Source organism: Musa acuminata, chromosome BXJ1-10 (assembly GCF_036884655.1).
Source record: "Musa acuminata AAA Group cultivar baxijiao chromosome BXJ1-10, Cavendish_Baxijiao_AAA, whole genome shotgun sequence".
NCBI lineage: Eukaryota > Viridiplantae > Streptophyta > Magnoliopsida > Zingiberales > Musaceae > Musa > Musa acuminata.
This window is the reverse complement of record NC_088336.1, coordinates 4,427,299-4,571,477: the sequence shown is the minus strand read 5'-3', so window position 1 is coordinate 4,571,477 and position 144,179 is coordinate 4,427,299. Positions and strand designations below refer to the sequence as shown.

The 144,179-nt window shown below is 38.3% G+C and overlaps 1 protein-coding gene across 2 annotated transcripts; it reads right to left on the bottom strand.

Annotated features, from left to right (window-relative positions):
- Positions 1 to 53,257: 53,257 nt before the first annotated feature.
- On the bottom strand, positions 53,258 to 113,753 carry LOC103999822 (uncharacterized). Of its 2 annotated transcripts, XM_009421689.3 has the most exons (22): positions 113,618 to 113,753; positions 113,390 to 113,510; positions 111,938 to 112,980; positions 98,561 to 99,209; positions 93,765 to 93,851; positions 91,688 to 91,734; positions 88,636 to 88,745; positions 84,594 to 84,694; positions 83,204 to 83,296; positions 82,167 to 82,247; positions 81,911 to 81,994; positions 81,684 to 81,752; positions 81,196 to 81,255; positions 80,320 to 80,391; positions 77,342 to 77,449; positions 77,168 to 77,238; positions 69,451 to 69,534; positions 68,270 to 68,387; positions 68,104 to 68,193; positions 66,530 to 66,595; positions 66,345 to 66,440; positions 53,408 to 53,766 (listed from the first exon to the last, which is right to left on the bottom strand). In XM_009421689.3, exons 2-22 carry the CDS (start codon positions 113,471 to 113,473, stop codon positions 53,647 to 53,649), a joined length of 3,333 nt encoding a protein of 1,110 aa, XP_009419964.2. In that variant the 5' UTR covers positions 113,474 to 113,510; positions 113,618 to 113,753; the 3' UTR covers positions 53,408 to 53,646. The 2 variants fall into 2 exon arrangements, with proteins under 2 accessions (XP_064941774.1, XP_009419964.2); XM_065085702.1 differs by having other exon boundaries at positions 53,258 to 53,766; positions 113,390 to 113,665.
- Positions 113,754 to 144,179: the final 30,426 nt, after the last annotated feature.

Sequence of the window (144,179 nt, the reverse complement as noted above, 5' to 3'; positions counted from 1 at the left end):
CCCGGCACGACTCCTAAATCTGTGATGAACTTCTTCACCTAGACTCCCTCCTTTGCTGCATCTGATGCAGCAATGTACTCCGCCTCTGTGGTCGAGTCAGCATTGGTATCTTGCTTGGAACTCTTCCAGCACACTGCTCCTCCATTCAAGGTGTACACATACTTTGAATTCGACTTGCTATCATCGATATCAGACTGAAAACTTGAGTTAGTGTAGCCTTCAACCTTAAGGCTATTACCTCCATATACTAGTAAAAGATCCTTAGTCCTTCTCAAGTACTTAAGGATACACTTTACTGCTTTCCAGTGCTCCAAGCCTGGATCCGCTTGATACCTGCTCGTGACACTCAGAGCATACGCTATATCAAGCCTAGAACATAGCATAGCATACATGATAGACCATATTGCTGAGGCATAAGGTATCATATCCATGTTCGCCCTTTCGTCTGGAGTCTTTGGGGACGTACTCGTTGAAAGTGATATCCAATGTCTCATTGGTTTGAGACCTCTCTTGGAATTTTCCATGCCAAAACTTTTGACAATGGTTTCTATGTACTTAGACTAGGACAAGCCAAGCATCCTCTTGAATCTATCTCTCTAGATTCTAATCCCCAAGACATAGGATGCTTCCCCTAGGTCCTTCATGGAGAAGTGTCTAGATAACCAAGCCTTTACTGTAGATAGCATTCCTACGTCATTCCCAATGATCAGGATGTCATCCATATATAACACCAAAAAGGTGATAGCGCTCCCACTTACCTTCCTGTACACACAAGGCTCATCTTCGTTCTTAACGAAGTCATATGATCTGATTGCCTCATCAAATCTTATGTTCCAACTTCGAGAAACTTACTTTAGTCCATAAATGGATCTAAGCAACCTACACACCTTATCTGGGCAGTTCTTCGACACGAATCCCTCAGGTTGCATCATATACACCTCCTCATCGAGGTTCTCATTGAGGAATGTGGTTTTCACATCCATCTGCCAGATCTCATAATTATAGTGTGCTGCAATAGGTAATAGAATTCTGATGGAATTTAGCATTGATACGGGTGAGAAGGTTTCGTTGTAGTCAACACCTTGCCTTTGACGATACCCCTTAGCCACTAGCCTTGCTTTATAGGTCTCTACCTTTCCATCTACTCCGATCTTTTTCTTAAAAATCCACTTGCAACCGATGGGTACAATACCTTCGGGCGTATCAACTAGGTTCCAAACCTTATTGGAGTATATAGAATCCATCTCAGAATTCATGGCTTCTTGCCACTTCTCGGAATCTATACTCATAATAGCCTCCTCGTAGGTCTGAGGATCAATATCCTCAACATCCTCTCATCTAATATGTGCCACATATCTCTCAGGAGGATGGGATACTCTATCAGACCTACATAAAGTTGAAACTTGTGTATTAGGTACCTGAACAGACTCAGGCTGTAGAGTGGTGCTTGAGCTTGGTTTTCCAACCTCGCTCAACTCTATCATTCTCTCACTATCTCTGCTAAAAATGTGTTCCTTCTCATGGAACACTACTCTCTTAGCTACAAAGACCTTTTGGTCCTCGAGATGATAGAAATAATACCCACAAGTTTCATTGGGGTATCCCACAAATTTGCATCGCTCTGTCCTTGATTCTAATTTATCAGGGTTGTGTCTTTTAACGTGGGTAAGGTAGCCCCAAATCTTAACAACCTTAAGATCATGCTTCTTCCCTTTTCATATCTCATATGGTGTAGACACTATCGACTTAGTTAGAACTCTGTTCAGAAGGTAAGCTACGGTCTCTAGGGTATATCCCTAGAATAAGATGGGTAGGTCAGCGAAACTCATCATGGACCGTACCATATCTAATAGCGTACGATTCCTCCTTCTAGAGACACCATTGAGCTGAGGTGTATAAGGAGGTTCCCATGGTCCTTGAGGAACTGAGTAAACTCTGTACTTAAGTACTCACCTCCTCGATCTGATCGAAGAGTTTTGATACTCTTTTCAGTCTGGTTCTCCACCTCATTCTTATACTCTTTGAATTTCTCAAAAGCCTCAGATTTGTACTTCATTAAGTACATATATCCATACATTGAGAAATCATCAGTAAAGTTAATGAAGTAGGAGTAACTATCAATGGCATGAGTTGACATGGGTCCACATACATCACTATGTATGAGTTCCAACAGCTCAGTGGCTCTCTCTCTAGTTCCACTAAATGGAGAGTTGGTCAGTTTTCCACGAAGGCAAGGCTCGCAAGTTGCATACGACACATAGTCGAATGGATCTAGATATCCATCATTTAGCAACTTTTGAATCATTCTTTCATTGATATGACTTAGTCTACAATGCCACAGGTATGCATTGTTCATCTCATCTCGTTTCCTCTTGGACACATTTACATTCATGATATGTAGAGTAGTGTCTAGCATAAACAAACCTTTATGCAATATTCCTCTCGCCAATCTCCCCTCGGCTTTGCTAGAATTTACAATAAATTGTAGATGTGATAAGCAATACTAGTATCCAATACCAATGCTCTATCACAAAATTCTGACAATTGGAGATTGATCATGAATGTACTTGAAGCTTCTCCAAGCTTCTATTTCGCCCTCTCTACAAGGTACTCTTTGCAGTTCCACTTCCAATGCCCATCTTTACTATAGTGGAAGCTTTGGCCTTTGTCCTTTGTTTGGTCTTTCTTAGCAACCTTTGCTTTACTTGGTCTGCCCTTGCCCTTTCCCTTCTTAAGGGACCTTTTTTGCTTTCCTTTTCTTTTTGGTCTCACCAGTGTAGAGAATTGGCTTCTCTTTCTTAATAGTACTCTCGGCCTCCCTCAACATATTGAGGAGCTCTAGGAGAGTCACATCAAGCTTGTTCATATTAAAATTCATTTTGAACTGTGAAAAAGAATCTGGTAGGGACTAAAGCACACTGTCCACACACAAGTTATCCTCTAGGACCATTCCTAGACCTGTGAGTATCTCTATCCACTCAATCGTCTTTAGGACATGGTTCTGAACCAGTGTCCCCTTAGTCATCCTAGCGCGGAAGAGGCTCTTGGATATCTCATATCGCTGAGTCCTTCCCTGTTCCTCAAACAATTTGCGGACATGTAGGAGAATGGATCTGACATCCATCTTTTCATGTTGTCTCTATAACTTAGGAGTCATAGAGCCCAACATATAGCACTGAGCAAGAGTGGAGTCATCAATGTACTTCACGTAGCGAGCGATCTCATCCTCGCTTGCCCCTTCTTCGGGCGTAGGCATCACTGTATCAAGGACGTACACGATTTTTTTATCTCCGTGAGAACAATTCTCAAGTTACGGAGCCAATCCGTATAATTTGGACCAGTGAGGCGATTGACATCAAGTATGCCACGTAAGGGATTTGAAAGCGATATTTTCCAAAAAATAAAGATGCAGCAGAAATAAATAATATGCAGATTTTACAAGAAATAAACTACCAAGATATGGACTTCTATCTTAATATACTCCCACTATTTTACTAACGAGTCACCCTTAGCACATGAAACGGAAGTCTCCGGCAGACTTCTAGTGAGGATCAGGATCCAATTAGCATCTTAGTATAACCTCGAGGGACTCGACCAATCACACTAAGCCTAAAAGGTAGGCAACTCTTGCCGATCACAACTCCTTGTGATTCCTGTCCTATTCGGCCTCCGAATCACCATGGTCTCGAGGGACTCGACTAACCATGATGCTCGGTTAAGTCAACACATTCGTTACAAGATGAGTCTGATTTGATGATATACCCTCGAGGGACTCGACCAAGCATACCATGCCCTCAGGTCACCGGTGGCATCTCTATATCGTAAGCAAGATAGCGAATCGCGATATAGGTGAGTCTCGAGGGACTCGACCAACTTAACCTATACCGGGAATCGGTTCCTAGTTATAACGATGGAAGACCACGTGGGTCAATCTAATTGCCTCACGTTTACCGACTTAATATTATCGAGAGAGATGTTTCTATGATTTGGTCTCCTAATATGACATGTCACACATATACATATTTAATATATATCTACATCGCATGCAAATATATATACATATCTAGTATGTGTATAAGCAATCACACCAAATGATCATGGACCACAACCTAATGTGATTAGGCCCAAGCCAGTAGGCCTAATCACTCACATCAAGATCTATGTGTGCAACGGTGCATCTCCATGCCCTGTGATCATCCATCTCGTCATCGTTGGTTCCGTCGACATCTTGATGCATCTTCATGCATCGTGATTATCCGTCTCGTGGGTCCCGCTATCGCATCCACGCTCCCGCTGCGCCTTCTCATGTGATTACAACTTAATCATAGGCACGCAGGCCCGACAATAAATGAGAAATATAATGGAGGCTCGCAGATCTCAATAATAATAATCACAAGTACACACATCACACGGTCCATGATCATCCGTCCACACATCATACATCACATGTGTTACGGTAAGTAACTTTCTCAGCCGCTACCTCGGGGTCGACGCGGCCGGTTCAGGGCTCCAAATGACTGGGATCAGACGTGGCTCCTCTTGGATGGTTGCGGTGGCTGCCACGGAGGCCGCTGGCCGGAAAGTCACGGGGCGTCGGGCGGATTAAGTGGCGGTCGAGTACCTGCACACAGGTCGGGCCCGTTGCTCGGCCCGGCCCCTCCGACGATTAAGTTAGTGAAGCAGGGTGGAGTGTTTTTGTGAGATTGTCCCCTTTTCCTGTTAGGAGCCAGGGGGTATTTATAAGTGGGTTTGGCGTTACCTTGTTAGGACTCTAGCTTGGAGAGTCCTAATTGAGAGGGACATTCATGTAAAAATGTTAGGACTCTAGCTAGGAGAGTCCTAATTGAGAGGGACATTCATGTAAAACTGTTAGGACTTTAGCTAGGAGAGTCCTAATTGAGAGGGACATTCTGTTAGGACTCTAGCTAGGAGAGTCCTAATTGAGAGGGACATTCTGTTAGGACTCTAGTTAGGAGAGTCCTAATTAAGAGGGACATTCATGTAGGAGGTTTTTTCTTAGAGAAGAATTAGGAGTTGTAAGGGAATAGGAGTCTTGAGTAGGAGTCCTATTAGGAGTTGGTTAGAAGTAAGAGTCTTAAATAGGAGTCCTATTAGGAGTTAGGGTTTAGAAGCCCTATAAATAGCCATGTATTCCTCCTCTTTTCTCAAGCAATAGATGAATCTTTTATGCAGCCTTTGAGCAGCAACTTGGAGGGAGGAACCCCTATAGAGTTCCAAGGAGGCCGATCCCCTAAAGAGATCAACCCCAAGTTTAGAATCTGCAAGGGTTCTAACACCTGGTATCAGAGCAGTGTTCTTGGCGTCTCGCTGCCCTTTCACAGCCATCCATCAACCCTCCACAACCATCCAAAGCAATTCCCACAATTGCTTAAAAGATCGTCACCGAATTCCGCCATCATCTCCACCACCACGGATCATCCTTTGATCTCCCCGTGAATTGCAACAGGTTCTGGTTTCCTACCTTACTGCTGCTGCAATTTAGTTATCCTTATTCGAAAATCCAAAAAAAAAAAAAAAAAAAAATCGTTCCTATATTGCTGCATAAACTTTTCGTCACAAAGTTTTCATCTCTACGACGAAAGATATATTGCAGAATTCCAGCCGCATAGCACCATCTGTTTGATCTTGCTACTGTGCTTTTTCTATCCAAATTTCTATGAAATTTTTATGATATCTTTGACACTTCTTAACAGTGGATTTCCCTTTGGTTTCATAAAAAAATTCTTAATATAAACTACTGATCTTTTATGTCCAATCTGCTGCACTTGAATTGCAGAATTCAAGCCGCATAGCACCATCTGTTTGATCTTGCTACTCTGCTTTTTCTATCCAAATTTCTACGAAATTTTTATGACATCTTTGACACTTCCTAACAGTAGATTTCCCTTTGGTTTCATCGAAAAATTCTCAATATAAACTACTGATCTTTTATGTCCAATCTGCTACACTTGAAAATCTATGCTGCAGAAAATTTCAACTGCATATCGTTGCCTTAACCCATCTATTTGCAATCTTTTTTAAATGAAATTTCTTATAGACTTCATATATCATCTTGGCTTCCATCTAAGATTGATCTATTAAGAAATTCATCTCTAAAAATGATTTTATGTTGCTGCAAATTTTCATCGTATCCCGCTGAAATTTTTCGACGATAATTCTGCAATTGCAACTTGCACCAATTTCTTTGCTGTTATACTGCCGAAATTTTCTTGATTAAATTAGATATCCTTGCTGTCATATAAACTGTGATTTTGCTATCAATTCCCTCCTCAATTCTCTTAAGTTTTTGGTGGAAATTACGTCGAGAAACCGTTGTTTCTTCGACGACAATTCTACTCTTACAAGACAGCACATACTTGCTGCAACTTCCACGGATTTCTGTCAAACCTTTGCTACCATCTACCACAGATCCAAAACTTTCATCCAGAGCCCTAAAACTCTACCAAACCACACCCTCAAACTGCACCCAAAACAGCCACAAAACAAGCCTAAACCGTAGCCTACATCCACCAATCCACCAACACTTTTGACCATCACTTCTCTCAACCTATACATGCCTTTAACCCAACAGCAAAAGAGAGATCTTAACATCATTGATTTGGGGCCATATACTATGGCATCTAAGGAGGCAATCAATGCTAAATTCGAAGCCTTGGAGGCGCGAATGGAGGATAAGATTCGGACGCTCTTTACCGAACTCAGATTGGGCCGACCACTAAGCCCGAAGAAATCATATCAAGGAGAGAGCTTTGCCCAATCACACCAAGCCCGAAGAGATGACTTCCAAGAGAGGGGAAGCTCTATGACCAACCCCAACTATCCATGCATGAGAGTGGACTTCCCTAGATGGGAAGAAGGAGACCCGATTGGTTGGATTTCGCATGTGGAGCGATATTTTCGGTACCACAAAACCGCGGATGTATCTATGGTGAAAATTGCAGCTATAAATCTTGAAGGGGATGCTATTCAATGGTTTGACTGGTTTGAACATACTTATGGAGTCCTTTCATGGCGACAATTCAAAGAAGAACTGCTGATTCGCTTCAGACCAACCGATTACGAGAATATTGACAAACAACTGGCAAAGATCCGACAAACCTCCACCATTCAGGAGTACCAAACCAGGTTTGAAAGGTTATCTAATCAAAATCATGATTGGTCTCAAAAACAGCTATTGAGGACCTTCATTGAGGGCTTGAAGCCGGAGATCCGAGGAGAAGTTAAAGCGCGACAACCGTATACGCTTATGGCAGCCATCTCTTTCGCACGACATCAAGAGGAGCAATTGAACCATGAAGCTCGGAGGACTAGGGTCACTCCTCAACCAGTAATATTGAAGCCCTCAGCCCCCCCTACTGTCGACCAAGTCCCTGCACCAAAGAGGTTAACAGGAGAAGAGCTTCGGGAGCGATATGCGAAGGGGTTATGTTGGCATTGTGACGAGCCGTGGAGCCGTGAGCATCGCTGCAGTAAAGGAGGACTTCTTATGATTGAACCGATAGAAGAAGAGGTCATTGAACATCCAAAAGAGAGCTTTGAATATGAAGAAAAAGATGCAGAAGAAGAGCCACAACCGACCGAAGTTACGGTACATACACTAGCTAGCTACTCAAACCCGCAAACGATGAAAATTGGAGGCCTTCTCAAACAACAACCAATCACTGTTCTCATCGACACGGGCAGTACTACTAACTTCCTAAATAGTAAGCTTGCTGTTCGGATATCATTACCTATCGGGAATCACTGCAGGTTTGATGTTAAGGTCGCCGACGGACGGATTTTGAATTGTGATCATAGGCGCTTACAGGAGAAACTATTGCTGCCGGACCAAGAGATAATTGCAGATTTCTTCCTTCTCCCTCTTAACAATCATGAGGCCATGCTCAGAATTAAATGGTTGACGACATTAGGTGATATTTCCTGGAATTTTATGAAACTAATTATGAAATTTTACAGTAAGGAGAAACAGGTGACATTGCACGGGAAACGTGGGGGCGACATAACAACGATTTGCACACAACAAATGGAGAATGTTTTGCATAAAGCATGCAGCGGCTTTTTGGTACAACTTGAGCAGCAAACTAAGGGAGAGCTAACAGAATTTGAAGATCCAAATCTACTTCCTTTGCTTGCTGAATTTTCAAATATATTTGACGAACCGCGCAACCTACCTCTTACCTGTCGGCATGATCATTGTATAATGATTCTTCCAGGAAAATCTTCAGCAAATGCTCAGCCATATCAGTATTCACATCTCCAGAAGGATAAAATAGAAAGGATTATAAAAGAGATGCTCGAAACAGGAGTTATTCGGCCAAGTTGCAACCTCTACTCTTCGCCGGTGCTACTTGTATGCAAGAAGGACGGAACAAGGCGAATATGTGTTGATTACCGAGCTCTCAATGGCATAATCATCAAGGACAAATACTTTATTCCAATAGTAGATGAATTGCTAGATGAAAGGGAGCACAAATCTTTACAAAGCTGGACCTTTGATCCGGGTATCATCAAATACGAGCATGCGAAGAAGACATACGGAAAACCACCTTTTGAACACACAACAACCACAAATTTTTGCTTTCTTCAACAAAAGGTGGAATATCTTGGGCATATCATATCAGAGGAAGGTGTGGCAGTGGACCCCTTCAAAATTGGAGCAATACAAAACTGGCCGACCTCGAGAAACATAAAATTGCTACATGGCTTTCTGGGTTTAACAGGCTACTACCGCAAGTTCGTGAAAAACTATGGAAAGATCAGTGCACCACTTACTTCCTTACTAGAAAAAAATGTCTTCCAATGGTTGGACAGAGCCTCCGCTGCCTTCGACAAACTTAAGGCAGCCATGACGACGACGCTGGTGCTAACACTACCAGATTTCAACCGACCCTTCATTATTGAGGCCGACACATCTGGAGTCAGAATTGGAGCCATTCTCATGCAAGATGGTCAACCACTCGCATACACTAGCAAGACATTATCTCCCTCCGATCAAAATATGTCAACATATGATAAGGAGATGCTCGCCATTGTGCGCGCAACAACGAGGTGGAGATTGTACTTGATCAGGCGATACTTTCAAATCAAGACCGACCATAAAAGCCTAAAATATCTCTTGGAACAGAAGATATCTTCCCCCGAGCAGCAAAAATGGGTAACAAAACTTCTTGGATTTGATTTTGAAATAACTTACAAAAAGGGGAAAGAGAATGTTCTTGCAGATGCGCTTTCGCAGCTACCCGAGCAAGTTGAAGTTTCGACCGTTTCACTTCCGACCAGCGACTTCCTTGAGGATATTAAGATGGAATGGCAAGAAGATTCAGATAATAGTAAGATTATAAAAAAATTGGAGGAAGCACCAAGCCCCATGGCTCATTACAATTGGGACTCAAAAGAATTACACTATAAGGGACGCATTGTGCTTGTGACAAATTCTACTTGCATCTTCAATAGCAGATTTTGGACAAAGTTATTCTATATGCAGGGTACTAAATTGAAAAGGAGTACGACATATCACCCACAAACCAACAGCCAACCGGAAGTTTTAAACAGGTGCTTGGAGACAGCCCAAAGCCACCCACCAAATATGACTACCCAAAGAGAACTCCAGACCCAGCCAAGTGCCATTATTGATCGACGGATCGTGACTCGACGACGACGACCCACTAATGAAGTGCTAATACAGTGGGGGAACCTACCAAAAGAAGATGCCACTTGGGAGAACTATGACGACTTGAAGATCAAATTCCCAGAATTCATGAATCATCAGCCTCGAGGACAAGGCTGATTTGAAGAGGGCGGGTCTGTTAGGACTCTAGCTTGGAGAGTCCTAATTGAGAGGGACATTCATGTAAAAATGTTAGGACTCTAGCTAGGAGAGTCCTAATTGAGAGGGACATTCATGTAAAACTGTTAGGACTTTAGCTAGGAGAGTCCTAATTGAGAGGGACATTCTGTTAGGACTCTAGCTAGGAGAGTCCTAATTGAGAGGGACATTCTGTTAGGACTCTAGTTAGGAGAGTCCTAATTAAGAGGGACATTCATGTAGGAGGTTTTTTCTTAGAGAAGAATTAGGAGTTGTAAGGGAATAGGAGTCTTGAGTAGGAGTCCTATTAGGAGTTGGTTAGAAGTAAGAGTCTTAAATAGGAGTCCTATTAGGAGTTAGGGTTTAGAAGCCCTATAAATAGCCATGTATTCCTCCTCTTTTCTCAAGCAATAGATGAATCTTTTATGCAGCCTTTGAGCAGCAACTTGGAGGGAGGAACCCCTATAGAGTTCCAAGGAGGCCGATCCCCTAAAGAGATCAACCCCAAGTTTAGAATCTGCAAGGGTTCTAACATACCTGGTGTGCCATCCTACCGGGGCGGGGCCGTACCTCTGATGACATTTGTCGTTGTGGTCGTTGCGTGGAAGGCCGAGCTGCCGCAGGGTATGGGGGGTGTTAGTCAGCACCTTCCCCTACCTTGACCGGCCACGAGGGGTCAGCCGAGGAGGTTGCTTGGGCATGGTGGGTGTAGGTGCGCGTCGTGTCGTCGTTAATGCTCGTTCAGGAGCCACGTGCCGCACAAGGTGTCCGGCGTGGGGGTGTATTACGTCAAATCCGGGGTGTTATGTCAAATCAGTTTTTTTTACCCCTATCAACATGTATAAATAATCATCATCATGTAGGACTACTAGATAATGATAAAAAATAATAATCAACTAAACTTTTTAATTAATTAGTATTTTATGAAATCAGGGACACATAGGGAATTTCTTAATTCATAGGGGTATTTTCATAATTTGGACAAAAGACAGAAACTGAAATATCTCAAATTTCGAGGGCAAAACTATCGTTTGTCTAGAAAACCCTAATGCACGCCCCCGCTGGCGGCGCTACCGCTGCGGGTGGGCGCCCCCGCGGGCGGTTCTGCCGGCGGGGCAACGCTCGCAAGCGGTGCTGCCCCTGCAGGTTGGCGCCCCTACGGGCGCCGCCGCCTCCGCGGGCGGTTCTGCCCGCGGGGCAACGCCCGCAGGCGGTGCTGTCCCGCCGGGCGGCCGCGCTTGTGGGGGGGTTTCACCCGCGGGAGCAGCGGCGCCTCACCCCGCGGGAGAAGCGGCCGCATGCGCCTTTGCCCGCGGGCTGCCAGCCCCACCGGACGCAAGCCTGCTTGCAGCCGGTCGCCGGCCGGCTGCTGTAGGCACAGCCCCTGTGCTACCTGCCTTCGATTGTGCTGCACGCACGCAGATCGAGGGCAACAACTGTTGCTGCCCTTTCTCGCTTTTGCGTCAATGATTTTGACGCCAAAATTCTTCCTAAATACAATACACGCAGTTTAAAACCAATCATTCGCACGAACAACCTGGCTCTGATACCACTGTTGGGAAATCTTGGGGGCGACATCACATGCGCATCGGAAGAACAAGAAAACAAAATCCCTGATTCCCAAAGAGAAGTTCGTCGTCGTGCGAAGATTGGTGCGCAAAATCTGCGAAACTTGAAACTGCATATAGAGGTAGGTTGTGTTACCTAGGGAGATCGTATATCCCTGTTTCCTTGCAGATCTCTAGGAGAGGGTGAAGGAGGTCAAGCATCCTCCTCTCTAGCGGTGATCCACATAGCAGGGCTGCGACGACGCTCCTCAAAACTCCAGGCCTGCTTTGAAGTGAAGAGGGGGAGGAGAATAGGAAAGACAAGTAAAGGCTCTAGCCTATGAGGCTATGAATCCCTCATATTTATTGAGGTTCCTTGTCAAACCCTAATGGATCCTCCCTTAGTGGGTATTGGATCTGCATCCAATAATCTCAGCCTTTTAGATTATTGGATCTCTATCCAATAATCTCTCACGGGCTCTTATTGGATCTCGTCCATGGGATCTAGTAATTTAGGGGCTTATTGGATATCCAATAAGACAAGGGCTCCGTCGGATATCTCATATCCGAACCTCTACTCATCGCAATGCCTACCATATGTGTGTGACCCTCTAGGCCCAATATCGAGCTGGCCATGAGTCATACCTGTCAGAACTCCTTCTAACTCTGTGAATTATTATCTCTGTAATAATTCACTTGACTCATCGACTACGGACGTACTAGGCCACTACGCCGTAGTCCCCAGACGATACAGGGGAATCCAATCCATTTGACCTGTCTGTCCTCAGTTACCGTGTACCTATAGTCCCTCATCCATCTAATATCCCAGAGACCGTATATCGAGCATGGTGCTGTCAGACCCATACAGTTTCTACTCGAGTCTCACTCTAATCGGATTCTCCCGGAGAACTCTTTTTCTCTTAACCCGAATGACCCTGGCTAGGGATTTGTCTGAGCAAGAACACATGGGATATTCCTCTCATGACGCCGAGAGTGGATGATCCTCTATCGACACTCAATAGCCCTCATAAGGTCGACTACCACTCCCGATGACCAACTGTACTAGATCTGGGACAACTAAACCTATAAGTCTGTTATCAAAGAGTGGAGCACTCATGTAGGACATTCTTGGTGTCTCAAGTCTAAGGACCAGATACACCACTAGGACTACGGAATTACTGTCTGACAATAAGGCATCATCAACCATCCAACATTCCGTAAGCGGATCAATCAGTGAACTCATTCTCCAATGAGCACCTATACTATATCCCTAGTGTCCCTACACGAGCAGCTATGAGACCAGCTACATCATATGGACGGGTATACAGCACACCAGTCTATCCGGTTATCACGATGTCCCTCTCGAGTAACCTATGACCGAGATTATTTAGGATATGTGTTTAAAGGTGAATCGATCTCATTATCGTGATCTCATCACGATCCGATTCCCATTGCACAAATCCAAGTACATCACCATATATGCATTTATGCAATAGTTATAAAGTGATATACGCCAAAATATATTAAGCAAAAAGATTCAGTATCAAGTCACACGTGCCATAACTCACGTGATTGGCTTGCTGGGCACCCATGACTAGCACCAAGGAGTCTTACCATCGTGGCATAATCTTCAAGACTGTGTCATGTGATGGTACCGCTAGTCTAGGCGATTGTCCCGCCCCTGGTAGGGTGCCAAGCGATGGTACCACCAGTCTAAGTAGTGGTACCACCCAACATAGCCTCCCAGGTGGTGGTACTGCCATACCTGGGCGGTGGTATCACCTAGGACTGTGTCAACCAAACTGACACTTGGCGATGGTATCGCCCAACGCAGGCGGTGGTACCACCCGTGCCCGGGGAGCTCGGGATGAGATATTTTTAGGCTCTAAGTTTGAACCAATTTGAAGCCTATAAATACCCCTCTCATCCTAGTTAAAGTAGACAAGTATTTAGAGTAAAAAAGTATAGAAACGCTACTACAATCTTATGTGAGCTCCTCTCATAGTTCTAAGTGTTAGAATAGTTTGAGAGAGGAGTGAGTGGGGTGTAAGGGTTATCTCCTAAACCCGGTAAAAGGAGAATTGAGTTGTAAAAGGTGGTTGGCCTTCGCCTATTGAAGGAAGGCCTCTAGTGGATGCCGGTGGCCTCGATATAAGAGGAATCAGAGGAGTGGATGTAGGTCACGATTGACTGAACCACTATAAACTCTCGTCTTCTCTAGTTTGCATTTACTTCCTGCTATTTCCTTACTGTAAACCCCTTCAATAGTTTGCTGCCTTCAATACTTTACTATAAGCTTTCAATCTAAGCATATTTTCGTAATTGGTTTTCAACGTATGAAAAGGTTTTTCCAAAAACGACATGATTTTATTCGTTGCACTAATTCACGCGCCCCCCCCCCCTCTTAGTGCTCTTGATCCTAACAGGTTTCTCTCGGAGAACTCTTTCCACTCAATAGCCCTCATAAGGTTGGCTACGACTCCCGATGACCGACTGTGCTAGATCTGAAACTTTCAGGTTTATAAGTTTGGTATTAAAGATTGAAGTACTCATATAAGACATCTTTGGTGTCTCAAGTCTAAGGATCAGATATACCATTGGGACTACGGAATCACTATCTAACAATAAGACATCATTAACCATCCAGCATTCCATGAGTGGATCAATCAATGAACTTATTCTCCAATGAGCATCTGCACTATATCCCTAGTGTCCCTACTACTAGTCACAGGTGCCCAGCAAGCCAATCACGTGAGTGATGGCACGTGTGACTTGATACAGAATCTTTTTGCTTATTATATTTTGGCGTATATCACTTTATAACTATTGCATAAATGCATATATATATTGTGCTGTCCTTGGATTTGTGCAATGGGAATCGGATCGTGATGAGATCACGATAATGAGATCGATTCACCTTTAAACACATATCCTAAATAATCCCGATCATAGGTTACTCGAGAGGGACATCGTGATAACCGGATAGACTGGTGTGCTGTATACCCGTCCATATGATGGATGCAGCTGGTCTCATAGCTGCTCGTGTAGGGACACTAGGGATACAATACAGGTGCTCATTGGAGAATGAGTTCACTGATTGATCCGCTTACGGAATGCTGGATGGTTGATGATGCCTTATTGTCAGACAGCGATTCCGTAGTCCTAGTGGTGTATCTGGTCCTTAGACTTGAGACACCAAGGATGTCCTGTATGAGTGCTCCACTCTTTGATACCAGACTTATAGGTTTGGCTATCCCCAGATCTAGTACAGTTGGTCATTGGGAGTGGTAGTCGACCTTACGAGGGCTATTGAGTGTCAATAGAGGATCATCCACTCTCGGCGTCATGAGAGGAATATCCTATGTGTTCTTGCTCAGACAAATCCCTGGCCAGGGTCATTCGGGTTGAGAGAGAAAGAGTTCTCCGGGAGAATCCGATTAGAGCAAGACTCGAGTAGAAACCGTATGGGTCTGACAGCACCATGCTCGATATACGGTCTCTGGGATATTAGATGGATGAGGGACTATAGGTACATGGTAACTGAGGACAGACAGGTCCAATGGATTGGATTCCCCTATATCGTCTGGGGACTACGGCGTAGTGGCCTAGTACGTCCGTAGTCGATGAGTCAAGTGAATTATTACAGAGATAATAATTCACTCAGTCAGAAGGAGTTCTGACAGGTATGACTCACGGCCAGCTCGATATTGGGCCTAGAGGGTCACACACATATGGTAGGCATTGCGATGAGTAGAGGTTCGGATATGAGATATCCGACGGAGCCCTTGTCTTATTGGATGCAGATCCAATACCCACTACGGAAGGACCCATTAGGGTTTAACACGGGATCTCTATAAATAGGAGGGATTCACAGCCTCATAGGCTAGAGTCTTTGCTTGCCTTTCCAATTCTCCTCTCCCTCTCCACCTCAGAGTAGGCCTGGAGTTTTGAGGAGCGTCGTCGCAACCCTGCTATGTGGATCACCGCTAGAGAGGAGGACGCTTGACCTCCTTCACCCTCTCCTAATGATCTGCAAGGAAATAGGGATATACGATCTCCCTAGGTAACACAATCTCTATACGCAGTTTTGTGTTTGCGGATTTTGCGCACCAATCTTCGCACGACGACGAACATCTCTTTGGGAATCGGGGATTTTTGTTTTCTTGTTCTTCCGCTGTGCATATGATGTCGCCCCCCAATGATTTCCCTACACCTACATGAGCAGTTATGAGACCAACTTCCTCAATCATATTAAATGATAATAATAGAAACACATACCAGAATTTATAGTGGTTCAGTCGTTGTGACCTACATCCACTTTTGATTCCTCCTCTATCGAGGTCATCAGTGTCCACTAATGGTTTTTCTTCAATAGAATAAAACCAACCACCTCTTTACAACACTTTTTTCTTTTCACAGGTTTAAAAGGTAATCCTTATAAGTCCCACACCTCTCTTGAATGATCACAATACTAGAAAGGGAGGAGGAGGACTTTTTGCACTTTTAACACGCTAAGAATTCAAGATATTGTTCACACTTTCGTGCCCTTTCATGCAGAAAAAGATGAGGTATTTATACTGCTAGTCATAGGTGCCCAGCAAGCCAATCACGTGAGTGATGACACGTGTGACTTGGTACAAAATCTTTTTGCTTATAATATTTTGGCGTATATCACTTTATAACTATTGCATAAATGCATATATATATTGTGATGTCCTTGGATTTGGGCAATGAGAATCAGATCGTGATGAGATCACGATAATGAGATCGATTCACCTTTAAACACATATCCTAAATAATCCCAGTCATAGGTTACTCGAGAGGGACATCGTGATAACCGGACAGACTGATGTGCTGTATACCCGTCCATATGATGGATGCAGCTGGTCTCATAGCTGCTCGTGTAGGGACACTAGGGATACAGTACAGGTGCTCATTGGAGAATGAGTTCACTGATTGATCCGCTTACGGAATGCTTGGATGGTTGATGATGCCTTATTGTCAGACAATGATTTCATAGTCCTAGTGGTGTATTTGGTCCTTAGACTTGAGACACCAAGGATGTCCTGTATGAGTGCTCCACTCTTTGATACCAGACTTATAGGTTTGGCTATCCCAGATCTAGTACAGCTAGTCATTGGGAGTGGTAGTCAACCTTACGAGGGCTATTGAGTGTCGATAGAGGATCATCCACTCTCGGCGTCATGAGAGGAATATCCCATGTGTTCTAGCTCAGACAAATCCCTGGCCACGGTCATTCGGGTTGAGAAAGAAAGAGTTCTCTGGGAGAATCCGATTAGAGCGAGACTCGAGTAGAAACCGTATGGGTCTCACAACACCATGCTCGATATACGGTCTCTGGGATATTAGATGGATGAGGGACTATAGGTACACGGTAACTAAGGACAGACAAGTTCAATGGATTGGATTCCCCTGTATCGTTTGGGGACTATGGCGTAGTGGCATAGTATGTCCGTAGTCGATGAGTCGAGTAAATTATTACAGAGATAATAATTCACTGAGTTAGAAGGAGTTCTGACAGGTATGACTCACGACCAGCTCGATATTGGGCCTAGAGGGTCACACACATATGGTAGGTATTGCGATGAGTAGAGGTTCGGATATGAGATATCCGACGGAGCCCTTGTCTTATTGGATACAGATCTAATACCCACTAGGGAAGGACCCATTAGGGTTTGACAATGGACCTCTATAAATAGGAGGGATTCAGATCCTCATAGGCTAGAGTCTTTGCTTGCCTTTCCTATTCTCCTCTCCTTCTCCACCTCAAAGCAGGCCTGGAGTTTTGAGGAGCGTCGTCGCAACCCTACTGTGTGGATCACCGCTAGAGAGGAGGACGCTTGACCTCCTTCACCCTCTCCTAAGGATCTGCAAGGAAACAGGGATATACGATCTCCCTAGGTAACACAATATACTCTATACGCAGTTTTGAGTTTCGCGGATTTTGCGCACCAATCTTCGCACGACGATGAACATCTTTTTGGGAATCGGGGATTTTGTTTTCTTGTTCTTCCGCTGCGCATATGATGTCGCCCCCAAGATTTCCCAACAGTGGTATTAGAGCCAGGTTTTTCGTGCAAATGATTGGTTTTGAACTGCGTGTGTTGTGTTTAGGAAGAATTTTGACGTCAAAATCGTTGACGCAAAAACAAGGAAGGGCAGCAACAGTTGTTGCCCTCGATCTGCGTGCGTGCAGTGCAACCGAAGGCGGGCAGCACAGGGGCTGCGTCTGCAGCAGCCGGACGGCGGCCTACTTGCAGCAGGCTTGCATCTGGCGGGGCTGGCAACCCGCGGGCAAAGGCGCCTGCGGCCGCTTCTCCTGCGGGGTGAGACGCCGTAGGGCAGCGGCGCTTGCCGCCGCTGCTCCCGCGGGCGAAATCCCCCCCACAAGGGCAGCCTGATTTCAGAAATTTCTGTTTATGTCTTTTGTCCAAATTATGAAAATACCCTTATGAATTAAGAAATTCCCTACATGTCCCTGATTTTAGAAAATATTAATTAATTAAAAGGTTTAGTTGATTATTATTTTTATTATTATCTAGTAGTCTTACATGATGATGATTATTTATACATGTGATGTATGATGTGTGGACGGATGATCATGGACCGTGTGATGTGTGTACTTGTGATTATTATTATTGAGGTCTGCGAGCCTCCATTATATTTCTCGTTTATTGTCAGGCTTGCGTGCCTATGATTAAGTTGTAGTCACATGAGGAGGCGCAGCGGGAGCGTGGATGCGATAGCGGGACCCATGAGACGGACGATCGTGATGCATGAAGATGCATCAAGATGTCGACGGAACCGACGAGGACGAGATGGACGATCACAGGGCATAGAGATGCACCGTTGCTCGAGCCTAATCATATTAGGTTGTGGTCCATGATCATCTGGTGTGATTGCTTATACACATACTAGATATGTATATATATTTGCATGCGATGTAGATATATATTAAATATGTATATGTGTGACATGTCATATTAGGAGACCAAATCATAGAAACATCTCTCGATAATATTAAGTCGGTAAACTTGAGGCAATTAGATTGACCCACGTGGCCTTCCATCGTTATGAGTAGGAATCGATTCCCGGTGTAGGTTGAGTTGGTTGAGTCCCTCGAGACTCACCTATATCGCGATTCGCTATCTTGCTTACGACATAGAGATGTCACCGGTGACCTAAGGGCATGGTATGCTTGGTCGAGTCCCTCGAGGGTATATCATCAAATCAGACTCATCTTGTAACGAAGGTGTTGACTTAACCGAGCATTATGGTTGGTCGAGTCCCTCGAGGCCATGGTGATTCGGAGGCCGAATAGGACGGGAATCACAAGGAGTTATGATCGGCAAGAGTTGCCTACCTTTTAGGCTTAGTGTGATTGGTCGAGTCCCTCGAGGTTACACTAAGACACTGATTGGATCTTGATCCCCACTAGAAGTCTGCCGGAGACTTCCGTTTCACGTGCTGAGGGTGTCGCGTGACTCGTTAGTAAAATAGTGGGAGCATTTTAAGATAGAAGTCCATATCTTGATAGTTTATTTCTTGCAAAATTTGCATGTTATTCATTTCTGCTGCATCTTTATTTTCAGAAAATATCGCTTTCAAATCCCTTACGTGGCATACTTGATGTCAACCGCCTCACTGGTCCAAATTATACGGATTGGCTCTGTAACTTGAGAATTGTTCTCACAGCGGAGAAAATCGTGTACATCTTTGATACAGTGATGCCTACGCCCGAAGAAGGGGCAAGCGAGGATGAGATCACTCGCTATGTGAAGTACATTGATGACTCCACTCTTGCTCAGTTCTATATGTTGGGCTCTATGACTCTTGAATTACAGAGACAACATGAAAAGATGGATGCCAGATCCATTCTCCTACATATCCATAAATTGTTTGAGGAACAGGGAAGGACTCAGCGATATAAGATATCCAAAAGCCTCTTCCGCGCTAGGATGACTGAGGGGACACCGGTTCAGAACAATGTCCTAAAGATGATTGAGTGGATAGAGAAACTCATAGGTCTAGGAATGGTCCTAGAGGATAACTTGTGTGCGGACATTGTGCTTCAGTCACTACCAGATTCCTTTTCACAGTTTATAATGAATTTTAATATGAACAAGCTTGAGGTGACTCTCCCAGAGCTCCTCAATATATTGAGGGAGGTAGAGAGTACTATTAAGAAAGAGAAGCCAGTTCTCTACATTGGTGAGACCAGAAAGAAAAGGAAAGCAGAAAGGCCCCTTAAGAAGAGAAAGGGCAAGGGCAGACCAGGTAAAGTAAAGGTTGCTAAGAAAGACCCAACAAAGAACAAAGGCTAGTGCTTCCACTGTGGTAAAGATGGGCACTAGAAGAGGAACTGCAAAGAGTACCTTGCAGAAAGGGCGAAATAGAAGCTTGGAGAAGCTTCAGGTACATTCATGATCAATCTCCAATTGTCAGAATTTTGTGATAGTGCATTGGTGTTGGATACCAATATTGCTTATCACATTTACAATTTATTATAAATTCTAGCAAAGCTAAGGGGAGATTGGCGAGAGGAATATTGCATAAAGGTTTGTTTATGCTAGACACTACTCCACATATCATGGATGTAAGTGTGTCTAAGAGGAAACGAGATGAGGTGAATAGTGCATACCTATGGCATTGTAGGCTAGGTCACATCCATGAGGGAATGATTCAAAAGATGCTAAATGATGGATATCTAGATCCATTCGACTATGTGTAATATGCAACTTGCGAGCCTTGCCTTCGTGAAAAACTGACCAACTCTCCATTTAGTGGAACTGGAGAGAGAACCACTGAGTTGTTGGAACTCATACATAGTGATGCATGTGGACCCATGTCAACTCATGCCATTGGTGGTTACTCCTACTTCATTACCTTTACTGATGATTTCTCAAGGTATGGATATGTGTACTTAATGAAGTACAAGTCTAAGGCCTTTGAGAAATTCAGAGAGTATAAGAATGAGGTGGAGAACTAGACTGGAAAGAGTATCAAAACTCTTCGATCAGATCGAGGAGGTGAGTACTTAAGTACAGAGTTTACTCAGTTCCTCAAGGACCATGGGATATTATCCCAATGGACACCTCCTTATACACCTCAACTCAATGGTGTCTCTGGAAGGAGGAATTGTACGCTATTAGATATGGTACAGTCCATGATGAGTTTCGCTAACCTACCCATCTTATTCTAGGGATATGCCCTAGAGACCTCAGCTTACTTTCTGAACAGAGTTCCAACTAAGTCGGTAGTGACCACACCATATGAGACATGGAAAGGGAAGAAGCCTGATCTTAAGGTTGTTAAGATTTGGGGCTGTCCTGCCCACGTTAAAAGACACAACCCCGATAAGTTAGAATCAAGGACAAAGTGATGCAAATTTGTGGGATACCCCAAGGAAACTTGTGGGTATTATATCTATCATCTCGAGGACCAAAAGGTCTTTGTAGCTAAGAGAGCAGTGTTCCTTGAGAAGGAACACATTCTTGGCGGAGACAGTGGGAGAATGATAGAGTTGAGCGAGGTTGGAGAACCAAGCTCAAGCACCACTCTACAGCCCGAGTCTGTTCAGGTACCTAATACACAAGTTTTAACTTTACGTAGGTCTGATAGAGTATCTCATCCTCCTAAGAGATATGTGGGACATATTAGAGGAGAGGATGTTGAGGATATTGATCCTCAGACCTACGAGGAGGCTATTATGAGTATAGACTCCGGGAAGTGGCAAGAAGCCATGAATTCTGAGATGGATTCTATGTACTCCAATAAGGTTTGTAACCTAGTTGATGCGCCCGAAGGTATTGTACCCATCGGTTGCAAGTGGATCTTTAAGAAAAAGATTAGAGTAGATGATGGAAAGGTAGAGACCTATAAAGCAAGGCTAGTGGCTAAGGGGTATCGTCAAAGGCAAGGTGTTGACTACGACGAAACCTTCTCACCCGTAGTAATGCTAAAATCTATCAGAATTCTATTGGCTATTGCAGCACACTATGATTATGAGATCTGGCAGATGGATGTGAAAACCACATTCCTCAATGGGAACCTCAAGGAGGAGGTGTATATGATGCAACCTGAGGGTTTCATGTCCAAGAACTGCCCAGATAAGATGTGTAGGTTGCTTAGATCCATTTATGGACTAAAGCAAGCTTCCCGAAGTTGGAACATAAGATTTGATGAGGCAATCAGATCTTATGACTTTGTTAAGAACGAAGATGAGCCTTGTGTGTACAGGAAGGTAAGTGGGAGCATTATCACCTTTTTGGTATTATATGTGGATGACATCCTGATCATTGGGAATGACGTAGGAATGTTATCCACAATAAAGACTTGGTTATCTAGACATTTCTCCATGAAGGACTTAGGGGAAGCATCATATACCTTGGGGATTAGAATCTATAGAGATAGATCCAAGAGGATGCTTGGCTTGTCCCAGTCCAGGTACATAGAAACTATTGTCAAATGGTTTGGCATGGAAAATTCCAAGAGAGGTCTCATACCGATGAGACATGGGATATCGCTTTCTACGAGTATATCCCCAAAGACTCCAAAAGAAAGGACGAACATGGATATGATACTTTATGCCTTAGCAATGGGGTCTATCATGTATGCCATGCTATGTACTAGGCCTGATATAGCGCATGCTTTGAGTATCACGAGCAGGTATTAGGCGGATCTAGGCTTGGAGCACTGGAAAGCAGTAAAGTGTATCCTTAAGTACTTGAGAAGGACTAAGGATCTTTTACTAGTATATGGAGGTAGTAGCCTTAAGGTTGAAGGCTACACAGACTCAAGTTTTCAGTTTGATGTCGATGATAGCAAGTCGAATTCAGGGTATGTGTACACCTTGAATGGAGGAGTAGTGTGCTGGAAGAGTTCCAAGCAAGATACTACTGCTGACTCGACCACAGAGGTGGAGTATATTGCTGCATCAGATGCAGCAAAGGAGGGAGTCTGGTTGAAGATGTTCATCACAAATTTGGGAGTCGTTCCAGATAGCGAGAAGTCGACTTCCTTATATTGCGACAACTATGGGGCGATTACTCAAATAAGGGAACTCGGGTCTCATCAGAAGTGTTCTGAGGAGGTTCCAGTTTATCAGAAAGATCGTAACCCGAGGAGATGTAACAATGGAAAGAGTTCCATCCAAAGATAACATTGCAGATCCACTGACAAAGCCGTTGTCTCATTTTGTCTTTGAGCGTCACAGGGGTCTGATGGGGATCAGACACATAGGTGATTGCCTTTAGGTCAAGTGGGAGATTGCTAGTCATATGTGCCTAGCAAGTCAATCACGTGAGTGATGGCACGTGTAACTTGATACAAAATATTTTTGTTTATTATATTTTGGCGTATATCACTTTATAACTATTGCATAAATGCATATATATATATTGTGATGTCCTTGGATTTGTGCAATGGGAATCGGATCGTGATGAGATCACGATAATGAGATCAATTCACCTTTAAACACATATCCTAAATAATCCCGGTCATAGGTTACTCGAGAGGGACATCGTGATAACCGGACAGACTGATGTGCTGTATACCCATCCATATGATGGATGCAGTTGGTCTCATAGCTGCTCGTGTAGGGACACTATGGATACAGTACATGTGCTCATTGGAGAATGAGTTCACTGATTGATCCACTTACGAAATGCTGGATGGTTGATGATGCCTTATTGTCAGACAGCGATTTCGTAGTCCTAGTGGTGTATTTGGTCCTTAGACTTGAGACACCAAGGATGTCCTGTATGAGTGCTCCACTCTTTGATACCAGACTTATAGGTTTGGCTGTCCCAGATCTAGTACAACTAGTCATTGGGAGTGGTAGTCAGCCTTACGAGGGCTATTGAGTGTCGATAGAGAATCATCCACTCTCGGCGTCATGAGAGGAATATCCCATGTGTTCTCACTCAGACAAATCCCTGGCCAGGGTCATTCGGGTTGAGAAAGAAAGAGTTCTCCGGGAGAATCCGATTAGAGCGAGACTCGAGTAGAAACCGTATGGGTCTGACAACACCATGCTCGATATACGGTCTCTGCGATATTAGATTGATGAGGGACTATTGGGTACACGGTAACTAAGGACAGACAGGTCCAATGGATTGGATTTCCCTGTATCGTCTGGGGACTACGGTGTAGTGGCATAGTACGTCCGTAGTCGATGAGTCGAGTGAATTATTACAGAGATAATAATTCACTGAGTTAGAAGGAGTTCTGACAGGTATGACTCACAGCCAGCTCAATATTGAGCCTAGAGGATCACACACATATGATAGGCATTGCGATGAGTAGAGGTTCGAATATGAGATATCCGACGGAGCCCTTGTCTTATTGGATACAGATCCAATACCCACTAGGGGAGGACCCATTAGGGTTTGACAGGGGACCTCTATAAATAGGAGGGATTCAGAGCCTCATAGGCTAGAGTCTTTGCTTGCCTTTCCTATTCTCCTCTCTCTCTCCACCTCAGAGCAGGCTTGGAGTTTTGAGGAGCATCGTCGCAACCCTACTGTGTGGATCACCGCTAGAGAGGAGGACGCTTGACCTCCTTCACCCTCTCCTAAGGATCTGCAAGGAAACATGGATATACGATCTCCCTAGGTAACACAATCTACTCTATACGCAGTTTTGAGTTTTGCAGATTTTGCGCACCAATCTTCGTACGACGACGAACATCTTTTTGGGAATCGGGGATTTTATTTTCTTGTTCTTCCGCTGCGCATATGATGTCGCCCCCAAGATTTCCCAACATATAGGCCCTAATGGCTTTAGAATTGGAGCCAAAAAGTATCATATCTCTCGATTTTGGGGTACTGGCGGTACCATCGCCATTATTGGATGGTACTATCACTTGTAGACTGACATTAGGTGGTTCCACCGTTCAGTCTGGGCGGTACGACCGCTTGATAGAGCTAAAAGATCACGCTCTAGTGGTACCACTGCATGTCAGCATTAACTACCGACGGTACCACCGCCCAGTACACTTGGGAGACTGAGTCCCAAGTGGTGCCATTGCCAGCCCTGACTTCAAGTGTTGAATGAGCTATTCAACTAGCCCAATTCAGCTCTATTAAGGGCCTAGTTGGCCTCTAACTGAGTTAGTGGGACTATCTTCCAATCCTAACTTAACTTAAGGTCTAACTATGATAATTAAGACATTTAACGAAGCATTCTTGGTCGGTATGTCAATTGTTCTTCCGATGAGCTTCCGGCGAACTTCCGACGATCTCTCGATAATGTTCCGGTGGACTTCCAACAAGCTCCTGAACTTTATAACGATCTTTTTAGCGAGTTTCGATGATCTTCTTTGGCAAGTTCCTGGACTTCTTGGTTAATTCCGGAAGAACTTCCGACGAATGTCCGAACTTCCGATAAACTTTCGAACTTCCAACGAAATCTTAATCTTGACTCTAACACAATATTTGCTTTATGTCTTACTGCTATCTTAGTTAATTCTGTGCATTTATCTCAATATATAGATTAGATCAAACAATTTACTAATTGATTTTATCATCAAAATATGAGATTCAACAATCTCCCCCTTTTGATGATGACAACCAATTGGTGACGAAGTTAACTTTAACTCCCCCTATCTATATGCCATAATTGAGAAAATACATACTTGAATTCATAACTTTAAATTCAAGCTTTAATTGATTTTAATTGGAAATCACATGTATTGTGCATCGTCATAGTTTCAAGTTATCAATATATTAAATGCACAATCACTTCATGCATGATAAAATGCTTGAGGCATAGCCTTACATTACTACTTGTATGAAACATCATCATGATATAACCTTTATGATTATCGCATGGTAGAATTCAAAAGTTCACAATATTAAGAATCCGATATTGCATCATTGTAAGATAACATTAAAAATTCTCAGCTTTAAAGGGTTCACAACATCAAAGTGAACACAACATCAAAAGTTCTCAACATCAAATGTTCTCAACATAAAAGAGATCACAACATCAAAGTGAACAAAACATCAAAATTTCTCAACATAAAAGAAAGAGATTCCGTCAACTTCTCCCCCTTTATCATTAGCAAAAAAACATACATTAGCTATTTAGGTGGTGGTAAGTCAAAATGTCTAAACAAAATATTGGGTTATCGATGAATTTGCTATAGCTCAGTTCAAATTTAATCTTGATGTTGTTCAAATCGGTCCATTCGAGTCCCTAAGTTGTCAGTAGATGAGGAAGGTGCTTGCTCTATTGGAGGTGTTGCCTCAAAGGAACCAGTAGGAGGAGATTGATTTTTCCTAAATATTAGTGTTTCAGGTTCTAGATCAGGTGGGAGGGGATCAGTCCTTTTAGGTAATTTAGTCCATGTCCCATTTCTGACTATACATCTTAATCTTCTTAGCAAGTTTCTATTTATGATATTGAACCTATCTAGTTTCAATACTTCTTCATCAGGTGGAATGACTGTCATATGTATGGATTAGTCTAGTGATCAAGCCACCATATGTATGCATCATGTCATTTTTTGATAGTTCGATCATGCTTTATTGTATTAGGTAACTAAAATAATTGTCATGTCCTTTCATAATCCAATATATCGTGCCTAATTCCATTTGGCTAACTTCATCATAATGATATTATTTTGGGAGTATAATACTTATCAAGATATGATGAAGCAATTTGGTGTTGAAGGATAATAAATGTTCATAGCTTTTTGGAAGGATAGACAAGTTTGGATTACCAAAAATTGTACCTAAGGTATCAAAATAAGTGGTCCTAATTGATTTTTTATCCCATTATCCTCTAAAGTAACAACCTCTCCTTTTCTCAGTAATTCCTATGAGGTCACAAATTATGCTATCCGTAATGGGTATATGATGTCCTAAGAGATAAGTGGAGACCTTATCGTGTTCATCCACATGCAAGTTGTTGTAAAACAACCTAACAAGTCTAGGATAAATAGGTTCACTTATTTGAATGATTGGGAGGATATCTAGGTTAGCATACTATTGAATTGGTTTCAAATTGCTTAATTCCTCCAAATCAATGTATTTCCCCTTATGAACATTTCTAGACTCTATGGTTAGAAATTTCAGAGCATGTTGAGGAAAATCAAAAAGTAGGGATTCATAGGTTTCATCTAATCTCCTCTTCCCTTTGTCCCTTGAGGATCTTCTAGAAGTCATGGGGACTATATTTATTAAGAATAAATGAAAGGCAAGAACAAGTAATGCAAAGAAGGAAACAATTTGGTTTAGGGATTACCTTAGTAGTTTAACCTTCTTGTGATCACCAAAAGGGGGTTTGAGATTGATCCTTGATTTAGTAGAGGATGAGGATTCTTTTTAGTTACTAGAGGGAAAGCTAGAGAAATTAGGTATTTGGGGCTCTTTGGAGAGGTGTAGAGTGAGTTAGGGTTGATTCTACCATTGGCCCTAACTTGTCTTTATATTGGGCAGGTTGCGGGTAGTGGCACCGCCAGCTGGGCAGTACTACTGCCTACAAGCAGTGACCACTGGCAGTGCTACCTCTAAGCCCCATCTAGCCCTGTGCCACCTGGGGGGTTCTAAGGTGCTGAGATGGCTAACATTTTACTCTACTCACGACGGTCACCGTAACACGCAAGAATAGCCCAAAATCAGGCCAAAACAACCCAAAAACGAGCCAAAACTGGCCATCTTTGGCTGCGTGAGCGAGCGGTGGACAGTGAGCGAAGTGTGGGGCAGCACCTTCCCTGTTATCCAAATGCCCCATCCAGTCATGCGAAAAGGGCCCACGAAATAGGCTAAAACTAGATATTTTATCGTCGAACGAAGTATGCAGACGGGTCAGGAGCCTTGGTTGGGGTCATTGTATTGTCTGAACCCAACTGTATACAGGTGAGGTGAGGTGAGGTGAGCTGAGCTGCGAGGCAGGTGAAGAAGCAAGCGAGGGCATTGAGGCCAAGGTTGTTGGTTGGTGCTTGAAGCTGCAAGCAACAGTATGATATGACGGTGGGGATGCTGCTGCTGCTGCCGTGCTTGTCATCGAGTCCAATTCTGCGGACGGGCCATTGGCACCGTAGCACATTGCTTTTGCTTGCGCCTCCATAGCAGCAACGACATGCGCATCCATCGACCGCATTGCTTGTGCCTCATCGAATCCTACATTGCTTGCACCTCATCGAATCCTGTAGTGACCGCTCCGCCATTGCTTGCGCCTCATCGAATCAAAGGCACTCAATCGCCATGTGTGGCGGCTCCTGCATTGCTGAGCGCTGCTGCACTTGGACACCTCAGCTCAGCCGTAAGTTCAATGCGTCTTGTCGGATATTTCGACCACTCGATTGTCGCTTTCAACCTCGTTAGCGTGGAGAGCAGTGAATTTAGGGGGGGGGGGGGGGGGATGGACGAATCCGTGCGACGCAGGGCTGGATCTCAATGGATCGTGACAGCAAGGCCACTCTACCACTTACAATGCCCCATCGTGTATTTAAGTCGTTTGCAAAGGATTTGGCCCGTCATCCATGCGGAATTTCACTTCCCGATGGCCACCCATGCCTATACCACCATGGGGGCTACACCAGTGACATGAGTCCAAGGGGGCCAAAGGCCCCTACTGTGGGTCGGGAGGCGAACGACGAGCGAGAGCACCGGGTGCTAGTGAATGTTCTAAAAAAAATGAACTCAATTAAGAAAATCCGGAGAAAACTTTAAAGAGGAACTCATGTATCAGAGACATTTAGCATACCTAATTCTCTTCTTATAAAATTAAATAGTTTCTCAATCAAGGGTTTTGTAAAAATATCAACTAATTGATATTTTGTATCAATAAATTCTAGAGATATGTCATGGTTATTAACATAATCTTGTATAAAGTGATGCCTAATGTCAATATATTTAGTTCTAGAGTGTTGAATAGGATTTTTTGTTAAGCATATTGCACTAGTGTTATCACACTTTATAGGTATGTTTTTTAGGTGAATTCTATAATTCTCTAAAGTGTTTTTCATCCATATAACTTGAGCACAATATGCACCTACTGTTATATACTCAGCTTCGATTATAGATAATGCAACCAAATTTTGTTTCTTAGAAGACTAAGAGACGAGTGCATATCCTAAAAATTGATATGTTCCGGATTTACTTTTTCTATCTATTTGGCAGCCAACAAAATCAATATCGGCATAACCAAACAATTCCAAGTTTTTAGATTTTGGATACCATAATCCTAGTTTAGGAGTTCCTTTTAGGTATCTAAAAATCCTTTTAACAACTTTTAAGTGAGATTGCTTGGGGTTAGATTGAAACCTAGCATAAAGTCCTATGCTAAACATGATGTCCGGTCTAGTTGCGGTGAGGTATAGTAAGCTACCTATCATACCCCTATAAGCTTTTTGATCAAAGCTTTCTATACTTTTGTCAATGTCTAATGTAGTAAAGGTATTTATAAGAGTATTGATAGCCTTTGAACTTTTCATATTAAACTATTTTAGCAAGTCTAATGTATATTTTGTTTGACTAAGAAAAATACCATCATTAAGTTATTTGATTTGTAAGCCTAAAAAGAAGGTTAGTTCCCCCATTAAACTCATTTCAAACTCTAGGCTTATACTCTTGGAAAACGATTTGTATAAAGATTCATTTGTAGAACCAAAAATAAAATCATCAATATAAATTTGAACAATAAGAAATTTATTTTTAAAATATTTGATAAACAATATGTAACATCCCCCATTTTTTAAAAATTTAGTAAAAGGTTTGTTTGTAAAAATAAGGATTATTTAATAATTATTTTATATTCAATGATATTATATTAAAAGTTTATGGCTAGGGACCTAAGAGTAAATATTAGAAGTTTGATATAATTTATGAAAGATTCAGATTTAAGTTTATATATATATATATATATATATATATATATATATATATATATATATATATATATATATATATATATATATATATATATTGTGGACATGTGTCACTAGCTAACCTAAGGTTGGTGCCACTTATCTTTGCTCTAAAGATGACACCTAGCCCCTTTCATGCATGCATGACACCTTTCAACTTTTGCATTAGCTAAAACCCAAATAATTAGATGAAAGGTTAAAGAAAACAAACCTGAAGAGTTGCAGCCAACGTGAGTTTGAGAAAAGAAGAAGAAGAAGAAGAAGAAGAAGAAGAAGAAGAAGAAGAAGAAGAAGAGCTTGAGATTTTTCATCAATTTTCTCACATTTGGGATTCAAATAATTTTAAGGCAAGTGTTCTAACCCCATCCCACAATAATATTAATCTTTGTTTCTATTTTTATTCTGTAAAATTTAAAAGATTTCAACTGAGAACCAGACCTTCTTTCGTTTTGATATAAAGCTATGAATCTGTAATTTTTTGGTAATTTAACCTCTATGCAATGTTTCGGTTATAACATTTTGTAATAAACTCTGATTTAGACAAGACCTATTCCATTTGAAAGTAGACAAAAAAATATTTAATTTGATACTAAGATCAAATGATTTGGAGTTTAAATGCCTACTAAGACTTCTGTTTAAATTAACCCTATAGATTTTGCAAAACAGGGACTGAAATTTCTGACCACTTGTTGCTTAACTACTTATAACTTTCTGCTGTGAACTCAGATTCATAAAAAGTATGATTTATTTGAAGCTAGACTCAAAATGATTTCTTTATATACCTGATTTGAAATTTTTGGAGTACAATTGCTACCTGAAACATCTGCTTTCATCGACCCTATGGATTCAGTAAGATAGAGCTAATATTTTTAGACCTTTCGCAACAAAATTATCTGTAACTCCCTGTTGTAAATTCCAATTCTTGTTAAACTTGATTTGCCTAAAATTAGATTGACAAAGCTTTCTATTGACACCTATTTTGTATAAATTGGAGTATAATTGGTTATCCAAATAGTTTATAAAATGTTCCTATCAAATTCTGCCAGAATCGAGCTTTGGTCGATTTCGGCTTTCCTTGTTTCTTCTATTTGGAAATCGATTTCGGCAAAAACTCTTACTTCAGTTAAGCTTTACATTATTATCTTAAATTCTTGTGTACTTTTGTCCTTTATTTATTTGCACATCTGCAGCTATCATCTAAAGTTCATGTTTGCATCGTAATGATTCGGCACATGCATCCCATTGTTCCGCATTTGCTTTTGATATGTGCCTCTTCTAGTTTCATTTCTTTGGACATTAAATTCACCTAAATTTCTTATTTCAATTGAGCTATATATGATTTCTTGAAATCCTTGTATGCTCTTGCTTTTGTTTTCTTTCAAATTTGAATACATTTATGAAAGATTATGTTTGTATCATATTGACTCGAAAGGCATATGTACATTTCGTTGTTCCGCATGTGCTTCCGATATATCCCAATTCATTATTCACAATACCCTTTTGTACTCTGGTGTTTGTGGGATTATTTGGATCTTTGCCAGAAATGGTAAAGGGTATGTGCTTAAAGCCCGCACTGCTCTAGATTATGTTTGGTGGTCATTCAGAAATGGATGGATCATATTATGTTTGGAATCCCACTTTACCTTCTATCTGTTTGATATGAAATTCAGAGCCGACCTAGCACTTGGGCAGGGTGAGAGGGCTCGAGTAGGAAAGGGCTACCCGTGGATGGAGTCGAGAACTCATCACGGCGTGAAGCCACCACTGAGTTAAACCTCACATGCACTATGCTAGAGTACGACGTTTGAGCTTCTATTTCGTATTTGTTCTTTGATATGTTCTGAAATGCTTCTTATGCTTCCGAAATATTTCCATATGTCATTGATACGTTCTGAAGCATTTCATTCACCATTTATATGTTCCGAACTGTTTCATATGCTATTGATATCCAAAATGCTCCTTACGTCTTTGTTATGCCTTGAAATTACCATATGTCATCGATATGCTCCTTATGCCAATGATATGCTCCAATTACCTTTCCTCGATTGTATGAACAAAACGTGCTTCGAACGAAATGACATCGTAATTCTGCATTCATGATATCCAAAATGCTCCTTACGTCTTTGTTATGCCTTGAAATTACCATATGTCATCGATATGCTCCTTATGCCAATGATATGCTCCAATTACCTTTCCTCGATTGTATGAACAAAACGTGCTTCGAACGATATGACATTGTAATTCTGCATTCAAACAAAACATGCTACTGTTTCATCTTGTATCTCTACTTTGTATTTTGATACCTTATTTGTTTGAAACCTATCCTCTTTGCTATGGATATGTTAGTCACTTGCTGAGCTTTTTATGCTCACCCCGTTGATATATAAATTTTTCAGGATAGCTTATTGCTCATTAAAATGTGTAAATTGGGTTGAGGCAGTGGAAGGCTAGAAGATTTTGGGGCAAATATTTCGTACTTGATAGGTTGATGTTGTATAAGTTCTTTTTGTGTGTAATGTAATATCAATGACAAATCTAGATTGATGTATCTTGTAAATATTTGAAAAGTACCTCTTACGTCAGGATTTTGGAAATGTTAAGTTTAAACTGTGTACTGATATAAACATGTAGTACATGTTGGTTTTGTGATTGCATTAATTGCCGCGCTTATGGATTTATGATATAGTGATGGTTTAGTTAATTTGCTTTTGGATTTTAAGAATCATCTAGTGACATGATGTATGATTATAAACTGCACAGGTTTTGTGAATTGTGGATTGTAGAGGTGAATGACTTGAATGTTTTTCTTAGTGACCTCAAATGTGTGATTGGATCCTGGATTGTTTGTTGAATTATAATATTATAAATCTTGAGTTAGGTTCACACCTCCTAAATGAGAATTAAATTCGGGAGGCGTGACACAATATAGTATCGACCTTGCCTTTAGAGAAATTATTTTGGATAAGAAAGGAGCTAAGTCTCTCATACCAAGCCCTTAAGGCTTGTTTTAATCTATAGAGAGCTTTAGTCAATTTAAACACATGATTCGGTAAATTATCATTCTCAAATCCGAGAAGCTATTCAACATAAACTTCTTCAGAAATAAAGCCATTAAGAAAAGCTCTTTTAACATTCATTTGAAATAACTTAAAATTATTACTACTAGCATAAGCAAAGAGTATCCTTATGGCTTTTAATCTTGCCACATGAGTGAAGGTTTCTTCATAATCAATACCTTCTTCTTGGTTGAAACCCTTGGCCACTAATCTAGTCTTATTTCTAACCACGATACCAAATTCATCTTACTTGTTTCTAAAGACCCATTTAGTACCAATAACTAAATAGTCATTTGGCCTCAAAATAAGCTTCCAGACCTTATTTCTCTCAAATTGGTTATGTTAGGATCGGAGCGGCACTAAGAGGGGGGGGGGGGGGGGGTGAATTAGTGCAGCGGCTTAAAACGTTGGTTTCGACAAATCTTTCGTACGATAAAAATCGGAATCGGAAGTGAACTTGAAAGTGTATTCGCAAAGTTGTGCAGTAAATGTAATGAGGAAATAAAGCAAGTAAGAGGGTTTGCAGTAATGTAAATAGCAGTAATGAAATGCAAACCAGAGATTACGCCGTTTTTAAAGTGGTTCGGTCAAGTGACCTACATCCACTTGCGAGGCCCCTCTTCGATGAGGCTCCCACCTTCCACTAGCAAATCTCTTGAAAGGGAAGGGTAAATACCCCTCTTACAACTTTTACAAGCGGTTCACTCTCTTACAGATTTTCAGCAAGAAAGAAGGAGGTGAACACTAGCAAATTGAAAACAAGAAAGGCAAAGACTCTTCCAAGACTTTTCTCTCAATCACTTGCTGCTCAAAAAGTTGTCTTCTCAGCTGAGACTTGAGGGGTATTTATAGGCCTCAAGAGGATTCAAATTTGGGCTCCAAAAATTTGAATTCTCTTATGTTCCCGATGTTGGCGGTGCCACCGCCCAGCCAAGTGGTGCCACCGCCCGGCCCAGGAGGTGTCACCGCCCAGCCTAGGCGGTGCCACCGCCTAGGCCAAATCAGCTCACTGGTTGGGCTCCAAACTTGGCCCAAACCAGTCCGAACTCGGGCCCAATTGGCCCCTACTTGGGTTATAGGATTAGCACCTAATTCTAACCCTAATTAATGTGCTAACTACGAATTTAAAGACATTTTCTAAGCTATTACAAAGTTCGTAAGTCAAGACTTCTTCCGGCGAGCTTCCGGCGAACTTCCGGCGGTCTTCCGATAAACTCTCGGAAACCATTCAGCGGACTCCCGACAAGCTCCTAGACTTCACGATTTGATCTTGGCGAGTTCCGATGAGCTTCTTCGACAAGCTCCGATCTTTCTCGGTGAGCTCCGCGAACTTCCAACGAACCTTCCGGCGAGCTTCCGAAAAACCCTTCAGCAAGCTCCCTACTCATTCTTGGCTAGTTCCGGCAGCATTCCCGACGAACCTTCGGACTTCCGTCGAACTCTCGAACTCGCAATGAATCCTTCGTGCTTGACTCCGACACTTTGTTTTGCTTTATGTCTTCGTCGTTATCGTAGTTAATCCTGCACACACAAGCAAAAACTCTACTCCGATCTAGACAATTATTATAAAGCGAATTGACATTCTGTTGCCCGGCACGTCATTGGTTGGCGCTTCGTCCGATTCTTCGGCGCATCGTCCTCTCTTGCGGCTTGTTGCCCAATCAGCGGTTGACCTCTGCAACGCCGATATCCTTGGCGCAATTCCGCTCTTGGCCCGATGCCCGACTTCCGAAGTCTTCTGCCATCCAATATCCTAACGTGATCTCCTCCGGCGCAACGTCAATTCCTCCTGCCTTAATTGTCTAATCCTGATCGAGTAGACCTGCATCACTCAAAATACAGTTAAACATAAACATAATTATTAATTAGTTTCATCATCAAAATACGAGATTCAACAATCTCCCCCTTTTTGATGATGACAACCAATTGATGACGGAGTTAAACTTGACTCCCGGAGTTTAAACAAACTCCCCCTATCAATATGCCATATTGATAGAACCTTGAATTCAAACTGAATTCAAGTCATTGCAATATTCATCATGAATACTTGCAACACGTCATTATGAACTCATGCATAGACTTATGCATATCATGTCATCAACATACTTCTCCCCCTTTGTCATCAACAAAAAGGAGAAGTACAACTATTCTTTGTATTTGTAATATAAGTTTATCATTATGCAGTTTTGAAGCTAGAAAATTTAGCAAGTAATGCATCATGCTTAGGACATTCAAGCTATCAAGTTTTAGATATGCAAGTTTTACAGCATATAAGATAGCACTTTTGATAATGTTCAAGATAGCAAGTTCTACATCATGCAAGCTAGCAATATTTGAGATGTTCAAGAAAGCAACTCTTGCTTCTTGAAATATGCAAATTTGTCAAGTTTTGCTAGATGTGCAAGTTAGCATTTTTGCCTCTTAAGATAGGTAAGATAGCACATTTGCTTCTTTTGAGATAGCAACTTTTTGCTTCTCTTTAGACTACAAGCTAGCAATTTTTACGATATGGAAGTTTCACAATATATAAGCTAGCAAAAATTTCGAAAGCAAATGCAAGATAGCTTTCTTGTGTAAGCTCATAATTCTTGCTTCCTATTGCAATGTGCAAGTTGCAAGTTTTGCTTCTTGAGATAGGCAAGATAGCACTTTTGCAATTTTTGTTTCTTAAGATAGGCAAACTTGTGATGTTCAAAATAACAAGTTCTTTCTTCTAGAAGTGTCATTTTTGCTTTCTTTGCAAAGTGTAAGCTAGCAAAATGTTTGAAAAAGTGATCAAGTTTTGCAACATACAAGCTAGCAAAAATTCCAAACTAGCAAGACATAATGTTTTACATGAGGCAAGCAAACAATTTGGCAAATGTTACATTTGCATCTTCTCTTTTGAGAAGTGCAACTTTTTGCTTTCATCTTGAATTGTGCAAGCTAGTTAGTTTGCCTCTTTTCATGATGTCCACGCTAGAAATTCTTGCTCCCCCTTTGTCATTGTCAAAAAGAAGGGAAGACCCTTATATCAATTTTTATATTATGACAAAGGTAAGTATCATTTTTATTTGTGCATCATTATATATTCAAATTAAAACATACACAATTTCAATAACCTTATTTTTCATGCACGATACCGAAAAATAAATCAATCATCATTAATAAGCATATCATACATGATACTCAAACATTAAAATTTTTAAGCATTTATCAACATGTTGATCATGATACCAAACATTCATCATTTAAAGCATTCATGATACACATCATATGCAATAAATACATCATGTACATCATTATCATAAGTATTGCATACATCATTTTAACTTTATGAATATTTCATCATTGCATGCATTATACCAAAACATTTCAAGCCATGCAAGCCATAAATACAAAGAAATCATGTCATGAAGGATAAAATCATTTGAATACCAAAAGACATGATTTATATAGTAAATATCTTCATTAAATAAAATATCAAGAAAAATCATATGAGTACAAAGAAGAGATCTTGTTTTAAAAGAAAAATCAAGTAATAACTCCAAGAACTCACAAGGAAAAATCATGATTCATTTAGAAAATCTCCTCTCAGGAGAATATCAAGTAAAATCGTAGAAGATCGATTAATGAGAAATTTTGATTTATAATAAAATCTCATGTATCGAATGTCGAGAAATCAAAATAATGATTTATATAAAAAATATCACAAGTTATATTCAAGAAAAAAATCATCATTCATTTTCAACTTATTCAATTTGTCACATCAATATTTCTTAGATATGCATGATACCAAAACATGGTTTTAAATCTTTAACATATAACATGCATAAATTGAAAGGAGAAGGGAAGAATTCAAACGTATAAAGATTTCAACCATCTCATAAACAAATGTAAGACCAAGTCATGAATCCAAAATTCCATGAATCAAAATGATCATCAAAGGTAATCTCATGTTATTCCAAGAAATCAATATCATGATTTTGATAAAACTCATTTCAAATTTAAATCATCAAAATCATCAAAATATCAACATTACTTTCAAGAGATTCAAAATGGTATACATAGATTTATTATAATAAACATCAAGATCAATAGGATAGAGAAAAATAATTTTTCAAGAAAAAAATATTTTCCTCTTTTTAGTTGTTTCAATTCATATGATTTTATTTCACTTATACCAAATAAAAACATGTATAATGTTTAAAACCGAAAGTGTAAGATTTATTATAACAAAGATTAATAAGGCACTTTCATTATGGTAAAAATCAATAATCCATAAATCATAAGATTCATATGCATAATTTCGAAATTTATTAAGAATGATCATTATGCATGACACTAAAACATGGTTTCAAAATTTTTAATATTACATCATTATGCAATGGTTTCATTGAACATAATTTTGAATGATTCTTATAGATAACTAAAACTTCTTTAGTTTTAATTTATGTGATTGACTTTATATTAGCATGCTCAAGTTTTGTTCTTATGTCAAAAACATACATCATGTTTGAAAACCAAAAACAAGGTTTAAAAAAAAAAAATCATCAAGCCTTCCATATAAAAACCATGCATCATCATTGAAGGTTAATATGGAAATCATCAAAATACACATTCTTGCTTCTCAAGCACATATATATGATTATTTAAATCTAACATTTTATTCTATTAACATAAAACATACAATTTTCAAGAAAAATAATTATTCAAAAGAAAAGAGAAAATGCATCATGGAAAACATCAAGTAATTTCAAAATAATTCAAGAGAGTTGAGTTACTTACCTTGTAGTCGAAGCCCGTCAAAGCCCAATTCGCCGTTTCACCTTTGGAAGTTCTTGATTCATCCTTAGTTGCCTTCCTCTTCTTTGGCCTCTTCCTCCATTCAAGTTCATTGTTTATTTTAGATTTTTGTTTAATAAACTTATTAAGATTTAGTATTCGAAATTCAAGTTCATCATTGCCCTCATCACTTGAGTCATTGCTCAAGTGGTATCCATTTGTCCAGAGTTCCAAATCCTTCCTGTTCTTTGGAAGGTGATTTTGTTTATCATGTGCATTGTGCACCATTTCATATGTCATCAATAAACCAATTAGTTCTTCAAGTGGAAAAATATTTAAATCTTTTGTTTCTTGTATTACGGTTATTTTAGAATCCCACCTTTTTGGAAGGGATCTTAAGATCTTGCTTACGAGATGAAAATTCGAAAAAGATTTACCAAAAACTCTTAGATTATTGACGACATCCGTGAAACGGGTGTACATGTCGCCTATAGTCTCGCTTGGTTGCATTTGAAAAAGCTCAAAATCATGCGACAAAATGTTAACTTTCGAGTCTTTGACTCTACTAGTTCCCTCGTGCGTGATTTCAAGTGTTCGCCAAATATCGAAAGCCGTTTCGCACGTAGAAATCTGATTGAACTCATTTTTGTCCAAAGCGCAAAATAAGGCATTCATAGCCTTTGCGTTTAAAGAAAAATATTTCTTCTCCAAATCCGACCATTCGTTCATCGGTTTAGAGGGAAGTTGAAAACTGTTTTCAATGATATTCCATAAATCCAAATTCATAGAAATCAAGAAAACTCTCATTCGAGTTTTCCAATAAGTGTAGTCCAATCCGTTAAACAACGGTGGACGAAAAACCGATAAGCCCTCTTGAAAGCCATGAAGAGCCATTTCTCTCGGGTGTAAATCCGAAATGAGAAATACCGGGCTCTGATACCAATTGTTAGGATCGGAGCGGCACTAAGAGGGGGGGGGGGGGTGAATTAGTGCAGCGGCTTAAAACGTTGGTTTCGACAAATCTTTCGTACGATAAAAATCGGAATCGGAAGTGCTTAACTTGAAAGTGTATTCGCAAAGTTGTGCAGTAAATGTAATGAGGAAATAAAGCAAGTAAGAGGGTTTGCAGTAATGTAAATAGCAGTAATGAAATGCAAACCAGAGATTACGCCGTTTTTAAAGTGGTTCGGTCAAGTGACCTACATCCACTTGCAAGGCCCCTCTTCGATGAGGCTCCCACCTTCCACTAGCAAATCTTTTGAAAGGGAAGGGTAAATACCCCTCTTTACAATTTTTACAAGTGGTTCACTCTCTTACAGATTTTCAGCAAGAAAGAAGGAGGTGAACACTAGCAAATTGAAAACAAGAAAGGCAAAGACTCTTCCAAGACTTTTCTCTCAATCACTTGCTGCTCAAAAAGTTGTCTTCTCAACTGAGACTTGAGGGGTATTTATAGGCCTCAAGAGGATTCAAATTTGGGCTCCAAAAATTTGAATTCTCTTATGTTCTCGATGTTGGCGGTGCCACCGCCCAGCCAAGCGGTGCCACCGCCCAGCCCAGGAGGAGTCACCGCCCAGCTCTCGGGTGCTGGGCGGTGCCACCGCCTAGGCCAAATCAGCTCACTGGTTGGGCTCCAAACTTGGCCCAAACCAGTCCGAACTCGGGCCCAATTGGTCCCTACTTGGGTTATAGGATTAGCACCTAATTCTAACCCTAATTAACGTGCTACCTATGAATTTAAAGACATTTTCTAAGCTATTACAAAGTTCGTAAGTCAAGACTTCTTCCGGCGAGCTTCCGGCGAACTTCCGGTGGTCTTCCGATAAACTCTCGGAAACCATTCAGCGGACTCCCGGCAAGCTCCTAGACTTCACGATTTGATCTTGGCGAGTTCCGATGAGCTTCTTCGGTAAGCTCCGATCTTTCTCGGCGAGCTCCGCGAACTTCCAACGAACCTTCCGATGAGCTTCCGAAAAACCCTTCGGCAAGCTCCCTACTCATTCTTAGCTAGTTCCGGCAGCATTCCCGACGAACCTTCGGACTTCCGTCGAACTCTCGAACTCGCAATGAATCCTTCGTGCTTGACTCCGACACTTTGTTTTGCTTTATGTCTTCGTCGTTATCGTAGTTAATCCTGCACACACAAGCAAAAACTCTACTCCGATCTAGACAATTATTATAAAGCGAATTGACATTCTGTTGCCCGGCACGTCATTGGTTGGCGCTTCGTCCGATTCTTCGGCGCATCGTCCTCTCTTGCGGCTTATTGCCCAATTAGCGGTTGACCTCCGCAACGCCGATATCCTTGGCTCAATTCCGCTCTTGGCCCGATGCCCGACGTCCGAAGTCTTCTGCCATCCAATATCCTAACGTGATCTCCTCCGAGGCAACGTCAATTCCTCCTGCCTTAATTGTCTAATCCTGATCGAGTAGACCTGCATCACTCAAAATACAGTTAAACATAAACATAATTATCAATTGGTTTCATCATCAAAATACGAGATTCAATAGGTTAAACTCTTCTTGCATTGCGATAACCCATGAATCATCTTTTAAGGCCTCATCAATGTATTTAGGTTCAATTTGAGAAAGAATAATGGTGTTGACACAAAAAATTTTAAGAGAAGAACGAGTTTGAACCCCTTTTAATGTGTCTCCTATGATTAGCTCCTTAGGATGAGCATCTACATACTTCCATTCTTTGGGTAAAGATGTTTCGGAAGAAGATGCATCCAAGTTGCTAGTTGGAGAAGAGGGTTCATTTAAATTCAAAGCATCAAAATTAAGATCATCATCCAACTCATTTTTCTTAAATTTGAAAACTTTATTAAAGATAAGATTCTTCTATAACCAAAGTTCTTTTGTTAAAGATATGAAAGACTTTAAAAATAGTAGAATAGTCAAGATAAATCTCTTCATCGGATGTTGCATCAAACTTTCCTAAGGCATCTTTTTCATTCAAGATAAAATATTTACAATATGAAATATTAGATTTTTGTTATTCCATAATTCATAAGGAGTTTTGAAAAGTAATGGTTTTACTAGAACCCTATTCATGACATAGCATGCCGTCTTAACGGTTTCAGCCCAAAAATATTTGGGTAGGCTATGTTCGTTTAACATGGTTCTTGTCATTTCTTGTAAATTTCTATTTTTTTCTTTCTACTGCTTCATTTTGTTGAGGATTTTTCGGAGTAGAGAAATTGTGGTTGTATCCATTAGATTCACAAAAATTTTGAAAATCATGGTTTTGAAATTCACCACCATAATCACTCTAAATTGATGAAATCATAAAGCCTTTTTCATTTTGAATAATTTTACAAAACTTAAAAAAATACCTAAAGCAATCATTTTTGTGTGCCAAGAAGTATGTCCAAGTGTATCTACTATAATCGTCCATAATGACAAAGGAGTATTTGCTACCCCATAAACTTGATGTATCAATTGGTCTAAACAAATCCATATAGATCAATTACAATGGTTTAAAGTGTTGAATCTTGAATTTTGATGATGAAACCAATTGATAGTATTTATGATTTGATATGCGTTTTAAGTGATGCAAGAAGCTTTCATCAAGGAGAGACAATTGAAGTAGGAAGAATCATGTTGAGCCGGAGTAAACATGTTAGAAGATTGGACGTCGAGTCGGAGGATCGGTCGACGTATCGGTAGAAGGCTTCGGGCCATGGTTTTGGGCATCAGGCCAAGAAGAATGGATATTGCACTAAGGATATTGGAGTTGTAGAGGTCAACTGGCTGATTGGGCAATAGGCCGCAAGAGAGGACGATGTGCCAAAGAATTAGACAAAGCGTCGATGAACCAATGACATGTTGGACAACATGATTCAAGCTTTGTAATAATTGTCTAGATCAAAGTTGGTTTTTATGTATGCAGTATTAACTATGATAGCAAGATATAAAGCAAATGAAGTCCCGAAGTCAAGAACGTGATTTCGTTGGGAGTTCGAGAATTCGTCGGAAGTCCGAACATTCGTTAGAAGTTCTGCCGGAATTGATCGAGAAGTCCTTGAGCTTGCCAAAGAAGCTCATCGAAACTCGACAGGAAGATCATCGTGAAGTCCAAGAGCTTACCGGGAGTTCGTCGGAACATTGCCAAGAGATCATCGGAAGTGTGCCGGAAGATCGCCGGAAGAAACATAGACTTACGAACTTGTTTAGTTTAGTAAATATCTTAAATTTCATAGTTAGCATATAATCGAAGTTAGGATTAGGAGCTAATCCCACTAACTTTATTAGGGGCCAATTGGACCCTTAACAGGGCTGAATTGGGCCGGATTGAATAGCCCATTCAGCACATGAAAGCCTAACCAACGGTGGCACCGCCAGGGCCGGCGGTGGCACTGCTAAGGAGACAGTGTCGCAGGTTGTCTGGGCGGTGGTACCACCGATAGTGAATTATGCTAGTAGTAGTACCACCCCTATCAAGTGGTGGTACCGCCCAGTGACAGACCAGCGATGGTAGTACCGCCTAGTAACGGCGGTGGTACCATCAGTACCCAAAAATCCGGGAATGTGATACTTTTTGACTCCAATTTTGAAGCCATTGGGGCCTATAAATACCCCTCACATCCCTGGTTAAAATACACAACTGAGAGCAAAAAAAAAAAGGAAAGAAAACTCTGTTTTATTTATGTGTGACCTCCTCTCAAAGTTCTAAGTGTTAGAATAGTTTGAAAGAGGAGTAAGTGGGGGTGTAAGGGTTATCTCCTAAACCCGATAAAAGGAAAAAGAACTATAAAAGGTGGTTGGTCTTTGCCTATTGAAGGAATTCCGATAGTGGATGCCGGTGGTCTTGACGGAAGAGGAATCGGTGGAGTGGATATAGGTCATGACGATCGAACCACTATAAAATTCTGGTTTACGTTTCTTTTGAGCAATTTACTTTAACTACAAACCACTTTATTTGCTTATTGCTTTCAATACGTTTACGAACACACTTTCAAGTTAGGCATATTTTCGAAATCGATTTTCAATGTACGAAAAAATTTTCAGAAACGACGTGATTTTACCGCTGCACTAATTCACCCCCCTAGTGTCGACTCATTCCTAACAGTTGGTATTAGAGCCACATTCGTTTCTCATTTGGTTTAACACCCAAGAGAAATGACTCTTTATGGATTTCAAGAGGGTTTTTCTATCGTTCGTCCTCCTATGTTCAATGGGATGGACTACACTTATTGGAAAACTTGAATGAGAGTTTTTTTACTTTCTAAGGATTTAAACTTATGGAATATAATTGAAAATAGATTTCAAAAATCTTCTACTTCAATGAAAGAATGAAATGATTTGGAGAAGAAAACTTTTCCTTAAATGCTAGAGCTATGAACGCTTTATTTTGCACTTTGGATAAAACTGAGTTTAATCATGTTTCTATGTGTGAAATGGCTTTCGATATTTGGCAGACTCTTGAAATCACACACGAAGGCACTAGTAGAGTAAAAGACTCTAAGATAAACCTTTTGATGCATAATTTTAAACTTTTTCGAATGAAGCCAAGCGAAACTATTGTTGATATGTACACCCGTTTTATGGATGCCGTTAATAGTTTAAAAGCTCTTGGCAAATACTTTTCTAATTTTGAACTCGTTAACAAGATTTTACGATCATTTTCTAAAAATTGGGATTCGAAAATAATGGCAATATAAGAATCAAAGAATTTGAACCATTTTCCACTCGAAGAACTAATTGGGTCTTTAATGATCTATGAAATAAGTTTTACGACACATGTGGCACAAAAAGATCTTGAGAACAACCTTCCAAAGAACATGAAGGATTTTAGAACAATCGAAGACCACTCGAGCATAAGCTCAAGTGATGGTGAACTTGAACTCTTCACTATGAAATTTAAAAAGTTCATGAAACAAAAATTAAAGAATAAAAAGAACGTAACTACTTGCTATGAACACAAGAAGAGGGAAGCATTTTGGGATGAATCGAGCTTATCCAAAGACGAGGAGAAAATCAACTAAGGCGAGGTGGCAAACTATGCCTTAACAGCTTTTGACGATGAGGTAATCAAAATCCCCTTAGTTTATCTTGAAATTACATAATGTTTTTCATGAGTTATTTTTAATTTAGTTTAATTATTTTTCTTAAAAATTACATGTTTAAAAATGAAATGAAAATGTTAAAAATTGGGATCATGCTTTCCTTTTTCTAGCTAATTTTGAAAATGATAATGACAATTGCATATTTTATGAAAATATAACAAAATATAAATCTAATGATTAATCCTATGTATATTTTTAAGAAAAAATTAATATGTATCTAAATTGATGAATTCCAAATGTGATTAAAAAAATTACTTCATTTTTAATGAAATCATGCTTAATGGTTTAATAATGAAATAATGTAAATATCATGCTTGACAATTTTATATTTAATTATGCATGATGATTTAAAGTAATTTTTGGATAATTTATGACTTATTGATCTTGATGACTTTCATAATGAGATTTGCTCTTTCGATTTTGAACTATGATGTATGGTTTTAATATGAAAAACTTGAGTATGCTTATCTGAAATCAATCACTTAAAATGAAACACATAAAAAGAAAAATATATTATCATTGAAATTAAAATGATGAATTAAATCTCTTATTAAAGAAGCCTTATGTTTAATATGTTATACTATTTTGGTCTTGATGGTTTTTATGATAAAATTTACTTTTCGATCCTAAACATGATACATGGTTTTGACATAAGAACAAATATTTAGGCATGCTAATATAAAGTCAATCACACAAATTGAAACTAAAGAAGTTTAGATATCTTTAAGAATCATTCAACATTATATTCAACGAAACCATGCTTGATGTCTTAATGAAAATATAATGATGATTTGAAAGCAGGCTTAACGAATTTATATTTTGAACTTATGCATGATAATTTTTACGATCTTTTGAAAGTTCTTTTTTGGTGTTAATGAATGATGCATATATTTGAAAGAAAAGAATATGCATGTGTGAAATCAATCAATAAGTTGAAACAAAAGGAGGAAAGCATTTTTCTTGAATTTTTTTTTTCTCTATCTTATCGATTTTTCACTAAGAGACCTATAAAATTATTTATACCATTTTGAATCTCTTAAAAGAAATGTTGAGATTTTGATGATTTGAATTTGAATGAGTTTTATCAAAATCATAATCTTAGTTTCTTAAAATTACTTGAGATTTTTTGAATCAAAATCTCTTCTTTATACTCTTACGATTTTTTCTTGGTATTTTATTTAAAGAAGAGATTTACTATATAAATAATGTCTTTTGGTATTTAAATGGTCTTATCTTTCATGACATGATTTCTTTGTATTTATGACTTGTATGCCTTATAATGATTGAAATATTTTACATCATTATGTTCTTCCTTTCTTCTTTCTTGTTTACAATGACAAAAGGGAAAGAAGTTATGATAATGCATGATAGGATATAATTTGATAAATTGATACCATAATGATGTGAAATATTTATAACTCGGAATGATGCATGCAATACTTTGATTTTTTGCTAAAATGATGAATGCTTAAGTATCATGTATAATATGCCCATAGTGATGATTTATTTTTGGTATCATGCATGAAAAATGAAATGTAAGGTTTTGAAATTGTGCATGTTTTAGTGATATGTACAAACATAAGAATGATACTTTACCTTTGTCATGATTTAGAAATTGATGTAAAGGGAAAAGAATTACAACTTTATATTCTTCCCTTCTTCTTGACAATAACAAAGGGGGAGAAATATTGCTAGCTTGCATGATGATATATGGAGAAAGAATTGCTAGAAATGTAAAAAATGCTAGCTTGTACGTTTCAAGTGGATGCAAAAACACGTTATCTTGCATTTATCAAAAGGTATAAAAAAGTTTGCAAAAAAATCTCACTAGCTTGCATAATGCAAAACTTGTTAGCTTGCTTCATGTAAAACATTGTATCTTGCTAGCTTGTTATCTTGTATTATTTTTTAAAAACTTGCTAGCCTTCATACTTCAAAGATAAGTAACACTTGTCAAATTGCTAGCTTGTATGTTGTAAAATAATGTAAAATTTTGCTATCTTGCACTTTGCAAAGGAAGCAAAAATGACACTTTTCAAAAGAGAAGAAAGAGCTTGCTATCTTGAACATCACTGGCTTGCCTATCTTAAGAAGCAAAAATACAAACTTGCAAAATTTACAATCATGCACATCTTTAAAATTAATGATGATTTGGTGATTATGTATGTTGTAAAATGATATAAAATCTGCTAGCTTGCATATTCTAATATGATGCAATACTTGCTAAATTTTCTAGCTTACAAATTATATGATGAAAAATGCAATGTTTGACATTATATCTTAAACACTTGAAAATTGCACTTCTCCTTTTGGTTGATGACAAAGGGGGAGAAGTATCATGTTATGTATAAGTTTATGATAACATATTACTTGGATTTTTGAATCAAAGAGTTCTATCAATATGGTATATTGATAGGGGGAATTTGTTTAAACTCCGTCATTAATTGGCTGTCATCATAAAAAATGGAGAGATTGTTGAATCTCAAATTTTGATGATAAAACCAATTGATATTGTTTATGATTTGATATGCATTTTGAGTGACGTAGGAAGCTTCGATCAAGGAGAGACAATTGAAGTAGGAAGAATTATGTTGAGCCAGAGCAAACATGTTAGAAGATTGGACGTCAAGCCGGAGGATCGGTCGACATATTGACAGAAGGCTTCGGGCCATGGTTTTGGGCATCGGGCCAAGAAGAGCAGATATTGTGCCAAGGATATCGAAGTTGTGGAGGTCAACTAGTCGATTGGGCAATAAGCCGCAAGAGATGACGATGCGCCGAAGAACCGTATGAAGCGTCGATGAACCAATGACATGCCGGATAACATGATTCAAGCTTTGTAATAATTGTCTAGATCAAAGTTAGTTTTTATATATATAGAATTAACTATGATGGCAAAGCATAAAGCAAAATGAAGTGTCGGAGTCAAGAACGCGATTTCGTTAAGAGTTAGAGAGTTCATCGGAAGTCCGGATGTTCATCGGAAGTTCTGTTGGAATTGACCGAGAAGTCTTAGAGCTTACCAAAGAAGCTTATTGAAACTCGCCAAGAAGATCATCGTGAAGTCCAAGAGCTTGCTGGGAGTCCGTTGGAACATTACCGAGAGATCATCGAAAGTTCGTTGGAAAATCGTTGGAAGCTCGCTGGAAGAAACCTAGACTTACGAATTTGTTTAGCTTAGTAAATGTCTTAAATTTTATAGTTAGTACATAATTAGAGTTAAGATTGGGAGGTAATCCCACTAACTTCATTAGGGACCAACTGAGCCCTTAACAGGACTGAATTGGGTCAGATTGAACAGCCCATTCAGCACTTGAAAGCCCAACCGATAGTGGCATCGTTTGGGAGACAATGTTCCAGGTTGCTTGGGCGGTGGTACCTCCCAGACTGGGTTGTGGTACCACCGACAATGAATGCTGCCAGTGATAGTACTGCTCCTATTAGGCGGTCATACCGCCTAGTGTCAAACCAGCGGTAGTAGTACCGCCCAATAACGGCAATGGTACTGCCAGTATCCTGAAATCCGGGGATGTGACATTTTTTTGCTCCAATTTTGAAGCCATTGGGGCCTATAAATACCTCTCATATCCCTGGTTAAAATACATAACAAAGAGCAAAGAAAGGGAAAGAAAACTCTGTTTTAATTGTGTGTGAACTCCTCTCAAAGTTCTAAGTGTTAGAATAGTTTGAGAGAGGCGTAATTGAGGGTGTAAGGGTTATCTCCTAAACCCGGTAAAAGGAGAAAGAGCTATAAAAGGTGGTTGATCTTCGCCTATTGAAGAAAGACCAATAGTGGATGCTGGTGGCCTTGATTGAAGAGGAATCAGTGGGGTGGATGTAGGTCACGACATCCGAACCACTATAAAAATCTAGTTTACGTTTCTTTTGAGCAATTTACTTTAACTGCAAACCACTTTACTTACTTACTACTTTCAATACGTTTATGAACACACTTTCAAGTTAAGCATATTTCCGGGATCGATTTTCAATGTATGAAAGAATTTTCAGAACCGACGTGATTTTACCGCAGCACTAATTCACCCCCGCCCCCCTAGTGTCGGCTCGTTCCTAACATAGAGGTACTTATTTGATTCTTTGGTTTAAAACTACCTTTTATTTATTTTCCTAGTTGACAAGCATCGTCATTTAAAATAAAAAAATATATTTCATTACAAAGATCATCAATGTCAATAATATATATATTATTTTGTTTTAGAAAAATTATAGAAGTGTTTTTGTGTGGTTGTTCAATAATGCAAGCATTAGATTAAAATCCAATGACATATTCACATAATTGACTAATGCTCAAAAGATTATACTTTAAACCATCAACCGACAATATATCTTTAATCAAAAAGTTAGATTTATTACCAATGGTTCCTTTGCCAATGATTTTACCCTTGTTGTTATCTCCAAAGGTGATATACTCTTCGTCTAGGCTAGTGAGTTTAGAGAATTGAGACGGATCTCTAGTCATATGCCTTGAACATCCACTATCAAGGTACTATCTCTTGCTCCTAGTTTGTGATGGTAAATATTTCTATAAAAAAAGATGATTTTTAGGTACCCATTTGACCTTGGGTGTCTAAAAAATCAATCGACTTAGCTTATCATTTTGTATGGAGTTCATTATGGTTCCTTTAGGAACTTAAATCAATTTTTGTGGATTACATTTATTGAATGGACATTGATAAGCAACATATCCACAGGAGAGTAAGGGAGGCACACCAAATTTATAATGGTTCGGTCGTCTTGACCTACATCCACTTTCGATTCCTCTTCGCTCGAGACCACCGGCTTCCACTACCGATCTTCTTTCAATGGGTGAATATCAGCTACCCTTATAACTCTTTCTCCTTTTCACAGGCTCAGGAAAAATCATTTACACCTTTCTCTTTTAGACATCACTCCTCCCTTAGAAACCTTCTACCTCTAGGAGGAAGAGACTTACTAACTTCAGAGATTTATAACACTTTTTTCTTAAATATATTTTTCTCCTTTTCTACTTAATTTTGTATTTTTTCACATAGGAATAGCTGGGGTATTTAGACCCCAAATGGTTTCAAAAATGAAGCAAAAAAAGATCTCATTTCGGATTTCTTGGGTCCTGACGGTACCATCACCTGTGTTGGGCAATACCACCACCTACAACACTAACATTGGCACCACCGCCTAGTCTAGTAGTACCACCACCTGAAAACTTAGAAAAATATGCTCTTTACTTTTTCAACTCATAGGTGGTTCCACCTAATCTTAGGTGACCGAATAGGCCTTCCACTTGACCCAAAATAGTCCCAACTCTAGCTCAATGGGATCTTAATTGAGTTGGTATAATTACACCCCAAAACTAACTCAATTAGACTCTAAACTAACTTGATTTAGACAATCGATTACAAGCGTGAATCCTATATTGTTTGACATGTCACTAGTTCATACGATGCTTCGTCCGATCTTTCAGCTCATCGTCCTCTCCTTCGGCATATTGCCCAATCAACATATTATCTCCTGCAACTTCTGATCTTCTTGGCGCAATGTCTGATTCTTCGGCCCGATGCTTGAACTCATGGCACAAAGTCCTTTTACCGACACATCGATCGGACTCTCAGCAAGCTCTTGGACTTTACGACGATCTTCTTGGTGAGTTCCGACGAGCTTCTTTGGCAAGCTCCTGGACTTCTCGATCAGTTCCAACAGAACTTCCGATGAACGTTCGGACTTCCAACAAACTCTCGAACTCCCAACGAAATTGCATTCTTGACTCTGGGACATCATTTTGTTTTATTCCTTACTATCGTAGTTAATCCTGCACACATAAAACACACTTCGATCTAAACAATTATTACTAAGCATGAATCATGTTGTCCAGCATGTCATTGGTCTTTTGACACTTCGTCCAATTCTTCGGCACATCGTCCTTTCTTACGGCCTATTGCCTGATTGGCCAATTGACCTCTGCAACTCCGATATCTTTAGCACAATATCTGCTCTTCTTGGTCCGATGCCCGAAACCATGGCCCGAAGCCTTCTATCGATACATCGACCGATCCTTCGGTGCAACGTCCAATCTTCTGACATATTTCTCTAGCCCAACATGATTTTTCCTGTTTTAAATGTCTCTCCCTGATCGAAGCATCCAGCGTCACTCAAAACGTAGATCAAATCATAAACACTTATCAATTAGTTTCATCATCAAAATATGAGATTCAACAACTTACCCTCGCGCTTTAAATATATCTCATAGTCAGTTAACTTCTCGTATAGTTCTTTTTGCTTATTATTATTATTTAGTATTTTATCACTTTAAATTGTCTATTGCATGAATATATTGTGATGTCCATGGATTTATGCAATGGGAATCAGATCGTGATGAGATCACAATAATGAGACCGATTTGCTTTTAAACATATATTTTAAATAATCTTAGTCATGGATTACTTGAGAGTGATATTGAGATAACTGAACAGACTAGTGTGTTGTATACCCATCTATATGATAGATGCAGCTGGTCTCATAGCTACTCGTGTGGGGACACTAGGGATACAGTGCAGGTGCTCATTGGAGAATGAGTTCACTGATTGATCCACTCACAGAATGTTGGATGGTCGATGATGTTTTTTTGTCAAATAATGATTTCGTCGTCCAAGTGGTGTATTTGATCCTTAGACTTGAGATACTAATGATGTCCTGTATAAGTACTCCACTCTTTAATACCGGACTTATAGTCTGGAGGTTCTAGATCTAGCACAACCGGTCATCGGAAGTGGTAGCTAACCTTACGAGGGCTATTGAGTGTCGATATAGGATCATTCGCTCTCGGTGTTATGAGAAGAATATCCCATGTGTTCTTGCTCAAACAAATCCCTAGCCAGGGTCATTCGAATTGAGAGAGAAATAGTTCTTTGGGAGAATCCGATTAAAGTGAAACTCGTGTAAAAACTACATGGGCTTAGCAACACAATGCTTGGTATATGATTTTTGGGATATTAGATAGATGAGAGACTATAGATACATAATGATTGAGGACAAATAGGTCTAAAGGATTGGATTTCCCTAAGGGTGTCGCGTAACTCGCTAGAAAAATAGTGGGAGTAGAATAAAATAGAAGTCTATATCTTATTTATTTATTTTACTACAAAATTTGCATGATATTTATTTTTATTACATCTTTTTCTTTTTAGAAAATATCGCTTTCAAATCCCCTTATGTGGCATACTTGATGTCAACCACCTCACTAGTCTGAATTATACAGATTAGCTCCGTAATTTGAGAATTATTCTCACGATAAAAAAAATCGCGTATATCCTTGATATAGTGATGCCTATGCCCAAAGAAGGGGTAAGCAAGAATGAGATCACTCACTACATGAGGTACATAGATGACTCAACTCTTGCTCAATGTTACATGTTGGGCTCTATGACTCCTGAGTTACAAAGACAGTATGAAAAGATGGATGCCAGATCTATTCTCATAAATGTCCGCAAACTATTTGAGGATCAGGGAATGACTCAATGATATAAGATATCCAAGAGCCTCTTCTACGCTAGGATGACTAAGGGGACACTGGTTCAGAACCATGTCCTAAAGATGATTGAGTGGATAGAGAAACTTACAGGTCTAAGAATGGTCCTAGAGGATAACCTTTGTATGGATCTTGTGCTTCAGTCTCTACCAAATTCCTTTTCACATTTAATATGAACAAGCTTGAGATGAATCTCCTTGAGCTCCTCAATATGTTGAGGAAGGTAGAGAGCATTAACAAGAAAGAGAAGCCAGTTCTCTATACTAGTGAGACCAGAAAGAAAAAGAAGGCAGAAAAGTCCTTTAAGAAAGGCAAGGGCAAGGGCAGATCGGGTAAAGCAAAGGTTGCTAAGAAAGACCCAACAAAGGACAAAGACAGTGCTTCTACTACAACAAAGATGGACATTAGAAGAGGAACTGCAAAGAGTACCTTGCAAAGAGGGCGAAACAGAAGCTTGGAGAAGATTCAGATACATTCACGATCAGTCTCCATTTGTCAAACTCTTATGACAACATATGAGTATTTGATACCAATAGTGCTTATCACATTTGTAATTCGTTGTAGGTTTTGACAAGATCTAGGAGATTGGCGAGAGGCAAGATGGATCTTAAGATGGGCAATGGAGCAAAAGTTGCTATAGAAGCTGTTACGAAATCACCCTACATTTGCTTAGTGGAGCTATTATTGTATTGGATCCATGTTATTTTATTCATTCTATTATCAAAAAATATTTTTTTATTTCATGTTTGACAATTAGTGGATATAAATTAGTTTTTGAGAACAATGATTATTCAATAATATCAGATGATGAGATCATCACAAGAGGAACATTGCATAATGGTTTGTTTATACTAGACACTACTCCACATATCATGAATGTAAGTGTGTCCAAGAGGAAACGAGATGAGGTGAACACATTGTAGGCTAGGTTATATCCACGAGAGAATGATTCAAAAGTGGTTAAAGAATGAATATCTAGATCCATTCGACTATAAGTGATATGCAACTTGCGAGTTTTGCCTTCGTAGAAAACTGACCAACTCTTTTTTTAGTGGAATTGGAGAGAGAGCCACTCAGCTATTGGAACTTATATATGATGAAGTATGTAAACCCATGTGAACTCATGTCATATGTGATTACTCATACTTTATTATTTTTACTGATGATTTCTGGACATACAAGGAGTGGTTGAGTTTAGCCACCCCCCAATGGTTACAAATGTACTTGTAGTACCATGTTAGCCTAATAACAATTAGTTTGTAAATGAGCACGACTAGTTAAACATTAGCACACGAAGGAAAGTTTTGTTTCCAAACACACACACACAAAAAGAACTTTTTTGAAAAGAATGTCAAGTGCAATTTTATTCGAAGAGTGAGTTTACCAGAAAATGGTTTTAATATTTAAAATCTGTGAGGTATAAAATTATGCGCAACTTTGTTTGGTTTTATACTTGCTTTTTCTAGTCTTCCGATCGCTACTATTACATCTTTGCTGAGATGTCTTCCCCGAGTTATCTGTCGGACATTTACTTGCCTTTTTCTTATTTTCTTATTGCTTTGGAATGACAAAAATGGATCACTGTTATTTGCTAAATTTTCATCAAACTTTTGACGGAACTCTCATGGCCGTAAAACCGTGTTAAACTGTGACTGCATCTTTTAGTTCTTCCTTGTGGGATACATTTTTAAAATAACGATGATCTCAACAGAGACAAGTGGATTGTGGTATGAATTCTTTTTTTTTTTTTTTTTCGGTTTTTTCAAATAACTATCAATAAAGTGCTGGTTATCGGATGTTCACTTTATAAAGCACGCAATCTCGTATGTTCTGGGGCAAAGCAGAGTCACGGAGTGAGAATATGGGTCTGTCTTTGTGCATTGCATTTGACCATTATTACTTTTAATAAATGGAACTACGGAAGGGCCATGGCATCTCAATCGAAAGCTATTATCAGCTGATCTTAGAATTTTGATAGACACAATGCATTCGGTTTAAATTAGCCACCTGCCTTGGAAACTCAACTATAGAGCTCATGACCCGCCCAATTTTGATAGAATCACCGGGGCTTGATGCTTTTTATTTTATTCTATTTATTTATTTAAGGTTTATTTCCGAAAGAGGAAAACTTAACTGGAACAAACATCTAGAAGACTATGGGTGTGTGATCCACAAGACTAGAGATGGCTTGCAGAGCTCATAACGATCAAAAAATTTGGTGATCATCGACCATTTCAGATTCACATTCATGAGGAACTAAGACGATCGTGCCAATAACCAGACGTGTTAATTGTCTGAGTTCATATATTATTATTATTTGGGTTTTCTTTAACTTGTCTATTTTCTAGCACCCCATGCTTGAAGCAATGAATAAAATTAAGTTAGAATATCGTTCTTGATGCAATGAATAAAATTACACCAAAAATTACATAACCGGTAATAAAGATAGCCAGCTGATCCATGTTGATTTCAAAGTTTTTTATTCAATATTACTGAAGCTCATAGTGAAAATAATAACAATTAACCACATATTTAGATCTTTTTTTTTTTGTCATAAAACACCACTCTGTTCTAGTAATGAAAATACAATTTAAAATCATAGTCTTATGTCCCTAAAGAAACTATTACAGAAAGGAAAAAAAAAAAAAACCCTCCAGAAGAGCTGCATAACAAATTATGCAGCTTTAAATAATACCTCTAATCGAGCCGGAATTACAACTGATCAAAATGTCATAATCACGGGGGAAAATCATTATCATTACATTAATGAAAATGACAAGTAGAAGACATTCAATGGCCGCTGCTACATGGAAATTAAGAGAGCTTAAGCCCACAGATGTTGATGGAGACATGTATCGTTCGTCTTCCACAAATGCTATGCATTTCTTTCGAGTTCCAGACGTTGTTCTTAAACAAAAGACTTTAGCCTATCAGGCTGTTCCGAATGTAGCCGATTAAGATTTATGGTTACTCCCACACGGCTTCTTCAGTCTTAGACTTGCCTTTCCTACGACCAAATTGTTTGGCAGTCTTGCTCACCAAAAGCTTCAAACCTACTTCCAGTGTGATCTCCTTAGGGTCTAAACGCTGCAATAATGATAAAGAACCAGTTGTAAAAGATCACTTAAACGAAAAGGCCAGGGAAACAATAAAAACGAGGGAATAAATATGCAGTTAAATCTACTTTTGAATGTTACAAATATTAACAGAAACAATTATAAGAATGTCAGTTATTACTAATATACCAAAACATTTGGGCATACACAACAACAAATCTTACAGTACTTGATAGTTTCTAAATTTGAACTGGCTAGGCAATGTGCTGCTGCTACAGGGGAAAAGAAACAAATATAATTCGTCCACAAAGTGGCATGCTCACAATGCCGTCAGGTGCTGAATGTGAATATATTCATAACCTGTGCCAACTGATGACCAGCAAAACCCTGTGACTACACATGATGTCCATGGAATTGGTTGGTAAAATATAGGCCAAACATAAAATTTGTACCATCGACTTATTGCACAAAATCACCTCTTAAGTACAAATGCAAACCACAATCAGTTCTCCATGAAACCAAATGTCTTTGAGGTTCTTAGCTTATATAGAAAGAATAAATTTGATTTTGCTTCTCAGTTTGTCTTAACGGGAAGATGCCAGATCATTGCATGGGATCAAATCCCATCTTCACTATTTATCCTTTGCACAAATAAATGTCTTAATGGGCGGAAATAAGTGGGGCAATAACATGCATTAGAGGAAAGAACACTTCAATCTTTACTAGGATTTGATGAAATATAGTTCACAGACACAAATCTATTCATACAACACTACCTTGTTACAGGCATTATATATCTTATTAAGATGACCTTCCATCAACCCTTCATGGACCATACTAACAGTAAAAAAGGAGCCTTTTAAGTTATCTCCATGCTTTCTAGACTACTAGAAGTTAAAGTGATTTGTTTATGTTATAGGAAAATGACATGGCAGACACATTGACTCCAGTGACCGACACCTCAGCTCCATGCGGCAGACACGCCGACTCTCATGGCCGACACCTCGGCACCATGTGGCAGGCACGACGATGCCACGTGATGACACATCAACTCCTATGGCCGACACCATGGCACCATGTGGCCAACACGCCAACTCCAATGGCGGACACCTCGGCTCCTAATTGTCACGGCCTTAGCTGGAATTGCCTAAGGCGTGAGGCACCTTTGCGGCCAAGACGCGAACTTAGCTTGCGTTGCCTAAGTCGCGCTTCGCCCTTGCGATATTCTCCGCAAAGATCAGCCCACTTGCAACCTCTCGCAGGTCCCGAAGGACCTGTAAAAGAGAAAGTTGATTAGTTCGAAAGAACGAGCAACAGACAAGTCCTGAAGTCTCGCGAAAAGGGGAAGCTTTACAAGCAATTCAGCGAGCACCTTGCGTGCACAAGAGAAAAGAGGGAGAGGGGGAAAACAAGGGCTTTAGAAGGTTGAACGAACAGCTGCAAGCTCACAAACAGCTGCTCACCGAGTCCCGGGCGCGACAACAAGTTCCCGTCAAGGCAACGTGCGAACTTGCGAATGAGTGTTCAACACCCGGTACTATACCGAAGCCCCATCTAGCCCTGTGCCACCCGGGGGGTTCCAAGAGGCTGAGATGGCTGACGTTTTGGTGAGCGAAGGCAGATTCCAGAAATCAGCCCGTGGCACACGAAAACGGAGCTGTTTTGGGGCTGTTTTGCTCGGTTCGGTGAGCGGTCGCTTTGTAACGCTGCAGCTTGTTCGAACTTACATTTTTACAAGCAAAATGACTCAAAACCAAGGCAAAACAGGCTGCCAAGTAGCTGTACATGTAGATGAGGGCGACGAACGGTTCGTTGAACGGAGTTGTTGCGGGTGCGCAACGACCGTTCGTGACATAATGGTAGACGAGATGACGCCACGTGGCTGAAATGCTGACTCCTGCAGCTAACACCTTGTTTGATCAGGGACGATCTCAACACCATTCAACAAGTTTGATTGATCCCTATCCAAGGACCCTTTGAAGACTTAAAGCCCTATTTGGCCAACTAAAGCCCAAGTCCCAGTAGCCCACTCACCTCAATCCAAGTCCTAATAGCAGTCAGATTAGGGCACCTCTCACTCAAATAGGGATAGCCACCAAGCAAGGGGGTTACAACGACCTTACAAGGAAAGTACTAGCTATGCGTGCCCTACAAGGAAAGCCCTTAAATCCTAAGGACTTGGGGCAGCCCTCACCCTATAAGACAAGGGGTGTGCTACCATCTAAAGGGAATAAGAAAGAAGTCCCAAATAAAAGTCCAACCGGCCCTAGCTATTCCAACCTCAGAAGAGAGAAGAGAAGAGAGGAAATGAGAGAAGGGAGGAGTTTTGCGAGGTGCTGCCCATCCTTCCAATTGCAGACTTCTTCCTCAAGTTCCAACAGCCAAAACCTTGCATCAAGGCTTCGTCTAGCTGCTATAAGAAGTCCCCAACACTTGTTGCTTGTTATCGAACCCAGGTGCTATCCAAAGACAACCTGTGCCCTACATGCCTCTTAGTCACGTTTCGTACTTCTAATTTCGTTGCTTTATGTCTTGTAATCAAAACGTTTAGCTTTACAAGCAATAGAGGTTATTTTCTTTCAGTTTTATGCTGCCTTTCTATGATAGTTCTCTCCTCCGCCAAAACTTCCATTCAAAAGGTGATATAGAGTCGACGGATCGTAGAACTCGAATCCCGTACGGTTCACTGGCTCCACGTAGAAAACACCACGACACCGCCTTGGCATCATACAAACAAGTCCAATGCCCCGTAAAATAGAATTAGCTAACCGTGCCTGATCAATGCCACGTATTGAAGAGTTATGTATGGCGTGGTTTACTAGCAGTTACAATCGGGTTTAACACCCCCATAATCACACAAGCCACGTAATGAATGGACATAACAACTCCGAACAACCACTATAAAAGATGGGCTCCCAAGTACATCACAAGCCATTGAACGTATACATCTACCCTATCTGACTTATTGATTGACTTAAGCATTGGAGGGACATTATCGGGAGAACCCCGACGTAGTCTTTATAGGATTTGGATGACTCTCAAAGGAGTTCACCTTGAGACTGGCTCAGAAAGGGAACCAGGTTCGATCTAAAGCAACTTAAGCTGGCGCTAGAAGGGCCAACTAGGATGTCCCAAGGGAACCTTGTAGGGCCATCTTGGTTGAATCCTGAGGACTTGAGCCCGAATGGGATAAGTTCAACAACGTCGAATGCCCCCTTGCCGAACCCCCATAGTATCAATGATCCCCGATCAGCGACAACTTAGGGTGACGACCAGCCCTAATCCACCTATCCAAATCCCTAACCCTAATCTCTTTCGACAACTTTTCCAAGACTCAGCCTTCAACTAGCCACTCCCACCCCAACAAATGGCATAACCAAGACCCACAACAATGAACATTCCTACTTAAAACTTGCACACTCTAGTTCAACAAGTGTAGGTTTTAACAGGAATAGTCCAAACCATAGTTCCATACCTCAATTAGCCCAATTAACCCAACAAGCACCAACAGCTCCATTCACTCTACTATTCCCACTTCCTAGCTCCAATTTCACCACCCACCCCTACCTAGAGCCTAGCAACGGAATCACGCCCAACCAATCTTCCACTAGAAGTGCATTTTCCTTCACCGATTCGGGCTCCAAATCATTGGAGCCAGAAATTCAAAACAAATCGATCGTATAGTCAAAGATATCTTGGCCTAAGTTCGTGATCACCTCAACAAGATGGATTAAAGACTCGAAGATATTTGGAGGCAGAAAAACAGGGGAAGCAACCAGAAGTGAAGTCGTAATTACAATCCCCCTTTGTGAAAGATATAAATGACGAACCGATTCTGCAAGGCTTTCGATTACCCACTCTAGGCTTGTATAATGGGAAGTCTGACCCTCGAAACACATCACACCATTCAACTACCAAATGACACTTTATGGTACCATAGACTTCCTCATGTGTCGAAATTTCCCCGTGACACTAAGGGGCATGGCGTGGGAGTGGTTCGCTAAACTCCCTCCTGAGTTGATTTCATCCTTTAGTCAACAGGCGAGAGAATTCAAACTCAATTTTGTCAACTATAGACTCCTAAAAAGGACAACTAATTCTCTTTATGACATACGACAAGAAGAAAAATAATAGTTGGAAAGCTACACAAGGAGATTTATTGAGGAAGTACATTTGGTCGCAGACCTAACTCCCTTTATCCTTATCAATGCATATATTAATGGCCTTCAATTGTCGAGGTTTTTCTACAAAATCCTTGCATAACCTCCAATAATATCTAGACAACCTAAAGGTCATTCAGATCATCATTACAATCTTGTCGAACTATCAGAATCCACACGATTGCCACATGTGGGACTGAGATCTCGCCACGTTGACCCAATCGCAGTGATTACGAAGCATGACCAGTTGTCAAATCATGCCCAAATCTACTCGTCCGCTAAAGGAGGCATGTTATGCACACCACCATACATCGCCACGCCTGCTCTAGTCAGCCCATAGTGCGCCACCACACTCGGCCCAATTGTTCCACCTTTGCCACTGCACCCGACCCAATCGACCCATTGTGCGCCGCCACGCCCAACCCAATTGGCTCATCGTTCTCTATATTAATTGGCCTAGTTGGCCCACCGTGCACCTTTGCACCTGGCCTAGTCGACCCATCAAGCGCTTCTTCCCAACCTGATCTCACTACACTCCCTAGCTTGAGAAGTGAGGGAGCATGTGTTATAGGAAAATGATGTGGCAAACACAATGAAGCCACATGGCTGACATGCCGACTCTTGTGGCTAACACCTCAACTCCATGTGGCAGACATGATAACGCCACATGGTTGACATGTCAACTCCACGTAGCAAACACCACGACGCCATGTGGTTGACACGCCGACTCCCATGATCAACACCTTGACTCCACGTGGTAGACACGATGACGTCACGTGATCGAAACACCAACTCTTGTGGCCGACACCCTAGCTCCACGTGGCAAACACCACGACACCACCTTGGCATCATGCGAACAAATTCAACGCCCTATAAAATGGAATTAGCTAGCCGTGCCCAATCAATGCCATGTGTTGAAGAGTTACGTACCTTGGGTTCAATGCAAGCTAATGGTGGTTACGACCAAGTTTAACGTCCCCACGATCGCACGAGCCATGTAATGAACAGACGTAACGGTTTTAAGCAACCACTATAAAAGGTCTCCCAAGTATGTTATAGACCACTGAACATATACATTCGACCTGTCCAACTTGTTGACTGACCTAAGCATTAGAGGAGTATTGTCGATAGTGCTCCAATGTAGTCTTTGTAGGATTCGAATAACTCTCAAAGGAGTTCACCTTGAGACCGACTCGGGAAGGGAACCAAGTTGGATCCGAAGTAGCTTCTAGCTCAGACAAGCAAAAACTGCTCTAACAATTATTTATGCCTCGAAGCTTGACATTCAAATCACTATATGCTTCAAGATAAAGCTAGCCATGATTGTAAATATTGTAAATTCATTAACAAGATACAAACCACGATATGATCCAACAAGCACTTACCAAGTGCTCACCTAGGTGCTCGGGCGAGCTAAGGCAAGGCCCAAGCGCCTCAAACCTAGTTGAGCGAGGCACCTTTGCTTGGGTTCGCCCAAGCGAACCCAGGCATAGTGAGTGCAACATACATCAAATTTGTTAGACCTGAGTTTGACTCAAAGAGCCCAACTTGAGCTTGATTGAAACCATAATCATGTCTTGGTTTGCTCAATTGATTAAGGCTGGTTTATTATGTTCTCTCCCAATCACCCCCACCCTTGACGCATTCCCCTCCCTACGACAATATTTAAACCATAACTACTACTAGCTTGCCGCCTATTCATTGACAGTTGCTTCTCCATCGCCAAGCCGCCCTAGCCTAGTTGTGCTAGACCAAGCAATCAGATCGCACCCACCTTTGCTCTCATATACCTATCTCTTCTCCACCTTTCCCTGCCTCTATTTTCCATCATAGAGCATCATATGTGAGCAACCCGATGACACGGGAGTATCTAATTTGCTACAATCTGTTCATATGGACCTTGCTGATGATATGATATTTTTTCAGCCAATAATATTGCCTCATAATCTTCAACTCAACCCACTCAGATAAGACAGCTCATCAACATATTCCCTGCACAAAGGTAATGCTGTTTCAAGGTGCTTTTCTTCATGATTAAGGAATGCATTAAAGGAGTTGGTTAACAGTTGTAAAACACTTAATTTCGAAATTTCCTATGCATGAAGTGTTTCATGCACTAGCATTTATTTTGGTGTTTAGGACTTAGAAAGGACTTTAAAAACTAATGATATTTTGGCAGAAGCTCTCTTGGAGTACTCCTATAAACTCTATATCTCTTGGATGCGTCCTTGAGTGGTGAGTCTTTTATTTTCTAGTTCTGTATCCTAGTTTAATTTCTGTTGGGTGGTGAACTTTCTGTATCCCATTGTAATTTTAAACTTGGTGGTGAGCTACTTTTCATTTTTTATCAAAGTTGCTTCGTTAGTTCGCTCTTTCTTTATTCGACAAACTGTACTATCGATTTTCTTTCAAATTCTATTCTACTACAACCCCCCCCCCCCCATTCTGCATCATACTGGTATCAATTTGGTATCAGAGCTAAAGGTTATAGATCATGGCAAGGCGAAATGGAAAAGATATAGTTGGTGAAGGTAGTGACCATGAAGATGATGCTGAATCGTTGAGGCTGCAGCTACGAAGATTGCTACGTAGTCTGCAAGAAAAAAATGAAATAATTGAAGAACTTCGAAGTAGACACAACTAGCATGAAAATGATGTCCATGAATTTACTTCTGATGTTGATACACCTCCTCATCCAAGGGAGTCGAGAAGATTTCACGCAAGGCATGAAGTCCAAGACGAGTGGCAGAATAAATATAACCCAAGATTGGAGATTCCAGAATTTGAAGGTAAAATAAATGTTGATGACTTTATCGATTGGCTTAATACAGTAGAAAGAATTTTCGATTTTCATGAACCACCAGAACAAAAGAAGGTCAAACTTGTGGCACTCAAACTCAAACGGAATCAATCTTTTTGGTGGGAAAATCTGAAGAAACAAAGAGACTGTGAGGGGAAGAGTAAAATCGTGACATGGGAAAAAATGAAAAGGAAGCTGAAGAGAAAATATTTATCTCATAATTATAAGCAAGATATCTTTCTCAAAATCCATTATTTCAAGCAAAAAGATCTTAGTATGGAGGAGTACACTGCAGAATTCGATAATATGATGTTAAAAGAAGAGCTTGTGGAACCGGAAGAGCAAACAATTGCAAGATACTTAGGAGGAGATTGCTAAAGTGGTTCAACTACAACTATATTGGTCTTTAAATGATGTGAGCAAGCTGGCATTCAAAGTTGAAAAACAACAGAAGTTTGAAAAGAGTTATCGATATGGTTCAAAAGAAGGATATACAAAAAGAGGAAGTTCAAAGCCTACTATCCAAAGTAAGGTGATTTCGAAGGTGTAAGAAAAGGGTGATGAACCTGCTGGCAGTAAAAAAAACACCTAACTCTTCTACCCCAAGTGGCCAAAAATGCTTCAAATGTCATGGTTTTGAGCATATTGCTTCAGATTGTCCAAATAGGAGGATTGTAACTTTGGTTGAAAATCATAATGGAGGAGAAGATAAAGCCGATGACGAACCAAAATACAATGATGATGAGGAAGAGATTACTTATGCTGATCATGGTTTGTCTATTGTATTGCAATGTAGCTTACAAGTATCCTATGTGGCCGAGGATGAAAGTTGAGTGAGAAAAAATGTGTTTCACACTAAATGCACTTCTCTTGGCAAGGTGTGCTTGGTGATCATTGACAGCGGCAACTTTGAAAACGTGGTATCTTTAGAGATGGTACAGAAGCTAAAGTTGAATACAATCCCCTGCTTGGTGATCATCGACAGCGACAACTTTGAAAACGTGATATCTTTGGAGATGGTGCAGAAGCTAAAGTTGGATACAATCCCTCATCCACATCCATACCAATTATGTTGGTTGCAAAAAGGAAATGACATCAAGGTAACTAAAATATGTTTAGTTTCATTTTCTATTGGCAAGTATTATAAGGACGAAGTATAGTGTGATGTTGCTCCTATGGATACTTGTCATTTGCTGTTGGGAAGACCTTAGCATTATGATAGAAGGGTGTTGTATGACGGCTACAAACATACTTATTCTTTTAAGGTGAATGAAAAAAAGATTATCTTAGTTCCATTACAACCTTCCGAAATCAGCGCACTAAAGGCGGAAGTTAGTGCTTTTATGTCCTATGGTGAATGCAAAGGAGAATTAGAAAAGGGTGGTCATGTTATGGCTCTAGTGGTAGTAGAGGAGAATGAACAACATAAGGAGACACCGACAATCATGAAACCAATCCTAGAGGAATTTCAAGATGTTATACCGAAAGAGATTCCACATGGCCATCCACCTTTGAGAGACATCCAGCATCACATTGATCTTATTCCGGGGGCTATTCTACCTAATAAAGCAACATACAGAATGAGTCCCAAGGAGCATGAAGAACTTTAAAAGCAAGTTGATGAATTGGTGAAAAAGGGGTTAATTCAAAAGAGCATGAATCCTTGTGCAGTTCCCGCCTTGTTGGTGCCTAAGAAGGATGGTTCTTAGAGAATGTGCGTGGACAGTCGCACCATCAACAAAATCACAGTAGACTATCGTTTTCCTATTCCAAAGTTAGACGATTTACTTGATCAATTGTGTGGTGCTTTTATTTTCTCTAAAATTGATTTGAGGAGTAGCTATCACCAAATAAGAATGAGGCCCGGAGATGAGTGGAAAACAACATTTAAAACTAGAGAAGGCTTATATAAATGGTTGGTTATGCCATTTGGGCTATCTAATGCTCCTAGCACTTTCATGAGATTTATGAATCACATACTTAAGCCATGCATTGGAATATTTATTATAGTTTACTTTGATGATATATTGGTGTACAGCAAGAGCGAAGAGGAGCATATGAATCATTTGAAAAAAATCTTTCTTATTTTGAGGCAACAAAAGCTTTATGCTAATCTAACGAAGTGTGATTTCTTTACATCTAGTATTGTGTTTTTGGGGTATGTTGTTTCAAAAGAATGAATCATGATGGATCAAAATAAGGTAGAAGCTATTCTCAATTGGCAAATACCTGCTTATTATATGATGTGAGGAGTTTCCATGGCTTAACTTCTTTTTATAGAAGATTCATCAAGAGTTTCAGCTCTATTATCACTCCAATCACCGAATGTCTAAAATCTAATAAATTCAAATGGACTAATAAGGCTAATGACGCTTTTGAGCTTTTAAAAAGAAAGGTAACCGAAGCTTCTATCTTAGTTCTACCAAATTTTGACAATGTATTTGAGGTTAAATGTGATGCATCTAAAGTGGGAATTGGTGCTGTTTTGAGTCAAGATGGAAAGCCAATTGCATTTTTTAGTGAAAAGTTGAATGATACGAGAAAGAAATATTCTACCTATGACAAGGAGTTTTATGTTATTTATCGAGCTTTATCTCATTAGAGTCAATATCTTCTGGTCAAGTCATTTGTCCTATATTCTGATCATGAGGCATTAAAGTTCATTAATCACCAGCACAAGCTAAACAAGAGGCATGCAGCTTAGGTGGAGTTTTTACAATCTTATAATTTTACAATCAAACACAAATCTGGTGTTCAAAATGTAGTTGCTGACGCATTGAGCAGAAAGCATTCTTTATTATCAGCAATGAAAGTTAAAGTGGTTGGATTTGAAACATTCAAAGATCTCTATGAGAATGATGTGGATTTCGACTTAATATGGCAGAATTGCAAATCAGGTTCCTTACAACAATTTTCTATCTTTGATGGTTTTCTTTTCGAGCTAATGCTTTATGTGTTCCATCTTATTCTTTGAGACAAGTAATTCTAGCTGAAGCTCACGGTGGTGTTTTGGATAGACATTTCGGTAGAGACAAGACTCCAACTCTTGTTCAATCAAACTTCTATTGGCCAAAGATGTTTAGAGATGTGGAGAGACACATAAAGCAATGCCGAGTGTGTCATTTGGCAAAAAGAAGAAGTCAAAATTCTGGATTGTACACTCCATTGTCTGTGCCAAATGCTCCATGGGAAGATGTGAGTCTTGATTTCGTTTTGGGACTGTCAAGAACTCAAAGGAACAAGGATTCTATCATGGTTGTTGTTGATAGATTTTCAAAAATGTCTCACTTTGTTCCCTGCAATAAATCGAATAGTGCATCTCATATTGCTGATTTGTATTTTAAAAAGATTGTTAAATTGCATGGTATTCCAAAAACTATGGTGTCTGATCGAGATTCAAAATTTCTTAGTCATTTTTGGAGAACTCTTTGGAGGAAGCTGGGTACTTCTTTGAATTTCAGCAGCTCGCATCATCCACAAACTGATGGGCAAACTGAGGTAATGAACAGAAGCTTGAAAATTTTGCTTAGAAGTTATGTTGGCAAGAATATTAAGCAGTGGGATCTCATTCTTTCACAAATTGAGTTTGCCTATAATCGTTCTATGCATCATTGTATTGGTAAGAGTCATTTTGAGGTTGTTTATGGTGCTAATCCTGCTGGTCCTTTGGACTTCGTCCCTCATTCGTCAACTAAACAATTTAGTGGAGATGCTAATGAGAGAGTAAAACAAATAAATAAGCTACAAGAGGGTGTTGAAGCAAATATAGAAAGACAAAATGAGAGGTACATGGAAGCTGCCAACAAACACAGAAAACATATGGAGTTTAATGTTGGTGATTTGGTCTAGATTCATCTAAGAAAGGAGATGTTTCCACCAGGCAAATTTGAAAAATTGAAACCAAAAGCTGATGGTTCATTCAAAGTACTTAAGAGAATTGGTAAAAACGCTTATAAGATTGAGCTACCTGAAAATTACGGAGTGTTCCCAACATTTAATGTTGCTGATTTAAGTCCTTTTCACAATCATGTTGACGAAACAAACAAGGACTTGCGGACAATTCTTTTTCAACTAAGGGAGATTGACATGGGAGTGTCTAATTTACTACAATCTACTCATATGGACCTTGCTGATTATATGATATTTTTTCAGCTAATAATATTGCCTCATAATTTTCAACTCAGCCCACTCAGATAAGAAAGCTCATCAACATATTTCCTGCATAAAGATAAAGCTGTTTCAAGGTGTTTTTCTTCATAGTTAAGGAATGCATTAAAGGAGTTGGTTAGTAGTTGTAAAACACTTAATTTCGAAATTTCCTATGCATGAAGGGTTGTTTCATGCACTAGTATTTATTTTAGTGTTTAAGGCTTAGAAAAGACTTTAGAAACTGACGATATTTTGGCAGAAGCTCTCTTAGAGTACTCCCATAAACTCTGTATCTCTTGGATGCGTCCTTGAGTGGTGAGTCTTTTATTTTCTAGTTTTGTATCCTTGTTTAATTTCTGTTCGGTGGTGAACTTTCTGTATCCCATTGTGATTTTAAACTTGGTGGTGAGCTACTTTTTGTTTTTTATCAAAGTTGCTTCGTTAGTTCGCTCCATCTCTATTCGACAAACTGTACTATCGGTTTTCTTTCGAATTCTATATTACTACACCCCCCGCCCCCCACCCCCCCCCCCATTCTGCATCACACTAGTATCACCCGAGGCCACACTCCATCGAACTCTGCCACATTTGTTGTTCGACACTGGCTCTCCATTGCCCTCTTTGTTTCCTCTACCTGCTACAGCTTCTCCATCTACCACTAGAGACAGCATGGTATGGCATCTCCCTTTTCTTCTTGCTATTTCCAATTTGAAGCACTCTTTAGCTGTTGTCTCCACTGGCCTCCCGATTCAGCATGTTACTAGATCGTTGCCATTGATGCTAACAAGTACAATCAGATCAAAAATGATTACCGCTACCCTGTTTGGTAGCTGTCTTTGTTACATAGTGAAAAAACAACCCAAATATATTGATCTTAATAGCCTTCTAGGCACCATCAGACTACCTTCCACCTATTTGATATAAAACTCATGTCTGATTGAAATTTTTTCTAATGATTATCCTTATCCTTAATTATATTTTTTATAATTTTTATATGATGAGCGCCTAAGCAAGCTTCTAGCACCTATTTTGAAACCTTGGCACCTATTAGACCCAGTGCCTTTGCAAACACTGCCAACAAGTACTAGTACTGGATTTATCACCATGAAAACAGGCTGTGTTTCACTGCAATAAGCACCATATCAGTGAATTACTGACATCACATAAAATTTTTTGGACTGCAAAGTGAGCATATCATCCAATCCACTGACATTGGCACCTATAAATTTTGCTTTGTAAATTGCATGGCATGTGCCAAGGGTACAACACCTTATAATACTCCATGGTAATATATGTAGCCAACTTACTGCCTGCAGTCTATACACCCAATAATACCATAATCCTGTTTCTATATCAAATGCCCTTGATTACAGGTAGGGCAACATAAATTGTCAATCCTTGATCATCTAGTGGTTACAAAACTGTTATCAGTTTTAGGAAGCTGTAATTAGACTTGCAAATTTTACCAAGAAATACAACATCTAATAGACTTGAACATACCTTTGGCACCGGGGCAATAGTCCGCCGATGTCTAATTGAATATCCAAACTTGGAATAGGTCAACACAACAGGATGATTGTCCTCCGGATGGTTTCCCTATTTTCGAAATGTTTCCAATTCAGAACTGATAAAATGGGTAGAACACAAAGAAGCAATGACTGAGAAAATTTGGATCAAAAGTTTACCAAAGTTATGGGATACTGAAGCAGCTGAATAGCATCCTCTAATGTAAGAGCCTCAACATCTTTCACCTAAAATACATCAATTCCATCAGCTTCTTGATTCAAATATATTTATTTTCAGGGTCTTAATTAAATGTTTATGTTGCAATTACCAAAATTAAGACTGCTAAAAGTACAAGAAAAGAGAATTCATGAATCTAATTTCACAACAATAGTGTGCTAAAAGTTTCCCCCATAAGTGGGTAGAACAGAATCTAATATAAATCTAAATCAGCAAAAATCACCTATAACTTTTAGGTCAATTGAGCAATTGATACCAATTATAAGTGAGCTAACCATAAACAAACTCAAGTGTTAGGGAAAAAAAATTTTTACTCCTGAAGAATTCCCTTCTTATGTAGTGGCATGAAGTACCTTGGAGAGTCATGTTTCTCATTTCATACAATCAAATGGATATGAAATTCATCAACATAACAAGGCAAGTAAAAAGCTAGCACAAGCATAATGTCAACATTCCTCTAACCAAGATCTGAAGTTCCGGCAACATTGGGTGTATCAGACCACCACCAGAACAGCGCATTTCATGCCATTTTGCCCCACTCAACTTCTTTGTTTCCAGTACAGTAAAACAAAAGAGAAAAAATAATCAAAACTGACCTTTAAACCCTACAAACCCTATCTACCTGTCTCCAAGCATCTTCTTCCCTTTTCCTTCCTCTCCATGAGGTTGCAGAAGGCAGCAGGATTCTAAGGGAACCCCTTTCCCAATGTGAAAAAGGTACCATTTCCGGGACCAGATTAGGCAACTTGGCCCTTCAAAATAATAAGGAAAAAATATGACACACCAGAACTATGAAACCAGCAAGTATCAATTCCTACCAGCCCAGAATTATCAAGTGACACATGATACACAACAAAACTTAATCCTCGCCTCAAAATACCATACCGAGTATCGTTTATCATCAGCCCATAATGATCATATTGTTCCAGTGTAACAGTGCTGGTTGGTCTTAACATATTAAACCATACTTATGTACTCTTATCAGCATTCCAATTTCCAATACATACTGTAACCATATTGGTTGTACATACTCATTGAATAAGATTCTACGCCGATGCCAGAATTTTATAACTTCTTTCTTGCTATCCAAAATGTAACTATTTCTTAAATATATGATAGGTTCATTCTGTAATTTGTATAAGTTAATAAATTAATTATTAAATCTTTTATAAATGAAATTTTTGACATATTAACTTCAATGGTCCAGTATCAGGTCTTGATCAAAGAAACTAAAAAATATTACTTTTGAATAATCCAATATCACACAAATCCGTAGGGCCTATTTTCTGACATTGCATCCAGCAGGCTAAGATCCTCGATTGTGTCAAAGGATTGAGGTGCGCATCTGTGGTTGTGCCCAAAGATGGAAGACAACACGAGACACATCAAATTGGGATTGATCCAGACCATTAGTTCTAAGGAATCAGATTAGATAATGTATTGACTGATAACAAAACCACATACAATTGCTTAAAAGAATATATTAATGCAGAACTCACAGTAATTAGTAACGAACCTCAGAGAGAGAAGCTCTTTTTGGCACGAAACCCTGCCTGTCCTCACCCAATTGCACATAGTATCCATAAGGACCTTTCTTTAGATAAATCTATTGAGAAACAGGCTTAAGCATTAGTAAAACAGCAAATGTCAAGGATCAAGATGTAAAATATTAGGACTGGTACCTTTTCACTAGAACCAGGATTTAAGCCAAGCAACTTTGATGGAATTGGAAAAGACTTCTCTGAATTATCCGTAGTACCAACCTCGTCATTGTCACTGAATAATGTGCTTGCAATATACCTGTGACATGAAATGTAAATTAACTGAAATCTAGCTGTTCAATGAATAAGAAGAGAACCTTTAGAAGTGGCTTGTTAAATTTGAAAGTAAGAGATACACACATAAAAATTTAATTGTCAGCAATAACTAAGAACATTAATTCTAGAAACAAAAAATATCTTTTTCTTCAAAGAAACAAACAGAGATAATCAGGGAATTATTCTCTACAAACAAAAGACATTGAGGTCTCTGAACACAGATCAGAGAAAATAACAACTCTCATTCTCAAAACAAAGGAGCAACATATTAAATCCACATCAATCGCAATGGCATATGCTAATAAGAAACTAACATCATTGTATTTCTGTCAATTGCATTGAGGGCTTGTCTTTTCTGGATCAGCAAGTACCATCATTGTTTTCCCACTTTGTTCTCTGTTTCGTTTTATGTATCGTTGTATCTGTACAAGTCCCTTAATTTCCTATCATCTAAAGTATAAAAAAGAATGCTATTTAAGAGAAGGTTCAACACTGAATACGCTACACATTACACATAATTGTAACACTTTCTAAATAGCTGCTTCCCTAACATCTTGTACATGAGGCAAATAGACAGCAGCTGAAGAACCTAAAGATACCAATCATATCTTCACTTTTTAATTTACCATTAGTACAATGCTGTTCCTTTTCATTTTTTGCATAGCTTGATTCTTGCAAAAGTCAATTCATTTTGCACCTATATATATTCGTTCTTAAGGGTATTAACAACAAAAATCTAATAACATTATGCGAAATTCTATCATGGTGTCCATTTTCTAAATCTACAAAGAAGAACTAGATGTTGAATCACGGAACAAGATTCTGTCTATTCCTTCTCATTGAATTGTAAAAAACACCATCATATGCTTTCCAACTCAATTTCCATAAACAATATGAATTAACCTACATAAAGGATATCTTAAAGAAACTCACAACACTGTTAATGGAGGCTAAACTAGCAAGATCAGAAAGAAAAATAAATCATGTATACATCTCTACTGTAGAACTTAGGCCAACAAAAGTAATGAAAAAAAATCATTACATACTTGCATCTTGGATGTTGATTGCACCCAATAAAATAGCCAGCGCCAAACCTACTGACTTTAAACTTCAATGTCCCCTCAGAACAACTGCATAGTAAACAAAAGGCATGGTCCAGTTGCATTATATTTAATTTAAAAAATAATGCCACAAGTATAGTACTAGCTGAAGAGATACATTATGCAAAAAATTTAGAAGTTGAAATATAATGATTATGGAACTATGATAAACTGCAAAGAAAACATTAACTCAACATAATAGGATTTCCAGGCCGCATTTTGAGCACATGCAATCCTGATTTCCTCACATGGTCATGATGCACCCAACTGGTTTTGCCAATAATTTTATCAGTTTCTTTAAGGATATGATATATGGGCATGTCCTTCACGAACACAACCAAATTCCCAAGGATTTTTAACAGAACTTTACATGATAAGCAGATCCGATGGAACATCTATGAACCAGTGAAGAAATTCCTTGGTGCTTAAAGCCAGGCAAGAAGAAGACTACTCTATATCTTGCTATTACACAATATTATTGTCTTAAACAATCAACAGTTTCCATGAAGTTGGATATTTATCAAGCAATTGAATCCAACAATTTATCTTCAGCAGTTTAGTTATTCACTTGAGACTTTATTTGTCTACAAGATTGATTAGGAAGTTACAAACTAAGAAGAGACTAATTGATGAGCTATTTCTATCACAACTTGTACCTTTAATCACTCCATATCAAGTCAAAATTCAGGACATGATAACTTGATAACTTTTTACTACTGACTTGGGTTTGAAATTCTCAGCCACAACACTAATTTTGTTGATTGGACATGTTTTGTGGGATTTGATCCATAGAATGGTAATCAGATTGTGTGATTTCAATTCTAGTGTTTAATTGGCGATAATTGGATTGCAAATCCCAATCATAGGGAATCCAATCCTCCTTCTCTACCAAGTAAGATGGGAGTTCAGTTCCAATCCCAAAGACCTAATAGAAAAGATATCCAAATAAAAATAATCATTGTTTATAACAAACTCACACCAACTAATATATATACCGCATAAAATCCCATGATTAAGGGATTCTAAATCCAATAATTAAGGGATTTTATAATCCCATAATTAAGGGAAACTTTCCCATATTTTGGGCTACTCAACCAGTATCAAATCAACCCATATTATAGGAAATGAATTAGAATGAAATATTGTATAGAATCAATTTCCTTAGTTGCACAAGTTGTAATTAGCCTATATATATCTTCCTTTGTATACAGAAAATATTAATAAATGAGAAAAATTATATTCTCTTGTGTTCATGGTATCAAAGTTGGGTTCCTATAAGAATAGTTTTTCTTCTTTCTTTCAACCTTAATTACTGAAAGTCTTTTCCTTTATTCTGCCACTCTCCAGATGAGCCCCAACTATTTCTACTTTGTTTGCTTGTGAGGAACCTACACTACTATGTATGGAGGAGAGAAGATGAAACCAATGCTTCCATCTCCAATAAGCAACTTAGGTGACAATCCATCCTTGCTGATTATGATGCATAAACTCAATGGACAGAACTTTCTTCGTTGGTCTTGGTCCATAAAGTTGTATATTCAAGAAAGAGGAAAGATCAGCTATTTGACAAGATCAACAATGACACCTGTAGAGGATGATCCCAAGTTCGAAGTATGAGATTCTAAAAATTCCATGATTATATCATGGTTGATAAACTCTATGGAATCAAAAATTGGCCAAACATATATGCTTTTACCAACAGCAAAGGAATTATGGGCTGTTGTAGTCGAGACATATTTAGATATGGGGAATTCAACCCAAATATTTGAGATTACAAATAAGATCAGAGAGCTTAAACAAGGTAATACCAGTGTTACAAAATTTTTTAATACCTTGAACACACTGTGGTAAGAGCTTGATATTTTTTATGTGTTTGAGTGGTCATCTGCTGCTGATAGTACTTGATACATGAAAATTCTTGAGAGGGATCGAACCTTTCAATTTTTGACAGGTTTAAGCAAATAACTAGATGAAGTTCACGGACGGATACAGGGGAGGGATCCATTACCATTTCTCCAAGCTATATTATCCAAAGTTAGGAGAGAGGAAAGCAGAAGACAAGTCATGATGAGATCTTCCACTCCATCTGTGGTTGCAAAAAATTATGCACTTATTATGACAACTGAAATTAATTCTTCTGCTAATGCTATGCAATGTAATCAATGTAAGGGATATGACAAATGCAAAGTATGATGTGATTTTATCCTAAGATCCTAATCCTTCTCCTTCATCATCTTGCTCTTTGGCCAAGAACGGTAATTGTTTCATAGCTTTGTCTGCTTCTTTTGGTCTTAAAGCTTTTTGGATCATAGATTCAGGTGCAACAGGCCATATGACTAGCCTTTCATACTTGTTTTCCTCCTACACACCTTGTCCTAGAAAATCTAAAATAAAAATTACTGATGGATCACTTTCTTCTATAGTAGGAAAAGGGACAATTGCAATTTCAGATTCCTTTGTATTATATTCTGTGCTTCATTTCCCATTTCGTCTTGTAACTTGTTGTCTATTAGCAAACTCACAAAGGATTTGCATTGTGTTGCTAAATTCTTTCCTTCTCATTATGAATTTTAGGACCTCTATTCAAGGAAGATGATTGGCAGTGCTAAAGAGAGTAAAGGACTTTATTATCTTGAAGAGGACACTACTTGGAATAGACAAGCTCAGTTGACAATAAATAGTAACACTACAACTAGTAGTGAAATAATGTTGTGGCACTATAGACTAGGCCACCCAAGCTTTCCTTATCTGCAAAAGTTTTTACCTTCATTGTTCAGAAACAATATTAGTTCTCTATTTCAATGTGAAATTAGTCAATTTGCTAAATACCATCACACTGTTTTTCCTTCTTGACCTTACAAAGAATCCAAACCATTTAGTCTTATGCATACTGACATTTGGGGTCCTACTAAGTGACCAATTTTTTTGGAACCAAGTAGTTTATAACATTTATTGATGACCATACAAGAGTATATTGAGTTTACTGCTTAAAATAAAAATTCTAATGCTGAAAAAACTTTCAAGAATTTTAATACCAAGATCCAAAATCAATTCCAAGCAAAAAATTCAAGTTTTGAGAACTGATAGTAGAAAATACTTTAATACCATTCTCGGTTCCTACTTGTTAGAATATGAAATAATCCACCAATCTTCATGTGTTGATAGCAAGGTCTTCAATTTCTAACAATACTACTCGTACCAGATGGTACATACCGGCCCGTCAGTAGACCAATACACGGACTGCTCGCTACCGAACAATATTATATATATATATATATATATATATATATATGCAACGTCACACTTTTTTTTTTTAATTTATATATAAATATATATATAAAAGATTTTATATATATATATATATATATATATATATATATATATATATATATATATAGAGAGAGAGAGAGAGAGAGAGAGAGAGAGAGGTGATGTCGCCTCGTTTTTCTACGGCATCGCCCCGCATGGGGAGAAGAGAGGCAACGTCGCCGAAAATTTTTTTATTTTATTTTATATATATATATATATCGACGGTATACCGCTCGGTATATAGTATCGTACCGTACCGAGCGAATGTCGAAACTCCGATACGGTATGATATTTCAATCCTTGGTTGATAGCCCCTAACAAAATGATATTGCAAAACGAAAAAATAGACACCTACTTGAAGTAGCATGCTCTTTTTTATTTACCACTTATGTTCCTAAATATCTTTGGGAAGATGTAATTCTTACTGTTTTATATTTGATTAATCAAATGCCTACCAGAATATTTATTTTTCAAACACTTCTTGATCGTTTATCTTCCATTTATCCATATGTGGAATTGTTTAACTCTCTTACACCAAAGATATTTGGGTGCATTGCTTTTATCCATTTTCATAACCATCATCAAAGTAAACTTGAACCTCGTGCATTAAAGTATGTGTTCATTAGCTATTCCTCGACTCAAAAAGGTTACAAATGTTATGATCCTATATTGAAAAATATATTTGTCACTATAGATGTCACCTAATTTGAAAACCAAACATATTTCCAAAAGAATTCATCTTCAGGGAGAGAATTCTACCTAAGAAGATTGTTTTTAGGAACTCTCTACTAAACCCTATTTCCTTGTTAGTTCATCTCCTATTTTTACTCTATCAAACCTACCTAGCCAACAACTAACTAGTCCTATTAATACTCGTGAATCCAAATCTCTAACACCACACCCCAAATCTCCATCGCCACAATATGCTATTGGACAGTCTAGTTCAGGGAGAGATATCACTGTGAGTTTTGTATGTATTTAAGACAGCTGAGTTTTGTATGTATTTAAGACAACGAAATCTAGAAAAGGTCAATGTTCACCCTCTTGAGTACTGCCAAGCAGGGTCTGCCGTACCGAACTGTACCGCCCGGTACAGGCGGTACATACCGGTCCGATAGGTTGTCGGTACGTGGACCGCCTGTTACCGGTCCGAGTGCACTGTAGCAGTGCACTGTAGACTCGGCACACCTAGGTGTACCGCTCGGTATACCGTACTGTACTGGTACCGAGCCCAAGTCGAAATACCGGTACGGTACGGTATTGCGAACCTTGCTGCCAAGAGTCTGAACTGACAGCAGATCCAGACATAGACATGGGTAACTCTATTCCTTCCTCTGATCTTGATGTTTCTATTGCCATTAGAATAGGAATTAGATCTTGTATGATACATCCTATATCTAAATATGTGCCCTATCATAGATTGTATCCAGCCTTTAAAGCTTTTACAATGCACTTGTCTAATTTAGAAATTCCAAAAAATATACAAGATGCTTTATTAATTCCAGAATGAAGAGAGGCAATTATGGAGGAGATGAGAGCTCTTCAAAAGAATGATACTTGGAGTGTGGTGCATCTGACAAAGGGGAAGAATCCAGTGGGATACAAATGGATGTTTATTGTTAAATATAAAGTAGATGATTATATTGAAAGATACAAAACCAAATTGGTTGCAAAAGGATTTACTCAAATATATGGTATTGACTACCAAGAAACATTTGCTCTACTTGCAAAACTAAATACTATTCGAGTATTGTTATCTCTTACAACTAATTTTGAATGACCTTTACATCAATTAGATGTGAAAAATATTTTTCTCAATGGAGAAATGGGGGAAGAAGTAAACATGGATCTACCACCTAGCTTTGAGAATTTGTATGGCTCAAATAAGGTGTGCAAGTTGAGAAGATCTCTTTATGATCTCAAGCAATTCCCACATGCATGGTTTCAGAGGTTCACAATGTCAGTTTGTAGCTATGGTTACACTCAAAGTCACTTGAACCATACAATATTCTATAAACACTCAAATAACGGAGATATTGCTATTCTTATAGTTTATATTGCTATTCATATTCTAGCCAAAGAGCTCGAAATTAAAGATCTTGGCCATTTAAAATATTTCTTTGGGATTGAAATAGCGAGATCAAAGAATGAGATATTTGTTTCACAAAGGAAATACACCCTAGACCTTCTAAAAGAAATAGGGATGCTTGGTTAGTTGGTTGTAAACCTATGGACACTCCAATAGAACTCAATCAAAAATTGGGATATCCTTCTCAAAGAGCCATGGTAAATGCAATCAAATATCATAGACTGGTAGGTAAGTTGATTTACTTATCTCATACCCGCTCAGACTTGGCATTTGCAGTGTGTAGTGAGTCAATTTATGCACTCACCCTATGAAGAACATTTAGAGACAGTATATAGGATCTTTAGATATCTGAAAAGGACTCCAAGCAAAGGATTATTATTCGAAAAGGACAATCATATGAGAATTGAGGCTTTCACTGATGCCGATTGGGCAGGATCAATAAGTGATAGAAGATCAACTTTAAGATATGGTACATTTGTTGGAGGTAATGTGGTGACTTGGAGGAGCAAGAAGTAGATAGTTGTTGCCAACAAGGATCGTCATACCGTAACATACCGCTTGGTACGAGCGGTACATACTGATCCAACAAGAGGTCGGCATGGGCAGCATATACTAGTCTGTTAAGACACCCTATCGTATTGTGTGTTGGTACATCGATATGTATCGTACCGGCGGTCGATCAATACACCGGTACGAACCAGTACGATGAATCATGGTTGCTAAAAGCAGTGGTGAAGCAAAGTTCAAAGTGGTAGCACAAGGTATTTGTGAATATGGCTAAAAATGCTTCTAAAAGAATTACAAATACCCACTGAAACTCCTATGAGACTATACTGTGACAATAAGGCTATTATTAACATTGTTCATAATCCAGTACACCACCATGATTGTTCAAAGCATGTTGAAGTATTTCGACATTTCATAAAGGAGAAACTTGAAGAAGGAATTGTCTACATGCCCTATATTCCTATAGAGAAGCAACTAACAAATATTCTTACCAAAGGGCTTAAAAAATCTTTTAATGAGGATCTACCGAGCAAGCTGAGAATGATTGACATCTTTGAGCCAACTTGAGGGGGAGTGTTGAAAATCCCATGATTAAAGGATTTTGAATCCCATAATTAAGAGATTTTATAATCCCATAATTAAGGGAATCTATCCCCTATTTTGGACCACTCAATCAGTATCAAATCAACTCATATTATAGGAAATAAATTAGAATAAAATATTGTATAGAATTAATTTCCTTAATTGTACAGGTTGTAATAAGCCTATATAAGTCTTCCTTTGCATACAAAAAAGATTAACTAATGAGAAAAATTATATTCTCCTGTGTTCATATACCTCTTTATGTTTTATGTACTTTATGCAAAACCTTTTAAATTCGAAAAACATATTAATTTGTAGACAATAACATATTTGTCATATGTTTGATATCAATATGACCTCCAAGGAATTTGGTTATGGTTCCAAGAGGGTAGAGGGATCCCAACAATTGCATTCATCATTGGCCTATGCATGAAGATTTAGCATAGATAAATTGCAGAATGATTTTGCCAATTTAACACTACAATTAGTTGTTGTGTGTAACAATGTCAAAATGCAAAACTGAAGATGATAAATTAGTTTTCAGTGAGGTTTGTCAGGACTTGTAAAGCATACAGAGGTAATAACAAGCAAGGACTCAATCTCGTACCAGGGCACCATACCGGTCCCTAGCCAAACATGTCAATCGGTATTGGTATATAGACAGATGGTACACATGTACACACTGAAGATTGGAAGAGGAAGAAGAAGAAATATTAGAGGAAGGAATATATGGTGGAGGAAGAAGAGAAGGGAAAAAGCAAAGGAACAAGAAAGAGGAAGGAAGAAGTGGAGGAAGCACACCAAGGCCACATGAGGGCAGCAAGGTCAGCAGATGACATCGAGATGAGGGGAGGTTTCAAACTTTCACAATGGTGGATGACAACAATGGTCCACTAAGAAGAGGGCTTGCGATCGTGGGCCCCAATTTTGACCTTTTAAAATTTTCTTTTAATAACATCGACATACCCGTACAGGTATTGGTCTGGGTGAAATGGAGTTCCATGATAACAAGAGCACCATCAAAATAATAATAACTCAGAATTTAGACAAATTGTGTGGATCTTGAGAAAAACAATTGAAGGTCAATCACTATAAGGGTAGTTATGTAACTTCACCACAGATAAATATCAAATTCCAAATCTTAGTCAAAATCAAATAGCTAATAGTTGGCAATACCTAGGACACTCTCTGCTCCTTAGTGAAGCAAACAATATGTGTCCAAATGTTTCCTCCAACATTTTCTCTACCTGCAAAATGAATAAGCAGTCTTTCCTTAAACTAACAAAAAAGAATCAGGTTGCTTACTGTAAACGTTAAAAAAAATAAAGAATAAGTACATTGGTAAACTACCTGACGAGTATCACATTTGCCTGCAAGGTCACAGTACTTACTAAATCGTGACCAATAATCTTTCAAAAGCCCTTTCCATTCGGTAGTTCCAGCACATACATTATCTAGCTGATCAAAGGTAAAAAATGATAGAGTGCAATCAACAAAAATAGCCAACACTACATGAGTCCATGTAAAAATCAGCTATATATACATCTCATAACTACCCTTTGCAAACAAATATACATATCATATTTAAGGCTATTTTCTACCATAACTAGTATACATAAATATGAAACTGCCCATACTATATATGTCATTCCTGGCAAACATTTGAATATTCACTAAATCAGATATCTTAGTGACTCAAACAATAAACACACAAACCCTGTACATGCATAGAAGAGATCATCATCATATAAATATAAATCTTGCGAAAAGCATTTACAGAAGTTCTCAATAGTAATTTCAATCAGAGGATAAAGATTAGCTTTCACTAGCTTAGCAAAAAAGAGAACTATGTTTTGTGGCATTGAAGATCTTCAAATGAATCCATAAAGCATTAAATGGGACATGTATTACTATGTTGCTCAAAACCTTCTAATGAGTAAACATTACTCTTTAATCTTTTCGCATTTGTCATCAACTACTAGCTACAGAAGTTGGTAATGCCATAAGCATATACTTTACAAAGTACACTTGGCATTAAAGTGAGAGCAGTAATGACCAAATGTCCAACTAAAAGAAGGCACCATCATCAAGAAAACTCCTGGTCTGACTGATTGACTGGATCCCAATCTAGGCCTGCCAATCTCATAAAAATCAATTGGATCTATCACAAAATCCTTAATTATGTAGGCCTTGGGGTGTTCCTTTTGTTCCCTACAATTTGAAGTAATGGAACTTGTCTGTGTTAAACTGTATTATATCTCCTTTTTTATCAATACAATTCTTGCCTTTTTGCAAAAAAAAAAAACCTTAATTATGGGTAATCATGATCAACTGTTAACCACAACAATCAAGTCAAATCCACACCAATTACTGATGAGTTAAGCCAGTTTCAGTCAGTGTTGTCATTTCATGGCACAGGAGAATGCCAATAGCTTTTGGGTGAGAAGCAAGTGTTGGCATAGACCAAAAATTGACATACATATACATCGGCACAGGCCAGCATTGTGCAAGCCAATACCTATTTGACATAATATATCTTGACCTATATTGACTTGTAATAGATGGCATGGTAATCTCTTGCTCCCTTCATCTCGAACAATTTGTAGCCAATTGCAACCTACTGCATGATGTTAGAAGTTGTTAAAAAAAGAGAGAAGTAAAAAAGAGAAAACTCCAAGTTGCGACCTACAAATTGTAGCCAATTTTAGCTCAATTTCTAAGAGAGAGAACTCATGATTTTAAAAGACAACTTCTATATACCTGACAGTACTGAAGCTACACCCAAAAACCTGCTCAAGCTGCCTATAGCAGAATGGTGAGTTGTCACAAACATTTCTGCCTTCAATCCTTTACATTGCCTTTTAAAAGTAGTAGAAGCACTTGCATTAAGATATACTTGTTTTCTTTTATTCTGTTCTAAGGTACTGTACACTGAGAACCTTTAAGTCTACATCAACTTCAAGAGGTAATGAATGTCAAAATAAAAAAACATTTAATCATCACCAAACGAGAAGACCCAATTTGTCTATCTAGCACTGATAACAGACTAGTTGTACTAAGGATTGCAGTTCCAGATATCGGAACCTATGCCAGTCCATAGCCAAACTGGTATCCAGAATTGTTCGGGGTCATCGACAGCTTAAAATGGTCAAAACAAATATATATTGCAGAAGGCAACCAGCAAGGTGCCTTCATTATCTTGTACTACACCAGGTTTAGCATAAAATTATAGTTCTTAAACTATCAATAAGCTTAGACGTAACTTATAGAGCACAATTAACTTCAGAAACCTACACACTAGGCTTTAGCAGAGTTTGCAATTGATAATCAGCCTCTCACAGATTTGCAAAAGGAGACAAATTCCACTTTAACCTCATATAAAGAGTGAGGACATGGACATCATTCATCTTGGAAAAAAAATTATAATTTAATAATCAACAACCATCTGCAGGCTCAAGAAGTTAAAGAGATAACAAGACACGAATCCCAGGTCATCCAGACTGTACATGACTGGAAAATAAATAAAAATTTTCAAGGAATACTGATTGCTTTCTATTGATAACTTTATTCAACCAAAGCACTATAAGCGTCCAGAAATTGGAAGGGATCTACATGGAAGCACTATAAGAAAAACAACACAAGGACATTCCATCAGTGCCTTTAATGAATGCTTTCATTCTTTGTGGAATTTGATAGAAAAATGCATGCTTTATTAAAAGAAGATCATCAAGGCAATTACCAAATTTACCTTCTTGGAATCCTTCATAAACTACTTGACTGTAGGCTACCACTTTAAGGTAATTTCATGATGTACTTTTAGTTGAAGAATGAAATTCAAAGCATCTAAGAATTCTGTTCCTATAAAGTACAAGAGGCTTAGCCACCGAGTTTCAGCTGCAAATAAAGCATATCAGGAACTGCTACATATATCTATGATAATCAGGCCCCCATGAAAACTTTCTATGACATTTACCAAAAATGTATTCTTTACTACTTAGGTGACAGTTTTTGTCACCAGGCCTGCATGCAGACACGAAAAAATTATGTGGTTCGTGTGTGCTTGAAGATTATTATACCTAAAAAAAAAGAAACCAAAGAACAAGAAACAGTCAAACAAGATGAGAATATGCAAAATATAATTGTGCAATCAATGAAAATTATGACTTCTATCAAACAATTAAGAACCACAACCAATAATAGCTATACCAGTTTTTTGATATATAACAAGACCTCTGACAAACTGATTGTGCTTTTCCAATGTGCACTTATTGCCAAATCGATGACAGACAATGAAAGCAACAATGTTTGATAGCATAAGCAATAAGTACCTCATTCTCCATGTCAGCTGTAAAACTGTAATCAGCAACCTCTGAGAAATGATGGGAAAGAAATGCTGACACCTAAAATAACATCAGAAAATGCACCAATCAAATTTTTGTTAGATCTAGAAGAAAAGAAGTTAAGAAAGTCAAAAATAACTGACTCAAAATAACTGACCAAAAGGCTTACAATGTGCAGAGGGACTGTTTTTAAACAAGTTTATTTAGAAGGGATTTGTAGCATCCAAGAGTGTGTCCTACCATGCAGGAACATATTTTTCTATAAATAGATGAACTGAACAAATGCAATCAGTTTCAACATGTATTGTTGAATGTTCCGACCAACTCGACTAGTTTCCCACTTAAAAGACCTGACATCCCCTCTGTCCAACCAACTTACAAAAGATACAATGCACGTCCTCTATTTGTGCTATCTTGTTGCCTACATTTGGTTGACCACAATCTCTCCTCCTGGTGACCCTCCCCCACTGTTCTAGTGAGTTTCCCTTGTTGTTCCTTTGAGCAGCCACGGATCCAAAACATGACAGGGGACAAGTTTTACCTCCTGGTGACCACAAGTTTTCCTTCCCTTACTCTTATTTGCCTGGAATTAAGAACTTGCATAGTCAACTAGAAATTTAAAAATGCGACTAGCAGTTCATCACCTCTTTGGGTAGCTAGTGGAGTGCCTAGACCACCTTCAACAGAACTGTTATAATGGATCACAATAATAGAGAAAAGACTGCCATTGATGACAGCATCTAGCATGCTACAGGGAAAATAACATCAAAGTAGTATCCCTATCCTTGAGATATAGCAAATTGCAACTTTCTATAGTTTACATTAAGAAAACCATGTGACAAAGATTAAAAAGTAATACCATACCATGCGACCACGAAATTCTGGATAAAGAATCCGACTTTTCATTGAGATGTAGTTTCTATCCTGAACACAAGCAATTTGGCTGATCAACTTTTGGATATAAAACAACAGGTGACAGTGATAACAATTAACAGATGATATAAATCAATTTCATCAATATAATCTTGAAGGTAATGTTGCTTAGAAGCTAATACATAACCAGATGATATTAGGAGACAATGTGTGAATTCATTTACTACAAACTTGCTCCCTGTACTCTACACATGCTAGCCTTTGTAAATCTTGCAACAGCTTCTACACTTATACAATGGGAACACAAACTGGTATAGGGTTTAGTATTCTAAAACCTACATTCTGTTAAGAAGCTGAATGTATAGCCTCTTGTAAGCATTTGTTTCAGATAGTAGAAGCTGCTACTTATTTCAGTAGGAAACATGACCAAAATGTTCATGCCCTATAGAACAGTCTATATAATGCAATTTAATGAGTACCTGCAACACTTTCATTATGGATGCATAAGTTGATGGCCTTCCAATTCCAAGTTCTTCTAGCTTTTTAACCTTCAAAAGAGTATAAACAATTAAAAGACTAAGAAAGAAAAGACAACTTTGTAATTTGCAGAGAACTTCATACTTGAGCACTAAAAAATAGATGAAAATCCTAATAAATAAGAGAAGGCGACCAGTATAAACTCAATCTTGTACTGGACATCACTAACCAGTGCTCCTTCAGAGTAACGTGGTGGTGGTTTAGTGTAATGCTGAAGTAGGTGCACCTTAACCAAATCTAAAGAGTCCTTGACCTATGAAATGAAAACATAATTCAATATCATCAATCAATTGGATTATTTAAAGCATTAAAGAAATGAACAAGAATGGATATTCAAACAACAATCTACTATCATATTTCGTCATCTTTCAAACTCTTGGCAACTAATGCAGATAACCACTAAGAATAAAAGACAGTGAAGATACCTTTAATTTGCGGAAAGCCTCAAAAGATGCCTCTTTTTTATCCTCTTCCTTGTTATTTTCATTAAGTTGTGCCTCCTTGTCCTGATTTCACAAATGTTCAACATTCTCTTTGACAAAGTGAACCAAAGCAAGTACAAAGACCACTCAGAATATTCTGATAAATTCAAAACTACATATATTATTAGCAAAAATTGTCCGAACTTTCAAATTCTCTATAACTCAGATGTTGAAGTTGCATTTCCATCATTTTTCTTAGATTAGATTACAAGAAAATGATAAGCATGTTATATACATAGTAATTTCTCTATTAAAGATGAAATATCGTTGAGAAGTTTACTGTACTGCATTTTAGCTTCCTGGCATGAACAGTGCAGAAAAGTTACTAACTACACTATGCATGAATACTCTGTACCATAATGATCAACACTTGTCGGCACAGACCAGAATGTGTCATCCCAAAGAAGTATAGGCATGCAACACGCCAGACCAGTGCCAGAAATATCGGCATGCATCATGCCAAACCAAGCTGGAAGTGCCAATGTATTATGATGAGGTCAATTTGTAACCTGTACTGACTGGCACAAACTGTGCCGTGCCAAAAGGTATTGATAGACCCCGTACCAAGAAATGGCAAATTTTGACCTAATCACATATGAACAGTAGCACTTGTTTTGGAAACCATAGTGGCAACATTACACCAGCCTCTGCAGCACAGCAGAAATTGCTGGCAATATATGATGTTTCAAGCTTAGATGCAGATGTTCTCTGCTTGAGGCATGTCAGTCCATCCAGTTTATATCAAAATAATTATATAAATATATAAAAAATAATGACAAAGTACATGGGCTATTGCAAGCTAATGTATGCACAGCACGACATGCTGCACATCAATAAAAAGCTATCTGAGATATGCACTTGGCACAAGGCATTGAACTCCATTATCATGTTTCCTTCAGAAGAAAAACAAAAGAATGTACATAGAAAGTATCATGGTATTTTGTCTAGTGAAAATACTAAAGCAAGTATGAAGGACAAACCTCATAAACTGCTTGATATCCAAGGAATGCAAGTCGTGAACCAACTGATCGGAAGATCATGTCTCCTTGAGAATTCTCAATATCAGCTTGAATCTACATGGGTGCCATTCCACAATATGTCATGTAACATTGAGCAAATTCTTGAGACATACAATGGATGAGATGGGGTTAAGAGTTTATGGAAAATATATTGGATTTGAATATATATACATGCAAATAACTCACAAAGAACAAACTCTGTACAAGTTGCACTTTGAGAAGACTGTAGACAGGTCATCCATGTTTCAGTCCAATTTTAAGTTGAAGAAGCAGCAACATTGATTCAAAGAATTTTAGATCAGGATCTCTTATTTTCTTTAATTCTGAGGTGAACTTCATCCTCATATTTTGTTCAACAGTTTGGTTTAGAAGAGTCCATTAGGATTCAGGTTATGGAAGGCAACATGTTTAGGAAGAATTTCCGGGAATTTCAAGACAATTATTTTTAAAAAATGTTTTGTTACTAGAGAATAAAGAATCATGTTAATCTAAAGGCTAGCTATCTTGATGAAATAAAGTGATCACAATTGATATATTCTTAATGAAACCTCTGTTTCTCTTTGAACTGTTTTCTTCCCACTTAATTATTCTCTTCCTTCAGTGACTTCCTTTCAAAAAATTCTGAAAAGAAATGGAATTAACAAGTGACAAGACACACATAAAGGTCCATCATTGCACTACAAAATGGAAGTCCACCAATATAAGCTCTAGACGCTTACTAATACAATTGACAGGGTTCTCTGCTTGCATCAATGAGGGGTTATTTATTGTTTGCATCAAATAAATCTCACTGTTGAAAGGAGGGAGGGAAATATCTACTATTAGCAAAGTTAAACCAAGCAGGACAGATTCTTCTTGTTTATAACTTGACACCTTTGATAATATTAAAACAAAGATAACAAATCAGATACCATAAGAGACCTTTCATCTTTAGTAAAAATCAGCTACTTCACCATGTGCAGGACATAATTTGACATCTTTACCAATAGGACCATTCATGTTCATATCAATTATCAAGAAAGGCATCAAGAAGTCATAAAATGGATGAGCTCTCCAAAAATTTTATAGGTCCTCTTCCCATAGATCTTTCTAAACACCTCTTTTGATGCCAAGTAAGCATTAGAAGCACAAGTATAGAAATTATTTATAAAGATAATTATCACAAAATGCTGAAGTTTTATATTTTTCTGGTGTGTCCATGGGAATCCAATACAATGACAGTTAATAATAACAAGTCCAACTCTAATAAAAGGCATATGAAGGCACAACATGTACTCACACAAGCATGCATGCATAACTGCCTAAATAGGTATGGAACTGAGGAAATAGTAACAGAAAAAGAGGTCCATACCATATCAGTAGTCGCAGCTTCCATTTGGCAAGCCATCGTCTGACTCCAGATAAGAGTGTATAACTTTAGAGAATCACCATCGAGGATTCCAACTAAAGATGCTGCAACAAGTATATTATTAGAACTGATGTAGGTATAGCTTTAGCACCTTAACAAAATTCATAGAAAATGATCAGTCAGAAGAGGAAAGGAACAAAGAAAAAAAGGGGATAGAGAACTTTCACAGGGCTCCAATAATCATAAACTTAACTATAGGTAAGGCATTACAAAAATTAGGAGACTGGCTAATTATAATCAAGTCTTAAGCAATTTTGGAATTTCTGCTTTTATGCACATACTGAGATATAATTATGATGCAGTGACTTCATATCTCCAAGTGTATTCACAGAAAAAATGAAATACAGCTAAAGGCTGATCTGGGCTTCAGATCCTAAAATGCTGTCATGTCCAAATTATCATTTAATCAATATACTCATAAGATTATACAGGTAACATCTCCTTGAAATTAAGTCCTGATGCATATAAATGAACAGAACTTAGAATCTTGGCCAATATGTATCGCATTGATGTCATATCCTATCATGTTTTCCATGATGTAATAATAGCATATCCATATTATGCCATCGCAATATCGTGTACCTGTATTCATGCTTGTTAGTCCCACATTTTAATAACCAACGCTAATCTTCTTGATAGTTCACAGTATGAGTATCTCTTATTTGATATTTTTCAGTAGCATCATCTATCTATTCAAGATCATTTTTAGTACCATCATACATCTATCTCAACATCATTATATATGCAATAGTTATGGATCTCCTAGTTTCACAACTAACGTATATTTGACCTACAAAAAATTGTTAGGACAATAATTGTTATAAGATTTTACATTAAATCAAAGGCACATTTGATGGTAACCTATGAAACATGAATACTCCCAGTTGCTTAGCATCTTGGATATTTGCTAGATACATAGTCGAAGAATTTGAATTTTAAATACTTACTGAAAATATTAAATATGTTGGATGCATATAAGGGATGCCTCATTGGTAGATGGGAGAATTTTGTTTTCAGCACATGTTGATTCTATGATTTTAAACACAATAAATATATAATTAGACATAATAGGTTAAATTGTTTGTATTGAGCATAAAAATCATGGCTTCTCGAGACAAAACTGAAAATGGTCTTCACTTTACTCATTAAAGATCTTGCTATCTTCTCTAACTATCGACGTACCATGTTGCTAAAGATAATATCTTTCAAGAAGAATAATCTAAAATTATTAGTTAATAACTTGGTTTTTTTTATCCTGGTATGTATCTTTATAGTCTGCTCATTACTATTAAATGTTAAGCTTTATTATATAAACTTTCTATCAGCATCACAGACACTTTTTATCATTGTATCCATGTTGCATCATCTCCTCCATCCTATCATATCAGAATGTCATATATATGTATCCTTGCTTTACAGGAGGTAACAAAAAATTTCAAACCACCCTCTCCAATTTAACCATCTTGGACTAGTTCCATAACAATTTTTTAGTTATTTTACTCAGAGATATCTTATTAAATCTACCCATCTTGTAAAGTGACAGCGTTAAATTTATTTGCTTAAGATGTTTAGACTCGGTAGTACTGGAGTAGCTACATTCGCTATAGTTGAGACTCAATTGTTTGACATGCATCAGTGTATGGAAAATGTCTACTTTTGAAATATAAAGTAATTTACATAACTAAATGTATGCATAAACATGTGTGAATAAGTTTCACATCAGGTGGCTGAGTTTCAAAATGTCATAGGACAGCAAGACTCTATTACAACAAGTTGCTAAGCCTTTATTAAATGACCTAATCAATGATTTAAAAAACGCTAGGCACCAAAAGGAGCCAAGGTCCAAAAACGCTCAAGGCGCTAGGTGCTCGCCCGAGTGGACCGAGGCACTAAAATATAAAAATATATAATATAATTAATAAATATATTTATTTAAATAAAAATATAATATTAAATTAAGAAAATCTTGTAAAATTACAATATCACATTAACAATAAGTCTCAAAATTCAAAACAATAACAATAATTTCAAATAAATAAAAATTAATAATATTAAAATCAAAATAATATATTATTAATCTAATAAATAAAAATATTGTTACTAGTATACAGTTAGTAGTATACTATTAATATATTGTTAACAATATACGAAGTGAGAAGAGTGTGAGTAAGAGGAAGATCGAGACTGCTGACTGAGAGCAATGACAACGGGAGCGGGAGCGGGAGCGGGAGCGATGAGAGCAGGAGCGGCGAGAGCGGTAGCAACGAGCAATGGGAGTGGGAGCGACGAGCAACGACAGTCGCAACGACGGCGGTAGCAGCAAGCAGCAGCAACGAGAGCGGCAAGCGACAACAGTGGCAGCGGTATCAGCAAGCAGTGATTTCAATAGGCGCTCGAGCGCTCGCCTAGGCGCTCCTCGCCTCGCTTCATGTCCAAGCGCCTTGCTTCAAAGAGGCACCGCCTAGGCGCTCGCCTGAGCCCAGGCGCCGGGCGCTTCGGGCAAGCATCTGGGTTAAACCAGGCGACCGAACCAGATTTTTAGGTCTGGTTGGTCTCCGGTGCTTTAGTTGATTCAATCGAACAAACTAAATCACTGATATCAGGCTCCCTCTTGCAATTTCCCCGACTTCCCCAACCCTAACACGTAATTTTGCCACCGAGATTTCTTCTCCGATGTCGCTGCTCTCTACTGTTGTTGCCACTGTCGCTGCTCGCCGCAATTGTCGCACTACTCGCCGCTGCCACAATCGCTGCTCGCCGACTGCTAGCCGCTGCCACAATCGCTACTGTCGCCGCTCCCGCTGTCGCTCGTCGCTCCCGCTCGCAGCTCCCGGCCCCACTCCCGCTATCGCTCGCCGCTCCCGCTCCAGTTACAGCTGTCGGCTACAACCGCTGCTGTTGCCTCAGCAACCTCGGTCTTCTCACATTCTTCTCACAACACTGTTAACAGTATATTAACAGTATATTGCTAACTATATACTAATAATAGTATTTTTATTTATTAAATTAATAATATATTATTTTAATTTTAATACTATTATTTTTTATTTATTTAATAGTATATTTTTTATTTAAAAAATATACTATTATGATTTATTTATTTATTTATTTATTATAATTTTGTACCCAATTTTCTTAATTTAATAGCATATTTTTTATTTAAATAATTATATTTATTAATTATATTATATATTTTTATATTTTAGTGCCTCGCTTCGCTAAGGCGAGCGCCTAGCGCCTCGAGCGTTTTTGGACCTTGGCGCCTTTTGGTGCCTAGCGCTTTTTAAATCACTAGCAGCAAGCAACGACAGCGGTAGCAGTGAGCAACGACAGCGGGAGCGGGAGCAACGATAGTGGTAGTGGCAGTAGCAGTGGCAGCGGTAGCGATAGAAGCGAGCAGCGGGAGCGACAATGGTGGCAACGGTAGCAACGAGCAATAGGAGCGACGACAGTGACAGCGACAGTGGTAGCAACGAGCAGTGGCAATGAGAGCAGGAGCGACGAGCAGGGTTAGGGTTGGGAAGTCACGAGAGGAAGGCTGATATCAGTGCTTTAGTTGGCTCGATTGAACCAACTAAAGCACCGGAGACCGAACCAGACCTAAAACGCTGGTTCGGTCACCTGGTTTAACCCAGGCGCTCGCCCGAAGCGCCCAACGCTTGGGCTCGGGTGAGCACCTAGGCGGCACCTCTTTGAAGCACGCCACTTGGAAATGAAGTGAGGTGCTCGAGCCTCACCTCGCCTCGCCCGAGCGCTTAAGCCAGCGCCCGAGCACCTATTGAAATCACTGGACCTAGTTAAAGGTAAAGTATCTAGACACTTGCAGAACCAATATATTATAATATACAACATTTTCATGGGTAGAAATTGCCCTAGGATGAACGTGGAAAGAACTATAGATAAAGAAAAAAGAGAAATACTTATATTGAATAAAAATTAGAGTAATAAACACAGCAAGTACATTAAATCCAAGGAAATTTATTACATGGTAACCTCCTGATACTGGTTGGCCTAATAGCTTCATGGGCTTCTTGGGCATTCTTCACCTTTTGGAAGGATTTACGTATGCTTTTTGAAGCATATTCCTCGCCATACCTGTATTGCAAAAACCATACATTAAAAATCGAACAAAAAAAAAAGCATTTACTTATTTAAAAATATTTAACAAAATATGAGACAAAAAATGAGCAATTATATTTGTTCAAAAACCAAGAACATCTTGCATCAATATATTTTGGCATTTTGTAGATAAGCTCTTTAGAACATGTTGCATGAGCAATTATATTTGTTCCAAACATCAACATAAGTCGTTCTATCATAATCATAACATTTGAAGGTTCAAAGATCATCTTTGTGGCTCAATAATGGTTAATAATTTCATGTAACCATCTCATAGGCTAACTCCTACTTTAATTCAATGATTATCTCAACTCACTATAAAAGGCCCCCCAAGTGTGTCTGTGATCCTATCTGAGAAGTTATACCCTTTTTACTCATGATTCCTCTAAATCCACAGTAGCTTAAGCCTCAGAGGAACCTTTGTCATGGGATTCCCTCTTGAATCCCTCATCTCCCCGATACCAAACTTGTGACAAATTCATAGGCTAGACCCAGGTTGAATCTAAACCCCTGACACGTTGAACAACCAAAATCTAAATTAATACCTAACAAGTAAAGAAGACTTCTAAATCTAACCTTAATTAGACTAAATTTTGACTTGAGCTAGACCTAATTGTCATCACCTATGACCCCCTTAAGAACCATGATCCAAACTGCGAGTCCTAATTGATTCAAGACAATATACATATTGCCTACCATAGCTTCTCACAAGAACTTCCAAAATCCAATCTAGCTTTGCATCATCAAATTACAAACAACATATCAAGATTCATTAAATTCAACCGACTCATTTGATTATATTGGAAATTTACACTTCAATTTTCTCCTATTACATATATTTAATAGCCTGAGTATGATATAGCACATAACAATCACTATATAAGCTTGTCAAAGTAACATCAGGAATAACCAACATGTCATTGTGCCAAATAGCATGAGATTCATCTTTATGCAAATGTGCAGAAGAGTAAATTTGGAAGAAATAAGATTAGGCTGCTCCAACGACTGGTTATGGATCAGTAGTACATGTGCATAAGTCCTCAAGAAAACTAAGGCCAATAGATCATTATTCGGCCTTAGTTTCTTGCTAAATGTACCCATCGGACTGCAATTTAATTTCTTGAACTTTGAATATCTGTTACTGCTAAGATAAAATATGTCCCATTAATTATTCCATATTCTTCAATATATTTGCCCGACCCATTTTAAATTATACTCAATTATGTGGTTTATTAGACTTGCAAAACCAACAAGGTAATAATTAAAGGTGTATTTTGCAATACGGATTAAAAGGCATATCTCTTAACATCCTAATGAGCAGCGATTTTAAAAGGCGAGGCGAGACGAGGCCCGAACACCTCGCTAATCTCCCAGGCGGCGCGCTTCAAACAGGCGCCGCCTGGGCGCTCGCTCGAGCCCAAGCGCTAGGCGCTTCGGGCAAGTGCCCGAGTTAACCAAAGCGATCGAACCAGGATTTTAGGTCTGGTTCGGTCCTGGTTCGGTCTATGATGGTTAGTTGGTTCAATCGAACCAACTAAAACTGATATAAGTGACAACCGAACCCTAACCCTCGCCGCTACCGATCCCGATCCCGCTGTTCGTCGCTGTCGCCGCTCGCGCCTCCCGCTACTCGCCACTCCTGCTCCCGCTCCCACTCCTGCTCCCGCTACCGCTGCTCGCCGCTCGCCACTATCGCCGTTGCCGCTTCCTCTTTTCTCAGTCAGCAGGCTCAGCACCCCTTTACATTTCCTTTTAAAAGTATACGTATACTGTATACTGTTAATATTATTAAGTTTATTTGAAATGATTAATTTTCAATACTGTTAATAGATTAATAATATATTATTTTGATTTTAATATTATTAATTTTTATTTATTTGAAACTTTTTGTTAATGTGACATTGTGATTTTGTATCTTAGATTTTCTTAATTTAATAACATATTTTTATTTAAAATTTTAAATAATTATATTTATTAATTATATTATATATTTTTATATTTTAGCGTCTCGCTTCGCTCGGGCAAGCGCCTGGGCGAGCGCCTAGCGCCTCAAGCGTTTTTGGACCTTGGCGCCTTTTGGCGCCTAGTGCTTTTTAAATCACTGCTAATGAGCTAACAAAAATGTTACAGATGAACCCTAATGAACTAATAACAATAATGCAGATGAACTCATTTGATAAATTCTTGTATATCAAACCAAGGTTTGTAATTTCGTACCGTACCGGAGTTTCAAGCTCAGTTCGGTACGATACGGTATAAGTATATCGAGTGGTACATTTCGGTATACCGCTCAGTATATATATATATAAAATAAAGAAAAACAACGGCTCTGCCCGCGTGAGGAGAAGGAGGTTCCTTCTCCTCCGCGCGAAAAAGAAAACGGGGAAAGGCAACATCGCTCGGTTTCCCCACGTGAAAAAAAAAAAAAAAAAGAAAGGCGTCGCCTCGCTCGGTTTCTTCTGCTGGGGAGAAGACATCACTTCTCCCCGCGTTGTCACCGAGGCTTCGTCACCACGCCAAATCTCCAAGTTTTCTTTTTTTTCTCCCTCTTCTTTCTTCTCCGTCACCGACCAATTTAGGAACGGAAACAGTCGCAATCGAGGCTACCGCCCAGTAGCGAACGGTCCGTGTACCAGCCTGCTGACGAACCGATATGTACCCCCCGATACGAGCTATATTATTCAAAATTAAAATCCATGTATCAAACATTGTCTATGCTTACCATATCAGTCATAATTCGATAAAATGTGCACATGGATTGTATACTGAGTCACTGATAAACATATTCATGAACTGCCAGTCGAATTTATAGCAAAGTCGGATTTCGAAATCCCAAGCTTATCATAGCTCAGTTTCTTAACAGAAAGATCTAATTTATACTTGAGTTTTAAACAGTATACATGTTACAGTTTACTTACCTTTCTTTAATCAAGGAGTGAATATCCTCTGCAGCTTCATTACAAACCTTCAAACAAAGACAGGAACAAACTGTTAAACAGTGACTTTTATAATGCTCAGGGTCTGATTGTATCCCCAAAAGTCCCAGCCAACATAAAAATTTTACTGCATAGCTTTAGGAGCTAACAGTCACATTGTCAGCCAACATTATATAGTAAAAGAAAGGGATAAGAGATCCTAATCGTATCAATCCTGCAAATGTAACAAACAAGACAAGAAAAACTAATTTGATCAAGAAAAGAAAATCAGAAACAAATGAGAAAATGAATTTAATCTTCGCTAGGAACTCAACACAGTCAAATTTCAAAATATAATTTGCTGTTAATGAAATGATATGGACATATGTTAAGAAGGCGTATGGATACTGTAAAAAAAAATGAAACAAAAGTATTTAGTCATACGAGGAAAGATACAAGAAGACCTAATAAAACTTCACTAGAAACTATAAATAAAGATTTAAATGTTATTAATTTAATTAAGGATATTTCTTTTAGTATAAATAAGGATTTAAACCAAGGATTGAAATATCGTACCGTACCGGAATTTCGAGATTCGATCGATATGGTACGGTACTGTATACCGAGTAGTACATCGCTCAATATATATATATATATATATATATATATATATATATATATATATATATATATATATATATATATATATATATATATATATATATATATATATATATATATATATATATATATATAAAGTTTAAAAAAAAATTTTGGCAACGTCGCCTCTCTTCTCCCCACGCGAGGCGACATCGCCTATATATATATATATATATATATATATATATATATATATATAAGAGTAAAATAAATCGGTGACATCGCCTCTCTTCTCCCCACGCGAGGCGACGTTGCTTTAATATATATATATATATATAAGTAAAAAAAAAAAAATCTGCGACATCACCTCTCTTCACCCCACGTGGGGCGACATCACTAAGGCAACGTCGCCTTGATATATATATATATATATATATATATATATATATCAACCGATAACGGGCGATCCGTGTATCGGTCTGCTAGCGGACCGATACGTACCGCCCGCTACGGGCGGTATTATTCGAAATTGAAGACCTTGATTTAAACTACAAAGTTCTATATATTAGATATTTGATAAAGGTGACACTAATTAGTAAAGTCATACAAGAAGAGTATTTGGGATATTGCGGCTTATTGTTGTTGTATATTAACAAATTTCACATGGATATGCAACATAAAAGGTTACTCCTTTGCGACCTGGGAAATAAGGGTTCAAGTCATGGAAACAATCTCTTTAAATTTAAAGGTAAGGCTGCGTACATTGACGCTCCCTAGTACCCGCATTGGTGGGAGCCTCGTACACTAGGTACATTCCTTTTTTTTTAATGCAACATAAACTTCAAACAAGAGAATATTAGAGGGATAAGTAAAATGGAGAGAAAATCCATTTTGACAAGAGCTCTTCCATGTTCCTTATGATGGATACCCTGCATTAAGGCCTCATCCACATCACTCTATCTCACTGGTATTATGCATGCATATTGCAATGCGGTGCCACCATGGTTATATAATAGAAAAGAAGTGCTTTGATAATACATGACTTTTAATATCTCAAGGTTTACAGCAGATACACGGAAAAGAAACCTTCCATCCAAAAGAACATGTAAGAGCCACCATATTATGATAAGAAATTGAAGACCAGAATGTTGATTTCTTTTTTTACGGTAAGCATGAAAGAACCTTCTATCTAGTTAATGCATGTCCTATCCTCAACAAAGGATCTGGATGTGTGTTCTTAACTAAAAATTTTAAAAAAGTTGTTTTATATGCCACCCGATGTAAAGAGCTTACTCACTAACGTTATTAGATCTCCAGCCTCAATGTCACACTTAAGACAGATCATACACATTAATTAAAGCTTGAAAGTTTAGTATAAAATAAAAGAGAATTTGATGATAATCTAATGCAACTCAGTTTGCTGATAAAGCTCTCTCAAAAATTACGTAGAATTTTAATGCAAACTGAAACAGAAACCTACATGCAGTCCATCAGTTCTCATGTATGTTATCAACCCTGTTGCTTCTTCATTTGATAGTTTGACGCCCTCATACAGCTTTTGTGCTAGCTGCACGAAAATGAAATCAAAATAGGTTAAAATGACAATTTTGAGACATGATAAAAGAGAAAAAAGAAAGTGCATTTTAGAAATATTTAATGTCCAATGTACATTATCATGAAATCAGTAAAGCATAACCAATTATGAGTTCACAAGAAGGATTTTGCAAGGGTAAGCAGAGGTGAAGTGTAATTCATGTCATCGGTATATGAACTAATCAGTGTAGAAAAAACAAGAGCATACAAACAATGGGTAGAAATAAATCCACATATATGTTAGCCTAGCTGATGATGGTATGAAAACAAAAAAAATAGATGCTGTTACATCAAGTACAGAGTATAAAGTCTTCACAGTCCACATTAAACTATTCTGCAGCAGGAAACAATTGTAAAAGAATCCTAACAAACATGTTGCACTGTCATAGAACTTAGTATAAATCACTATCATGAGCACAATTTACAAATTTACTCAATCTTATACACTATAGATATTTAAGAAAAGTGAAAACAGATGTATAAAGTATGCAAAATTTACAAATCTATTTAAACTGTCTTCTTTACAAACAGCTATTAAGAGCAATGGTAAAACTAAATAAGAATTTTAATTAAACACCATCAAATTATAGTTAAGCTCCATATTAGCAAACTGAATCCTGTTGTTAGCTGAGAACTCATGTTCTTACCTAGTTAAGCTCCATATTATCTGAGGTGAAAATATCAAAATAGTAATATAGAAGAGCATTAAAACTAAAAAGGTACTAACCAGCCATCTAAACAAGAATAAGCATTAAATGTGGTGGAATTCAGGGTTGTTTCAGTGTTGTTCAAGTCTGATTAGAGTTTGGGTCGAGCCTAGGAAGAACTAGGTTTAAATTTTCTATTTTTGTACTATAGAAGTATATTTGTCGTTTGTTTTTAAGATCAACTTTAGGATTATTTCTGAGTCCAATTGATCAAGGATGATCAACCAAAGTTTGAACCAAGCTCCACTTCAACCCAACTGGAGTTCCAATCAAACTCCAATTCAATCTTGATCAAACCAAACCAAGGCCAAGCCCCATCTCAAGCTCAAAGACCATATTCAAGTCAGCTCCAAGTCCTCAATGTATTAAGAATCTCCAAGTTTTAAAGGCATCAGGACTCTCCAAGTCCTAACAGCATTACGACTCTTGAAGTCTTGACCTAGCCAGGGCTCCACCCCTACCTCAGCTATAAAAGAGGGAGGAGAGCCCCATCTAAAGGATCCTAAGCAGTAGCAAAAAGCCCCAACCAGACTAACTTTCCAGCCTCCGTTGAGAGCAAGAGGAGAGAGAAAATAAAGAAGGAATTATGCAAGCTGCAGCGAAACCTCCAACTGCAGCCCCTTCTTCCTCAAGCTCCAACAGCCAAAGTCCTTCGTCGAAGCTTTGTCCAACTACTGTGAGAAGTCCCCAAACCCTGTTACTTGTCCAAACCTCAAGAGGAGATTACAACGACAAGAGAGGAGTAGACCGAAACTGATAGCGATCCTCAACCTACTGAAAGCACCTAGGTGTTGTTCAAAGATAACCTGCATTCTTACACACCTATTAGTCTCTATTCGCGCTTTTATTCCATTGTTTAGCCTTTGTAGTTGGCACTTTAACTTTACAAGCAATAGAGGTTGCGGTTGATCAAAAGAAAGATTCACTCTTTCAGTGAGAAGCCCGCAGAAAAGGCCAAAGGAAGCCACCTGAAGGCCCAAGAGAATTTTAGGATGGTAAAACTTTCTCCTCGAAACAAAATGATCTATTTTGTGAACATTGTATAATTGCAGGTCATTCCAAAGAGAAGTGTTGGAAGGTTTACCCGGAACTCTTCCCAAAGAAGCGATTGAAAAACAATCAAAATCAACAAACCATGACTGTGGCCGTGGACGACGACTCCATTGAACTTTCACAGGTTCCTTACGCGGATCCGAGTCTGTCATTGATGACTAGACCGAAAGTTATAGACTCAAGTCCCATGCCCAATCCAAAGGTTCAAGAAGAGCTCTCATCATAAAGATCCAAGTGAAGCAAGAAGTCACTAGTGTGATTTTTAACACTGAGTGCTAAAAGAACCTCATTCGATGAGCTTGGTTAAGAAGATCAACCTAGAGACGACACCGCATCCATGCCCATATCCTCTTGGATGGCTTCATGATAATGTGGAGACGAAGATCGATGAACAATGCAAGATACGCTTTGTCATCACAAAGGAAATCATCGACGAGATGGCGTGCGAGGTGGTTCCACTTAATATATGTCAAGTCGTCCTTGGGAGCCCGTACTTATGGGATCAAGATACTGTTTGCTTTCATCAAGCCCAAAAGTATCAATTCCAAAAAGATGGAAGAAAGTTTATTGTCACAAGCAAAAAGGATGATGAATGCTTGTCACAAGCTTGTGGCTCTCGCTTCGACATGCAAAAAACCAAATTCTTCCTCCACCATGATGAGAAAGGAGGAAAAACCAAAACAAATAGCAACAACCTCAAAGCCCCAAGACAAGAAAGAAAATCCTCGAGTCGATGATAATCGCAACAAGGAGAACCTCATTAAAACAGCACACATAAAGGACAGGGCCAGCCACGACAATTCCGACTACATTGATAGACCAAAACGAAACCTCCAAACAACACATGGAGAGAGAAGAAACCTCAAAGAAAGATTCAACGGGAAATGAATCGCCTAATTGAGAGAACCGTGATTAGGGACGACCAAATAGAGTTCGAGACAAACTCCAATTCAGCCTAACTAAAGTTTCAATCGGACTCCAATCAAACCAAACCAAGACCAAGCCCAATCTCAAGCTTAAAGACCATATTCAAAACAGCTCCAAAACCTAAATGCATTAGAACTGTCTGAGTCCTAAAGGCATCAAGACTCTCCAAGTCCTAACAACATAGGACTCTCCAAGTCCCACCCCTGCCTCAACTACAAGAGAGGGAGAAGAGACCCATCTAAAGCATCCCAAAAGTAATAGCAAGGAGCCCTAGCCTAGCCCTAGTTTTTTAGCCTTCACTAAGAGCGAGAGAAGAGAGAAGGAGAGAGGAGAAATTTTGCAATATGCAACCAGACCTCCAGCCTCAACCCCTTCTTCCTCAAGTTCTAGCAACTAAAGTCCGTCGAAGCTTTGCCCAGCTGCTAAGTTTTGTCCAGCTACTATGAGAAGTCTTTAAACTATTGCCTGCTATCCAAACCTCAAGAGGAGATTACATCAACAAGAGAGGAGACCGAAACCAACAACAATCCTGAACCTGTCAAGACTACTCAGGTGTTGTCCAAAGGCAACTTGCGTTCTTACGCACTTATTAGTCTATATTCGTGCTTTTATTTTGTTTCTTAGCCTTTATAGTTGGCACTTTAACTTGCAATAGAGATTGTTTTCTTTCAATTTTACACTTGATTTCTAGTTATATCTCTTTCCTCCATCAAAACTTCCTTCCGAGAGATGGTATCAGATCGACGAATCATCGAATCCGAACCCCATAAACCAATTACAATTAAGAAAATTGGATGTTATTTGGATTAGGCTAACCTGAGTTACTTAGTATTCCATTTGTTATGTGTTTGATTTAGGTTCCATTATAAATTTATTAAATTTTATGTGCAATAGGAAACGAGGCACTATTTAAGGATATTGCAATGCTACAGTACCACACCATAGTAATCCACAAATAGCAGACAAATTTATTAAATTTTGTGCAATAGGAAACGACATTGTATTTAAGGATACTGCAATGCTACAGTACTGCACCATAGTAATCCACAAATAGTAGACAACTACTCTCCTAATTTAAAAGGCCATTTAAGTTGTAATATCCTATTGTACATCTCCTATGTCTTCTTGGATTCTGATACAGTGTGGTTACCGCCAGGTAAATAGGAAAAGATTCTGGAATCAAAGTTAGCATCTGGGAAAAAGTTACATAACATTTTTATTTATTTGCTTGTGTACTTATTTCTTATCAAGTCGTATAAAAGGAAGACCCACAATTCTTACATCTAATAGAGAATTGTCTTTATGTGAGATGCATTCACAGAGTTGTAGCAATCAAACTATCTAAACGAAACTTTGTTTTTTGAGGTCAAATGAGTCTGCTTATCATATCCTCTCTTTCCAGTGATCTTCTAACCATTTTCTTCTATTCATGGGCTCCTACCTACCACCAATTTTCATTCCCTGCCATGCTGTATCATTGGATTTTTCATTAAATTCTAATACACGAGGCGATGTCAATCACTGTGATATTATGAGGAAGGCCCTATTTGCCGAACTATGATCCTTAACCCTACAGGATAGGTTGGTTCTCAACTTGCATTAGAATGGGTGGCCTAGTGCTTGAAGCTCCTGCTAACATAAATCTGCGAAGGATCAATATACACAACCTAATCTATGCAAACAGAGAATATTTCCGGTTTTAAAGGAAACCTAATAAAACTAATGATAAAACTACTAATGATAACAGGATAACCATGTGCTCCCAGACTGGATGTCTTAAAGCAAAAAACAAAAAAATAATATGCAGTACAATTGTAGACTAAACAGAAGATATGACTCCATATATGGCATGTGTAAAAAATAGCATATGCATAACATACTTGCCAAGATCATTTCCTTCACACATTTATGTGTGAAATATTTCAAAACAGACAAGCAACATAAATGACCAGGATAACTGAATAAAGACAAGTCCCCTGAGACAGAATGAACCAACCTTCATTGTATAGGATGCAGTAAAATGTAGCTTGTTCGCAGAATCCTGCTGTAGAGTAGATGTGATGTAAGGCATTGGCGGATTTCTGTGAACTTTGCTTGTTTTTATATTTTTCACTGCAAACTTTGAGGACAAAACCTGCTTTTCAACAGCTTCGGCCTCCGCATGAGACCCTATAGAAAGCTGATCCAACTTTTTGGAATTCAAATGGGTCAAATGTGAAGGTATAGATGTATTTATGTTCAATAAATTTGCATCTTGAAATTCAACAACAACTGTCCAATATTCTTGTTCCTTAAACTGTTCTATCTCCATTTCCCTATCACATATTAAAGCCAGAGCTGCAGACTGTACACGTCCAGCGGACTGGCATCCAGGTAACTTCCTCCATAGCAGAGGTGATATGCTAAAACCAATCAAATAATCCAGGACTCTCCGAGCAAGATATGCATTGACCAAATTCATGTCTATCTCTCTGGGATCCTGTAAAGCGTTTCTGATAGAAGACTCTGTTATTTCATGAAACACAACCCTCACAATGATAATGTTTCCATTCAATGCATCTTGCTGGTGCAACATCTCAGTTATATGCCAAGCAATTGCTTCTCCTTCACGATCAGGATCAGATGCAAGTATCAAATTTTCTGCTCTGAGAAAGAGGAAATATTAACATACAAAAAAGAATTAGGGTTAGAGACACAAACTTATCTTTAGTGACAAAAAGCAAAATATTGATGTTGGAGATATAGAAAAGAAAAAAATACTTTTGATAGATGCAGCATGTTTAGAAATACATATCGAGCTTTTTCCTGCATCTTAGTGAAAGAATGATATTATCGACGATTGCAATCTCATACCAAGTACTCCCTGGTCGGTCCGATACATACCAATTGGAACTAATCACTAACATGGTACACCAATATGTACCAAAGACTCGAAGAGGAAGAAGAAGAGGGAAAAGAGGAAGGAAGAGGTGGCTGTGGAGGAAGACGAGGAGGCACTAGAGGAAGAGGAAGAAGATACAACGGAGGAAGGAGAAAGAGGAAGGTAGAAGAGGAGATGGAGGACGAGGAGAAAACTAGAGGAAGAGGAAGGAAGAAGAGGCAGTGGAGGAAGAGGAAAAGGAAAGGAGGCAGTGGTGGAGGGATAGGTGGAAAAGAAAAGAAGTGGAATGTACCCTGTTGGTGACAACAGTGGTTGGCAGGGATGTAGGCGGCTGCTGACTATGTGTCCATGTTCCTCTCGGCTCTCGCAGTTAGAGCTAGACCACGAGGAGGAGGAAGCACCCAATTTCCTTTTTATATGGTCAATCGAACTACCGACATGGGCCAAATCCAAGTACCAAATCATGCCTGGACCAATAAATGCTGATTCATGCAAACAGGAATTCCATGAACAATACACAATTACCAAATCATTCATTGCATGGCGAGAAGATGAATGTGACTTTTCACCAAAAATACCATCAAATAGACTTCTAGATAAATTTAAAATAACTAAATTAGCATACATATTATAAAGTGGATATGGTAGTTGCCAGCAAGTAATACAAGTATGGAGGAATCTAATCCAACTACTTGTGCGCAAGAAAGTAGACAAGCTAGACAGCAATATCAAACTAGCTTTATGGTCACATGCAAAAAACTATAAGATGCTTGAATCATGTACTAACAACTTAATAAGATATCCTTTATCTTGTATTTGACATATTTCTAATGTTCGTTGTTGGTCAGCTACAATGCATTAAGCAAGGTTTAGCTACAATGATATTAAGCAAGGTTTATCAGTAGTACAATACCAATACAAGGGTAGCATAGCAACCTTTACCATTGTATAGTCCATGATAATAGTCCATTATCATGGATAAAAGTTCTAAAATTGACAAACTAATACCAAGTCATAAAGTCTGTTATTGCTTCTTACTTGGACCAATAAATTCTGGTTGATATGTACTGGTCCAACCATTATTTGAAAACTTAGTTTCAAGCATGGATTGTCATACTGCCCGATATGAAATGAAACGTGTAATATGCATCAGGCCACCAGTTGACCGGTATGCAAACCAGCCCATTTCCGGTGATGCACAATGAAGCGTACACAAACCCATCAATAACGGTCGGATTTCGATTGTACCAACCCCATCACACCAGACCCCAACAGTCAAATTGAACATTGGACCATGTTTTGGACCTTTAAACCACCTCCCTCCCCCACTTTCACTCACTATCACTCTTTTCATTATCACACATTCTCGCTCTCTCACAATCTCACTTGTTTAACTTCCTAATCAGCAATTAGTGGCAACCAACCTCTTGATTTGGATAAAAGAGGAGCTAGAACTCAAGATCGATGGAATTTCTCTCCAATTGAAGGTATTTAGCTTTTTTATGTTTTATCATTTCATACAATTAGAGGCATATTAATGCAGATTTAGAAAGATTAACCATGATTAAGGCTATTTTCTTACGATTAGGTCCAATTAGGTCAATTCTCTTATGCTTAGGTCCAATTAGGAACTCTTTTCTTTGTAGGTGATTCAAGATCAATGGAAGCAACTTCATTCAACGAGCATACATGCAACAAAGTTGTTCCTTGATGGATCTGAAAAAATTGATTTTTTTATTCTTATAACCTAGAATTTATGTTCATTTATGGGTTAGATACAATTTATTATTATTTAAATATAATTTATACACAAGAAATTAGGAAAAAAACCCTAAAATCAGATTTTTTTTTTTTATTCCAAGCCATTTTTAATCTTTGTTTTTCAAAAAACTGATACATACATACAGTGTATTAACACACGGTACACCATTGCCGACCTATCACGGACTGGAATTACCTAAGTCATGAGGCACCCTTGCAGCAAAGTCACGGACTTAGCAAGAGTTGCCTAAGTCGTGAAGCACGCTTGCGCCAACTTATCGGATTTAGCTAGGATTGCCTAAGTCATGACGCGCCCTTACGATATACATCTGCAAAGGGTCAACCAATTTGCAACCTCGCTCAGGTCCCGTAGGACCTATAAAAAGAGCAAGTTGATTAGTTCGAAAGCGAGCAACGAACAAGTCCTGACGTCTTGCGAAAAGGAAAGTTTTACAAGCAATTCATCAAACAGTGAATGCAAGAGAGAAAAGAGAGGAAAGAGAAAACAAGGACTTTAGAAGACAAAACAAACAGTTACAAGTCCACAAACGACTGCTCACCGGGTGTCGGGCGTGATGGCAAGTTCCCGTCAAGTTAACATGCGAACTTGTGTATACCAATCAACGCCCAACACTACCCCAAAGCCCTAGCCACCCCTGTGGCACCCGGAGGCTTCTAAGGGTCTGAGATGGCTGACATTTCGCGCGCGGCTGCGATCTGCAGAAAATAATTCGTGGCACACAAAAACGAAGCCATTTTGAGGCAATTTTGCCTAGCGTGGTGAGCGGTCACAATACAATGCTACGAACTATTCTTGCTTACATTTTTAAAAACACACAAAACCAAGGCAAAACATGCTGCCAAGCATCTGTAGAAGCATGCAAAAGCGACGAACGGTTCGTTGAGTGAATATGTTGTAGGTGGGCGACAACCGTTCGTGACATTCTCCCCACTTAAACTGTCGACGCCCTCGTCGACGTTTGCTAGTAGGATTTGATGACTACTTCGTGTCGTAGGGTGTCTTTAGGCTCCCAACTGACTTTTGTTCGGGGAAGCTTTCGCCACTTCACTAGGAATTCGGTTTGCTTCGCTCCGTTGGGTAGCTTTGTCTTACAATCCGCTAAAATGGTTTCAACTCGCTTTTCGTAGGAGGCTCTAGTGGAGGGTAGCCGAGTTGGAACACTTCGGGAAGCATCTTGCGGATCTAAGTGGTAGAATTTTAAGTTGCTTGCGTGGAAGGCATTGTGAATTTTAAGTCATGCCGACAGTTGCAACTTGTAGAAGGCATTGTCTACCCTACTGATAATTGGAAAGGGTCCTTCGTACTTGCGTACCAATCCCTTATGCACCTTTTGCCTAAAGAACTGAAGTGATGCTAGTTGGAGCTTCACCAACACCAAGTCGTCAACTTTAAACTCTTGTGGTCGCCTTCCTAAGTCTGCCCACTTTTTCATTGTTTTGGCCGCCTTCTCCAAGTAAACCTACGCAATATCAGCATTTCCGTGTCATTCCTTCGCAAAGTGATATGCTGATGGACTACTCCCGGTATAACTGATCGTCAAGGAGTGAGGAGTCGATGGTTGTCGTCTCGTAATGATCTCAAAGGGGCTCTTGTTGGACGCAGAGCTCCACTGCAAGTTGTAGAAGAATTTGGCAATGTCCAACAGCTTCACCCAATCCCGTTAGTTAGCACTCATGTAGTCCCGAAGATATTGCTCAAGGAGCGAATTTATTCTTTCAGTTTAGTTATCCGTCTGGGGGTGGAGGCTTAAGGAAAAGTATAACTTAGACCCTAGCAATTTGAATAGCTCGGTCCAAAATCGCCCTAAGAATCAAGCATCTCGATCACTGATGATATTGTACGGGATTCCCCAATACTTCATCACATTCTTCATCATCAACTTGGCTGCCTCCTCTGTTAAACAATGTAGGGGTGCAACAATGAATGTTGCATACTTCGAAAACCGATCAACCACCACGAGTATCGATTCGAGTCCCTCTACTGCCGGCAAGCTTAATATGAAGTCTAAGGAAATGCTCTCCCACGACTTTTCTAGTACGGGCAACGACACCAAAAGTCCCACCGACTTCCGCTGCTCTATCTTATCTTGTTAGCAAGTAAGACATGTTCGAACATATTCCTCCACATCAGTCCCATCTGCGACCAATAGAAAGCCCTCTCCACGAGAGCCAATGTTCGGTGAATGCCCGGATTGCCAGTCTAAAGGGAATCATGACACTCTCTCAAGAGTTCACACCTCAAATTATCCGCTCGTAAAACATAAACTCTATACCCTTTGGTGTAGACGAGTCCCTCCTAGACCCAAAATCATTGTGTCTTGCCTTCTTTGATTAGTTGCATCAGGGTTCCTGCTTGGGGATCACTGTGCAATCCATCCCTGATTATGGAAAGGAAGTTGGAGCGTAATTGACTTGCTTGGCCTCCGTCTTCTAACTGCATGGCATTCACCAGCTCCACTTTCCGACTCAATGCATCGGCCACGACATTTGCTCTTCTGAACTTGTACTTCATTGCCATGTCAAACTCAGCCAGGTAATCCTGCCATCATGCTTGCTTTGGAGAGAGTCTATTTTGAGTTTGGAAGTAACTCAAAGCAATATTGTCCATCCTTAGCACAAATCGCGATCCGAGAAGGTAGCGATGCCAAACTTGTAGATAATGGAACACTGTTGTTATCTCCTTTTCGTGCACCGGATACCACCGCTCAGTCTTGTTGAGCTTGCGGCTCTCGTAGACCACCAAGTAACCCTCCTGCGTGAGTACTCCCCCAATAGTGAAGTTTGAAGCATTTGTATGGACTTCGAAGGGCTTCCCATTGTCCGACAATTTAAGTATCGGTTCTTCCAACATAGCAGCCTTTAGATCTTGGAATGTCGCTTCACATTTTGTCGGACCATCGCCAAGGCTGCTCCTTCAGCAACTTTGTTAATGGAGTTGCGCACTTCGAATACCCAGCTATGAAGCGTCAATATTAGTTAACGAAACCAAAGAAGGATCTCAACTCCGGCACCTTCTTTGGTGTTCACCATTCCGCCACAGCTTGCACCTTTGATTTATCCATCTGAATGGAACCGTCACCGATTCGGTGCCCCATGAAAAAAATCTCTGTATGAGCAAAGAAGCACTTCTCCCTTTTCACGAACAAAGTAATCTCCCTTAGGACCTTGAAAATTGTTCGAAGGTGCTCGACATGCTCCTCGAGTGTTTGGCTATAAACGACGATATCCTCCAAGTATACCACCACAAACTTGTCCAAATACTCCTTGAATAGTTGGTTCATGAGAGTACAGAATGTGGCTGGAGCGTTGGTTAAGCCGAAAGGCATCACCAAGAACTCGAATGCTCCGTACCTGGTTACATAGGTACTCTTCGCTTCGTCGCCTTCAGCAATGCGCACCTGCCAGTACCCCGACCGAAGGTCGAGTTTTGAGAAATACTTTGCTTTGCCTAGTTGGTCGAACAAGTCCGCGATGAGCAAGATGGGATACTTGTTCTTCACTGTCACCTTGTTTAGGGCCCGATAGTCGACACATAATCGGAAGCTCCCATCTTGTTTCTTTTGGAAGAGGCCTGGAGCTCCAAATGGTGCTTTTGAACTACGAATGAGACCACCGCTTAGCAGTTCATCTAATTGCCTCCTAAGCTCTGTCAACCCTGGAGGGGCCATGCGGTATGGTGGTCACGCTAGAGGTTTCACTCCCGGCTCCATCTCGATACGATGATCCATGCCTCTACGTAGTGGCAGAGTTTTCGGCAACTCGAGAGGCATGACATATGTGAACTTCAAAATGTTTGCCACCAATAGCAAGTTCATAATTGGCCTCCTTATCAAATGGCTCTAGCTTTACAACGGCCACGAAGGTTAAATCTCCTTTCGCACCCCCTTCTTCAATTGTAATGCTGATATTTGTTGTGGGTCCTTGGTTCCTCCTTGAGAAACAAGGAACCACACAAGGGTCGTCGCCTCCCATTAGACATAGGGAGTTTAGGAACGATATTGGCACCAACTTTGCCGCATGTATGAACTCCATTCCAAGAATCACTTGGAAGTCGTCCAGTGGTACCGCTATCATATTTATGCTTCTGCTCTATGTCTTGATCTTGATGGGCATCGCCTTTGCTAGTCCAGAGATCCGCTTAGCCTCCGAGTTCACTGCCTTCATCCGACTTGGGTTCTTCTCCAAGTTTAGCCCAAGTCACCTTGCTTCTCTATCAACAATGAAATTGTGGGTGGCATCCGTGTCCACCATTGCACGGGTTGTTCGGCCATTGAGCTCGATGTCGACGTACATCGGCTCGCTACTCCCTGCTTTCTGTGGCTTCGTCTTCAAGTTCTCCCTCACTTAACCCCACAACGCATTCAACGAACATATTGCTCTCATCCAGGGTCCTTGCAACTCCTCATCGTCGCTGCTGGATTCCGAACAACTCAAACTAAGAGCGACGACCTTGCCCTTGTCCGATTTGGGGGGGTGGATTGAAGTTGTTAAGGCATTGAGTGATTGTTTGTGGGCACTCCCTCACCATGTGTGATCCTCCGCACAAGAAGCATCCGCTCGGTTTTGGGGCTTTGCCTTTTGAGCTTAGTCCTTTGTGGGAACTCTTCTTCCTTTGTTCGACCTCGGAGTCCTTTCCTTAAGAATATGTCAATGAGCGATTTCCTTAAGATTGTTTCTTTTTCCCCGAGTCCTCCGAGAAAACAAAGTCAGTGAGCCTTTCCGCAGCCGCAATTGCCCCGATCACATCGATGACATTCCTTCGATGCAGTTCCTGTTGTGCCCACGACTTCAGGCCATCGAGGAAGCTGAATAGCTTATTCTTTTTGGACATGTCCTATATATCCAGTATCAGTGCGAAAAATTGCTTCACGTGGTCCCGAATGGAAGTACTTTGGCAAAGTTGTCTTAGCTTCCTCCTTGCGATAAACTCAATGTTCTCGGATAGGAACTGAGTTCTCAACTCCGCTTCAAGTCCTCCCATATGTCCACTCGACACTGACCTTATTAAATCTCCTCCCAACGAGTTTGCCACCAAAGTTTTACATCCCCATTCAAATACATGGTTGCTATTGAAAACGTTGATATCTTCATAATCGGGCCTTGTATCTCGAAAGTACTATTCCATATCGAACAAAAAATTCTCAAGCTCCTTTGCATCCCTAGCACCCTCGTTGCAATACATCTTGGGTGCCCTCAAGTTTTGTGGCGGCGCAACACGAGTGTTGCTCCCTCCCACATTTAGCGCCCTTGTGAGCAATGTCACTCTGGAAGTGAGTTCATGGCTTCATACAAATGTTGCACGGAGTCTTTGGTGTCTTTCGTTAGTCGATCGACTAGGGACTCAACCTTGTCGATCCGAGATTCGGCTTCTTCTTGCAAGCTCTCTACCCCAAGAAGCCTTCGTTAGCCTTAGTAAAGTTCCTCCAAACTCGCTTCAAGAACATCAAGGCGAGTTTCCGCCATTGAGTCTCTCCTTGTGGCTCTTTTTCCCAGTTGACACTCCAGATTGCGCCTCCTCCACTCGCGGAGAATAACCAACTTCTCGTTCGTCATGTTTGTTGTCACGTTCCTCTTGAGCGGCTCCAACAACATGCGAGCAAGTTTGCAGTTGCAGCCCACCTACGGCTGCTTAGGGCAATGGTCCGATTTGCCCCATCTTGCTCGATTCGCCACGATGCTTCGCCATGGCGAGATTGCGAAGTTTCTTCGCTGTTTGCTCGAATTGCTTGCCAGCTCTGATACCACAATGTCACAGACTTAGCTGAAATTGCCTAAGTCGTGAGGCACCCTTGCGGCAAAGTCACGAACTTAGCTGGAGTTACTTAAGTCGTGAAGCACCCTTGCGCCAACTTCTCGGATTTAGTTGGATTGCCTAAGTCATGACACACCCTTGTGATATGAGTCCGCAAAGGGTCAACCAATTTGCAATCTCGCTCAAGTCCTATAGGACCTGTAAAAAGAGCAAGTTGATTAGTTTGAAAACGAGCGGCAGACAAGTCCCAACATCTCGCGAAGAGGGAAGCTTTACAAACAATTCAATAAACACTTGAGTGAAAGAGAGAAAGAGAGCGCGATGGCAAGTTCTCATCAAGTGAACATGTGAATTGTGTATACCAATCAACACCCAACACTACCCCGAAGCCCCATCCACCCCTGTGCCACCTGGGGGGTTTCAGGGGTCTGCGATTGCTGACGTTTCGTTCCCGACTGCAGTTTGCAGAAAATAGGCCATGGCACACGAAAACGGAGCCATTTTGGAGCAGTTTTGCCCGGCGTGGTGAGCGATCGCACTATAGCGCTACGATCTGTTCTTGCTTACATTTTTTAAGCAAAAACATACAAAACCAAGGAAAAACATGATGCCAAGCATCTGTACAAGCATACAAAAGCGATGAACGATTCGTTGAGCGAAGATGTTGCGGATGCTCGACGATCGTTCGTGACAGACCAGTGCGTATCAATCCGACCAAGATCGTTTTGTATTGGACACTAAGACCAGTACGTATCAGACCAACCAAGACTAGCACGACACTGTGTTCCTTGGTTTTAAGATTCAACTATCAAGAGTTCAAGATTTCTTTGGGAAGCTTCAATGAGTTCAAGCAAGTACCAACTGAAAACCTTATATAAGAGAAAAGGTAGCATCATGAATTGAACCCAATAAGCCCATTGGCACTCTTAATGTGGATAAATTGACCTTCAATCACATGAACGAAAATGCTTAAATTTCAAGTTAACAATGCTAACTCCATCACACCTTACATACCAACAAAACCCGTAGTATACTTACAAATGTGAAACTAATCTAGATATCTCAATTTGCCAAGTCAATGAGGGACATTTGTAAATAACACACTCACACTAAAATAATGTCTTAAACCTCTTAGAAGTTCTTCACCTTATCTTCCTATAAATTAGAGCATTAAAACTTTTTTTATCAATTCTGATTAACAAATTCTTTTACATTTTTATTGATTTCATGCTAGTGAAGATAGTAGGAGATATGTACAATTTTCTCTCTAACTGTAATTTTCATTTTCTTATATCAATACTAGAATTTCATGAAGGCAAATAAAATATCTTTAGTCTTCCCAATCATTACTTTGACCAAAAACTTCAATGTTTTAATTTTAGTCTCCATGAAGAAAAATTAAACTGTTCACAACTTGTTGAAATCATATTGAATAGATTTTACACCTAACTAGACTTTCGAATTACAACTATTTCCTTTTTTGAGCTCAAGTTTGCAACAACCGTTTCCTGTATTATATGATGATGATTTTTTTTTTTACCTTGAGTTCACTACAAATCTGTTCTTGCAGTAATACTTATGAACTATGCAACAAAACTTAATAAGCTAGTTTTGGATCTGTGGTAAATGTTTAATGTACCTCTGCATGACCTGTGATGAATAAAAATACAATTTTTTTTATTCTTCAAATTTAATATAACAATTTTTTGCTAATATTTTTTATATCAAAATTTGAAATGGCAGAAGTTTGATCAGAATTTCTACAAATGTTAGGAGTCCAACCATCAAACAAGATCTGAAAATTTCAAACTTAGGCCCTACTCAAGTTTTCTAGAGCAAACATTTGTATCACACGACAATGAAGTCCTAAACAATTAGGTAAGAAACAAGGTTACTCCTATCTGCTTTCTCCTATTGAAATAGATTTTGCATCTATCGAATAAAGGAAGCTTTAGTTAAAGTCAATTAATCATTGTAATTTCATGAATGCATCTCATTTGCAGATGTTACTATCAAGGCAACATTAACTACTATGGACCAAGTGAGCAACTAGGTCACCATTCAATGGTCAGCTATCACGAACTCCAAATCAAGAAGACTACAGAAGATAAGAGTAAATTTTTGAAATTGTCTTTATATTTAACATCAATCCTCTGATGAGTTCCACAATCCTGACTAAGGCACATTGGGGCATGTAACTGCAATGACAAAAATCCAGGTCAGTGGGAGGATATAACAATCTACCTTATTGCTTATTTTAAGTTCATACAGCAAGGGAGCAATGTTCCAAGTTCCCTATTCAAGAAAGACAAAGCAAAAGTTCCCTATATTTGTTGTTCATCACATATATATCAAGTAAATATAAAATTTGTGATAGCATTCATGGACCAATGACCATGATCAGGCCAAGTTGATAACGTGAAGAAAATTGCCAAAAGCAAACTACTACAGTAATCTAACAATGCTAGAAACTTCTAATAGATCCTCTCAAGGACATGAATAATTCAACTCCAACAATGCTTTTAAAGAACAATTTTACCATAAGAATGGTTCACTTGAACCTAATGAGATGGATAGAAAAGCTCCCTGATGCCACAATGTGTTTTATGGCAAACCGGTGTCGGCATAATATTCAGGTGCTCACTTCTTAACTATTCTATTTTAACTATTCAGTGAGAGGGCCTTAGTACAATGGTAAGATTGTTCAATTGCGCCCTTGGTAACCATAGTTCAAGTCACAGAGACAGCTTCACTATATATAGAGGTAACAGCTTCACTATATATAGAAGATGGCATACATTGACCTTCCACACATTGGTAGGACCCTCCTGGATTCACACCTTTTTGTATACTTCTAAACACACATGCATAAATAATGCTAAGACCTTAAATGCATGTTCACACAGTCAAGACACAATATAGAGTAATAAATTGTACCATACCACTATTTATGAGATATTGCAATCTAGGGTGGCAATCCTTAACAATCCAACCATATCAGTTAGGTTTGGGTAACTGAATTTGACACTTAGCATTTAGATCGCCGAAGCCTAATCCAGATACAAGAAGATTAATTTGAGTCTGCCTCAGAAAAAAGATCAGATTTGAGTTTACCACTCTGACTCAACATTTCAACATGATCGGTGATGATTAATCTGAAAATACTTTGGTGCAATTTGATCTAAAGTTAAATTGAGGTAATAAAGATATGGAAGAACAATTGATAAGAAGACTGCCAAGAGTATTAAGAAGATTTTATGTGGCATAGGTTAGAGTATTAAGAAGATTTATGTAGCTTATGTTATCTAGATAACTTACATGTATGACCTTGGTGTCAGCAAAGAGCGCTCTCTCTACCACAAGTGGTCTTTCTCTCCAACTCTAGGGCCTAACAGTAAAATAAATGTTAAGCCTTATAAACATATTGGGTCATTTTTCAAAATCTTTAACTTTTGAGACTTGTGCTTACCCAATCAAAACTTGTATCATGATACTAGAGTAGATCATGCATTTGAATCCTGCATCTACCTCTTTTTTTCCATTATTTAATTAAAAATATTTGTGCAATACTCATTCTTTGTTGTGACTTCCATCATACACTTGGGTTGTTTCATTCACACATCAAGCCTAAACGGGCTTGCATGTGAGAGATGTTAAAGCTTGTAAATGTTTTGGGTTCTTTCCTAAAAGCTTAGGCTTTTGGGATTTGTAATTACCCAATCAAAATCTTGATTAACAAACAAATAACATATGCAAAGTAGAAGATGGGTGGCAGCATTTCCAGTCTGACTTAGGGTTTACCACTCTTTAGTTGGTATATGGAAAGCTGCTGCCACTTAATTTCAGAGAAATTTAAAAAACAAGAAAGTACAGGTAGGGTTGTTTGAGATCGATGTTGGGGAGACTTACTGTGAGAATCGCTTTTAGCAGATAATAGAAAAAAGAAAGCAAGAAAAGTGACAAAGGAAGAAACGACAGAATGTAAAGGTCGATCACCCAAGAGATACCACTCACATGACTTTTTTGCTGATTCCAAATATTCAACTTTTATATAAGCCAAATACCAAGTTTGCTTTATACCTCAATTTTTGAGTCCTAAACTCACTAGGACTTATCAAATAAAGGCAACTCACATATTTCTTCTGTCAATTCAAGTTATCTAACTACCTTCAAGTACTAAATAAAGGCAACTCATATTTCTTCTGTCAATTCAAGATATCTAACTACCTTCAAGTACTAAATATGCAGTTTATTTCATGCCTCAATATATGAGTCTTGCTTCTGTTAGAACTCTGGAAAGAAAATTAAATGTTGACAAAAACTGCCTAATTTCATTGGCTTTTTTAAAAATGTGACAAAAGAATCATAATGTCAACTCATTTAAACAGATACATAATGGACTTAAAATCCAAGGGCTGGTGTTTCACAGCATATGTTGATATCTTTCTTGCAAGGCACAATTTCATTTTGTGTTCGTCAGCATCGTCCTATGCAGGGCAACACATGCTAGCATTTTGTCAACACTTTCTAGGATGGGTTGGCATGGCACATGTTAGTACCTCCTAGCATGTTACATTTGCGCTGTTCTCATGGTGGCTCTGCCACTATAAGCATGGGAACTCTTCTACTGCACCTAAAGTTGAGCATGTTCATACATGCATAATGGATAAAAGATAAAGACTAAGTGCATTTATTCAAGTATTGTCATCTTTGATGTCAAGGTGATTCAGTCAGCCACATTGCGAGCTATCTATGATTATGTGCTTCATGTGAGTCCTCTATGACCAATAAGATTGCACTAGTAAAATAGTTCCTTTAGTGGGCGTAACATCTAAGAGCAGCTTGAACCAAGGAAATGATTTGTACCCACCAGGAAAACTAAAATACGAAGCAAAAGTGCACATCAATAAATGCTCAGCAAAAAATATGGTAAGTACAAAAAAGACTAGTTATCTTACCCTTTCAGTGCTGCTTCAATACTTTTGAGATGAGTCCATGCAGCATCAGGTACCTCCCAGACCATACTGAAATCATCATCAGGCCTTACTGATTTTGATCTGGCAGCCAAGTCTCTCACATGGCCATAACTAGGCAGAACTTCATACATATTCCCAAGATAATTTTGAATTACTTTTGCTTTTGTGGCTGACTCTACAACCACAACTGATTTACCAGTAGGTGGATAGAGAGGTTTAAACTGCATTCTCTGACTCTCCACTCCCCCAGTTGAAGGTTTCTGATGAGTAACTTTAGCTTCACTAGGTCTAGCCATCACACTAAGCAATTTTTTCCCTGATCTTCTCTTAGAACCTTTGATAGTCGTTGCTGTACCAGAAAGTTGCTCCTTTTTCTTGCTACTGTCCTTCTGATTTTTCTCTGGAGCTTTAGCATCTTTATCATTACTGCTCCTCTTAGCTGGTTCTTTCTTTTTCTTAACCACCTTAACAAATTTCTTTTCATGCTCAGCAGTGTTGGAAATCATATTATTGGTTTTTCTGTCAGTAACAGAGCCTCTTTTAGGTGGCTTAGAAGCTGTGGTATTTGTTTTCCGACTAATGCCATTGCAGGTAGATTTTTTTTCTTTCTTCTTTAATCCACGAAGCACATTAGGTGCAGAATCACCATCACCTATATTTTTCTTTTCCAAGACCTGAGTTTTATCAATATGTTTTGGGCTTGCCCTATATTGAATTATTTTTCTACTGTTGGATGAAAATAATCTTCCAGTAACAAGTTCACCAGCAAAATAATTCATTCTAGAACAATTGTCAGCTCCCAAAGTTCGACAAGTGAAATTAGACCCAGTTATTGGAGAACTGCAGTTCCCTAATTTAATCTGCTGAGGTAACCTAATAGCAACCTTCACAGCTTCCAATCTTGACAAATTAAATTTTACTGTTTTTACCATAAGGTGGGCATGCCTCCCATTGTTTTTATTGTTGACAAGAAGCGAGTTTGGCAAGCATGTAGATGGAAAATTCCGGCCCAACCTGTATTGAAGCTGACAAAACAAACAAATTCAAAAAAGAACAAGGGAAAAAAGAAGAAGAAATTATCGTTAACAAGACCACCACATGTTCCAATTACTATTATGGCAATACAACAAACATAACATGCATGAAATCATCAACAGGAAGAACCAATAACTGCAGTAAGAATGTGAACGCCAAAATTAGCATTAAGAAACCAAAAGGTGCAGATAAACAAGTTTTAACGAATTGCAACAAGAAAAAACAGTAGAGCTCGTCTCTGGGATATGACACAGCAAGCTATCAACTGCGACATGGCATGAAACTTTTATCCTTTTCTAACCTTCCTAGCAGGAAATGCACTAAAGACAGGTTTTTTAACTTTCAAGGCCAGAAAACACAGCCAAAACAGCAAACAAGGTGCGAGCAAAGAGAAATCACCATCATTGGAGGAAGCCTCAAGGGATAAGACAAGTTCATCCGCGAGGAGCTAGTCACGAAGAGCCTATGCAGCTGGAACGCCATGCGACACCCCTCCGACACGCTTCGACGTCAAAAACCTCTGAAGCAAGAACCAAAGCGAGGGAGAAAAGAACACACGAAATGTCAGTACCAATCCTCGCTCAAGAAAACAGAGGTAGTAGCTCTTCCTGCAGCGGGTTCCGACACCTGAGAAGCGCCAGGATTAGGGTTTTGTGGCGGCATCAGCAGCGACGCATGAAAGCGAGGGGTGGTTTCGGGCAAGATGACGAGGGGAGGCGCGGCTTCCGCTTTGGAGGGTAGGGATGGGAAATATCGGCTCGAGGGGTTTCGGGGTTTCCGTCGTCGATATATATCGTAAATACCAGCACAAAGCAGCCGCTAACGCCGTTTGTGTGCGCCGTGTTCTAGGTCGTCATCTTATTTCTTTTCGTCGCCCTCCGAGTTTATATTTAAAAATATTTACATCAAGACTAATTACATGTTATCCATGTAATTAGTTACCTTTTATATTTTAAAAATTATATTAAAATTTTTATATTTATGAAAGTAAAATATTAAGATTCCCGTATAGAGTTAAAAAAATAATTTTATAGGATTAAAAATCAAAAAAGAAGAGTTTTATTAGAATAATAAAGTAAAATCATTGGGTAATTATAGATTATCCATATAGTTAACTATAATTAGCATCTCGATCTTTATACTTTAAAAAATAGCATTAGGGTTCTTAGACTTATTAAAGTGAAACATTTAACCCTAATTCTCCTTACGTCGTTAATTTTGTTGACGGAAAAAATCGCACGCGTAGTCACGTGCAAAAAAAATACAAATGAAAAGGATAAAAATATAATTTTTATTTTTTTTAATTATTAATTTTATATAAAAATGATTTCCTCCTCTCCTCTTCTTTCCAAACTACTCGCATGGAACCTATCGCACCTTCCTACTCACGACTTATCACTCACCACTCACTCACTACACTTATTTGTCCATCGCTCGCTTGTCACTCACTTGCTGCACTTGCTCACCTGTCGCTCACCCACCACACATGCTTACTCGCCACACCCACTTGCTTGTCGGATTTGCCCACCCATCGGTCGCGCGCCACACCTGCTCACCATCATTGGCATGCACAATTTGTCAGCCTATTCAATAACAAAAGGCATATGTCAAGCTCTCTCTTGTCCGCTAAGCTCTTCAATGCAGAAGATGCAAGCGATCACTTGTTTTTTATAGCAAATAAGATTTTCTCAAACTATATGAGGAAATCTCTCTACTCTATTAAAGGAAATCCTCTAATCTATTGAGGAAAATCCTCTCTCCTAACTTGTATAAATAGGAGAGGGACATGTGAATACAATCAAGCTTCTTTCATAACTTGTATCCTCTCTCCTCTCTATCCTCTTTCAACATGGTATCAGAGTGATGAGATGAGTGAGGCTCCATAGCCATCGAAGCCTGCCATTCTCAATGGACTTTTTCCTGCCAGACTCGCTTCCCCACCGGACTCCTCTCTCCTTCGTTCTACAACGCATGATGTCGTCGCTATTACCTTAGCCACTACCGTGCATCGCTACAGCTTTCTAGTGCACCACCAGCGTTGCCCTCCATTAGTTTCCTCTATAGTAATAGCAATCTGCTATTCTTCTCCTCCCTCCCTCCTATATCTTCTGTAAAGATCACTGAAGTAAAAAAAAAAAAAAAACTGAAACAAAATGTCTGGGATGTCTTCATTTTTCCTCTTTCGATATTCCTGTTACTATTTCTACAGGGACTCTTAGCACTTCTCCTACAGGGCTAAGCTCCATCAATACTGCCACGCTAATCCCTTTCAAGTTATCAAAGGGTGGCAACTATGTATCCTGGCGGGCATAATTTTCTAATCTCTTATTTGGATACACCTTGCTTGGCTATGTTGATGGCTCCTTCAGTTGTCCACCAGCCATGATCAACATCCTCAGAGAACCTAGTCCTGTACCAAATCTGGCTCACAAACTATGGCTGTGTCAAGATTGTCTCATCCTCCAAGCTATTCAAGTCTCAATTACTAGATCCGTTGCTCTATTGATTTCTGCATGTGTGATTGCTGCTAATGTATGGTCTAAACTGCAAACAACCTTAGCCAATTATTCGCGTACTCGCAAGCTCAGTCTTCTATCCAAGCTTATGGTGACCAAACAAGAGGGAAGTACTATCATTGATTATCTATAAAATATCAAAGTTATCATCGATGACATGGCTTTGATAGGTCATTCCCTATGCGATGAGGAGATCATCATCCATACCCTAAATGGTCTTGGAGACGACTACAAGGAATTGGCGGCTGCAATTCGGGCACGCGACTCGCTAATCTCCTTTTGAAGAAATTTATGACAAGTTGACTAACTATAAGATGTATTTGAAGTATGTGGACAAACTGCCCGGACCGTCTATCATAGCTTAAGTCAGTTATAAGTCTAAGAGGAAGAACACTTGGTACCCTCTGAATATCACCAAATGTATTCTTGATCTTATGAGTCACATGCAACACCCTCCTTATCCTCCTAATCATAACTTTTCGTAAAGTGGCAACTCCAATACTTGTCTGCCTTGGCATCCTGCCCCTTCAAGCCAACAATGATAGGTCGTCTGTCAATTGTGTGATAAAATTGGACACTCCGCTAAAGTTTGTCGGTCTCGACCCTGTCTTTCTACTCCGTCACACTAGCCTTAGGCAAATCTCCTCACTTCTCCGACAACTAGCCATCCCAACTGAATTGTGGACTCTGGAGCCTCCCATACATCACCTCTAATCTTCAGAATTTGTCTCTCCACAATCCCTATGGTGGCGATGAAGATATCATCATCGGTGACGGTAAAAGCCTTCCTATAACTCATACTAGTTCCACAATGCTTACTTTTAATACTACCACATTTACACTCCATGATGTTTTATGCACCTCTAATATTAAATGCAACCTCATTTTTGTTTCTCAATTTTACAAAAATAACAATACTTCAATTGAATTCTTTCCTGATTCCTTTTTTGTTAAGGACTTGAGCACGGGGGCATCCTTGGTCCAAGGCCCGAATAGAGGCAACATTTATAAACGGTCGTCAGCTCCACAAATAACCCAGCCCACTATTCATACTTCCATTGCGGCTCCAGTTGATGTGTGGCGTCGTCGTCTTGGTCATCCCTCATCCCTTATTCAGCAAAAATTACTTTCTCGTTTCTCTCTTTCTATTTTTAAATTACATAGTTCTATACTGCATTGTGATGCATGTCTTAGTAATAAAAGTCATCGACAGCCATTTGGCTCATCCTCCATTTTCACCTCTAAACCATTTGAAATTATTTATACAGATGTTTGAGGCCCTACTCCAATCTTGTCTTTTGATAAATTCAGATTTTATGCCATTTTTGTAGTTTACTTTGTTGAATCTCAGATTTTGATGATGAAGTCAATTGTAAATTGTTTGATCTAATCTATATGTTGAGAAAAGTATACAGGATTAACTACGATGATAGTAAGACATGCAGCAGGTGTTGTGCTAGAGTCAAGATCAAGATCACATTGGGAGTTCGAGAGTTCGTCGGAAGTCTAGACGTTCGTCGAAAGTTCTGTGGGAATCAACCAAGAAGTCTAGGAGCTTGCCATAGAAGCTCATCGGAACTCACCAAGAAGATCGTCGCAAAGTCCAAGAGCTTGCCAGGAGTCCACCGGAGCAATGCCGAGAGTTCGTCAGATGTTCACTGGAAGCTCGCTGGAAGAGTGATTGACACACCGGAACACGAATTGTAGTAATCATGTCTTAATTATCATAGTTAGAGTATAGATTAAGTTAGGATTGGGAGGTAATCTCACTAACTTAATAAGGGGCCAACTGGGCCCTTAACAGACCCAAATTGGGTCGATTGGAATAGCCCATTCGGCCTCTGAATTCCTGGCCGATGGTGACACCGTCAGGGCCGGCGGTGGCACCACCTGGGAGACTCAGTCTCCCAGGAATTGTGGGCGGTGGTACCGCCCCTATTAGGCGGTAGTACCATCGGTAGTTATTGCTGCCAACGGTAGGTCTTTGAGCAAATATAATAAGCAAAAATATTCCCTATCAAGTCACACGTGCCATCACTCACGTGATTGGCTTACTGGGCACCTATGACTAGCATTTATGATTTGATTTATATTTTGAGTGACATAGGATACTTCAATCAGGGAGAGACAATTAAAGCAGGAAGAATCATATTGAGTTGGAGAAAAATATGTTAGAAGATTAGACGTCGAGCTGAAGGATCGGTCAGCGTATCGACAGAAGGCTTTGGGCCATGAGTTCGAGCATCGAGCCAAGAAGAATGGACATTGTGCCAAGGAAATCGAAGTTGCAGAAGTCAACTGTCCGATTAGGAAATAGACCCCAAGAGAAGACGATGTGCTGAATAATCGGATAAGGCGTCGATGAACCAATGACATGCCGGACAACATCTGATTAGCTTAGTATTAATTGTCTAGATCAAAGTAGATTTTTATGTATGCAGGATTAACTATGATAGCAAAACATAAAGTAAAATGAAGTCCCAATGTCAAGAACACGATTTCATTAGGAGTTTGAGAGTTCGTCGAAAGTCCGAACGTTCATCGAAAGTTCTGCCGGAATTAACCGAGAAGTCCAAGAGCTTGCCAAAGAAGCTCGTCGGAACTCACCAAGAAGATCGTCGTGAAGTCCAGGAGCTTGCCGGGAGTTCGCTAGAACATTACCGAGAGATCGTCGAAAGTTCGCTGGAAGATCGCCAGAAGCTCGCTGGAAGAAACCTAGACTTATAGACTTGTTTAGCTTAGTAAATATCTTAGATTTTGTAGTTAGCATATAATTAAGATTAGAATTGAGCCAACCAAATTAGGGGCCAGTTGAGCCCATGTATGGACTATGTTGGGCCAAGTAAACGGCCCAAAACAATGACCTAAGAGGTGGCACCGTCATGGCACAATCTCTGAGACTATGTCAAGCGGTGGTACTACCGGTCTGGGCAATGCTATCGCCCAGACACAATCTTCGAGAGGCTGTCAGGCGTTGGTACCACCATTACAAGATGTTAGGTAGTTGTACCGCCCTATGCAGTGTTAGTGTCAGACTAACACTAGCGGTGGTACCGCCCAACACAGGCGGTGGCACCGCCTGTACCCAGGAAACCCGAGATGAGACATTTTTAGGCTCTAAGTTTGAATCAACTTGAAGCATATAAATATTCTTCTCATCTCTAGTTAACAAATACAAGCACAAAGAGTTTTAAAGTGAGGAAACACTGTTGCAATCACTAGAGAAATCCCCTCCTCTAAATCTAAGTTTAGAATTCCGTTTAGAGAGGAGTGAGTGCTTGTAAAGGTTATCTCCTAAACCTGTGAAAAGGAGAAGAGGGGTGTAAAAGGGTAGTTGGTCTTCGCCCATTGAAGGAAGATGGATAGTAGATGCCGGTGGCCTCGACGGAAGAGGAATCAGTGGAGTTGATGTAGGTCACGACGACCGAACCACTATAACAATCTGGTTTGTATTTCTTTTAACAATTTACTTAACTGCAAACCACTTTACTTGCTTACTGCTTTTAATACGTTTACGAACACACTTTCAAGTCAAGCATATTTCTGGGATCGATTTTCAACGTACGAAAGAATTTTTAGAATCGACGTGATTTTACCGCTGCACTAATTCACCCTCGCCTCTTATTGCCGACTCATTTCTAAGAGTTAGTATCAGAGCTACGTTTTTCTCATTTAGTTTAACACCTAAAGAGAAATGGCTCTTTTCAGCTTTCAAGAGGGTCACTCTCTTATTCGTCCTCCCATATTCAATGGGACGGACTACACATATTGGAAAACTCGAATAAGAGTTTTCTTGCTTTCCTTGGATTTAATTTTATGGAATATTATTGAAAGTGATTTTCAAATGTCTTCTCTTCCAATAAACTATTGGAATGATTTGGAGAAGAAGAATTTTTCTTTAAATGCTAGAGCTATGAATGTTCTATTTTGCGTCTTAGACAAAAATGAATTCAATCCGAAACGACTTTTGATATTTAACACATTTTTGAAATCACACACGAAGGCACTAGTAGAATAAAAGTTTTGAAGATTAATATTTTAATGCATGATTTTGAATTGTTTTATATGAAACCAAGCGAAACCATTAGAGACATGTACACTCGTTTTACGGATGTCATCAATGGTTTAAAAGCACTTGATAAAAGTTTTTTGGATTTTGTACTTATAAACAAAATTTTATGTTCTCTTCATAAGAACTGGGATTTAAAAGTAACTATCATACAAGAGGCAAAAGACTTAAACAACCTTTCACTCGAAGAACTAATTGGATCTTTAATGACCTATGAAATGACCAATGTGGCACCAAACGAACTTGAGAATAACCTTCCAAAGAATAGGAAGGATTTCGGACTTAGAACAATTGAAGATCACTCGAGCATAAGCATAAGTGATGGTGAACTTGAACTCCTTGCTAGTCATAGGTGCCCAGCAAGCCAATCACATGAGTGATAGCACGTGTGACTTGATACAGAATCTTTTTGCTTTTTTGGCGTATATCACTTTATAACTATTGCATAAATACATATATATATTGTGATGTCCTTGGATTTGTGCAATGAGAATCGGATCGTGATGAGATCACGATAATGAGATCGATTCACCTTTAAACACATATCCTAAATAATCCCGGTCATAGGTTACTCGAGAGGGACATCGTGATAACCGGACAGACTGGTGTGCTGTATACCCGTCCATATGATGGATGCAGTTGGTCTCATAGCTGCTCGTGTAGGGACACTAGGGATACAGTACAGGTGCTCATTGGAGAATGAGTTCACTGATTAATCCGCTTACGGAATGCTGGATGGTTGATGATGCCTTATTGTCAAACAGCGATTCCGTAGTCCTAGTGGTGTATCTGGTCCTTAGACTTGAGACACCAAGGATGTCCTGTATGAGTGCTCCACTCTTTGATACCAGACTTATATGTTTGGTTGTCCTAGATCTAGTACAGTTGGACATTGGGAGTGGTAGTCGACCTTACGAGGGCTATTGAGTGTCGATAGAGGATCATCCACTCTCGGCGTCATGAGAGGAATATCCCATGTATTCTTTCTCAGACAAATCCCTGGCCAGGGTCATTCGGGTTGAGAGAGAAAGAGTTCTCTAGGAGAATCCGATTAGAGCGAGACTCGAGTAGAAACCATATGGGTCTGACAACACCATGCTCGATATACGGTCTCTAGGATATTAGATGGATGAGGGACTATAGGTACACGGTAACTGAGGACAGACAGGTCCAATGGATTGGATTCCCCTGTATCGTCTGGGGACTACGGCGTAGTGGCCTAGTACGTCCGTAGTCGATGAGTCAAGTAAATTATTACAAAGATAATAATTTACTAAGTTAGAAGGAGTTCTGACGGGTATGACTCACGGCCAGCTCGATATTGGGCTTAGAGGGTCACACACATATGGTAGGCATTGCGATGAGTAGAGGTTCGGATATGAGATATCCGATGGAGCCCTTGTCTTATTGGATACAGATCCAATACCCACTAGGGGAGGACCCATTGGGGTTTGATAGGGGACCTCTATAAATAGGAGAGATTCAAAGCCTCATGGGCTAGAGCCGTTGCTTGCCTTTCCTATTCTCCTCTCCCTCTCCACCTCAGAGCAGGCCTGGAGTTTTGAGGAGCGTCGTCGCAACCCTGCTGCGTGGATCACCGCTAGAGAGGAGGACGCTTGACCTCCTTCACCCTCTCCTAAGGATCTGCGAGGAAACAGGGATATACGATCTCCCTAGGTAACACAATCTACTCTATACGCAGTTTTAAGTTTCCCGGATTTTGCGCACCAATCTTCGCACGACGACGAACATCTCTTTGGGAATCGGGGATTTTGTTTTCTTGTTCTTCCACTGCGTATGTGATGTCGCCCCCAAGATTTCCCAACACTCCTCACTATAAAATTTAAAAAGTTCATGAAACAAAAATTAAAAAAATAAGAAGAACGTAACTACTTGTTATGAACGCAAGAAAGGGAAGCACTTTGGGATGAATCGAGTTCCACCGAAGACGAGGAGAAAATCAACAAAGGTAAGGTGGCAAAGTACGCTTTAATGGCTTTCGATGACGAGGTAATCAAAATCCCCTTAGTTTATTTCAAAATTATATGATACTTTTCATGAGTTATTTTTAATTATTTTTCTTAAAAATTAAATGTTTAATAATGTAATAAAAATATAAAAAATAAAATAAAATGGGATCATGCTTACCTTTCTAGTGATTTAAAAAATAATCATAAAAGTTTCTTGTTTTATGATAAACAAACAAAATGATTTTGATTAAAAATACCTTATGAAATCATGCATGATGATTTAATGATGTAATAATGTAATAAAATGTTAGATATAAATCTAATGTTTGTACACCTAACAAGATTAATTTAAGAAGCAATAATGTGTATCATGTTGATTTTTATATTGTTTCTCGATTTTGATTGGAGATGCTCTATGATTAATGAAATCATGTTTGATTTGAAGTAATGATTTGATATCATGCTTAATGAGTTTATATTTAGAAATGATGCATGATGATCTTTGTGATTTATGCCTTATTGATCTTTGACGTAATAAATCTTGCACTTTCGGTTTAAACGTTGATGCATATTTTTATTTGACATAAATGAAATAAATCACATGAATTGAAACAACTAAAAAGAGGAAAGGTTTCTCCTTGAAAAATTTATTTTTCCCTATTTTTATCAATTTTTCCCAAAAAGAGATTAATGAATCTATTTATATCACTTTTATGAATCTCTTGGACCATGAAAATTATTTTGACGAGTTAAATTTGAATGACTTTTTATCCAAATCTTTCACATATTCTTGAGATTTATGAATCAAAATCTTATATCTCCTATGCTTCTTTTTGTCATTTACTAAAGAGAAAAATTATCCAAATGAATCATGAATGTTCTTTCAGTTTTCATGAATTGATTATAACTTGAAAGTTCTATTATGAATCAAGATTTTCTTTTCATAAATTCTCCTCCTATGATTTTACTTGACATTTTATTTAAAGATGAGATTTATTATATGAATAATATCTTTTGGTATTCATATGATCTTATCTTTCATGACATGATTTCTTTGTATTTATGGCTTATATGCCTTGTGATGACTTAATTTTTTATCTTTGTTGTCTATCTTTAGCATGCTTGGAAAATTATTGTAAAGAAAAAAAGAAATACAAAATTATATTCTTCCATTCTCTTTGACAATAACAAAGGGGGAGATAAAGTTTGCTGGCTTGCATACTTTAAGAAGAAGCAAAAAAAAAACAAAAAAAGCTAGTGTGCACATCTCAAAAGAGAGATTTTGTAGCTTGTACAATTCAAGAAGATAAAAAACATGCTAGCTTCCTCATCTCAAAAAAAGAAGCAAAGATTGTTAACTTATATATTTCAAAAGTTGCTTTCTTGAACATCTCAAATATTACTAGCTTATATTTTTTAAAATGATGTACAAATTTACTAGCTTGCATATTCTAAAATGTTATAAGATTCACTAGCTCACATAATGTAAAACTTGCTATCTTGAACATCACCAAAAAGTGCTATCTTGCCTATCTCAAGAAGCAAAATATGCTAACTTGCACATCTAGTAAAATTTACAAACTTACAAAATTCTCAATATTATTGCTAGCATGCATGATGGTAAAACTGTAATTATGCAATGAGTTAAAGTTATGTCTAAAAACACTTGAAAATTGTACTTCTCCATTTTGTTGATGACAAAGGAGGAGAAGTATGATGTTATGCATAATTTTATGATAACATGTTGCTTGAATTTTGAATCCAAGAGTTCTATCAATATGGTATATTGATAGGGAGAGTTAAGGTTAACTCTGTCATCAATTGGTTGCCATCATCATAAAGGGGGAGATTGTTGAATCTTAGATTTTGATGATAAAACTAATTGATAGTATTTATGATTTGATCTGTATTTTGAGTGATGAAGGATGCTTCAATTAGGGAGAAACAATTAAAGTAGGAAGAATCATGTTGGGCTAGAGAAAAACATGTCAGAAGATTGGACGTTGAGTTGAAGGATCGGTCGACATATCGACAGAAGGCTTTGGGCCATAAGTTCGGGCATCGGGCCAAGAAGAGCGGATATTGCATCGAGGAAATCAAAGTTGCGGAAGTCAACTGGCCGATTAGGCAATAGGCAGTAAGAGAAGATGATGTGCTAAACAATCGGACGAGGCGTCGATGAACTAATGACATGCCGGACAACATATGATTAGTTTAGTATTAATTGTCTAGATCGAATTAGATTTTTATATGTGTAAGATTAACTACGATAGCAATGTATAAAGCAAAATGAAGTCCCAGAGTCAAGAACGCGATTTCGTTAAGAGTTTGAGAGTTCGTTGAAAGTCTGAACATTCATCGAAAGTTTTACCGGAATTGACTGAGAAGTCTAGGAGCTTGCCAAAGAAGCTCGTCGGAACTCGCTAAGAAGATCATCGTGAAGTTCAGGAGCTTGCCAGGAGTTCGTTGGAACATTGCCGAGAGATTATCGGAAGTTCGTCGAAAGATCGCCGGAAGAAACCTAGACTTACGGACTTGTTTAGCTTAGTAAATGTCTTAGATTTCGTAGTTAGCACATAATTGAGATTGGAATTGGGCCAACCCAATTAGGGGCTAGTTAGGCCCATGTATGGACTATGTTGAGCTAAGTAAAAGGCTCAAATAGTGACCCAAGAGGTGGCACTGTCATGGCATAGTTTTCGAGACTGTGTCAGGCGGTGGTACCGTCGGTCTGGGCAGTGGTACCACCCTGACATAGACTCCGAGAGGCTGTCAGACGGTGGTACCACCCAATACAGGGTGTCACGCGGTGGTATCACTAGACTGGGCGATGGTACCCCCTAATGCAGTGTCAATGTCAAACTGACACTAGCGGTGGTACCACCCAGCACAAGCGGTGGTACCGCTTGTACCCAGGAAACCCAGGATGAGACATTTTTTAGGCTCTAAGTTTGAATCAACTTGAAGCCTATAAATACCCCTCTTATCTCTGGCTAACAAAAACAAGCACAAAGAATTTTAAAGTGAGAAAATGCTGTTGTAATCACTTGAGAAATCCCCTCCTCTAGATCTAAGTTTAGAATTCTATTTAGAGAGGAGTGAGTGCTTGTAAAGGTTGTCTCCTAAACCTGTGAAAAGGAGAAGAGGGGTGTAAAATGGTAGTTGGTCTTCGCCCATTGAAGGAAGACGGATAGTGGATGCCGGTGGCCTCGACGGAAGAGGAATCGGTAGAGTGGATGTAGGTCACGACGACCGAACCACTATAAAAATCTAGTTTGTGTTTTTTTTTAGCAATTTACTTTAACTGCAAACTGCTTTACTTGCTTACTGCTTTTAATATATTTACGAACATGCTTTCAAGTCAAGCATATTTTCGGGATCGGTTTTTAATATACGAAAGAATTTTCAGAACTTACGTGATTTTACCGCTGCACTAATTCACCCCCCCCCCCCCCCCTCCCTCTTATTACTGACTCGTTCCTAACAGAGTGAACATATCAGAAGATTGGACATCACTTGTAAGATCGGTCGAAGTGCTAGCAGAAGGACTTCGTGCTATGAATTTGAGCATTGGACTGAAGGATCGAACATTGCGCTAAGGAGATCGGAAGTTACGAAGGTCAACATGCCGATTGGACAATACGCTGAAGGAGAGGATGATGTGTTGAAGGATCAGACGAAGCGTCAAATGAACCAATGATATGCCAGATAATATAGAATTTTAGTCTTATAATCAGTTATCTTAATTGGTCATAGGTAGGTCGTAATTGAGTTGGTTTTAGGTGTAACCATGCCAACTCAATTAGCGGCCCATTGGGCCCTAGTTGAGACTGTTTTAGGCCTAGTAGAAAGCCCATTCAGTGACCCAAGAATAGGTGGAACTGTCCATGACCTGGAAAAGTCAAGAGCATACTTTTTCAAGCTGTCAGGTGGTGGTACCACCCAGCACAAGTAGTGGTACCACTAAGACTCAGGAAACCCGGGATAAGATCTTCTTTGGCTCTATTTTTGAAGTCATTTAGGGTCTGTAAATACCCCATCCTTTCTTGCTTAGCAAAGCATAAAATTGAGTAGAAAATAGGAAAAATATGTTGGAAAATCTGGGGGTGACATCACATGCACAGCGGAAGAACAGAAAACAAAATCCCTAATTCTCAAAGATATGTTTGTCATCATACGAAGATTGGTGCGTAGAAATATGTGAAACAGAAAATTGCGTATAAGATAGATTGTGTTACCTAGGGAGATCGTATATCCCTACAGATCTCTTGGAGAGGATGAAGGAGGTCAAGCACCTTCCTCTCTAGTAGTGATTCACATAGCAGCGTTGCGATGACGCTCCTCAAAACTCTAGGCCTGCTTTGAGGAGTAGAGAGGGAGGTGAATAGGAGAGAGAACCAAAAAACTCTAGCCTATAAACCACTAGTTCTCTCCTATTTATAGAGGTCCCCTGCCAACTTAACCCTAATGGATCATGCCCTATTGGGTATTGAATCTCCATCCAACTATCCAAGCCTCTTAGATTAGTGGATCTCTATCCAATAATTTCTCATGGGCTCTTATTGGATCTTATCCAGAGGATCCAATAATTCAAGGGCTTATTGGATCTCCAAGAAGATAGGAGCTTCGACGGATATCTCATATCTGGACTTCTACTCATCGCAATGCCTACTATATGTGTGTGACTCTCTAGACCCAATATCAAGCTGGCCGTGAGTCATAACTATCAGAACTCCTTCTGGCTCAGTGAATTATTATCTCTATAATAATTTACTCGACTCATCGACTACGGACATACTAGGCCACTACGCTGTAGTCCCTAGATGATATAGGGGAATCCAATCCATTGGACTTGTCTATCCTCAGTTACCATGTATCTATAGTCCCTCATCTATCTAATATCCTAGAGATCGTATACCAGGCATGGTGTTGTCAGACCCATATGGTTTCTACTCGAGTCTCGCTCTAATCGGATTCTCCTAGAGAACTCTTTCTCTCTCAATCCGAATGACCTTCGCTAAGGATTTGTCTGAGCAAGAATATATGAGATATTTCTCTTATGACACTGAGAGTGGATGATCTTCTATCGACACTCAATGATCCTTGTAAGGTTGGCTACCACTCCCGATGACCGGCTATGCTAAATCTGGAACCTCCAAACCTATAAGTCCGGTATCAAAGAATGAAGTACTCATACAAGATATCCTTAGTGTCTCAAGTCTAAGGATCAAATACACCACTAGAACTACGGAATCGCTGTTTGACAATAAAGCATCATCAACCATCCAACATTTCGTAAGCGGATCAATCAGTGAATTCATTCTCCAATGAGCACATGTACTATATCCCTAGTGTCCCCACACGAGCAGCTATGAGACTAGCTGCATCCATCATATGGATGAGTATACAACACACCAACCTGTCCGGTTATCTCGATATCCCTCTAGAGTAACCTTTGACCGAGATTATTTAGGATTTGTATTTAAAGGTGAATCAGTCTCATTTTTGAGATCTCATCATGATTTGATTCCTATTGTACAGATCCATGGACATCACAATATATTCAATCAATAGTCAATATAAAGTGATAAAATATTAAATTATAATAATAAAAAGATTACTTGTCAAGTCACACGTGTCATTACTCACGTGATTGGCTTGTAGGGCACCTATGACTAGCAAAATATACTTGAGAAAAAAGTATTGTAATATCTCTAAAGTTAGTGAGTCTCTTCCTCTTAAAGTTGGAAGGTTTCTAAGGGGGGAGTGAGGTCTAATAGAGAGAGGTGTAAAGGTTATCTCCTAAGCCTATGAAAAAGAGAGAGTTATAAGGGTAGTTGATCTTCGCCCGTCGAAAGAAGATCGGTAGTGAAAGTTGGTGGCCTCGAGTGAAGAGGAATTGATAGTGGACGTAGGTCACGATGACCAAACCATTATAAAACTCGGTTTGCATTTCTATTCTACTTTTCATTTTCATTGATATTGCTTTAATTTCTTATTGCACTTATTCTAAATCTAGCACACTTTCAACATTTCCAATATAGTTTTTCATTGAATAAAAGTTTTTGAATCGTCGAGGTTTTTATGAAAGCACTAATTCACCCCCCTCTTAATGCCGATTTTGGTCCTAACAGTTGGTATCAAAGCCAAATTTCTCTCTATTTGGTTTAACACCCAAGAGAGATGGCTTTTTTTGGCTTTTAAGACGGTCACTCTATCATTCATCCTCATATGTTCAATGAGACAGACTACACATATTGAAAAACTCGCATGAGGATTTTTTTTATTTTCTACGAATTTTGATTTATAGAACATTGTTGAAAGCGATTTTGAAAAGTCTTCCAAACCAATGAACGAATGGAATGATTTGGAGAAGAAAACTTTTTCTTTGAATGCTAAAGCGATGAACGCTATGTTTTGTGCTTTAGATAAAAATGAATTTAATCATGTTTCTATATACGAAACTGCACATGAGATTTGGCATACACTAGAAGTAACTTATAAGGACACAAATAGAGTAAAAGAGTCTAAAATAAATCTTTTGATGCATGATTTTGAATTATTTCGAATGAAGCCAAGCAAAATTATTGTTGACATGTACACCCATTTTACGAATATTGTCAATAGTTTAAAAGCTCTTAACAAATATTTTTCTAATCTTGAACTTGTAAACAAAATTCTAAGCTCCATTCCAAAGAGTTGAGATTCAAAAGTAACTACAATACAAGAGGCAAAAAATATAAATAATTTTTCACTAGAAGAATTTATCGGTTCATTGATGACATGAAATGATGTGTAAGGCATATGATGAAAATGAGAATAACCTTCTAAAGAACATAAAAGATTTGATACTTAGAACAAAAGAATACCACTCGAGCGAAAGCTTAAGTGATGATGACTTTGAACTCATCATAAGAAAATTTAAAAAGTTCATAAAACAAGAATATGAAAATGAACTCAAAAAAGACATAACTACTTGCGATGAATGTGAGAAGTTGGGCAATTCTAAAGATAAGTATACAAAACTAAAGAAGAAGTTGCCAAAAAGAAGAAGACACTCAAGGCAACATGGGACAAATTGAGTACATCCGAAGACGAGGAGTAAACCAACAAAGGCGAGATGATGAACTACACCTTAATGGCTTCAATAATGAGGTAAGTGATTTAAATGAATCTTATTTACCTTATGATGAATTACTTAATGCCTTTCATGATTTGTTTGATAAATGTATGCTAGTTGGTAAAAAATATAAGTTGTTAAAAAAGGATCATGCTTCTCTTGCTAGTGACTTTGAAAAATTTAAAAATAAGCATGATAATTGCATGTTAACTCGTTGCACTAGGTATGAAGAGTTAGACTCACTTAAGAAGGAAAATGTCTTACTACAAGAAACATTAGAAAATTTTAAAATTAGTAATAAATCTTTAAACATAATTCTTGTCAATAAGAGTCATGTTCATAGAAAGGAAGGAATTAGCTTTGTGAGTAATTACATTCATCAAATGTCAACTACTTTTGTTAAAGGACCTATATTACATGTTTCCATTGAAAACAAATGTAATTTTTGTGATAGACATGGTCATTTTGTATATAAATATTTATTTAAAAGATATGACTTGTATAAATTAGTTTGGGTTTTTAAAGGAACCATAAATAACCTTATACCAAAAGACAAAATAGGTAAATTTAAATATGAGGGGCCCAAAGTTAAATAGGTACCTATAGAAAATTCACCTTTCTTGTAGACATATCTATAATCGAAAGCTTGGAGAAAAATGATATCTTGATAGTAGATGCTCAAGGCTTATGACCGGAGATCCAACATACTTCACAAAGCTCATTAATCGAAACAAAATAATTTTGATTGAAGATGCTTTATGTTTAATGAAACCATGCTTAATGATTTAATGATGTAATAATATAATGATGATTTGAAGTAATGATGATTTGGAATCATGCTTAATGAGTTTATATTTTGAAATTATGCATAATGATTTTTGTGATTTATACTTTTGATCTTGATAATTTTTATGATAAATCTTATTTTTTGATTTTAAACATGATGTATGGTTTTGATATAAAAAACTTTGGCATGCTTGTATGAAATCAATCATATGAATTGAAACAACTAAAAAGTGAAAAACATTTTTTTTGAAAATTTCTCAATCTCTATCTTATCGAGTTTTTCAATAAGAGATTGATGAATCTATTTATGATATTTTTGAATCTCTTGAACTATGAAATAATTTTGATTATTTGAATTTAAATGAGTTTTATCGAAATCATGATCTTGATTTCTCGATATTTATAACTTGAGATTTATTCTATATGAATCAAGATCTTTTATTCTCCTATGTTTCCTTTTTGCTATTTACGAAAGAGGAGTATTATCTAAATGAATGATGATTTTTCTCTTGATTCCTCAGAATTATAACTTGAAATCTTTTATGAATCAAGATATCTTATTATGTATTCTCGTATCATTCCTTCTCATTATTGAAGAGGAGATTTATCTAAATGAATCATGGGTTTTTCTTTTGATTTCTCGGAATTATAACTTGTGAGTTTTTATTAATCAAGATTGTTTACTATAATTCTTTCTTTTCGCTATTTGACTTATCCAAATAAACCATGATATGTTACTTGACTTCTTGATGTTTACAACTTAAGTTTTATTATGTACAAGTCCTTTGTATTTATGATTGTAAACCTTATGTTATGATTAGAGCATTGATGTAAAAAAAAAAAAAGATTTTTCACTATTGTATTCTTCCCCTCTTCTTCTTTCTTACAATGATAAAGGGGAGAAAAAAAAATACTAGTATCTCAAGAGAACCAAAAGCACCAGATTGAATGTTAAACTTAGGCATGTTAAATCTCCCAAATGCATAAATTCTTCTTATATATTTTTTGGATTATGATCTTGATTTCTTGATTTTTATGACTTGAGTTCTCTTTTTGAATCAAGATCGTTTCCTATCATTTCTTCTATTTACAAAAGAAGATATTTGTTAAAAATGATAGGTGGTCTTTTGGTATTCATGACTTGATTTTTCATTTTTGATGATTGAAATATTGATATAAATTTATCTTTATTATTTATCTTTGTCATTATTTGAAAATTGATGTAAAGGAAAAAGAATTATAACATTATATTCTTCCCTTCTTTTTGACAATAACAAAGGGGGAGAAAGATTTGCTAGCTTGCACAATTCAAGAAGAAGCAAAAACTTGTAAACTTACAAAATTCCTAGCTTGCAAAGAAAGAAAAACTTGCTAGCTTGCTCATCTTAAAAGAGAAACAAAGTTTGCTAGCTTGTATATTTCAAGAAGATGCAAAAATATGCTATCTTACACATCTCAAAGGAAGCAAAAATTTTATCAATTTTCATATCTCAAACTAGCTTGCATGTTCAAAACTTGCTACCTTACTAGCAAGTTTCAAATGATGTGCCAAAAGTTTACCGAAAGCTCGCTAAGAGTTCGTCGGGAGCTCACCGAGAGTTTGTCGGGAGTTCGTTGAAAGTTTGTCGAGAGTTCGCTAGAAGTTTATCGGAAATTCGCTGAGAGAACAATTGACATACTGGACAGAAATTACTTATTTAAATGTCTTAATTATCGTAGTTAGACCATAAGTTGAGTTAGGATTGAGAGGTTATCCCACTAACTCAGTTAGGGGCCAATTGGGCCCTTAATAGGGTTGAATTGGGCAGGTTGAATAGCCCATTCAGCATCTAAAGTCACAGCCAGTAATGGCACCGCTAGGACCGACGGTAGCACCACCCAATGTCAGTCTACAGGTGGTAGGACCGCCCAATAATGGCGATGGTACCACCAGTACCCTGAAATCCAAGGATGTGATGCTTTTTGGCTCCAATTCTAAAGCCCTTGAGGCCTATAAATACCCCACCCTTTTCTGCATGAAAGAGTATGAAAGTGTGAATAAAATATTGAAGACTTGGGGTGTGAAAGTATTGTAAAAGTGCAAAGAGTCCTCCTCTTTTTCTAGTATTATGATCATTCAAGAGAGGTGTGAGGCTTGTAAGGGTTGTCTTATAAACCCATGAAACGGAGAAAGTGATATAAAGAGGGTGGTTGGTCTTTGCCCATTGAAGGAAGACCATTAGTGGACGCTAGTGACCTTGACGAAGGAGGAATCGGAAGTGGATGTAGGTCACATCGAGCAAACCACTATAAATTCCGGTGTGCTCATTTTCATTCTACTTTTTATTACTACTATTACTTTCTAAGTTAATTGCAAATTCATTTACTCTAAAGTCAAGTACTTTCCGAGATTGGTTTTCAACGAATGAATATCTTACAAAATCGATGATTTTTTTCGCTGCACTAATTCACCCCCTCTCTTAGTGTTGCTCTTGATCTTAATAATTGGTATCAGAGCACGGTTACTCTCAATTTGGTTTAAAACCCAAGAGAGATGGCTTTTGCTTGCAATCAAGAGGGTCATTCTATCACACATCCTCCCATGTTCAATGGGACGGATTACACATATTGGAAAACTAGGATAAAGATCTTCTTAATTTCTATGGATTTCGAGTTATGGAATATCATTGAAAACGGATTTCAAAAGTCTTCTCTTCCAATAAACAAATAGAATGACTTAGAGAAGAAGACTTTCTCTTTGAACGCCAAAGCTATAAATGCTTTATTTTGTGCTTTAGATAAAAACGAATTCAACCAAGTTTCTATTTGCGAAATGGCTTATAACATTTGGCATATACTTGAAATCACACACGAAGGCACAAGTAGGGTTAAGGAGTCAAAAATCAATCTTTTGGTTTATAGTTGTGAATTGTTCTACATGAAACCAAGTGAGACCATTGGAGACATGTTCACCCGGTTTACGGATGTCATCAATGGTCTAAAAGCCCTTCGTAAAATTGTTTCTAATGTTGAACTTTATAACAAAATACTAAGATCTCTTCCAAAGAGTTGGGATCCTAAAGTAACTGCTATTCAAGAAGCAAAGGATTTGAACAACTTTCCACTTAAAGAACTTATCGGATCCTTGATGACCTACAAATATCATGCAATGCATATGAAGAACATGAGAACAACCTTCTAAAGAATAGGAAGGATTTGACATTTAGAACTTAAGAAGATCATTTGAAAAAAAACTCAAGTGACGATGATGATAATGATAACGACTTAGCACTTCTAACATGAAAATTCAAAAAATTTAAACAAAACTAAAAATAAAAATGAATTCAAAAGGACTGAATCATTTGCTATGAATGCAAGAAGCTGGGGCACTTCAAAAGTGAATGTCCCCAAGTGAAGAAGAAGTAACCAAAAAAGAAGAAAGTACTTAAAGTAACTTGGGACGACTCAAGTGCATCTGAAGAAGAGGAGCCAACCACAAAGAGCAAGTTGCTAACTACGCATTGATGGCATATGGCGACAAGGTAAGCAACTCGATCGAAGCTCATTTATCTTTTGATGAATTATTAAGTGCTTTTCATGATTTATTTGATAAATATAAATTAGTTAGTAAAAAGTATAAACTATTAAAAAAGGAGCATGCTTCTCTTGTTAGTGATTTTGATAGATTAAAAATTAAGCATGATGATAGTTTAGCTCCCTATACAAAATGTGATGAATTAGAAATTCTTAAAAAGGAGAATTTGCAACTATATGAAACCTTAGAAAAATTTAAAATATGTAGAAAATCCTTAAACATAATCTTTGCAAGTAAGAATCATGTTTATAAAAGAGATTGAATCGGCTTTATGAGTAACACTCATAAAAACCCAACTATCTTTGTGAAAGGCCTTACTTTGCATGTTTTACCTCGAAACAAATGTAAATTTTGTTACAAATTTGGACATGTTACTTATAGATGTCCGTTTAAGAGATATAGTCCACATAAATTGATTTAGGTTTTTAAAGGAACCGCAAAGAACTCCATATAAAACGATAAGTTGAGTCGATCGATTTTTGAGGCACCCAAGGTCAAATGGGTACCTAAAAATTATCCTTTTTTGTAGAAATGTTTATCGTCATAAGTTAGGAGCAAGAGATGGTACCTTGATAGTGGATGTTCAAGGAACATGATTGGAGATCCATCTCATTTCTCTAAGCTCACTAGCCTAGACAAAGGGTATGTCATATTTGGAGACAACAACAAAGGTAAAATCATTAGCAATGGAACCATAGGTAAAAATCTAACTTTTTGATTAAAGATGTATTATTGGTTGATGGTTTAAAGCATAATCTTTTGAGCATTAGTCAATTATGAGATAAAGGATACGTGATTAGATTTGAATCCAATGCTTGTATTATTGAACAACCACACAAAAATACCTCTATGATTGTCCTAAAACAAAATAATGTATACACTAATGATCTTTGTAATGAAATATGATTTTCAGTTTTGAATGACGATGCATAGCTTTGGCATAGGAGATTAGGTTATGCTAGCGTGAAACTAATATCTCAAATCTCATCCAAAGAACTTGTAAGAGGTATTCATAACATTAGGTTTGTTAAAAATAATGTGTATGATGCATATTAACTAGGAAAATAAATAAAAGATAGTTTCAAACCAAAAAATCAACTAAGCACCTCTAGACCATTGCAATTAATCTATATGGATTTGTTTGGACCAATTGATACATCAAGCCTAGGAGGTAGCAAATACGCCTTTGTAATTATGGACGATTATAATAGATACACTTAGACATGCTTCTTGGCACACAAAAGTGATTGCTTTAGGTATTTTTCTAAGTTTTGTAAACTTGTTCAAAATGAAAAAGGCTTTATGATTTCATCAATTTGGAATGATCATGATAGTGAATTTCAAAACCATGATTTCTAAAATTTTTGTAATCTAATGTGTACAACCATAATTTCTCTATGATGAGAAATCCTCAACAAAATGGAGTAGCAGAAAGAAAAAATAGAAATTTACATGAAATGGCAAGAACCATGTTGAACGAACATAGCCTACTAAAATATTTTTGGGCTGAAGCTGTTAATACGATATGCTATGTCATGAATAAGATTCTAGTAAGACCATTACTTTCCAAAACTCCTTATGAATTATGGAATGACAAAAACCCAATGTTTCGTACTTTAAAGTTTTCGGTTGTAAATATTTTATCTTGAATGAAAAAGATATCTTAGGATAGTTTGATGTAAAATCCAATGAAGATAATTTTCTTGGTTATTCTTCTATTTCAAAAGCATTTCGTATTTTTAATAAAAGAACCTTGGTCATAGAAGAGTCTATTCATGTTGTCTTTAATGAAGTCTCCGAATTAAAAAAAATTGAGTTTGATGATGATTTTAATTTTGATGCTTTGAATTTAAATGAACCCTCTCCTCCAACTAGCAACTTGGATACATCTTCTTCCGAAATATCCTTACCTAAGGAATGGAAGTATGTAGATGCTCATCTTAAGGAGCTAATCATAGGAGACACATCAAAAGGGATTCAAACTCATTCTTCTCTCAAATTGAACCTAAATGCATTGATGAGGCCTTGAAAGATGATTCATGGATTATCGTAATGCAAGAAGAGTTGAATCAATTTAAGAGAAATGAGGTGTGAGAACTTGTTCCGAGACCTAGTGACTATTTAGTTATCGGTACAAAATTAGTCTTTAGAAATAAGTAAGATGAATTTGGTATTGTGGTTAGAAACAAGGCTAGACTATGGCTAGGGGTTTCAACCAAGAAGAAGGTATCAATTATGAAGAAACATTCACTCCTGTGGCAAGATTAGAAGCCATAAGGATACTTCTTGCCTATGCTAGTAGTAATAATTTTAAGTTATTTTAAATGGATGTCAAAAGTACTTTTCTTAATGACTTTATTTCCGAAGAAGTTTTTGTTGAACAACCTCCTAGATTTGAGAATGATAATTTTCTGAATTATGTGTTTAAGTTGACTAAAGCTCTCTATGGATTAAAACAAGCCCATAGTGTTGAATCTCGGATTTTGATAATGAAGTCAATTGTAATTTGTTTGATCTAATCTATATGTTGAGAAAAGTATGCAAGATTAACTACGATGGTAATAAGACATAAAGCTGGTGTTGTACCGGAGTCAAAATCGAGATCTCATTGGGAGTTCAAGAGTTCGACGGAAGTCTGGATGTTCGTCGGAAGTTCTGCGAGAACCAACCGAGAAGTTTAGGAGCTTACCATAGAAGCTCGTCAAAACTCGCCAAGAAGATCGTCGCAAAGTCTAGGAGCTTGCCGGGAGTCCGCCGGAGCATTACCGAGAGTTCGTCGGATGTTCATCGGAAGTACGCCTAAAGCTAGCCAGAAGAGCAATTAATGCATTGGAACATAAAGTGCAGTGATAATGTCTTAATTATCGTAGTTAGAGCGTAAATTAAGTTAGGATTGAGAGGTAATCCTACTAACTTAATTAGGGGCCAACTGGGCCCTAAGTTGGGCTGGTTTGGGTTGGATTCAAAGCCCAACCAGGACCCTGAATTCCCGGCCGACGGTGGCATCGCCTGGGAGACTCGGTCTCCCAGGAATTTTGTGTGGTGGTACCTCCCCTGTCAGGCAGTGGTACCACCGGCAGTTATTGCTGCCAGCGGTGGTACCGCCCCTGTCAGGCAGTGGTATCGCCAGAGCTCGGTCTCTGAGCTCTGTCAGGTGGTGGTACTGCCTAGACTGAGCGGTAGTACTACCCAATGTCAGGTGTCAAGTAGTGGTACTACCTAGTAATGGCGATGGTACCACCAGGATCCCAGAAATCCAGGATTAGACACTTTTTGACTCTATTTTTAAAGTCATTGGTGCCTATAAAAATCCTACCCTTTCCTGCATGAAAGGGCACGAAACTATTGGCTTAATCTTGAAGTCTTGAGTCTTAAAGTGTTGTAAAAGTTAGAGTTATCCTCCTTCATCTCTTAGCCTTGTAACCATCTAAGAAAGAGGAGTGAGACTTGTAAGGGTTCATCTCCTAAACCTAGGAAAAGGAGAAAATGCTGTAAAGAGGTGTTCGGTCTTCACCTATTGAAGGAAGGCCTTTAGTAGATGCTGGAGACCTCGTCGGAGGAGGAATCCGAAAGTGGATATAGGTCACGTTGACCGAACCACTTTAAATCTGGTTTGCATTTCATTTTGAGCAATTTTCTTTAACTGCAAATCATTTCATAACAAAGTACTTCTCCTCATCTTACTTTCACTACACTTACGCTCTCTTACGTTTTAAAGTTACTATCTTTCCGAATCGATTTCCTTCGAATGTATGAAATATTTTCTGAAATCGTAAAAGTTTTTCGCTGCACTAATTCACCCCCCCTCTTAGTGCCGCTCTTGATCCTAACAATTGGTATCAAAGCAAAATTCACTCTCATTTGGTTTTAAACCTAAGAGAGATGGCATTTGCCGGCAACCTAGAGGGTCATTCAATTACATGTCCGCCCATGTTTAATGGGATGAATTACATATATTGGAAGACTAGAATGAGGATCTTCCTAATTTCAATGGATTTTGAACTATGAAATATTGTAGAAAATGGATTTCAAAAGTATTCTCTTCCAATGAACAATTGGAATGAGTTGGAGAAGAAGACTTCCGCTTTAAACGCAAAGGCTATGAATGCCTTATTTTGTGCATTAGATAAAAACGAGTTTAATCGAGTATCGATTTGTGAAATGACTTTTGGCATTTGGCACATACTCGAAGTGACTCATGAAGACACTAGTAGTGTGAAAGAGTCAAAAATTAATCTTTTAGTGTATTCTTATGAGTTGTTTCGAATGAAACCAAGTGAGACCATTGGAGACATGTACACCCGATTTACGAATATCGTCAATGGTCTAAAAGGACTTGGTAAAAGTTTCTCGGATTTTGAACTTGTTAATAAAATTTTAAGATCCCTTCCAAAGAGTTGGGATCCTAAAGTAATGGCTATTCAAGTGGCCAAAGATCTAAATAATTTTCCTCTTGAAGAACTAATTGGGTCACTGATGGCTTATGAAATGACATGCAATGCTCATGAAGAGCTTGAGGACACCCTTCCAAAGAACAAGAATGATATAGCACTAAGAATACAAGAAGACCACTTGAAAGAAAACTCAAGTGATGAGGACTTTGATGAAGGCTTGACACTATTAACAAGAAAATTCAAAAAATTTATAAAAAATAAATTTAAAAAATGATACTAAAAATAAATTTGAACCAAAGAAAGAACAAGTGATATGCTACGAATGCAAGAAGCAGGGATACTTCAAGAGTGAATGTCCCTAAGTAAAGAGGAGGCAACCAAAGAAAAAGGTGCTCAAAGCTATATGGGATGACTCAAGTGCTTCCGAAGAAGAGAAGCCAACCAACATCGAGCAAGTTGCTCACTATGCGCTAATGGCTATTGGAGATGATGTAACAAGTTCATTAGACTCAAATTTAACTTTCGATGAGCTTTCAAATGCCTTTCATGAATTATTTGATGAATGTAAAATTTTGAGTAAACAGTATAATTCTTTGAAAAAGGAACATGCTTCTCTTATTAGCAATTTTGATAGAGTAAAGATTGAGCATGAAAATAGCTTAGCTCCTTACACAAAATGCCATGATTTAGAAATACTTCAAAAGGAAAACTTGCTACACAAAGATACCTTAGAAAAATTTGAGGTTAGTAGCAAGTCCTTAAATATGATCCTTGCCAATAAGAGTCACGTTTATAAAAGAAGTGGAATCAGATTTATGAGTAGCTCTCACCAAAATCCAACCACCTTTGTTAAAGGCCCTATCTTACATATTTCACCCCAAAACAAATGCAACTTTTATTGCAAACTTGGACATATAGCTTATCATTGTCCATTTAAAAAGTGGAGTCCACATAAATTGATTTGGGTTCCTAAAGGAACTGTAAAGAACTCCATGCAAAATGATAGGTTAAGCCGATCAGTTTTTGAGGCACTCAAGGTTAAATGGGTACCTAAAAAGCATCCTCTTTTGCAGAAAGATATACCATCACAAGCTAGGAGCAAGAGATGGTACCTTGATAGTGGATGCTCAAGACATATGACTAGAGATCCATCTCAATTCTCTAAGCTCACTAGCCTAGACGAAGGATATGTCACATTCGGAGACAACAACAAGGGTAAAATTATTGGCAAAGAAACTATAGGTAACACATCCAACTTTTTTATTGAAGATGTGTTGTTAGTTGATGGCTTAAAGCATAACCTTTTGAGCATTAGTCAATTGTGTGATAAATGATATGTTGTTAGATTTGAATCTAATGCCTGTATTATAGAAAAACCATACAAAAATACATCTATGATTGCTCTAAAATAAAATAATATATATACTATTGACATTAATGATCTTTATAATGAAATATATTTTTTGATTTTAAATGACGATACTTGGCTTTGGCATAGGAGATTAGGTCATGCTAGCATGAAACTAATCTCTTAAATTTCATCTAAAAAACTTGTAAGAGGAATTCTTCATATCAAGTTCGTCAAAGATAATGTATGTGATACATATCAACTAGGAAAATAAATAAAAGGTAGCTTCAAACCTAAGAACCAAATAAACACCTCTAGACCTTTGCAATTAATCCATATGGACTTGTTCAGACCAATTTCTACATCAAGCCTAGGAGGTAGCAAATACGCATTTGTCATCATGGATGATTATAGTAGATATATATGGACTTATTTCTTGACACACAAAAGTGAATGCTTTAGGTATTTCTCTAAGTTTTGTAAACTCATTCAAAATGAAAAGGGTTTTATGATTTCGTCAATTCAAAGTGATTATGGTGGTGAATTTCAAAACCGTGATTTCCAAGAATTTTGTAAATCTAATGGATACAACCACAACTTCTCTACTCTAAGAAATCCTTAACAAAATGGAGTAATAGAAAGAAAGAATATAAATTTATAAGAAATGGCAAGAACCATATTGAATGAACATAACCTACCCAAATATTTTTGGGCCGAAGCCGTAAACACGACAAGTTATGTCAAGAATAGAGTTCTAGTAAGACCCTTACTCTCCAAAACTCCCTATGAGTTGTGGAATAATAAAAAACCTAATGTTTCATATTTTAAAGTTTTTGGATGTAAGTGTTTTATCTTGAATGAAAAATATGCCTTAGGAAAATTTAATACTAAATCCGATGAAGGAATTTTTCTTGGCTATTCTTCTATTTCTAAAGCATTTTGTATCTTTAATAAAAGAACCTTGATTATAGAAGAATATATTCTTGTTGTTTTTAATGAAGTTTCCAAAGTTAAGAAAAATGATTTTGATGATGATGTTAATGTTGATGCTTTGAATTTAAATGAAACCCTTTCTCAATTTAAAGGAACTCCTAAACTAGGATTATGATATCCAAACTCTAAAAACTTTTAATTGCTTGGTTATGCCAATGCCGATTTTGTTGGCTGCCAAATAGATAGAAAAATCACATTCAAAACATATCAACTTTTAGGACACACTTGTCTTTTGGTTTTCCAAGAAACAAAACTCGGTTGCATTATCTACAACCGAAGCTGAGTGTATAGTAGCAGGTGCATGTTGTGCTCAAGTTATATGAATGAAAAATACTTTAGATCCTTTATGAAATTCACCTGAAAAATATACCTATAAAATGTGATAACTGTTAGGATCAAGAGGCAGCACTAAGAGGGGGGTGAATTAGTGCAGCGGTAAAATCACGTTAGTTTAAAAACTTCATTTCGTTAAAACCGATTTCTAATGTAAAACCGTTTCATAAATATCTTAACTTGAAACATGTTCATAAATGTATTGAAAGTAGTGAGGTATTAAAGAGGTTTGCAGTAAAGATAAATTGCTCAAAGAAATGCAAACCAAATTTTAGAGTGGTTCGGTCGTCGTGACCTATATCCACCTCACCGATTCCTCTTTCGTCAAGGCCACCGACATCCACTATTGGTCTTCTTTCAATGGGCAAAGACCAACTACCTTTTTACACCCCTCTTCTCCTTTTTACAGGTTTAGGAGATAACCTTTTATAACCCTCTTTTATAAGGTATCCCTCTCACACCTCCCTTAGAACTCTCTCTAAGCTTTGGGAGGAGAGAACTTAACTTTCTAAGGTTTACAACTTTAGAATCATAGGGTTTTGCTCAATATTTCTTTCTAATCTATGCAGGAATAGTTGAGGCATTTATAGGCCCCAAATGGATTCAAATATGGAGCCCAAAATTCAAACTCTCGAAATTTCAGGGTACGGGCGGTACCACTGCCTGTTCTGGGTGGTACCACCACCTGCAGTCTGACACTGGGTAGTACCACCACCTAGAAGACTGTGTTGGGCGGTACCATCGCCCAGACTGGTGGTACCACCGCTTGACATAGTCTCGGAGACTGTGCCACGACGGTTTCACCTGTTTGGTCATTGTTTGGGCCTTTCTCTTCGCCCAACTAGCCCAAAATTGGGCCCACCTATCCCCTAATTGGATTTGCCCAATTCTGATCTCAATTATATGCTAACTATGAATTTTAAGATATTTACTAAGCTAAATAAAGTTCTAAGTCAAGTTTTCTTCCGGCAAGCTTCCGGTGATCTTTCGACGAACTTCTAACGATCTCTCGACAATGTTCCAACGGACTCTCGGAAATCTCCTAGACTTCATGATGATCTTCTTGGCGAGTTTCGATGAGCTTCTTTGGCAAGCTCCAAGACTTCTGGGTCAATTCTGACAAAACTTTCGATGAACATCTGGACTTCCGACGAACTCTCGAACTCCCAACGAAATCACGTTCTTGAATCCGTGACTTCATTTTACTTTATGTCTTGTTATCGTAGTTAATCCTACATATGTAAAAATACACTTTGATCTAGACAATTAATATTAAGCATTAATCATGTTGTTCGGCATGTCATTGGTCCCTCGACGTTTCGTCCGATTCGTCGGCGCATCGTCCTCTCTTGCGGCCTATTGCCCAATCAGTCAGTTGACTCTGCAACTCCAATATCCTTGGTGCAATATCTGCTCTTCTTGGCTTGATGCCCGAATCCATGGCCCGAAACCTTCTGTCGATACGTCAATCGGTCCTCCGACTCGACGTCCAATCTTTTGACATGTTTTCGTCCGGCACAACATGATTTTTCCTGCTTTAATTGTCTCATCCTGATTGAAGCATCCTACATCACTCAAAATACAGATTAAAATATAAACACTTATCAATTGGTTTTATCATCAAAATATGAGATTCAACAATCTCCCCCTTTTTGATGATGACAACCAATCGATGACGGAGTTAATCTTAACTCCCGGAGTTTAAATAAACTCCCCCTATCAATATGCCATATTGATAGAACCTTGAATTCATGCTGAATTCAAGTCATTGTAAATTTCATCATGAATATTTGCAATACGTCATCAGGTATAACATGATTATACTTCTCCCTCTTTGTCATCAACAAAAAGGAGAAGTGTACCTTTCATGTGTTTGGACATAATTTCAAATCATTGCTTTACAAACAGAATCTACTATTTTTATAATCATGCAAGCTAGTGAATGTTACAATATTTTAGAACATGCAGCTAGTAATTTAGAGATGTTCAAGACGACAACTCTTTGCTTCTCTTTTGAGATGAGCAAGCTAGCATGTTTTTACACTCTTCTTGAATTGTGCAAGCTAGTAAATTTGCTTTCTAGCAAGTTTTGCTCTCCCTTTATCATTGTCAAAAAGAAGGGAAGCATACAATTTTTAAAGGTAAAGTATCAATCTTGTTTGTGCATCATTATATTTTTAATTTACAACATACACAATTTTAAAACTTTACATATCATTCTTACATTATGCATGATACCAAAAATAAATCAGTCATCACTATGGGCATATCATACATGACATTAAAGCATTCATGATACATCATTTTAGTAACAAATCATAGCATTTATCAATATTTTGATCATGATACCAAGCATTCATCATTTAGAGCATTCATGATGCACATTATATGCAATACATCATTATAATAAAAAGCATAAGTATTGCATGCATCATTTCAAATCATAAATATTCCATATCATGATGGTGCCAATTTTGTCAAATTACATCCTACCCTGTATGATCAAAACTTCTTATTTACATATATGTATTTCATGAATATCAAGAAGCATTAATTGGGTGATGAGTACAAGAGGTTATACAAAAATAATTCATATCATGAGAGATAATATTATGTAAATACCAAAGGACATGATTCATATATTAAATCTCCTCTCAAATAATCAAAAGAAAATTGTAGGAGTACAAAGAAGAGGTCTTGATTATAAGAAATTTTAAGAAATAAATCCAAGAACTCACAAGAAAAATCATGATTCATTTAGAAAATCACCTCTTAAGAGAATACCAAGTAGAATCATAGGAGAACGATTAATGAAAAAACTTGATTCATAATAAATCTTAATTTATAAATATCAAGGAATCAAGATCATGATTTGGATAAAAATTTATTCAATTTTAAATCAACAAATCAATTTCATGGTTCATAAAATTCATAATATAAATAGATTCATTCTTTTAATTCCAATGATAATATATTTTTCTTTTTATGTGTTTCATTTTAAGTGATTGATTTCATATTAGCATGCCTTTTTCATTTATGTAAAATCAAAAACATGTATTATTTTTAAAAACTGAAAAAGCCACTTGTATTATCATAAAAATCGATAATCCATAAATCTCAAGAATCATCATGCTAAATTTCGAAATTTATTAAGCATGATCATTATGCATGACATCAAGACATGGTTTCAAAATATTAAATATTTTTATTACATAATTACATCATTATGCATTATCGAAATTGATTTTATAAAGCATTTTCCATCAAGATTATTTTGCTTATTGTAGTCATGCATTTTTCTTTTTAGGTGAATCTAACTTTTCAAGCTTAATTTTCGATACAAAATCCATGAGCATGATATCAAACTTCTTAATATTTTCAATAAGACATCAAGCATGGTTTCACTCAAATTTGGAAATCATCAAGATACACATTATTTATTCTTGAAAAAACATACATATGATCATTAGATTTAAATCTAACATTTTATTCCATTAACATAAAACATATAATTTTCATTATCATTTTCAAAATTACGAGCATGATCATATTTTTACATTTTCATTTTTAAACATGTAATTTTTATTATCATTTTTAAAATTAATAGTATGATTATAATTTTTGCATTTTCATTTCTAAACATGTAATTTTCAAGAAAAATAATTATTCTAAACTAAATTAAAATTAACTCATGAAAAACATTATGTAATTTCGAAATAAATCAAAGGCACTTTGATTATCTCATCGTCGAAAGCCGTTAAGGCATAGTTTGCCACGTCACCTTTGTTGATTTTCTCATCGTCTTCATTTGAGCTCGATTCATCCCAATTTGTGTTTTTCTTCTTGCGTTCATAGTAAGTAGTTGCGTTCTTTTTGTTTTTTAATTTTTGTTTCATGAACTTTTTAAATTTCATGAGTAGTTTGAGTTCACCATCACTTGAGCTTATGCTCGAGTGGTCTTCAATTGTTCTAAGTTCAAAACCTTTCCTATTCTTTGGAAAGTGGTTCTCATGTTCGTCAAGTGCCACATTAGTCAATTCGTAGGTCATTAAAGACTCAATTAGTTTTTCAATTGAAAAATAGTTT

Excerpts from the sequence above, each read along its gene's own strand:
- LOC103999822 (XM_009421689.3), bottom strand. The coding sequence starts at position 113,473 with ATGGCGTTCCAGCTGCATAGGCTCTTCGTGACTAGCTCCTCGCGGATG. Across the intron at positions 99,210-111,937 it reads ATTGAAGCAGCACTGAAAGG|AGCAGAAAATTTGATACTTG; the intron begins GTAAGATAACTA and ends CCTCTTTCTCAG. Across the intron at positions 88,746-91,687 it reads CACTCCTTGATTAAAGAAAG|GTATGGCGAGGAATATGCTT; the intron begins GTAAGTAAACTG and ends TTTGCAATACAG.